Below are 144,179 nucleotides of genomic sequence, written 5' to 3'. Positions count from 1 at the left end.
AAAAAAACAACTTCCAACTTCCTTAATTCACAAAATCCAAGATATTCTAGGCATGTATCACGAATATGACTATTCGGTTCACTTTGACATTCATTCTTTTAATGTTTTAATCATAAAACTTCATTGTGCCGATAGGAAAAAAACTGTCTGGTAGTAATACATTTAATAATACAATAATTCATTGACCCGACAGGTTTCTGTATTTATTTACTCAGTCATTGTAACATGACAGGTAAAGTGAATGAGCCCATTGCATTTTTAATCCAGGCACTCACCGCAGAGGGTTACCTCTTGTTAAAGCGAAAAGGGGAGGATTGTTTGTATACCGTAACTTGTGGAGTGACATTCAATATGTGGCCAGTCTTGCCTTTCAACTTCACAAATAATGGGGACGGAGGTTGTTGTCAGTTTTATTGGCAACCGAAGGGGAGTACGGGGAGCAGTAATAATAACTCGCCCTTGACCAATTTTCGAGTCGGGGAGTACCTAACGTGTAATAAAACGTTCAAAGTATAATTTCAATCTTTTGTAGCTCGTAGCAGCTACGGAACGGGCGGCGTAGCACCTCGATGAGAAATGCGCACAAGGCAGCTATTTCCGCCTTCGCCGACTACCGTGAAATTGTAATTCCCGTTGCCAACGTGGAACAGGGTATGCTGCACGTTCTATACTGTAATGAATTCTATTTCGGGAGACACTTGATAAATTAAGCATTTTAATGCGATACAATGATGTGAAAGCAATCAATCAGGAGTTTATGTTAGCACTTTTGTTCGTTAGATTAAGTTGACAACTTCCGTAGCTCACTGTTGTGGACCCAGAGGTTGCATGTTTCGTGACAAAGAGATAAGTAATTAAAAGTTTTGGTTACTTTCGCGAATTATTCACGTTTGTGAGTTTTAAATACTTTCAGTGACGTCCTGGTAAATGTTCGTTATTAGCGAATATGATTTTTTCTTTAAATGGCTCTCCAGATTTAAATAACCATGGACTTCCCGATCAACACCTTCCTCTTCACCTCTCTCTATTTATTTAGAAAAAAATATTTTTTCAAAAAAACGGGATGCCGTAGTTTCATTTTAGATACTTGGGTATCACACAATAGTTAGCACAATTGTTAGCACACAATACACAAAAATAACACTGAACAGGCCTAGTTCTTGTCTAAGGACATTATTTAAATGAGTGTGACGGTATTATGATTATTTATAATAAAACCAAAAATATTAACTTATATTCAGCAAATGTACAAAAAAGGGCACGAATGTCGCCTTAGGGCTATGAAATTGTTGGAAGCACGATACTTAACTTTAATTTTAGTCTGTTCAAAATTTCATAAGTAACACATTTTTGGAAGTAATTCTTGATTAAAGAAAGTCAAACATTCCCAGGATACGAATAACCTGACAATATTTGAAAATCTCCTACTACCACCACAGTAAGCTGAAAATGTTGCTTGTGTTGTGATGGAGGACTTAGCCAGCCGAGGAATTGAACACACTACGCCTGGGTGGGACCCAAACGCGATGTCAACTCGGCCACCGACCGGTCTGTTTCGATAGCTCTTGAAATATTTCCGGCCGCGAGTTTCTTGTGTACGAATTATAGAAAGGGGAACGGAATGGAAATCTGAGAGGATGCCACCAGAATATTGAAAGTCCTGCTTTGTATTTGGTGTCCTCAGTGTTCCCTCTCTCTGGCAGTACAAAAACTCTACGACGAATTAGCAACCTCTGATCAGTTGCGCTGTAGAAAAGGTACTTAGGTGGTAATAATAAAAGGACGGGTATGGGGGGTAAGTAGGTAGTAAATTATTAAATTTAACCACCACAACACGGGTATGTGCCTAGCTTGGTGATATAAACATTCTCAATGACTGTAATAAGCAATGCACCGAATAAAGAAAAATAAAAAAATAAGAAGATAACAATCGGCTTTATGCCCGAACAGTATAGATGGCATGTTGAAAAACGTTAGCTCCGTATAAGATTTTTGCTACTTTATTAAATTTCCACTAGAATAATAATTTCTTTACACGATCAAAGTCCGCACAATGAAGAGCAAATAAAAACTAAATAATGGAGCGGTCTCGTTATTTTTGGTGCCAAATTCATAAATAACTAAAATGGAGCACGTAAAGTGCAACGGAGAATTGTTCAAGTTGGATAAATACTACAGCCATCTTAAGGCGAGGCTGAAAGCTCATGCCAAAGTTTTTGTAACAATGTACAATGTACAAGTAAGAAAATTGGTCAGAAAATGATTATTTTCAAAACATTGGCTTTCTTCCTCCATGTTAACTTTTTTTCGAGTCGTGAAAATATTTTTTCAAAGAATGTTTAATGTTTCACGCGCATAGCTGACACCAAAATAATGAAGACTTTTTTTATGGATTTATTTCAAAGGGAATATACCAGTATTTACCAAATTTCTTTCATTTGCCAAAAATTACGAAACTTTAGACAAATAGCTGATCTTATTCTCTGTGCCGATAATATAATGAACTATTTTCTTTCACCGTAAAAGCACTAAATTTCGTGGAAGTAAAATTGAAATTATATAGCAATGAAGTGTCATTTAATAAAATTAAAATGAGCTTTTACATACGGAAAAATGGACTTACATATATACATTTGTAAAATTGCAACATGTAAAAAAAATCCGTAGTGAACATGATGAACTGATTAACGTAAATTATTATGCATTCCTTATTCACATTTTTCGGAGAAAAAATTGGTTTTAAAAAACAAATAAATCAGATTTGATATCAGATCTGACCGCGAAAGAAAATAAGTTTGTACTGCACGGTTTAATAAAAACACATTCGAATTTGGTGTTCAGGTTCTTTATACCATGCACGTATTATCAACCGAAACTATGAGTTGGGAACATTTTCATATTTTCTACTTTCAAAAATATATCTATTAGTATATTAAAGTATAAGTGGATAAACAGGTCATTGAAACACGCTCGAGCACGACGGCGTAGCCGAGTGCTCGAAATAAAGCAAGTGTTTTAAAGACCAGTTATCCACGAAAACTTTACGCTATTTTTTTTTATTGGTACACTTTGAAAACAAAAATATTGATATTATTATTCAAAATTTGGAAATAAGAACTATCAATGAATTCGTGATGTGACATCACAATATCTTGTTGTCATGGAAATGAAAAACACAAACATTAATTTGCAATCTGTCACATAAGATTAATAGTTAAAAGTTGACATTTAGACTTCACATTTTGTTGATTTGTTGATGTTGCCATGGTCACTTTAAAAAACGCGCGTTCCATAAAGTGCGATTTAAACACGTTAGAGCGTACTTTAAATGAGTAAAAGAGGGCAACAATAAAAAAATAAATGTTTTTGTGTTTAGTTCGTAGAATTCATTTGATTATTTTTAAAATTTAATAATATAATTATTGCGTTCTGCAAGTATTTTTGGTTTTTGTTATTGTTATAGCTGTTTCGGCTTTCAAGGCCATTTTCAAAGTGTGGTTATAACCGCGATTAGACGACTTATTTATATGATTCTATTTTACCCCCCCCAATTTAAAATGTTTTATTATTGATAAAATAATTGAGACAATAGACTTAATATTCTGTGGGGTATTTTGAAGCCTGTTTTCCTCACATTAATGTTATCTTAATTGTTTAATAATGATGTGGCTGTTATTATTTTATTAAATATTGTTTTGGTTTTGTGAACATACTTAGAAGCGGGGAATAAATAATTTTCCTTACTTTATTAATTAATGTTATATTAGGGTAATTGGTTCTTTTATTGATTACTAATTTTTCAAGTTAATTTAAGGCCCTTTCTTTCTTATATTATTAAATTTGATTTCTTTTCTTATTTTAATTTCAATAAAATTTAAAAATATATATATATGTATATATATCAGATTTTTTTTTCTTTAGGTATGCTTTTTACCATAATAAAGAATAACACTTTTATTAAATTAACCCCATACATGAGGCCTTGAGGAAAATAAATTTCCTCAGGGCCTATGTCATCTTTGGGTATGATGTGTGAAGGGTCTTTTTAAGGAAAGAAAGGAGAGGTAGTTCTAGGAAGGTTGAATTATTTGGCGTGTTGGAAATAAGCCGACGTGGCTCAGTGGTCCAGAGCGTCTGACTGGACATTAGAAGGCGTGGATTCAATTCCCGTCGGCGGTATTTATTTTTACTCGATAAATATTTTCAATTGGTTTTGATATTACAGGCGACTAATTATTGCTTATAATAATTTATGATCTATTGTTCTACGCATAAAAACCTTGTCTTATAAACATTAGCTTATCATAAAATAGGAATATTTCTATTTGTTTCAACTAAAAGCTGATAATATCTGCAGTGAATCTATTCAAACTATCAATATTTTTTTTTTAAAATATTTAGTTAACATAATTTGTTTTTAATATCATTTCTCACATTTAAAGTACCTAAGGTTGCGAACCACTGAAGACTGTAAATCATATGTTATATCTCTGAGTGCCTTGAAACTCCAGGGGAATATACAACTACTCGTATAGCAATTAAAATTATTTGATATTGGTGTATACATATTTTTGGTCACGAACATCAAAATGGTATTATGTTACGTGTTACGAGATATCTGTCACCGTAAGCAACAATTAGGAATGGACGGTAAAATGAATCATTCTATGTATATACCTACTAAAGAAATTGTTCAGAAATTGAAAAGATTGTTAAGAAAAAAAAATACATATAGTGCATTAAAAACGCACTTGTGTTTAATAGCTGTCATATTTGTAGTAAAAATAATAAATATTTTAGAATCTTCCTTTTTTTCTTAACAATCGAGATAGTGGTATCCTCGATGGGATCTCCCGTTCTGAGGATTTTATTTACATATTGAAATTGAAGTACGTAAAAAATCTGACGTTACTAAAATATTATAAAATATAATATTATTAAATATATTGTGTAGTGTTTTTTAGTGCGATTGAGTTGTTTCCTTTTCAGTATCTATTTAGTGTCAGTATATTTTCTATAAAAACGTACGACATCCAAAATAGCTTCTTCAAATCGATGGTTTAAAGTTCCATTACTCATTTCGGAAACAAATTTGTGAATTAAAAAAAATTACGTCGAGATTCAAGACTAAAATGCAGTGCAAATTTCACGACGTCGGAGCTCACTGAAGGAGAGTTTTTGCTACTTCACGCAATAATTTTCCACTTCAAAGTCAAGATGAGTGGTAATTTTTTAGTATGTGACAAACACATGTAAGATTTTCCGGAAGGAATAGTATTTCCAAAATAAAATAAATAAAGCAGATAAATGGGGTCATAAAATAGGGAGAGGAACTTTCTAATTTGAAATATTAGTCCCCCAAAGATCGAAACAGTAAAGCAAGCTTTGCTATTTACAAAAAAATATATTTTTGGGGAGCTTTTGCTATTTACAAACACAATACCGCTAAGTCACGGATTATCTGCTAACATTTGAACTGTTCTTACCTTTACTTTTAAAAGCTTTTTATTTTAGCTTTTGCTATGATGGAAGACTCTGCTAATAGGGGATTAAACCTGTGTTGCCTGATTATAAACACGTTAATTTGTAACTCTCGGATAAAAACTGATCATTATCATCAATAAATGAAAGTGGTTTCATTATTCTGCCAATTAGATAAAAAAATATCATTTTAAAAGAGACTAGCGTTGCATGCTGTAAAATATGAAAAATTTAGGCTTGTGATGAGTCTGTAAAAACCTTACGGGCGTTCATGTTTTGCAAGTAGAGACGAGCTCTGTATCAGAGTGGCAAACTCTTTAATCTGAATCAGTTTCTATCGCATTTACATTAACATTTTATTATTCCCCAAATAGGGTTGTTTAAGTTTCGGGGGCTCCTAGCTTTTGGAAATCTTGAAAAAAGATGTACCAAAAACGTCTTCTTTAAAGTTTAAAAAAATATTTATAATGCGGCAAGGCATGTTACAAATCGCATTGTTTACCTTCAATACTCGTAAGTGCACATAATAAAAATAATTTCTGTTTGTTGTAAGAACACGAACTCGTGTAAAGTGTGTTTACATTTATGCTGCAATACTCGTAGTTTGTTCAGTCCTGATTTGAGACTATAAACATAACACTATATTTTGAGATAATATCACTGGATATTCTGAAGGGGAATAGATACAATAAATATTTGATATGTTGATTAGTCAAGCTCTTGGAATCTTTGTCTTAGGCTAAGCGTGTTACAAGTTTTATGATCATTGGTATAAAACGATAGCAGCTAAAAATCTTGAAAATATCGCATTTTGCTTTGGGATTTATAGAAGAGACAAGGGGAGAAAGGAAGAGATATTAGGAGTTAACATATGGAATTTTCCTTACTGTGGAAAGGTCGCATACTAGTAATCTTCTTATATCTAAACGTCGGAAATAAACATGTACCTGTGGATGGGCGTTACTTCAGTACAGACAAAAGCTCGCAGAGTCAACTAGGCGTCTTGGCAGGTAATTTGTTATGACGTGAGATGCAATCACATAAGAAGGGTTATTATATGCAAAATTCACCTGTCGTTAGGCTGCGTAGGGAGATGGGTGGACCACCTTGGCCATCACTCTGAGTGTTCTCTCCTGATTTCAGTTGGCAGGTTGCGGCAGGGGCAGCCTGTGGCACTAGGTTATATTCCGACCTGTTCCCCGGTCGCCTATCATCGCCACAAACCATTACTCGACCACTCTGGTATCTTGTTCACATTTTGTCACTTGGAAAATCACGTAACACGCCAGTGGTTAGTCCGCGGGATGCTGCGAGGCACATGAGAGCGATATCTCGTGCACAAATGGTATGAATTCTTTATGTTTACATTTGCGCATGGAGAGGTCGAGGATGTACCCGCCGCGCACGCGGGACATATTGGAGTGTCGCGGTAAACATAGAGACCGACGGAGGTTCAGTCATGTTGGGAGTACATTACAAGATGCAAGCGGGAGAAATAGACAAAGGTTGGAGAAGGAACGGCGGGTGATCTCCGGGAGGTTATCTCGGTGTGGCCGGTGTGAAGGGAGGCTGGTTAGCTCGGAGTGTGAGCGAGCCGCGATGCTGTCGGCTTGGCGTCCCGGCGCGCACTGCGAGCCGCGCTCCTCGCCCCCTCGGCTGCGTGAACCCCGACCCCCCGGCCAAGACTCCCCGGCCAATAGTGCCACGACCCCCCCGGGCCAACCCGTTTCGGGAAATTCGGACCCGAATGATACAAACACCAATTTTCCGGCCGTGGGAATTCCGTTGACATGTTGTATGGGGACGGAGTGTACGAGTAGTTGAGTAGGTCCCGCTATAGAACTCGTAGCACGCTAAATCCTCATGTAAATTATATTAAATTATTATGACTGTTTTGAACATGCATTTTTTGGTTCGTTTCATTTACATTCTTAACTAACGTAAATAGGAAAATAGCTTTGTGAAAATATTTCCGAACTACATGGACAGTTAAGAACATACAGGGAAACTTTACATGGTAATAAACATCAATAATTTACCCTGAAACCAATTAGAATTTAGTAATAAACTTAAAAGCAATTTGAATTTCGATATAAAGAAGTAATATAAATATAATATATTGTCCATAAGTGACCTAACCATAGTTTCATAATGCAATAGAATGAAGGCAAAAAAAAACATTCAAGCGTAAAAATAATAAAACAGCAGAACTTATTTAAAAATAAAAAGTTTGAAGTAGATTTGTTTGAACTGAATTTGAATATTATATTTATAATATATATAAAAAAATAATTGAGTTGGAGATCTCCAAATTAATCTTGATAACAACAACAAATTATTTTGTTCAAGTGAATATTTTTTTATAAATCTTTAATTTTAATTTTATATTTTAACGATAATTGATTAGGAAACTATTACAATAAATTATTGCCTATGGAATTCATAACATTTTAAATATTATTTGTGATTGGTAAAAACTCTTTTTGGAAATAATAAATAAAAAATATCAACCCATATTAGGAGATTGAGAAATAGTAATATACTATATGCACAAGCAATCGAAAAAACTAGTATAATTTCATTACAATAAAATTTTTATACATTTATGTGAATTGTTTTACACAAACAAAAATAACCATACATCGGTACTTTGTACTAAGCGTTTCAATAACATTATATCAAAGTCTATTGCAAAAATATTTCGACAGGTGCCGTTGTAGGCACACCCCAAACTTCATCCCCTACTTCATGGCCCCGCGAGCCTCCCTCGCCTAATCTCCCATCTCTACCCCGAGCCGGGAGATGCTCTTGGTTAGAACGAGATGATAACGTTTTGGGAGTTGCGTCTGTCGAAGCCACGTGCTAGACATAAATCGATATGGTTCTATAGACTCGCATTGTGGTGTAGCAGAAAGCTCCGCTCCATCAGATTTTCCATTTCCCGCTGCTGGACTTGCCGGAACGTTACGTTCTATGCATCATGAGTGTACGCTCTGAAAGTGGAGAAAAAAATATGATACTAATTATTGATTTATTTGAACACTTTACACTTTAAATCGATTTTAAATGTGAAACAATACATAATTTTTATTAAATGTTGTTTAAAATAAGTAAATTTCGTAATTAGCAGTAATTGCGTAATTAGGTGGTTTATTAACCCTTCAGTACTTTCAACACTTTTGTATTGTTTTCTGTGTATTTCAAAGGCGCTATATACGTATTATTTTTTTAATTTTCCGTATAAACAAATACTGTTTTAGAAACTCGATAAAATTATCTTTCTGGTGAATGCATTTAAAATAAACATTACTATTTATAAATAATAAAATTTTAACATCAAACGTGAAAAATGTTGCCAAAAACGTAACAGCATTTTTACTCCAATCGTAGAAAAATTGAGAAAACTCGATTTTTCGAAAACACGATCGTTTTATTTGTGAAATTTGTAAGAAAACAGTACTTTTATCTTGTTCATATAAAATTTTATTTTTAAAGTTAAACCGATTGTTTCGATAGCAGCGCGAAATATGAATTATTCATTGTGGCTATTTTTAGGATTTTATTAATGGATTCCAGTATAAATATTTGAGGCAAACTGGAAAGAATTATTATCTCCCTTTTTGACGTTAGCGTCAAAAAAGTATTTTCGCGTGATAGAAAAAAAGATAAAAATACTTTTATAAAATATGGACCCCATGTCATACATGACCCTCAAATGCTGAACTGAACCGACATGTTTTTTAGATACCTCTTCCATTCCAGGGGGTTGAGCACTGTAATATTGGAATGATAGGCCTAACTACCGATGATATCACCATTGTTATTTAGACCGATATTGATAGTGCAAATCGACATGCGCAGGCAATACTGGCACATCTGTCTGTGAATTGTCATTCATAAACATTAGACGGCTACGATGATGTTAAAAATAGTAGTCAATTGATAATTTCGAATTGAAAAAAAAACTTGTATATACACGGATCATGTGCACGACTTATTCAGTTCTAAGAGCTTAGTTAGAGAATGGTTCTCGACAAGCAAGCCAAAGATCGCGGGTTCAAATCCCGGCTGGCGCAAGTAATTATTATTTGATTAATTCGTGTTATTTGACAATTTATTAAATTCTAATAATCTGTAGTACTATTTGCGGTACGTTCCAGCGTGGAAAATATTCTCAGTATCACCCTGGCGTAAGACATTGAGAATTGAATCTTAGCTTGAAAACGCTTTAGCCGTGTTTTGTGACTAGATCTGAATTTCCAGGTACTCCCCTACCTTCCGCTTTCCCATCTCCTTCTCCTTGTTACTACCTGCAGCCTCACAACATACCCCAATTGGGGATGCCACAGTCTCACTGGTTAATAAGCCAGTTATTGTGCAAAATGAACGACATTATACAAAAATTTGCATATTGACAAGCCGAATTGACAATTGTACTATTTTGGCTTTTGTCTACCGACTGTCGGAATCATATTCTGACTGTGTTCGCAAATATCTCTAAATTAAAAAATTTGGTCAATATCGTATTGACGCAGGGCTTTATCGATCGTCCGTGCTGGATCTCCTGGTTTATAATGATAATATATTAGATCGGTTCGTCAAAAAGTTATTTTTAATTTTAACAGCCTCAAATTTGGTCCGTAATGACTAAAGTATTATTCTTATATGTTGTAATAAGGCATTCTTATATGTATCTTATATAAGGCATTCTTATATGTTGTAATAAGGCATTCTTATATGTTGTAATAAGGCATTCTTATTTGTTGTAGGTATTCTGCGTAATATAAGGCAATTTCATCCTGTTATATAGAGAATATTATACAAGACGATAAAGCTGACATATTTATTTATTTCTGGTACAAGTGCCTTTAAGGCCGATGCAACACGTCGTGTGATATTTAGAATAAGGCCGCTAACAATAAAACTCTTTACGTAAAAGGTGGTAAGGTTTAAATTTCCGCTTAACACCATCGGTTAGTTTTGATTTAAGCAAGAAAAAAGAAATAAGAAAACAACAAAATGTGTATTACTTTATTTTGAGAAGTTCAGGCACAAATATTACGATCGTTGTCTAAAAAACTTAATTTGCCATATTATACAATAAAACCATAACCAAAAAGCGGTTCGTAAGTGGGAGATTATGAACTTTAAAGCAGATTATTTTTACTGAATAATTTTTTTTTCTTTTTTCTTGAAAAATGCTCGAGAGTTTCAAAGGCCAAGCTGTGGTATACATGACAGTATTTAATTAAATCTACATTAATCCTAAGCGATAAAATTTTCAAACCAAAAACAAATGATTTTGCATTGCTACGTAGTGCTTCTCCTTAAATACAAATAATAAATCATTTTTATAAAAAAATATTACTATATTATTGAATTCAAAACGCATCTCAAAAGTGAACATTGATAATTTAAGTAATTTTGCCAGTAAAAATCCACACGCAAAAAAAATGTTGGAAGTATAGAGAGAGACTTTCTCTGCTATTCTCTATGCTTACACTAATTAAGTATTCAAATAATTAATCAGTGCAAGCATTTATTATGGCAATTTGTTTTTCAGGTGATATTTTTCCAGGCTTGTGGAGGGTCACGCACCGGCGGACGAAGGTTAATTAAAATTGTAATTATTCGGTTCAATGAAAATGATTAAATTCGCTACATTGACAACGAACACCTTGTGACATGTGACATAAGGGTTAGATAGGTACTGTGCGAAGGGAGAACCAACGAAAATAGGTCCGGAGCGAATGAATCCGCTTGACAATATCATCCGCGGCAGACGAGCATTCTTCGACCATTCAATCATCGGAATCCTTTGAAAGATTTATTTCCTGTGAATTTCACAAATTATTTTCTTTCCCTATTATATAGGCTTAAAAAATCTAAATATCACACATGATTGCCAACTGCCTATAGTCAACCTAAGACAACTGGAACTATGGAATTTCGATTTGAGATATATTCTGAGGCTTTAAGTAGTGATGAGGGGTATGAGACTAGGAAGAGGAGGATTTATATTAAGAAACATTTATTCTGTCTCCATGGCGTTTAATCAAATTGGAAGAAACGTGACGTATGTGAGAGACGAACATTTAGGATCGACAAGATTTGAAAAATAATCAGATCAGTAAAATCAGGTAGGTACTAACTTTAAACCCTCTTTTTTCTTTCACTGCGTCTATCAAGGTGCGCAAAAATACATCAAAAATATATCAGCAGCCTACGTTTTAATGTATGAAGATTGTAAACTATTGATCAGATAGCAAAAGTCTTTAAAAAATGTAATGTAATATAATGTTTTCAAACTTACTATGCAACATTTATTTGACGAGGTTACTGAAGCATCCAATACATTAGACTTAATGATTTCGAGCCGAGTTTGCCGAGATCTTTTCTTTTCTTAATTATAAGGAAATAAATCTCCACTATGAGATACAGCAAACTTACAAAATAGTTTTTATTCAGGAAACTAACTTTTTATTCGTTATTCTTGGCAAAAAGACAAGTTCGTTCACACAAGGCAGGTTGTAGGTAGGTAAGTGTTAGGGTTCTGACTGTTCAAAATGATGTTAAGTTTGCTGGCAGGCTATGGGGATCTGTTTTATAGAGGTAAACACATTGAATGAGCAATATGACGGCCCAATGGGAATACAAATAGAAGTCTGCTCAGTACAATATTATCTTTGTTCTGTTAGTCTTTATTGTAAGTTCGAACATTGTGAGAAAACTTAAACTCAAGGTATAATTAAATAATCGAGTAGGTACTGGCTGTTGTTGGAACAGCCAATCGGTTAAAATGTGAATTCTTAAGTTTTCGCTATTGTAGTTTTCGCTAAGCATTCATATATAAGTTCTTCTAAAAAAATTAATTTCGATTCACTTTTTTATAAAAAGAATATAAATGGTTACAATGGTAAGTTTTTTTTTGTACAAACATAGATAAAGACACTTGTTTAGTGTTGAAACAGTTTTTTTGGATAATACCTACCATTTTTCCCATCATATACTATCCATCTTCTTCCCTAAAAACAGCCTCACCCACATTGGAGAAATTATGAAGATTTGTGTTGCACTGTAAATTATCGCAAGTCAGTCGAATTCGTGTTGTATAACAAGAAGGTGCAACCTTAGTATCGTCGTTGTATTATTCACATGCAAATATCGAAATTCTCTCGTTTTCTCGTTTATCTCGTTGTGGAGGAAATTTCACCAGAACAGTGCAAGTGCATCAAGAGCCCTTATTGTCCGGATTCATGGGAATTCCAGGTAGGCTGTTTCCTTCATTCCACTTTTCCCGTGATTTATTCAGAACCAATTGAATGAGCTCTTTACTGTTGTTTTTTAATATAAATTTGATTTACAGTTCATTTTAATGTGTAATAGAACATTGTATTACAACAGTAATAAGCAAAACAATAAAATATAATAATTGGAAAAATCACTGCATCCTAACTATATCTCGCAGATTAACGGCGACCGGACAACTCATCAAAATGACAATTCAATACACCTACAAAAAGTGATATAAAGTCATAAAAAGTGAAAACAAAAACTAGGTTAAATAGGTTACAAACATAACTATTTAACCAAGTTGTTGTTTCATAACTTAAAAGGACTCTATATTAATTTTTGTAGGTGTGTTGAATTATCATTTTGATGAGATATCATGAAACCGTCAAAATTTTAAACAAGTTTATTATTAAGGGGGGTGTGTGCAAACAGATTTAGTACCCAAATCTTCTGACTAAGGGGTTATCACTCATTATTAGAAGAAGTGCTTCATGGAAATATATTACTCTCACATGTATATGTATTTAAGTCGTTAACCTAGATAACTTGGCTGCGAGTGTAATAACAGCGTTCAATTATTAAGATATATTTACAGAAAATCTGTGCAATCTTATGGATACTTTGCAAAATCAATAAAATTACAATGTTCGCTGAGGCATCAAATCATCCGTTTGGCAACACTTCAAACTAGTTTACAAGTTCACTGGCGTAAAACGAGTACAGACGGTAACAAAAGCTAAGAGCGTTAGTAGGAACATTTTCAGCTCAAAAGTTGACTCCATTTTGCAAGCAAAACACCTGCAAGTTAACCGCGCCTGTCGACACGAAACAAGTGGAAACAAAACTCGTTCAAATCAAAAACAAAGTTTTCAGCTTGAGCGCAGGAACATCATTCTTGCAGTTCACCCATTTGCTGCCTAATAATCGGGTAGACTTAAAAACGCTTTTAAAATAACTAACTGACTATTGGCTACCATTATACGTTCTGGAATAAAAACGGTCCGTCACAATTTTTTAATCTATTCTCATATAGGGCACAGATAAGTGCCAACTAAAAACTAAACATTCAATTACAATAACAGTCAAGGGAATACCGAACTTTCTGAAGCGAATATGTAGACGAATCCTCAAAGCACTCTGGACAGTGGTAGGTAGGGTAACAATTTAGAAGTTCTTTGTTGAATTGCCAAATAATTCTATATTGTTCTGGATACAATAAAAAACCTCAATAATATTCAATCTATTCATATCTTGAGTACCTACCGATTAAAACCAAGATTTTTATTGTAACTTTTTGTTTAATTTAATTTCATGTTTTTATTTTACAAGAGAGTGTATGATGTCTCCCATGCTAGGGCGACCTTTGGAGAGTTAAAGAAGTTAACCAAACTTATGCAAATTGGTGATTTTTTCTTTCTCCATAGAATTCAAATAGGTAGTAGTGTTTGACTGACATTACCACAGTTTGAAATCACCATTTGAAAGCATTCCGTTAACCGCGGATTTTCAGCCTGTCAGAGTTTGGTTATTTTTACCGAGCATCATGCTTTACAAAAAAATCAACTCTGTTCAAACATCCTAACATAAAATTTGAGGAACCGCTGTTCAGCCAAGAGTCGAAAGTTAACTTGACAGTTTAAATGTCAAAGAAATGAAAATGGCGCTGTATTATGTTGTACTGGGCTTTTTCCTGCACAGTGAAGATTATCATCATACCAGTCACTCAGAAATCTGTCGCTTCCTCCGCAACGTATTCTTTGCGGATGCTATGCGGAAGGTCTTTTTGAGGAGAGTGAACATGAGTCTTGAAGAAACCCATGCCGTAAGAGGTAGGAAACACAGAGGCCGAGCTGTTGAACTCAACAACGAGCCATAGTAACAACCCATTCTTGTGTAACAAATGTAAACCGTGTAAAAATTACTTCCCAACTATGAAACGATACCAAAGATGAAATGCCGGTAGAACAAGAACAGCATTCCCACCCGACAACGGGCCGCTCGTTTCTGCACAGTCAAGGTTTTTTTCAATTAACTCAACAGTTGACTTCACTCGCGATTCGTAAAGTACCCTCAGTTTCTGATAGGCTAACTTAACACTGGCTTCGATGGAGTCCCCGTGCCTGAGATGGTCACTTAGAGTTACACCAGCGTACCAATGGAAGGAATAGGTTATTTTGGGTTGAAACCTGGTGGGTAACGATTCTCCTGATTATAGCCGACCTCCGAAAAGAGCGGTGGCTATAAGTTAGCTGTAGTTTGTCTTTTTAGTTTTTGAAAAGGAATAATACGATCTTCTCACATACTCTTGTGCTTACTTCGCAAATCAATATTTTATTTGTCCTGTGAAAAATCGTTACATAAGTTAATTACGTAGGCGGTGTTTTTGCCAAAAGTATCCGGCAACTAACAATCCGTATTTTTTGAATATGATAATCATTAGGGCGCAGGGTCGGCAGGCGAGATTTCCATTAAACTAAAATAAATCATCGTGCTGATGTGTTATTGGGCGGACATTCAAGATGGAGATTTTGGCAAGGGTTTCAAATTCACATTTTATTTGAGGCTTGAGGAACAGAACCGGACTGGAAAGGTTAGAACGAAAAAAGAGCATTAATTTCGAAAGCCATTATAAGAATGTTTGTTAGTCGCACATATATATATATAAAACTGAATTATTACATTATGTTAATTATGAAAATCAGAGGTGTTAAATCAACGTGTTTGTTAAAACCAAGTTTAAGTTCTTAACAAAGGTTTTTTAAATTTTTTATTTGTTTCTGATTAAATAATAATTTGATATTCCTTTCTACAAAATAGATATGGTTGAAGTAGTTTGAACAATAATTATTGTTGTTATTATTTTAGGTTATTGGACATGTGGTTAATTATGCTGACCATTATTAATTAGGTTGTTTGATTTCGGTTAAAATTGATATTATCATTTAAGGTACAGCGATTTAGCTGATGATCGAAACAGTAAAGTCTTAAAATTAATTTTTCACGTCGTTTCACCAAAAAAGTCCCTATCACATGAGAAAAAAAAAAAATAATACTAATAAATTAAGATACTAATACTATCAGTGTTGTGCGTATGAGAGCTATGCTTATTTGTAATTTACGGTGGCTGCCCGAACCGTAAATTGTGTTCAGGAGATGGGAGATTGAAATGAGTGTCTTCACAATTAATTAAATTTATTCGTGAGGACGAATATTACAATTTTACAGAACGCGGAGACGGTGGCAGAAAGAGTAGAGAGAGTGGCGGTAGGATCGAAGGTTGAAACAGGAATTGAGATTTCTTTTCTCGTGCTCGCTTGCGTCTAGCGGCGGATTAATTCGAGTTAGTGTTGCCACATGTGGGGGGAAATAAAGTAGTCCCACAGATGTATGAATATATCCCTCATACTACGACGCAAGGCGATGGGTCCAGAGACCAGATGGAGAGGTAAAAAGGTCTTCCCAAAACAGCCTCCCCCGATCTGGCACGCCACGGAGTTGGTGGGCAGGTGCATCCTGAACACATCTCACCCGATGAACACGGGGATAACCTATGGCAGAGGTGTTTGTTATCCAATAAATGGTTCCCGGGCGGCGGTACCCAAACCCGCATCCCAAATTGTATAATTGTATAAGTAAAAAGTTACATACAGGGATTCAAGTAAAAACAAATTAAACTAATCAAGATAAAACTGAAATCTGATATTAAAAAATTGTTTTGTTTTACGACATGCGAGTTGTCAAAACACAATGAGCCCAAAGAGTAGCCAAATAAAACTCCACCTGCTGACAAAACATAATGAGCACAAAAAGCATCAGATATTTTACAGCTTAAGTAAATTCAAGCATTTTATTCCTTCTAAAATCTAAATAAATTAGTTGCTAGGTAGTTTTATACATATTTATATCAGAAAAATCTAACAATATGTGTTATTCACGGGAAATGTATTTTGTTGGATGCAAAATATAGCCGAAAATTTAAATGCCACCGGTTCTGTGTGTAGTGGAATTAATATTAGCCCGCTCTGCTCGATTCGCTATGGAAATCGTATGGCCGAGTATTTTCTGTTATAGTTGAATGGAACAATTCAATTTTATTACCAGACAAATGTCCATGGTCGGTTAAGTCATTTTGTTTTTTTTTTATTCCGGAAAACCGGGACCATATTATGCGACTGGCTTTTCGTAGTGTTCTTTTATTAGGAGGTTTACCGATATTATATTAATCGACGGGACAATTCTTGAACTGCGTGCCGTTGCATAAATCGGATCCTCTAGAGATGTGAATTTTATAAAACGTTTGAATACTGCACGCAGTCTTAGACGTTTTTTTTCTCACCTAAAATTTAGGGTTCCATGATAACTCAACACAGTGACAATTCAACACAAGTGATATAAAGTCATTAGAAACCATGAAAAAATAATTTTTTAAACCTTACCTCACCTAACCTACTTAACCCACTTAATAAAGTTTTTGTTTCATCACTTTCCATGACTTTATATAACTTTTTAAATATGTAAGGAATTATAGGTATCACCTTTATCTAAATTTAGAGATGTTGTTTCGTTTTCCTGTTTTTTTTTTTTAATATACTTCGAGAGCAAGATTATTAAAATAATTGTCTGATTACAATATTACAGTTACACATTATAAAATTTATGAAAAAGAAACGGCATTTGTTTCCAATTGAAAAATATTAACGCCATCCGACCCGAACATATCAAACTAATTCTCAATTCATAAAATTTCATTTGGTATTAAAATAATATTGAATAATTTTTAATTTCTGTACCTATTGTGTAGATTAGTATTTTGTTATGGTGATGTTAAGATTGTCGCAAGTTGATATAGTTTTACTTATTCGTTTATGCCCTTCAAGTTTTTACATAAAAAAATTATAAATTAATAACATTGTACTTTCATATGAGCATAATAATAATGAAATAAATCAGAATACTTTTATTCCCAGCTATATGAATAGGATTTGCAATTCAATTTATCCATTTTGGAAGTTTCAACAAAAAAATATCAAAATAAAAGAGAAACAAAATAAATTAACGTAATACACATCAATACAACAAATACAAAAAAGCGAAAAGAGAGAAAGAAGATATTAATTTCCTGCTATATATGGACTGGGAAATAAATAAAAAAGTTGAGTTTAGATGACTGAACAAAGAACAACTAAGGAAGTATCGTGTTAAGATTTAGTACTCGGAACGTTATTAGCTTAGTACGTCAGGTGCATCCATTAAGCCATTAACTAATTTGAATAAAGGCACCAAATCGCTCATGGTTCTTCTGCAAGGTAAGTCGGTTAAATCAAGTAATTTAATTAAATTAACATAGTTTATTTAATCAATGGGCATGGATAATTTTAAATTGATTAAAATTTTGTATTGAACTCCCTCAATTTTAATTAAATGTACTTTATAGTTTGTGGACTAGATAGTTGAATTGTATGGGAATGATATAAAATGACACAATATTTAAAAAGAAAAAGAAAAATACTATTTACCAATGCAATAAAAATATATAATATATAAATACATATACAAGAAGTGTTCAAAACTAAATAATTAATTGGCTTCGATAGTGTTTGTAGCAAATTCCACCACAGCAATAATGTCAAAGCATTAAATAATCGCCTTTTAGAAAGTGTGATCTAAATGCCAAGGGAAAGGTCATTGGGATAATGGCGGGTCTGGTTAATGTTACCCATATCAGAGGGATTAATGGTTTAGGCTAACACTTTTTTTGAAGGAACTATTTCAGTAGAAACCTTAGAACGTTTGTCCAAATGTTAGTAATGGATCTCGAACTGACGCATATTTTGAATTTGAACAAAATTATTAGTTATTAATGTAAGTAATTCATTCTATCCTTTCTGTGAATTTTCTTAATGTGAGTAATCGGTATTATATCCTCGTATTATGCATAATGTCAGATTAAAAAATAATCAGGGCAAGTAAGAAATTATCTACACTTTATCTCCTTCCCCTCCCACTACCTTCAGTCTCACAACAAACCCCTAATTGGGGATGTCATACCCTCACTGGCTAGAGACGATTAAGAGCAGCTGGAACTCTTGTGCGGTTTCATATAAAAATGTTGCATCACATGTTTCATCACTGATTTTTTCACAGCTTTCATAGCTGATTTTGTTGCCTTTTTCAAATTCTTCAAAAAAATTATGTAAATATAACAATTTTAACATATCATTACTACAATGGAATTCCACCACCAATTGTCGGTTTTAATAAAAGAAATATCAAAGAATGATTCTTTACAGATTTCAATACTCAATTCAACACTAAAGGATTTCAGTGTTGAATTAAGTGATTACTTTCATGTTTCATCAATGTTTCGTCACTGATTTAATCGCTGGTTTCATCAGTGATTACATCACATGTGTCATAACTAGTTTCTTCGGATGTTTCATCACTGTTTTCATCAAATGTAACAACAATGGATACTGGATTTCATCTCTGGCTTAATCATCGATTTTAACACATGATTCATCACTGGGTTCATTACTGATTTCATTGCATGTTTCACAACTGATTTTATCGTTGATTTTATTACTGGCTTCAACACTAGTTTCATCGCATGCTTATCACTGTTTTCATCATGCATTTCATCACTGGATTCATCATCTCATGTTTCATCACTAGCTTCATCGCATGTTTCATTGCTGTATTCATGACGTGTATCATCACTGGATTTATCTCAGATTTCATCGCTGGCTTCATCGGTGATTACATCAAATGTTTCATGTAACACTTTCATCACAGTTTTCATCGCTGACTTCTGCGCATGTTTAACCGGTGATTTCATTGCTGGTTTCATCAGTGAATACATAACATATTTAATCACTGTTTTCATCTCATGTTTCATCACTGTTTTCATCACTAGATTCATTACAGAATTTATCACTGAATTCATGATAAATTTCATTGCTACTTTCATCGGTGATTTCATCACATTTTTCATCGCTGGTGTCATCAATGATTAATATCACTGTTTTCAATATTCGTACCTATTGTACTATCGTTAAATGTTTTTTTGGCTCGGAAATTGTAATCACCAAAATCGACCAAATGCTATAGAATACTAAGTATAATTCCTAAACCTTCTTTCCTAAACATTTTCCATACATTCTGATGACAGCATGCTACACTAGAGCCTCCTAGCAGCACGAGTTGTGAGGTGTACTTTACATTTATATTTAAATGGAATTTATGCATGATTATGCTGTGTTACACTAGTGCCTCGAGCGGTTTGAGTTGCTAGTCAGTAAAAGTACGTAAATACTGCCAATATTATACAGGAGTTGGATGTATTATTAATATTCTGGATTTTCGGTGTAACCAACTTATGATCAGTCTTGCCATTGAGCCTGGCCAAAGCACGTACCGCTCTGCAGAAGAAAAAAAAAATGCTAGACGGTCGGGTTCAAATGACTGTGCCCTTAATTTGGGTAACAGAAGGCTTATTCCATTGTGTAGCGAAATTCTCTGTAAGAGTTTGGCATAAGCAAAATGAAGTCTGCATTCGACACTTTAATTTAGGATTTGGCTCAGAGCTGAAGGGGTAGTAAAGAGTTATCTTTTTCATAAATTTTATTTGGCCCTACGCCAGTCGCTTGAGCCGCGGGGGTAAATAATAATCGTGCGTAGGGGTAGGCAACCCTTCAAATCATCATTCTTTGTCTCCTCTTTTAATCTTTAATTGATTCAAACAATCTATCTCGTATTAGGTAATGCGAAAAATTGTTTGCTAAATATCCACAATTGTGTTCAATTACAACCAGAGGCGTTCGATATTTGGATATAAGTGAATCAATAAGTATATCATCGGAAAGAAGTGCAAAAATTTTTATTTTTTAAACTCTTACTATGAACCTTACCTCATTTACATCAATGCCTCAATTCTAAAAGGTGGTATCTCATCAGGACCATACTTATTGTATCCTCAATTTAAGTTGGTACATAGGTGAATATTTTTTCACGTAAAAAAATTCAAACATACTAATTTAGGTTGTCTGTGCTGAGCGTTAGTTAGTCCAGCGTGAAATCTTGTTCAATTTAAGTGTCATTTTCAAAATAGGAACTGCTTGTATGAAGAATTCAGAAAAGCGATTAACTAGGTAGCAGCCTTGCCATGGTAAAAGAATTTCAATGAATTTGACAATAATTTGAACTTATCAAATTTCGAAGGCCGTGTGTGCTACCTAATTCTGTCAAAATCTTCTGTCAACAATTCTATGCATTTTTATTAATATTAACGTTGATTTGGTGGGGATAAGCAGATTATTTATTTACATGTTCCATATTTAAATATTCGGTATCCTGCATTTTGCTAACTCCATTGTAATTGATTGATCAAACGTATTTTTTATCAAATATAAAAAAGCCGTACATGAAAAAACCCCAGAATATTGGACGATATATATTTTCAAATAAAATAATAATAAGATATTTTAACAGAAAATTATTTTATTTGCCAGTCTCAAAATTGGAATAAAAATTTACGAATAATTTTTTAAGGGTTTTTTCAAGTCTAACTAACTAACTATTCATACATCGTCCCATACATACTCTTGACATGGCCCGAAACAAGTATCTGATTCACTTGATTATGCCATGTCTTCCTCTGGTGCCTCCGACTTTTTTACATTCAAATTTGCGTCTTATGATCTCCTTATACTCCTTTCTTCTTTCAAACACTCAATATGCTCAAACCATCTGTACGTCCCTTTCTTAATCTTACTCATCAAGCTCGCCTCAGCCTTGAATTATTTGCGGATCTATACATTTCTCACACGGTCAAATATGGTTTTATCACACTTAGGCCTCAGGGATCTCATTTCTACAGCATTTAGTCCACTTTCATCTTTCCTCTGTTAGTTACATGTCACACTGCTATGCATCAGGTTAAGTACCAGCACTCCATTGTGGACTGCTAGGTTCGCTTCTTTGAACAGTTTTTTGTTAGCGCCAACCGCGTTCAGTCCTCTAAGTATGGAGTTACCTGCATTTACCTTTCATTAAATATCTCTATCAGCCTTCCCATCTCTTGTCCAAACGTGTCCACCTGCTCTAAGTATTCATCATTCACAACTGTATTGCACACTGTTTTCGTACTTTCTCTTTCAATCACTACCATTAAGTCTTACTTATATTCAAATTTTAACTCATTCTTTATACATACTTCGTTCATCCTGGACAAGAGAGACTAGATTTTCTATACTGCTGGGAGACCTGAGCACTAAACATCGAGAGGTGGATGGACGATGTTGTGACCTATACCACACCGTTACCCTCACGTTGCTTCTCCGTTATAAGCCTAAAGGGCCTGCTGGAAGACCTAAATAACAAATACGGAGAGGTGGCTGGAAGATGTGGTGACCTACACCACACTCTTACCCTCAAGTCGCTTTTCCGTTATAAGCCTACAGGGCCTGCTGGAAGACCTAAATAACAGATACGGAGAGGTGGATGGAAAATAAGGTGACCTACACAACATATTTTCCTTCGAACAGCAGTATAGAGATAGCAGGAGACGGGCAGATATGGAGGCATTTCTTAGAGGTGGTCAAGACTCTCCATAGACTGATCATCGATCAATAAAGCCTCGATGAGCGCCGATGATGATCATGATAATGGCAAAAAAATATTAAAAATAATATTGTTGTTTACCCCTGCAATGGACGAAATATTGTGTTTGTCTATATGTGTACAACGCTCGTCAGCCAAACGATCAAATCTTTTGTCGGAAGAGAAAAGAAAAACCCTCACTGACATGGACAATTATTATTTTTGTGTTTAGATTTATTTGTAAACTAAACTAATATTTTAACAGCAAACACTGTAAACCTCAAATATGGTAGATTACAGAAAGAAAATATATATTTTAAATTTTATAATGACACTACAAACCATTCAAAATCGGAAAGCATATTTTTAAATTATTTATTTTAACCAAATATGAAAAGTACATGAATGAATTTGAATACAAAGGTTGCTATTTGCTGTAAAACAATGAAAATTAAATGAAAATAAACAATAAGACGGTGAAGAAATTTATCGAAAAACATACGTTTTCATTTACTAGGGAATCTATTTTCATCAATTTTATGACTTCGAAGTAACGCTCGGCAATGGATGGAAATTGGTTCCGTTCTATTGCAAATCAATTCTCCGAAACAATAGATCCTTATTACAAGTTCGGCTCCGCTTGGCATAAACATATCACTTTGCAGTTCGGCTTCAGCTGCTACGGGAAACTTTCGGGGAAATGTCAAATTTAAATACAAACTTTTTCGAAATTGGGTCAATTTTCTTTATTAGCAAAAGGTATGATATTTATAAAGTATTATGACGATTTGTTTATAAAAGAAATACAGTTGTTCATAACTCATAAAAATGTAACCGAAAAAGCTGTCAACAACGGAGTTTTCAGCGGCAGGGCTACATTACATTTTTGCAATGATGGAGGAGCTGGCAGAGAATTGAACCCGAAACTTCTAGTTGGAAAACCAAAGTTTTGAACCAATCGACCAACTAACCGATCCTTGATAAGGTGACAGACATGTAACAGTCCAAAAACTACCGAATTCTACGATAATTTTCTCAATCTCTTCTCAGAAACTCGTCACCAGTTCATAGTTGTGATACTTGGACAGTAATTTTAGCAAGCCATCTAAGTTAAAAAAAATTCCAAAATACGTCCAAAAGCAACTAAGAACGAAATTCGAACGTTGTCTCTGAATACAGACTTACATTTGCGAGCAAAAATGACCTTTATCAGTTTACCGACTCGACCGACTTGAATGATAATTTGTCAATCTCTTCTGAGAAATTCGTCATCAGTATCCACCAATTCACAGCTGTGGTATTTGGACGATGACTCCAGCCAACTGTCCAGATTGCTGGCGAGGTCATCATAGGAGGGTTGCTCCGTCAGCGGCTCAAGCTCTGGCCCCGGCTCATCCCTCTCCGTGTACAGCCTCTCGCGGCTGTTGGACATCCCAAACACGGAGCTCGGTGATACGGGACACATTGCTGGGGACAAATGATGATTGAGAATTAATAAACTAAAGAACTTCATTTTTGTTTGTTTATGTTTCAGGTATTTATGCCTTTCTGACTTTCAAGTACTTCGGTGTTTACCTTACACATTCGTTAAAGTTACTATTCAAGCGAATTACCACATAAGAATTTTTGTAAATGGTGTTAAGAGACGCATCTGACTTGACTGACTGACAAAAAGTGCCACCGGAGACCAAAATTAATTTCATAAATTTATATTTTTAGGGTAAATAATATCAGGAATCACAGGTCAAAGAAAGTCAGGTAAGTCTCCTAACCCTCCGTTATATTTTAACGTTGATTTAAGTGTTCCTAAAATATATTCGAAATATATGCTTTACTTAAATCACAGACATATGAATATATAGACTAGAAATTAAAGGTGAGGGGTAAAATCAACTGTTGAAGAACGAAGGGGGTAAAGCTGACTGTGATTCGTCAATAAATCAATCTGACAGTATATAGGCATCTCGCATTATAAAATCACCATTTAGTTCTTAAAAGTAAAAACTGCTTTTGAATGAATAGACATTTTTACATGGGAGCGCAAATTACTCGCCACGTTATGAACAAATTTGCGAAGTCCGAATTCGGCAAAAAAAAATTCTTCTATTTTCAGAGTCGAATATTTTGTTTACGTATTTAGTTAAGACACTTTTATAAGTGTTCATAATTTACTTCCCAGTAACAACGATGCGCACACTTGAGAATCGCTACATTCGACCAATGTTGGCTCGATGTGATAGTATATGTTTCTACAACTGTAACATATTATACGACGTGAATAAGCTTAAAATGATGCTTACATATGGAATGTATTACGACAATTGGGTTTATTCTCCTTTTCACATCTATTTTTACAAGTTTTCATATCACAAGCCACTATTTTGCCGTGTTATTTCATAAAATACCTCGACCATAGCTCGACGCTAGTTCGAACAAGAATGATGACGTCACATTCTCAAGATTCACGGGAAGCCATACGCGAGCCCAGCCGGCTCCAATGGAACCGGTATGGGGAGTGGGGAATAATACGCTTTTAATCACTTAGGGCAGGTCTACTAATATTCATATGTCTATGACTTAAATACAATCCCACAGAAACTAAACTACTAAGACGAAGAATATGACAATTTACATCGATTTTGGTGTTGGTACATAATATTCTTTATTTTAAGCTTTTAATTTATTTTTACAAAATTTAAATCAAAACCCCATTAAAAATTTCTTACTACTGTTTGGGTAATTTACTAAAACACTATCGAGGGTATACACTAAATAACACGATATCAACATATCAAAAAGATTTAAGCTTCTCCTGATTTTTCACTAAACTGGCTTGCAGTTTGAAATACGATGAGTAGGTACAAATGCTTGCCTTGGAAAACACATAAAATTTATCTTAAACTATGATTTTTGAACGCAAGCTGGAGGCGGGTAGTGATATTTTCGACTGAACATCGTACACGATTCACCAACTAAAACTGTGTGAATGCTTTGACTTTTATCTAGTTTTTTTTGCGATAAAATAAGCAAACAAGTATAATTATAATAATCCGCTCTATGTCACGTAACAAATTCTAAATGTATGGGGTTTAATTAACCTCATAATAATCTCTAAATAATATAAAATAAATCCGTCTGTTTGTGCGCTTAGTTCTTCGAAACAACGCAACGGATTTTATTAGGGTTTTAACTATCATTAGAATTTTTTTTCTGAAAGGTTTACATATATGATGCATGCATGTTTTATTTATAGAAAGTAGAGAAAAGTTCATGTTTTATAATCAAGTCGTAAAAAAATATTTTCGGGCACTACATTAATAACGCTGGCTAAACCTCGTGAGATACATTAAAATTAAAAGTTCCATGATATCACTTTTAAAAAGTAATATAGAGTCATTAAAAGCGATAAAACAAACACTAAGTTAAATAGTTACCTGCGTAACCTATTTAATGTAGTTTTTTTCATCACTTTTCATGACTTTATTTCACTTTTTGTAGGTTCGTTGAATTGTCATTTTGATCAGATCCAACCAAAATTGAGTACTACGGAATTTTGTATCTCAAAAAGTTCTGCAGAAAAGTCCGCTATGGTATATGTCTCCTAAGGATAACCCCCTAGCAACACCGGGTACACGTAAGCCAGTTTGTCATAAAGAAAAAACATAATTTTTCTCTTTGTGGTACTCTACAAACATTATATCAAGCACATTGCTTGCATTAAACCTTGTGTAAATTTTTTCGCGCTGCACCGTGCTGTCGAAATAAATAATTTTTCCATTTCGCATTAACAAAGCTCACATTATTATTCTGATCTCAAAAATACCACTGCACTCGTCAACATAATAAAGAATTAAAAAGATAAATGAATACGGTTAAACCGGAGTAAATTTCACGGATGTGCCGGCCCACCCTAGAAACCACAAACTGTAAATAAGCGCAATGGAACAAGCTATTTAACTGCAGGAAACTCGAAATCTTTCTTTTTAATCCTTTTAGGGTGACGGTTTCTCAATCTCTCCATGAAAGTTCCCGTTATTGAATACATTTGCCTAATTCAGAATAAAAACACCTTGTTCTTGCATGCAACGCTCTAGGCTGGTCCGGGAGCGGTGGAGGGGGTACAAAGAGAGGGTAGGATGGAGATTGCAGGCAGGTGAAGTGGGGAGGGGGGTGGTGACGATTAGTGCGGTCTGGTCCGTGCCGTTTCCTTCCGTCATTACCTTACTCAACAAGTCCCGGTCATTTCCTACGGAGCCTCAATTTACATTGAAATAAAAGCCTCGCGGAAACAATGGCAAAGTGTTGGGGGTAGGGCGAAGGCTCCACATTCTCGCATGTTCCGCTCAGCTTTCTTTTGTTTTTGTTCTATCAAACAAAGGGTATAATGCTTTCTTTGGGGCGTAGGTACACTAGCGTGGCAAAGGAATTTTATTTTTAAGGGGACGCGTAGGTTTCCCTGTAATAATTATGTACCGGAGTAAAGGGCTGTGAGCGCAGCGTAGTCCAAATAATGACGTTAATCTCTAATGCGATGCGGGCTCGTGCTGAGCGCTTACCTGTATAAGGTGGGGTGAATTAATTTTGAAAGTGCTCGTTTTCTGTAAGCAGTCTAATAAAATAGGCAGAGAGACAGACATTAGGGATGTAATTTTAACGAAATATTTCTTGTTCGCACCGCCCAGAAAAAGGAATAATATTTAAAAAAATGTCATTTACACATGAAAAAACAGATAAAAAGTGGTTATTTGCATATTTTCTGTAGCATGAAGTACCTACTCCCAAAACTACGTCTACATTAGCTCTTTTTCCTGGCTTTTTGGATAGCTTAGAGCTTTTTAGATAAGTATTTGCATCTTTTGAGAGGTGCCAAGATGACAATGTAGGAAAATAAGTTGGTCTTCTTTCTTATTGTTTTCCTATGTTTCAATTATTATATCTGAGCAATAAACCTAACGGTGTTGCTAGAATGCTTCATGAAACTTTTTTCAAGTTATTGATAGTTAATATTTTGAAAGATTTGGTAATATAACGGAACACCTAAATAAACGACCCTGACACTTAATCAAGAGAGTCATTCATCCAAATCTATGCTATTTCGTACGTATTTTAATATTTGAAATAGAACCGTTATCAGATCGCGGCCTTAAGAGACCACCGTTAACCTTTAAATTACCTTTTCCTTATAGTACTTGAATTAATCAATGCCTTTGGAAATGGGGGAAGCCTTAATGCGATCTACCTTCTTTTTCAAAAGGTCATTCAATCTACATCTACAATCTGGATATAATTGAGTATTGCGTACAATGTTATACCAACCCAACTAATCAATCTATCTAAGTGTCGTTAAATTACATTAAAACGAAATGTACGGATTTTCCAATAAGAGGTGTTATTTTGATATTCAATCGCAAAAGATCAATGGTTTCGTTGCTTGTGTGACACGTACCGCCATTTTGTTAAAAGTAAACGTTGTCCAGATCAAAACCATTCAATTTTGACCATAAAAAATCATTAATCATCTCTTGATAGCCCAATCCATTCACCGTAACTGTTGCTCCAGCATCATTTTCGAAAAAGTAAGCTCTAATGACTCCACCGGTCCATAAACCGCACCAAACAGTCACACGTTGAGGATAGAGAGGCTTTTCAGCAATAACTCTTGGGTTTTCCGAGCCCCAGATGCGACAATTTTGTTTGTTGACGAAGCCACCGTTGTGGAAATGGGCGTCATCACTCAAGATGATTTGCATTTGATTCACTCAAGTGAATTTTAATAATTTCAATGCGTTGTTGAAGCATGTATCGTTCCAATTTTATTAATGGCGTAGTTTTTACTTGTTAAATGTCAAAAAATGACAGCTTCAAAAGTAACATATATTGAAATAGCGGGCTATTTAAAATAACACCTCTTATTGGAAAACCCTGTACTTGCAACTTCAGTTTTTCTTTTCCACAAATTTATACAGTTAATTGTTAACTTAATAAAAATGTGTTTTTAAGCTTTAAAAACAAACAAAAAAAGAATTATTTCTTGTAATTAATCTAGTTACTTATCGTACTTAGGCACGTAATATTCACTGTACTGTTAAGAAAAATACTGACTATCTAAAGAATTCTACTCAAGATACACTGATATAAATCAAAAATCGTGTCTAAAATCATAAAACAAAAATATTCATACATTTTTCTTGTGTTTTGCTCAAAATAACGTGATGTATCTTGGAAAAGTTTTATTGAAAGCATTATAATGTGGAACAAAAACTAAAAAATATTAAGACTTTGAAAATGTATTCAGGAAGAACTGTAAACTTCAATAACAATGAATGTAATTCATGAATGAATTTAATTCATTTTATTGATAATTCGTTAGTCTATTTTGATTAAAAAATTTTGAGAAATCTATGTACGAATAATGTAATATAGGAATGAGAATAAGTAAAGTGTGTGCGCCGTGATAGAGTTGAGTAGCGGTAAATCCTCTGTGCCTACCCCTGTTGGTTAATATTTTATATTTCAAATCCAGACCGTTTTCCAGAGGAACCAGACACTTAAATATGCTTTAAAAAAAATAAAACGGGGAGCTTAAAAAAAATGTTCATTGGTTCTCATTAATTTGAATTATTTTTTAGTTACGAAATTGAAAACCTCTAGATAGGTAATTATTCTGAGTACTGCGAAGAAGAACAAGGATGATGTATAATGAAAGTGGTGTTATTGCCCCACCACCCTGTGGCACCTATCCCGTAAGTACCTAGTCTTTGTGGAGGATTTGAATAAGTTGAATAATGGTTCCAATACCTTTCGCAAAGTGGGGCAAGGTTGAACATTATTCTTTCTTTTCTCTTGCTACACAGTGAACCGCTTAGATTAAGTGTAATTTTATTTGACTTGATTAACGTACGGCGTAAAAGGCTGACTATTATTTGTTATCAGATTTAAACAAAACGTGCATATCTTAAATACGTATTGAAAAATAGTTTTTTTCTTGCATAGGTTCTCACTATCCATGTAATAATCTTATTTCTATATCTCATGAACTAATTGCCGTTTGTTGTACAAATTTTATAGTTTGAGTTGATCTTTCTATTGGTGTTAATAAATATATTATAATCTAACGCTTTATGGGCCAGTTGTTTCACAGAACTTGTGAAATTCTCTGAAACAACTAAGTCGTATCAATAATATTGACGTTAGTCTTAATTTTATTTATTTGATATTATAGAAACAAACAGAACATTGGTTACAGTGATGAAACAATTTACAGATATTAAATAATTCGAGTCGATATACGAGTATGTGCTTATGATAAATGTTTCCTTCTAATGTCTTATATGTGGTGTGCGTGTAGTGTATGTGTGTGTGTGCGAGGGTGTGTATGTGTGTGTATGTATGTGTGTGAGGGTGTGTGTGTGTGTGTGTGATTGTGTGTGTGTGCATTTGTATGTGTGTGTTTAGGAGTTAGTGTGTGTGTTTGTGATAATGCGTAAGCATTGAACAGTTTATATTATTGATATGATGCTACTTTTAAATTTGGCCAGTGAGTCCGAAAAAATGCCGATGTTAGAGTTTAGACAAATATTATTTAACGTATGAAGAGCACGATTAATTTGGGCAAATAGATGTTGCATTTGTTTTGTAATCAAATACTCCCTAGTTCTCTAGTGTATCCCTAGTTTTCTGAAACAACTAAGTCTTATCAATAATATTGACATAGGGTAAGCATTTTTCATCATTATTAATTTTTGGACAAACAATGAAACAAAATATTACGGATAAAACACACTTATGTACATTATTCTCCCCATTTTCCAACTTGTATAAACAAATGGTAGTGCCGTAGAATATTGTAGAAACTGACTAAAATTAAATATGTACTGCATATAAATAATTGTAAAAAACTGCTTTCACCAAGCCTCAACATCCTAAGTTTTATAAAAATTTAGAGATTAAAAATGCATGCACGATAATATTTGTCTACCTACGCATGGGTCCACGTAATTAGAAAATATTTCGTAGTAATTTATATTAGTTTATAAGTGTATTTGGTAACAGGTGTTTCTAAAATGGATTTCCTAAATTAATTTCAGTGATTATTTAACTTATTCTGAATTATTAATCATTTTTTAACAGGATTAACACCAATTGAAATACCAATGATAATTATCATCTACGTCATAGGTCACCCTAAGTGGTTTGCGACGTTTGGTAACAACAAGGGTGCTCGCGTTCTCGGGGTGAGGTTTGTTCAGGTTCGTGGCCGACTGGATCAGGAGAGACCGGTTAAACAAGACCTTTTAATCTCTTCAACCGGACTCTCTTGACTTCATATTCTATGGTCTGAGCCCCAGATTTCTACCAATCCCGCATACTATTTTCCTATTTCCTTCCAATAACTTCTTAATCCTTCTTTACTTAAAAAAACCTTCCACACAGCATCACTAAGATTACTTTCCTCAGGGTCTCCTGTGTGGAGTGAATTTAAAAAAAAATCCCTAATTATTATCACGTTCCAAAAGACACATTCAAATTATGTAGAGGGGGTATTTTTTATACTTTTTATGTGACTATCGTATAAGATCTCATACATCCTCCAATTTACTTTGCTATGTCACTACCTTAACCGAAGCTGTCGATAAAGGTCAACAGATAGACAGCATCTACACTGACTTTAGCAAGGCCTTTGATAAGGTAAATCACAGATTATTAATACATAAACTAAAACGCATGGGTGTTCATGGTACCTTGCTAAACTGGTTTCACTCCTATCTAACTGACCGTGAACAAAGAGTAGTATTTGATGGTTATGAGTCAAGAGGATTAGATGTGCCGTCTGGAGTACCTCAAGGGTCCCATTTGGGCCCGATCTTGTTCCTTGTTTTTATAAATGACTTGTGCGATGTTATTTTGGATTCTAAAATTTTATTGTTCGCCGATGATTGTAAGATTTTTAAAATTATCCACACATTACTTGATTCAATACTCCTTCAAAATGACATCAACAGAGTTTCTAAGTGGTGCACTGACAATAGAATGTTTCTGAATTCTTTAAAATGTGTTCACATAACTTTTACACGTAAACGCAACTCAATCTCAACTCAATATTTTATCGACGGTACTAAACTCCAGGACGTCACAACCATTCGGGACCTAGGCGTAATATTTGATAAAAAACTAACTTTCACAACTCATATCGACAGCATTATTTCTAGATCCCTAAAAATGCTAGGATTTATCAAACGAAATAGTAAAAATTTTCAGAATCCCAAATCAAAAATAACGTTATACAATTCCTTCACCCGCAACGTGTTGGAGTACGCAAGTTCTATATGGAGTCCAACCTACAAAGTTCATATTCAGCGAATAGAGCGGGTTCAAAAACATTTTATGTACCACCTAGCGTATTGTGATAAGCGAGCTCGATCACTTCCTCATTACACCGACAGACTAAATTTCTACAATGTACGCACCCTCGAACAGAGAAGACTAAATTTGGATTTAAATTTTCTTTTCAAAATTGTTAATGCTCTAATAAACTGCCCTTTTTACTTTATCAAATTATGTTCAACGTTCCTAGAATTGGTTCCCGACTCATACATTATATTCCGTTACATATTAAAAAATATAAAACTAAGCTGGGGTATGACTCACCTTTACCAAGAATGTGCCGTTATTTTAACGAGACATATAAAAGTCATCCCATTGATTTGTCAATGTCATCACTGGCCACCTTTAAATCAAACGTAAACAAGACTTAAAGCAACCTATCGTGTTGATCTATAAAATAATTACTGTTGCTGTTATGAAATGTATATGTAAGTGTATGTATTTGTGTATACATTTTTTTTTTTTTTTTTTTAATGTATATTTTATTTAGTTATAAGAGTTTACATCTTATACCTAATATATTATTTTCTATGACTACTACAATATTATTTACTTCTTACATACTAAAATTTAGATTTAACAACATTGAGACATAATCCACGAAAAACTGCAAGACTTTTAGCTTCCTTAACAATTACCGGGAGTTCATTGAACATTTTAAAACCTTTATAATAAATATTGTTTTGTGTTTCTGATAAGTGTGTTTTAGGAAGCCTAAAATCGTTGCAGTTTCTCGTAGGATATAAATGAACTGCACTATTAATTCTAACATTCTTTGACATATAGTCAGGTAACATTTTATTTTTTAGCTTATAAATAAACACTAAGGTATTATAAACTAATCGTTGCCACACACTTAAAATATTGAGTTGACGTTGCATGGTTTTTATTCTGGTGTACCTGCTACAACACAGTATTGACCTCATGCCTCTGTTCTGGATTACTTCCATTCTCTTAATTTGGGTTTTGTTACTTAGAAATATTACACTTGTACAATAATTTAGATGGGATGCTACAGTGGTATTGTAGACCAATATCCTTGTTTTAATGTCCAATTTTCCTTTTATCCTACTTAAGAAATTAACCTTTTTCGCCATTTTTTTATTTAAAATTTCAAAGTTAGTGTTAAATTTTAACTTGTTATCTATTATGATTCCCAGGTATTTAATTTCTTTTACTTCTTCCATATTTTGATTGTCTATATTTAGGACAGTATGTACGTTTAGTTTTTTCCCTAATACCATAAATTTACTTTTAGTTACATTTAATTTCAATTTATTTATGTTTAACCACTTAGATAATTCATTAAGTTCATTTTGTATTTTTGACAACGCATCTTCAATATTATTTGCTATAATATATAAAAGTGTGTCATCTGCAAAAAGTTTGATGGAACAGTACTTTAAGCACTTCACTATATCATTAATATATAAAATAAATAGGAGCGGTCCCAAAACAGATCCTTGAGGAACTCCAATGTTGATTTCTTGTTCTTCAGAGATAGTATCTCCAATTTTGGTTTTTTGTTTTCTATTTTTTAAGTAATCAATAAACCACTGCAATTCATTAGCACGGATTCCTATGTCCTTCAATTTCATTATTAGTCTTTCTCTGTCTATCGTTTCAAAAGCACGTCTAAAATCCAAGAACACTGCTATTGTGATTTTCTTCTGATCCATAGCTGTTTTCCATTCATTTATCACATAATTTATTGCTGTTTCACAGGAATATTTATTTCTAAACTCAGATTGTTCTTTTACTAGGATGTTATTTTTTTCTATAAATTTACTCATCTGTTCTTTCACAATGCATTCTAGTAATTGTTCATATTTAGGCAATCCATTTATTGGTCTGAAGTCTTCGAAATTTTTAGCATTTATTATTTTGGGCACTGGTGTTATTATGGAGGTTTTCCATGACTGCGGAAAAATTCCCTTAGTCAGAGATTCATTTATTAGTGCAACTAATCTGTCTCCTATAGCTGGCAGTGCATCTTTGATTATGCTTATAGTAATTCCATCCGGCGATGATTTTGGTTTCATTGTTTTAATGATTTTCATTAAATACTCATTGTCAATTTTATTAAACCTGAAAATATTTTTATTCTCTCTTTTTTCCGATGATTGAGAAGAGGTATCTGCGACTAATGGAATACTCTTATTTATGTTTTCGACACTAAGTACAAAATTTGTGTTAAATTTTTGGGCTATTTTAAGTGTATCATCTTCAACTCCATCTGGAAACCGAACTTCCTTAATGTTTTCCCTCTGTTTGCCGCTTATAATTTCTTTAAGTGTAGTCCACATTTTTCTTGAGTCACTTTGAGAGGTAATTATTTTTTGCCTGATATACGAATTTTTGGTATGTTTTATTTCTGTACTGTACATGTTTCTAAGTTTCTTATAAGTTTCCCACCTTTCTTCAGTGAATTGTATTTTACAGGCTTTATAGGCTGTATCCCTTTGTTTTTGTAGAATATGTAAGGATTTCGTATACCATTTATTTGTATCTTTTAATATAATATTATAATAAGTGTGTTGTGAAAGGGAATCAAATTGTGAAAGAACAGATGAGTAAATTTATAGAAAAAAATAACATCCTAGTAAAAGAACAATCTGGGTTTAGAAATAAATATTCCTGTGAAACAGCAATAAATTATGTGATAAATGAATGGAAAACAGCTATGGATCAGAAGAAAATCACAATAGCAGTGTTCTTGGATTTTAGACGTGCTTTTGAAACGATAGACAGAGAAAGACTAATAATGAAATTGAAGGACATAGGAATCCGTGCTAATGAATTGCAGTGGTTTATTGATTACTTAAAAAATAGAAAACAAAAAACCAAAATTGGAGATACTATCTCTGAAGAACAAGAAATCAACATTGGAGTTCCTCAAGGATCTGTTTTGGGACCGCTCCTATTTATTTTATATATTAATGATATAGTGAAGTGCTTAAAGTACTGTTCCATCAAACTTTTTGCAGATGACACACTTTTATATATTATAGCAAATAATATTGAAGATGCGTTGTCAAAAATACAAAATGAACTTAATGAATTATCTAAGTGGTTAAACATAAATAAATTGAAATTAAATGTAACTAAAAGTAAATTTATGGTATTAGGGAAAAAACTAAACGTACATACTGTCCTAAATATAGACAATCAAAATATGGAAGAAGTAAAAGAAATTAAATACCTGGGAATCATAATAGATAACAAGTTAAAATTTAACACTAACTTTGAAATTTTAAATAAAAAAATGGCGAAAAAGGTTAATTTCTTAAGTAGGATAAAAGGAAAATTGGACATTAAAACAAGGATATTGGTCTACAATACCACTGTAGCATCCCATCTAAATTATTGTACAAGTGTAATATTTCTAAGTAACAAAACCCAAATTAAGAGAATGGAAGTAATCCAGAACAGAGGCATGAGGTCAATACTGTGTTGTAGCAGGTACACCAGAATAAAAACCATGCAACGTCAACTCAATATTTTAAGTGTGTGGCAACGATTAGTTTATAATACCTTAGTGTTTATTTATAAGCTAAAAAATAAAATGTTACCTGACTATATGTCAATAAGGCATTAGCTCATTTACTACTGTTTTCAGATGTCCTACTAGTTCATCGGCTTTTCCGTCTAAATTTCCTTGGGTATCGCAGATCCATTTTTTGTTTTGTAATGCTGTACACAATGTATCCTTATTATAGTTATTTTTTTTTCTATACGTTATATTTCGTATTCCCTGTGGCTTCGGACTTGTGGTCGTTTCAAATATTGTTAATATATTTTCGTGGTCAGATATTTTTGGAGTATCCATAACATTAACATTCAAGTAAAAATGATTTGTTATGACTAAATCAATAATGCTTGCTGATGTATTTGAGATTCTAGTTGGTTTGGTCACAAGTTGTTTCATTCCTAGATAATTCACTAAAATCTGAAGTCTATTACTGTAGGTATTCTTGACTTTCATGTCAATGTTAAAGTCACCGGTTACATAAAACATATCTTGATTTTTCATGTTTTTACTACACCAACTTTCGAAAAAATCTAAGAATTTTGAATGACTTTGGTTTGGTGAGTGGTATAATACAGCGTATGTTCCTTTAATAAAGTTTTTTCTTATTTGTACTTCCAGTATCCATGTATTTTTTTCATCAAACACTTCATTTGATATTATTTTAAAAGATATACCATTTTTAATAATCATTAGAACTCCTCCCGTATGCCGACTAAATGAATTGCATCTTACAGTTGAATACCCAATAAATGATACTTCAGAATCGTAAATATCACTGGTTATACATGTTTCACTTAACATTAAAATTTCTGGTTTCATTTCTTGTAATAAAACTTCAATTTCATTTACGTGGGCCAAAAGACTTGAAATATTTAAATAGTATACGTTTGTCTTTTTTTTTATCCTAAAAAATCAATTTTTCTCTTCTCCGATTCTATGTTTCTTTTGTAAATAGGACACTCTTTGCTCCATGCATGGTGATTATCACTCAAATTTAATGAAAGTTATGTTAAGTTATGTTAAGTTATGCATGTAGGTGCATACATGTACATTGTCCATTACTTATAGTTTTGTGTTCATCAATGTTGTGTTTGTCTGTAATTAGTGATAGTATCAACCAAGTTTAATTAGCGTAATTGAATTTCGAGAGCTTTGATATGAATCACTGTTGACAAACCTAAGAAAAAAAAAAAAAAAAAAAAAGATCTCCCAATTGCTCACAATCTTCTGAAATCACTGAAACTATGGTATCTTCAATTTCTTGGTTATGTTGTGTGGTTGAAGGCAGCAGGGAAGGAAAAGAGACTAAGAAGAGGTAGGTGGGGAAATATATGGCTCATCAGATCTGGTCACTGGTCTGGTCAGATTTCAGGAAGCAGATCAGAACAAATATGTTATTTATTATTTTGAAGGAATTAATTGCGAATCAACACAAATTAATTAAATTAAATTTACTTGCACACGTCTGGATTTAAACCCGCGATCTCATGAATCACAGTCGAAAGTCTTACTCCATGTTGTCAAAAGATACCTATTATGGCGATGCCATACGAAGTAATGCAAAATCATATGTTTTTGGTTTGAAAATTTGGTCGCCTAGAAATGTTTCAGATACTTTAATTAAATACTGCGAGTACAATACATGTTGAACTATGAAATAATCGAGTATTTTTTATATAAATCTTTTTATAAGCCAAGAAAAAAATAATGTATAGGCCTATGAAAACTGCTTTAAAGTTCAAAATCTCCTACTGACGAACCCATTTTCGGTTATGATTTTATTGTATAATGTGGCAAATTGAGTTATTTATAAAATGATCGGAAAAAATTAAATATTTATGCCTGAACATCCACAAAATAAAATAAAAGGCACTTTTTGGCCATATTTTTTTCTTGCATAAATCAAAACAGGCGGATGGTGTTAAGCGGGAATTTAAACCTTATCGCCATCTACGTAAGGGTTGTTATTGATAGCGCCTCAATTTAAAATATTACACGACGTAGTGCATCGCCTTAATTAATATTACACTCACAAGCTTAATCCACTCGCTGATAAGAACGTCACCGTCAGAAAACGAACCCCCGCCTCCGGTAGAGTTGAATGAATATTATTTGATATCAGCCCTGGGATAGGGCCCAGCCTCAGGGGATAGGGCCCTGTGCCGGCCAGCGGATGGCCGAGAAGGATTTCCTCCTCAACAAAATAATGGCATAAAGCTTTTTAGCTTCCAGGTACAAAACTACTTGCGCCATACGCCATAAAACCTCCTACTAGATTAATGGATTCGACATAACCATTTCAAAATATTTTAACTAATCTCATTGGAGCAGACGGTTGGGAGCATTTGGGACTCACATAAAAAATGTGAATACTGCACAAGAGTCCCAACAGCTCCCACTGACCGGAACCATCTGGGATATGGCATCCCCGATCGAGGTATGTTCTAAGGCTGAAGGTAGTGAGGTGGTGAAGGAGATGGGGCAAATAATGGAGGGAAAGTACCTGGATATTCAGATCTGGTCACCAAACACGGCCATTTCAAGCAACGTTTGAATTTTGAATGGTGCTCTTTCACCAGTGCGATACTGAGAGTATCTTACACTCTGGAAATAAAAAAAAGCTAATATGGATCGGAAAATGTTTGTTCTGGAATATCGTGAAAATGGCAGGGTGCGCCACTGATTGTGTGTTAGGAGGGAGGATAGATTGCCAGTAGGTATTTATTATCCTGCCACTTTAATTCCAGAGATTGGTTTTGATGGCAACTTTCCGCATACATGGACATGGAAATTGGACACTTCTATTGTCGTAACTTTTAATGTTTTTCTTAATATTCAAAGTTGAAGCACGTAATGTTAACAAATTGAAACGATTTAAAAAAGAATAACCATTAGGTAAATCAGTGGATTTACTACAAGATCTATTTAATGAATGATGATTATTATTATTTAACAATTCCTCGACTAGCTAAGTCTTCTGTCACAACACAAGCAAAATTTTCCGCTTACTATGGTGGTAGTAGGTTATCTTTAAATATTGTCAGGTTATTCGTAATCCGGGAATGATTGTCTTTCTTAAAAAATAAAAATAAACTTACCGGTTTAGTAATTAGTATAGAAGTTTTATTGAATGTTAAATTTATTTGAATTTTTGTTTTACGTATGCCTTAAGCTAACACCTCTAGTCGTTTTTCTACGTTTTAGAACTCGAAAAGTTTAAATATCTGGAGGTCTAGCACGGTCGATCGATAATTCCGACGGCCGATGTACAAATTTTAGCCCGACATCCATAGTATCAGATAAGCTTCGGTTAACTATCAATATACGCATCTTTTTGAATAATATCGTTCGTTATGCAAATTTACTGGTTTATTAACAAACCGAGTTAAACTATCGAAGCTCTTAGAATTGAAAAAAGTCCTATACACTGTGAGTTGAATCCGTTCGGGCCAATTATACTACATGGGTTCGGGCTAGGATACACGAAAGTTGTTCACATAACATGTTGTGAATAAAGACCTCATTAACTAATTAACTCCCTTTTTAGTATCAAAAAATAAATGTTGAATTTCGATGCATATTTGTTCGACGTTGGACGTTTCGCTAAGTCAATTCTTTGTGAAACGTCAAACGTCGAACAAATATGCATTGACAGTCAAAAAGTAAATGTTGACTGTCAATGCATATTTGTTCGACGTTTGACGTTTTGCAAAGTCAATTAACAGACAATACCTCCAGCGTTGCTAGCTTATTCGATTTATTATTTATTGAATAAACAATATCGGTTTGGCTATCAACAGCGCGACCGTGCTCGGGAAATCGGTAATAAGTTATCGACTTCAATGTGTTAATCCCCCTAGTGTATGCATTTCTCTACCTATTATAGATTCTTTATAGCATATTATTTTATAATTTTAACATGAAATCAACTGTAGGTTACAATATTGTGTGTGACGAAGCAGCTAAAGCACTAAACTTAAGTACTAGAATATCCATTATAATGTGTGTGGTTTGGAAGTAATAATTTATGATTATGTTCACCTTTAACAAAGAATAACGCCACGAACAGGGGAATGAAATTCGGTGTAAAAGGAAGACGGTTTGACCTAGTGAACATTTACTGCCCTAATTCACCTCGTTCCCAATTGAGGGTTGTAGGCGGGGGCGGAGTACATGTGGCGAAAGAGAGGGGAGGGGAGGGTGGCGTGACCCAAACACACTTAAAGCAGAACAGGTGTGAGGAATTCTTTGAAAGAAACAATTGTTTTTATTTTAAGAAATTTTTCATTTGGCAAACGGTCTTGATAAAATTTATCTTGCCAACCCTCTCAGAAGAATTCACCAAATTAAGAAGTTGATTAAAATAATTAACGACGTTATTAGTGCAGTTTCCCAATAAAATTATAATCTTTATTAGGCAAGTCTCACGGCAGAGTAAAAATACTAGCAATATATTATACATACATTAGTTGACATTTACCCGGCGTCGCCGGGGACTTTAGGTTGTGAGGCCTTTTTAAAGATATACAACCAATCAATAATAAGTTTGAAAATGGCTTTGAAAGTCGAAACAGCTGAAACAATAACAACAACAAAAAAATACTCGCAGAACTTAATAATTATATTATTAAATTTGATTTTAATTAAATTTTTAAAAAAAATGTACATGATTATTAGGATGTTGTTAAAAAATCATATAATATAAAGAGGCCTTAATTATAATTTATCAGCGAGCAGAACAACAAATTTAATTAATCAAACTGCCAATCAATTAATTTATGTCAAAAGGTTTATGACCACTGTGTTGGGTAGTTTACCCCAGGAGGTGTTAGTACAACTAGTTTTTCATATAATAGCCTACACTTTTGTATGGTCGACTGATAGGCAGGGGTGGGGCAGCCTTGCCCAGCACTGCACAGGAAGTGGGGCGCATTTTCCTCACCGTACATTCAATGACACGTATTGGAATGATTACTTTGTGATAACGTCTCTACTCTTACGCTATTATAAACACGAATGCATCGGATTCAAAGTTATCCAGTTTGGATAGCAATAATTGCTACATTTTACAAATATGCTTTAAATCTTTACATGGGCATTAAATTCTTTTAATTTAATATACTTATCAACTTTATGGACGGCCAAAAGAAGAACCAATTATTATATAAGCTGATTATTTTTGTCATTCATATTTTTTTGTATTAAAAAATACCCACCAGATCGCAAAGTTATGTTTCGATCTGCTTTTACGCTTTATATTGATTAGGTTACGTAAAGTTTAGCTAGGTGTCCTGAAATTCGGTTTATCCTAACATAACTGAATAAAAAAAACGTAATGTTACCAATTGCTTTTGTCGTAAGTAATTCAATTAAGTTTATTCATTTTAAAAACATTACAAAATCGTTAATTTTAATGCGTTTTTAAAATAAATTTGGTAATGAAAATTCTTATATTAATATAAACAGTTGGTATATCAACTATACTAGTAATAAAAGAGCTTGCCTTTTAAAAGCAGCTTCAGTGATAAATGATAGCTAAAAATGTCGATATCTAAATATATTATGTTCAACAGCAAGATTGCTCTCCCCACAGGCATGACCATTGGTAAGGCCGGGAGATAGAATAGTCTATGTTCTCAGTGACGGAGATACCTATAGGTAATGTACCCTTGTTTACAATATTTCGTAATAGTTAAATTATTCCTAATACACTATTTACCATAAAGTCTTTATGTTTTCAGTCTAACCTAAGTAACTTACAGTAGAAAAATGTTGTTTATTTTTACCCCGATTAAAAGTGGTGTAAGTAACTCCGTTCTGATGAACGTATATGGTTCACCTAATTACAAGTCAGAGTGATGTATTTTAAGCTTCGAATGGCCTAGAAAGATAGCTGTGCTTATCTAAGTATTATCACTGCAGCGGCGCTACAGCCGGCGCGAGGTAATTATCCAAAGAAAATGCAAACGGTTAAGAAACAGGGCATGCATTGTCTGCATAGATGCCTTCGAACAGATAGCCCCCAATTGCGTACCAACATAGGATGGTTAGTAACGAAGCTAGAGTGTTCACGAATAGTCGATTGGCCTACGGGGTCTACGATAAAAGAAAAAGGGTAACATAATATGAAGGTAAGTGCGAGGCACTGAGCAGTGCTTGGTACATCTCTTCAGTGGTATGAAGTAAGTCACGATTAGGTACCGCAGTAAATACAAACTTAATTAGTTAAAGTAAATACCACATAATATTAATAACACGTCTAACTCCTGTAAAATCGTTGCAGTATTAAGAAAACTGGCCGCTAGAGGCGATAGTGTACCATATTGACGTCGACATTCCTTTTAAGGTGATGAATTGAATTTATTTAGCACTTGGTGGCGGTTCAACAAAATTTCTACAACTAATTACACAATTTGTTAACATAGAATAAAAACACAAATATATTTCAAGAAACATAGATTAAACTGTATGAAAGACAACCCAGCCGCACAACTCGTGTCGCTAGGGGGTGCTAGTGTAGCATGCTGCCATTAGAATGTATGGTAAATGTCAGCAGTAGGAGGTACTATGAGTGTTATAGGATATTTGGTTAAAGCAAGGTATGTATAGTATACTCATATTCTCACTGTCTCCAAACGGTTGGGAGCAGTTGGGACTCTAAAAAAAGGTACAGTAAAATAATATTAAATAGATTCTTGCTTGTGCAGTGGTGTAAAGAATACGTACAGTAGTATGACTGCGGGATGAGCCACCGTCGCTGTGATCTTTGAAATGATTCGCCTGTAAGTCGGATCAAAGACAAGGCAGGTGTGTTGCTATATTGGCTTGGAAGGATACTAAGAAACAGTACTACTCTATTCGATTGATAGGACAACGTCTACGGTACACATAATAAAGCTTTCAACATTGTAGTTTTATTTTCCTAGTGCTGACCGAATGGTCGATAAGTAACGAGGGTTCTTATCGATCATGTGTAGCATTACCGCACCAAAATACAGATAAAAATAAAGTTTTACTAATGGATCAAGTTTAAAACAAATTCATTGGTAAAGTATGAAAAAACGACATAATGTATTGTTAAGATATTAAAAAAAGAAAAGGAAATGGAAAAAAAGAAAAAAGAAAATAAAAACAAAGGATAAGAAAAACATACCCATCATGTGTTTGGCCTTGAGCACCTTGGGCGGGCTGCGGTACTCGCCCGCTGCGGCCAGCCCGCCCGTGATGCTGGGCAGCCGGATGTCCAGGTGCGAGCCTTTGTCCGTGACGATCTTGTTATTCATGGCGTACAGCTTGGTGGTGATGTCTCGCGCGATCAGCGTCGCCACCACCGTGGCCAGGTAAGTCTCCTTTACGAACAGGTACTCCAGTGATGAGCGCTGCCAGTACAAGTAGCGGCACGAACTGGCCGCCACTATGGACACCTACGGTCAATTATTTCATATTTTTTAAATTCGTATTATCTTTTAAATTTCGTAGTTTTGATTTGTAATGTATGAAAAATAGGAAATTATCGCAATGCACCTTTTTGAAAACATGAATTCTATGATGAAATTTATTGATGAAATTTCTTCACCAAACTAGTGTTAGGTAGTTTGAAATTAGTTTGTATGAGGTAATCAAATACTGAAATGAGCTATTGAGTTGCCCCACCTCAAATGAGGTGAAGTGTTACGATATCTTCGTGTGGGGGGGGGGGGTCAGATTTTATTTTTTACACAGTATACTGTTCTACTAGTGTAAAAAATAAAATCTGGACCGACTCCCCCACATTTCACCCCCCAAAACAGTCCCCTTCAGCCCCAGCATTCTCCATCATCCCAACTCTTCCTCAACCCCCCTTCCTGGGAGCAGTTTGGACGCTTGTACGGTATTCAAATAATGAAAATTTTAAAAACCCTCCCCCTTTCAAATTTAATTTACTCCCACTTTAAATTATTTTTATTCAGCGAACATTCTTCTTATAACCCTCTATAATTTAATCAGAGACAAAATAATTACAGAAGCCATAATATTAGCTGAGAAAATTAATGAAACCAGATAAAAGGGATTTTGCTTGGAAACGAAACCTCACTGAGTCTTCATTATTTTAGAGTAAATCTAGGGTACTGTGCGGTAAAGTGGATTAATCACTTTCAAAATGTGGGAGCCACAGGTGAGAGGTTCGTGTTTCTCCCTATTAAATATATCTGGGAAATACATTACCTTCCAGTGCTAGAACCCGATCCTTCACCTCATTTCCTCCAGGATTTTTCTTTTGAATGCAACATGTTTAGTGCACTCACGGAAAGTAAAAAGGTTTTAAGCTTCCGAGAACAAGATTTATATAAGTACAGTAATGTGTAACAGGTTAGAACGGTGAAATGTTACGTTAACAAAAAGCAGTTGCATGCGGTGAACATTGTGCTACCTTAAAGAACAAATATTTTTCAACTAGCAATTATTTTTATAGGAAAAGTATGATGTCTCGAAAGTATCTAGTCACAATCTCCAAACTCAAGTGATTCTCAACTGGACTATAAAGTGACCAACAGATGACCGTCTGAATTATTTCAATATGATCAGTTGGCATCTTTGGTTAGGAAACAGAAAGAACTGCCAGCAGCTGTCTTCGGATGGACCAGAACCATCAAGATTTGGCAAAACTAGGGACATTTGAGCGAGGCCCAAAAGCAAGACGCCAGTAGGCTTATGAACAAGAACCAGGGTATGTGTTATTAGCTATTGATATAAAGACACAAATATTCATTACAATTAAACGTAATGTGATGTTATTAAGCGCCAAAAGCACATAACTCTTAAGGTTTAAACGAAATGTTTTTGGTGATATATTTAACAATTACCTAGAATGTGTTGAAGTCTTTTGTAATTTATGTATCACGTTTTCAACGATGTTTACATTCCTTTTACCCTGAGTACTTGCTGTTAGAAATATATCCATATAAGCTCGCGTAAAACATTAGCTGCATAACTAGATGCCCAAACACTTGCACAAGAATAAACACGGAGCCATGTTCATGATACAAGAAAGCACTTCACTGGAATTATACAAGTAGCCCCCAATCATGCAGTCTTACAAGCAATTACAGTCTTGTTTTCGTCAAGAAAACAGTGTAATTCAGGCTGAGGGCTAGGCTCTCGAATAAGGAGCACTTAAATAATAATGAGCAAGGTTCGTAAAGAGGAAACTTCATAATGTATTCAACTGACATGACAGTAGTTCTTCATGAAGTGGCGAAACAAACATTAAGATAAGGAAATGACTTTATATGAAAAATACTAAAACTACGACTAGGCGACTCTAGATCATACGGGATCATTCTGTCTCAAGTAATGAACATCCGACGTGTTATTAATCTACGCCCTAGTGAGTGATAGGTTACCGTGTATATAATGCTTTTTTCACCGCATCTTCTGTGCTCCATTTTTGTTGTGAAGAAATTACAAGAAAACGGAAATACGAATATTTTAGAAGGGTTCATTTTATACACGTTTATATTAAAAAAACGTAAGAACGCACAAGAATAACTTTCATCATATCTATCAAGAGTTTCGTCATTTTACCGTAATATTTTTATACCAATTTTATTTCTAGGGTCCGTTCCGATTCAGTCCTAAAAGAATTGACACGTAAAGGCACATCGTACCTTACTTGGAATATACCTATATGTGTACACGATATTCTTATCACTATTACCATTTTTGTAGAAAAATTTACTCAGGTATATTGGATCTGATTGACAAACTCCGTCATCAAAAGCTTTGGGGGTAGGAATTATCCGATTTGAATTGGATTCTCCGGGGGATGCCGGAATCAATAAAATGAAAACGTTTGACGTGGATACCTGTGTCATTTAGTATCCCTGTCTCATTCGATCTACCTACCTATATCCCTATACATGCACAACAGCCTTCTTGGTAGTGTGTATCTGTAAAGATTAGCATTGAGTAGAATTGCCTTGTCAGAGTTGAGACAGTTTGGCACCAATGCGACCCCGATTGGCAGTATAAACATACCGGTTTCAATCTCGCTATCAGAGTAACATGGGTGCGGATATTTGATTGTATTTGATATATATGCTCAAGTGAGGTAAGGAATGGAACAGTGAGGAACATATATGCTAGGATGCTTGCCTAGGAGAATTTGTGTGAGGACTTACCTTGAATTTTTCATCGACGTTAGCTCGACAGGACTCAAATTCTGGTGAGTCTAGGAACTCGCAAGGCAAGATCGGGTGGAGAAACTGGGAGCCACTGATGACATTAACCTGTTAAAAGAAATATCAATATGAAACAAAGATCCATAAATTTTTATTTATCATGAAATCACTTGCACCAGAAAAACATACAAACACAAACATGCAGGGATTTGTGCTGGGGACATTACAACCACTCCTCAGATTTCGCTTTAACCTTCAGACCTGTCGTGTGTAAGCAAAACATAAGGTTGTTTTCTTGAAAAATAAGAAAACTGAAGAAAAAAATCTAGCAAAGCATCCTTTATTTTATTCAAGTGTTTACGGAAGCTTAGAACATCTTACAAAACAAACATATTTTTCCACATATTTAAACCAAATTCGAATTTAATTAGTTGAAAATCTCCTCAAACTCGTTGTAGGACATAATATTTCACTTGTACACAGTTAGCAAATAAAATAATGTCTAGATATTCCTTATTCATTTATTACGGACCTAGTTGAGGTACTGTTTGAGACAATAATATTAATTGTTTTAACTGTCTTTGTTGAGGTAACAATGCCATACAATAATGTAATTGGTAAGTCAAGTGCAGATGCTGCATCTGGTCTGGAAACCAATGCAAAACTGCTTTAGTAAAGGCCGCCTCATGTCACTCTCCTCTACAGTTAACCATAATGTTAGCAAATATTATAATATTTACACGTGACGTTCGCAATCAGGATCTATATACACGATCCAATGAACCTTTGAAACAATTACGTAACCGATTCCCCGAGAATAATTCACCCTAGAATTCGTGCTCTTATAATAATAAAGTTCCATCTGCCACTTTACGAAGCTGAGATATTATGGTTCAAATTTTGAATCCCAAATAAAGATGAAACTTAATATTTATGAAAAAGTGAATATAAATGACGCATTTTATTTGAATTTTCTTTGTTTTTGAAAACATTCCAAACAAAAACGTGTCATTAAGCAAAAATAAAAATTGATAGAACCCGGTTACTTTGCAAATCAGCTAAACTCAAAACGATAGGGTTAATTTTTGGCCAATGCTATATGTTTATCAATGGCAGTATAACTTCAAAAATATTACAGCCTCTTTGAGGTGATGTGTCACCTTTCTATACCAGTTATCCAAATATTATTATTTAAGCAACAAGTAAGGGAGTACCTAGACAACAACACATTCAGAATAAGCTTTAAGCCATAGGTGTCGTCATCCATAGAACCTACGGAAAATCGTAATTTTTGACGACATAATGAAATTAACACTTTTTCACGATTGAATATCCTTTTTAGGATTATCATATCTGATTCGAATATTAATTTGTTTAAGCACCTAGATTGGACATAGTCGCGTGTCAAACTTGACTCTACGTGAAGTAGTTTAAATGTTGATGGTTTTTTCGTTGATTTCGAAAGCTCTTACTATCGTTAATATTGTATATTTTAGATGAAATACTTCTATTGGATACTATTTATTTTTTCTATAATTAGATGAAATATTTTCATTTTATTTGTCAAACTTGATTTACAGTCTCGATATAAAGTTTTTTTTTTAAATATAAAAAAAAATAATTATAATCTCTCCATGGGTCCTCCAAAAAACATTGTAGTAAAAGGTTAAAAAAATTAATTAGTTTTTTTTTATTTCTACACCTTTTGGAGAGGTAATTTTAATTATTTATTTATTCTTATTTTTGGGACTTCAGAGACCTGTGTCATGGGGATTATTATTATTTATGTCTACAAAATTTTATTTTTTATATATTTTCCTATGCATAAAGCAACAAGGGATATTGTTTCTCTATCCGCACAGATGGATAGCTAGTAAATACATAAATATTGGAAGCAAAACTTCATATGGCATTTTAACACAAAACTTTTCAATTTCTCAGAATTAAATATCTGAAAAAATATTTTCATTCCGAAATTTTTCATCTTTTAAAGGCTCAAATATAATAATATCATAAAAATATCATGAATAATAAAATAGTTTCCAATTTACGTCTTATTTTTATGCACCTATGTTTTACTTAGGCCACTCCATCTAGAATATAGTTTCTAAAAAAGATGATAAAATACACTAAAATGTTATAATTTTTTTAAATATACTGTATCCAGTGTTTTAGGGCTTTTTTCAGGACTTAAACAAACAAAAAACTTCAATTCAAAAACCTTATCTTCAGGAACTCAATTTTGATTCGCTTAGTGCACTATGTACCTAGAAGGAATTTAACAATTTTCGTGAAAATACCAAACAGTTATGTCATAAATATACCATGGCCACAAAGACACCCTTTCGAGACACCTTAAATACCTCTACCACAGAAACCATGCTCTTAAAAAAAATAAAAGATGAAGTTTTTTTTTAAATAAAATTCAGTTTCCCGTAAATTGCAAGTGAAAGCATGGTGTTCTAAAAAATAAATATTATCCCCCTACTAATGAATGCGTTTTAAATTTGACATAGCTGATAAACAACCCTTCACCATACAAATGTTTAATGCATAATTATGTTAATAAATTTAACACGTTTATTAGTAAGGCCCAAAGTGTTTTGAGTACAATTTTGTTTATTTTCAATAAAAAAATCTGCAAACTTACATAGAACACAGACATATTTTAGTAAATGTTAAAAAAAAATGAAAACCTAAGAAAGTCAATTTTATCTAAAGTGTTAGATGGAACCTTGATGTTCCAAGGGAACGAGTTTCTTTATAGAAAACGAAAGATTTTGGAGGAAATATTATGTACATGACAGAATCCAAGAAGTTAATTTAAATGGGGATGTTTTTGGTGAATTCTCTAGTTAAAGATACGGGTATTTTCTGGTCTCAATTTGAACAGAAAATAAATAACATGTCAAAAGCAATACGCATACGGTTGTTTTTGACATGTTATGAAATTGGAGTGTTCATATTATCAGGACCTTGTAACAGATTGTAATGTAATCCTTTTTCTGGCGGCTAGAGGTTGGAAAATCCCAGCCCAGGCGTGCTGAGTACAATTTCTTTGCCAATAAAGTGTTTTTCATCGTGTACCAAATAAAGATATTTAAATCATTATTCATTTTCTTTAGCGATTATGTCAAACTAAATGGGGTCATTGATTTCACAAGACATGTCATGCCCGTTGGGAGTATTTCAGTTTTGTAATGCTCCCGAGATTTTCGTATGCACACGGGTTGGGGCTCATCGAGCGTAACACTTGTATTGTATTGTAGGGTTAAACGTACGTTACACGCTTTGGTTTTTGTATCATGCTTTTGCTTAATATCCCAGAAAACTGTCTGCAATTCTGTGTAAGTATTAAACAGAGCGTGACTGGGCACACAGAACTGCATACAAAATGAAGAGGATTTTGCTGGTATTTGAACAGATCGGTGACGTAGTTAATTAAATGAGTGGATGCCACCTTATATTACAGTCAGATAAATACTGAACACTTGTCGATCAATCTATTGGTGTTCAATGGAGTGTATAAACGGAATGACAGAATGGCGGCAGACGTTGGTTTACCTAAACCGTGAGGCAAGATTTTTATTTGTAGTTCGCCGAAGTGGCGTTCTTATTTTTTAGGTTAAGCCATAGTTTTAACAATCCAAAGGGAGGTTATAGCTGTTTTTCCAGATAAATTCCGGGTTGGAAGGCAGCTAGTTGGAATGTAAAAGAGTGAAAAGTTTTTAAAACCGCTTTCTCGGGTCTATCAGTGGCATCGATTCAACACTTTGCTTGACTGATGTGAGCTAACTAGAAAATAAGGAAAGTGTTTTGATTAACATGGGAGGTGGGTTGAAGATGTTACGGACTGAATAGGATAATAGGTTCCTTTGCTTTACTGATGTAAGTGACCAACTACAGTTTTTTGGAGACCCATTCAGGGTGAAGCATTTTTGGGATTCCTCTGATTTCATAACTCTGTAAGGAAAACTCAATTGAGGATTACCACGGAGCGGCTAATCGCACGGCTGGGAGTCGTCAAGGGAGCTGGAAGTTCTTCCTGGGACCATGAATAATAACAGAATAGATATCAAATTTAAATTTACTATTCTCTTCACAATCACAAAAAAATCATTGATCCCAATTGTAAGAGTGATATTGAAATGGCAATAAAAATAAGGGATATGTATTATAAGCAAGTGTTTTTATTTCACCATTCGAATGACATCCAATATCACAATATTCACCACACTCGCCCCACAGTAGCCTGGGAATGGAGCCTGATGCGATACTCGCTGTCTGAGCTTAATACGTAGAAAAACGTAGGTGTGTTAACTCCTTTTAAGTCGAACTCAAGAAAAGCCAAATAACTCAAATTTTCTATAATTATTGGAGCTAAACCAAAGCTATGTAATACTTTAGAAACAAAACAATGCGAAAGATACAGAACTTTCAAACAAAAGTTTGAAGCTGTTTATGATGTGCGCAAATAATCCAGGAATCAAGAGTATCTATTATCGATAACGGAAAAAAACGTGTGCCAGAAAAAGAAAATTCGGAGAAGAGACAACTGACATTATATTCTCCATATTTCGCTTGATTCATATGTTTCCCACTTTCCTGACTTGATTCTAGACTACCATTCATACCAACTGATCCAAAGAAATCAAAAGTTGTTCCCATTGTCAATGAATATGTTCTTACTTTCTAAAACGCAGTGCCACTGGTTTATTTGTCGCACCGGAACAGAAGTGCTGTCTAGAGAGGTAAAATCAAATCGTTTCGTATCCTAAGAGAGTGTGAACATGTTCTTTGAAATTTTCAAATAAAAAAAGCCTCATCACAAAGCCGGTTAACCGATCGACATATTTTTTTTGTCAGTTTGGCAACTATTCTGAACTGATTGAGCTGAAGGAGAAAGTAATAAATAACAAAGTGCCTGGCTCCAGCCAGAATTTAGTTCCATTTCCACATTTCCATCATCATTATAATCGTTCAGCGAATATTATTCGCCGCTGTCACAGTGCCAAGAATAATGATTCAGTGGCAAAGAGCTTAAAACTTTATTACTCCATGGTTTAATTCATAGGCACGATTTATGCTCCCTTCCTTTGATGTATCTCTACATTAAAAACTCCTTATCTGAAGTGGTTAGGTCTGATCAAAGTCTTAGTTTGTTTGAAGCATGCAGTTCTAATGTACTTTCAACGTACCTTGAAATTGTCGATGTTTCATTTATGTTTTATTAACCGCCGGCTTCCCGTGCAAAAACGTTTAAAAAACCTTTTTTTCAAAAACATTTTTTGGTATTTAATATCTGTATGGGGTTTTGTCTACAGTTTTGGATATTTCAAAGCACAACGGAAATTATATTGTGCGCTGAAAAGAGTATTGTGAACCCAGAAATTTTAGAATGGGAGAAGGTTGGGAAAATTTCATCCCGTGGGTAAAATCCGATTACATAATAAGCGCATTGTTTTAAAAAATATATATTACCTTCACACACATCAAATTTTGTGTACTACTGCATAAATTTTCAAGTGCAACATTTTTCAAAATTACTACATAGTGATTAGTAGAATAATACTTTAGGGTATCGTTTTGAAGTATTAATCTGGAGAGATTTTTGGTGATCAGGTGAGAGGCACGGAATGAAAGAAAGTTGTGAAGGTCACATGTGTTTTATTGATGAGTCAGGTAGCCGTGACGAGAGTTGACGTAGGACAGAAGAATATACCGGATGCTGGCTGATGATGTGCTGGTCAGGCGCGGGTCAGTGAGTTGACGCCGGGCGCTGGTGACCGGGACTCGATGGAGGTCAGGCACTGGCGAAGAGCGTAGGTTTTCAGGCACTCCAGTGCTGACGAGACGGCCGAAGGTGCGACGGACCTTGTAGGCGGTTGAGCGGGAACTGCGTGACCAGTGAGGATGCTGCGTGTCCTCGTGGTGGTCATGGTTGCGTGGAAGAAGCGCTGGTCAGAGACACTGGAACCAGGGCGCTTGTAATCCGAGTAGTGCTTGCCAGGAACGGCGATCTGGACAAGGCACTAAGATGATGTCCCGGTGGAGTCCATGATGGTACGGGCGAAGCCGGGTATGTCCTTTGCATTAGTAAGAGTAGTGCGAGTTATCACTCGTTGATCCTTGTAGACTGACGGCTGGTAGGTAACTAACTGACTGACTGACTCGCTGCGTCGGGCTTATTTATACTACTCGGCCGACGGCGGCAGTAGGTAGGTGGATGGCAACTAAATCCTAGGCACTCGCACAGACTGGATGTTTCAGGAACCTTCGATAGCGTGGCAATTATGCATAGGCGGCAGACTCGTTCCTTCTGGCGAGTTCTCGTAATGTGTAAGACTGATAGCGCGATAGTATTGTCGCGAGTAGATACTTGAAACAGGTAGGTTGCTTTGTTTTGATTTCGGCAGCGAGTACGTACCTAAGTAGGTCGAGCGGTTTATTATTAATTATTCAATGGATTATTCTCGACGCCACAGACTCTTCCAATTTTATCGAAGTTAAGGATTTAATCAAACAAGTAAATTCATAAAAATTACAATTAATACTAGTATTAATTTAACTGCTTTTTGCCATGCACAGCACAGAATCGATTGAAAAAATTTGAACTTTAATGTGATATACATAATGATGTTAATTTTACAGCAAAATAAAACAGGTGTAATTAAAAATAATGGCTTGGAGCGAGCCATTCTTTCGTGATTCCATTTAACCTTTTAAAAATGGATGGAAGTGCCAAATGCCATTTGTGTATCGCGGGGAATGACATGCCAAACTTTATCATCACATTCCCGTTAATTCGACTGGCTGGCAATGAAGGTGGACAATTAGCTAAGCAGAAGCGAGATAAGTTTGATATAAAAATGGCTTGGCAGCGATGCGGTTGGCGCCCGTTTCGAAGGAGATGACTCTCATCAGAGTTAATGCCGCCGAAGAGAGGCGGTGCCAAAAATTTCGGTCCGCGGCAGAAGCTGAAAGCTGCCTTGCGTAACACTTCCTGCGAGGAATTGCTACCAAAGTTGCGAACATATGTATTCAAAGTAGAACTGTATTATATGATAACTGAGCTCTGTCAGTATTCACAGTAAAATACTAGTACATTTAATATTTATCAAAATGTATCGTGTTAGAATAAAGAGTTTTAAAACTAATTAATGTGTAATAACACATTAAATATACTTTACTATTTATTTTAGGGAGGTTTTACAAATTGTTCCCATGCGAGGAAGGAATAATTCAATAGTAAAAACTCAGAAAATGATGCTTACGACATACAAAGGAGATACACTTTTAATTGTTGATTTTGATACGGTTTTCAATGTCACTTAGAAAATATCTTCCGGAAGGTTTATATATATATATATATATATATATATATATATATATATATATATATATTTATCCCCTCTCGTACTATGTTGATCTTGCGCGACGGTACGCCAGGTATATGTTGATCCGTTTGCATTTGTTGATCCACCTCGGATATGTTGATCCATTACCCAAGCTGGCATACATATGTAAATCCCTATAGATCAACTTGTGTCATCGAGATTTAGCTGTAAGCCACGCCCATTTTTCGGTCGCATATACATTTTACACGATTTATTTTGTTGATCTATATATTTCTGACAAACTTGACGGCTTGCATGTGTTGTAAATTGAAAACCGCAGATTTCACGCGCGTTGTGGTACTTTTTAGATTGTGTTAGAACATCCATATTCTATGAAAATGACTTTGTACTTAAAGAGGATAGACTGCCTCACGAGTATTTATATTGAAAAACTTTCGCAAACATCAAATCCATGCTAAAAAAATCTTTTGAACTTGATTAAACAAAAATTGTAAATTTAATACATCATTTACTACGTTTCGTGACTTAGCAGGGGTGCCCGGGTTCATGGGTGAGGTTTGTCTGGGTTATTTTATAAGAGAAATTTTGAACTTTGATTGAATAAAATTTTATTTTAATGTATCTTTTACCATCTCTCCCGACTTAAGTTTCTTGTAATGATTAAGTTGAAACAAAGCGTAATATCCATATTATGTGCCTATTAAAATTGCGGTGATTAGATTGGTGAGAATTTAATAATTTCAAATTTTAAATTAAAATTGCTATAAATTTATTTAAATTTGTTGTTTATTAAACATGGCTAAAGTCATTTCAAGCACCGATTCCAACCAACGATGTTTTAGTATATGTTCGTCAATCAACAGGAGCCATAATGTCTGTACATCAGAGCCCTCGAGAACTATTACAATTATGTGTACCGCCGCCCCGGAACCATTTATTAGATAACCAACACCCCTACCATAGGTCACGGCCAACCTTTAGCTAGATTGTTGTTTATTTCTTATATTTTTTACATCATTTCCACACAGGAGGCCCTGAGGAAAATCGTAACCCTCAGGGCCTATGTCATCTTTGTGAATGCTGTGTTGGGGGAATTTTGAAGGAAAGGAAGGAGAGTGAGTTCTGGGAAGTAAATAGGTTTGATGGGTGGGTAGTAATCTGGGGTTCAGTGTGTTTGAGTGATATACATAAGAATCTAACTCTCCTACTGCGTTGCAAGGCGATGCGTTGAAAGAGGACTAATCGATCCGGCCCACCACGCAGTTATTAGGCAGGCGCATCCGCCGCCAAGCCCCTCACATACCTCATCCCATAAAATCGGGCACTCCTGATAAGTCACCAAACATATCAAACAACTTGGGGAGACCTATGGCAGAAGTGTGGGTTATCCAATAAATGGTTCCCGGGGCCGTGGTACACATACCCTCCTCCCAAATTGTGATAAACGTCTACTTTCAAATGTAAAACATAATTTAAAACGTACCTAAATGACGGCCTCTGTTATCGAGGGGTAAGGCTATCGACTAGCAATCCGAAGGTCGCGGGCTGAAATAAATTTTACTAAAATTAATTTGTACTATTTTACAATTAGTGTTTGGCAACCAGATCTGAATAGCCAGGTACTATCCCAACTTCCTCCTCGTCATCTCCTTCGAGGTTCACAATATCTTCAGTCTCACGACAACCCCGATTTGGGATGCCATAGTCTCACTGGCTCCAGGGACTCTGGTGTGATATTCATATTTTTTTTTAAAAATGAAAACAGAAATAGTGTCAGTGAATAACATTCATTTAACATGACCACCCAACGAGAGGCTGATTTGTTTCACAGTTTATGGATGGCACGTGCAGTGCTATACTAATACCAGCTAGAGGAGAGCGTAAAACACTTCAATATTTTTTTATTTAAATTTTGATAATTCCTCGATGATTCATATTAATGTTTCATAAAAAAATACAAATGAAATCACACCACATCCAGACAAAGAAGCCGATATGTTTTTATACACTAAAAACGTTTTTTTGGATATTCTCTGTATGAAAACTAATTTCGTTAATAAAATAATACTGTATTTTTGGAGGAGGCCCACCACTTCCCCGCCCTGTTTTAGGTACTGATGGTACCCCTTCAGAGCTCTCGCAAGGACGCTAATTTTTTAAAAAACGAATCTACATTTAAAATTTCAAAACAAGACCTCCAAAATGTCCATGCATACGTTGTTATTCGCAGTATGCAAGTGCTGTGTTTTAATAATTTTAGTAAGTTCTATTCTACTTGGTTAATATAATAAAAACACATTTACAAAATGTCAACAATAGGTAGAGAAGAATTAAAATAATACACAGCCACCTACAAAGAGAACAAAAAAGAAAAATGGTAAAGTATGCGCCTCTTTCTGTGGTGAAGGGGGTGTCGATACCCACTAACAGGCAGACCTAGGGAGAGAAAGCTGGGCGTTGGATCGGCTTCACGAGAATCAGGTTCCGCGCCCCTAAGCCAGGAAACCGGTTGTGCCTCGACGAGAAGTGTGAGTTGGGGTTGGGAATATCCCGAAGACCATGAGGAGAAAGCGTCGGAATACCTGGAGGCAGGGCGGAAGGTCGCCAATCCACGTTCGGCCCATCCTCAATCCAGTTCCTGACCTCAGGGGAGGCGCTGCGAGCAGACGATGACACAGATCCCTCATCGTGATTTGATCTTGAAGTTTGATATGCACGGACGAGGTCTTCTGTCACCCCAGAGTTGGGGTACGCCGGACTGACACAAGAAAAATATAAGTTCAGTGCTACTACCAGCAAGCAGGTCACTCTATAGTAGAAAAGAAAGAACAAGATACAAAGCAGTGTATAAAAATAAAAGAAAATCTTAAAAAAATTATAAGCAGAATCAGTCTGTTACAAAATATCCAAAATAACCTGCAATAAGAGATAGAAAGTAAACATTAGATGCAAATAATAAACATTAGTATAATCAGGAACAGAAAATTTGTAGAATGCTAATTAATACAGTAAATAAACAGAAAGAAAAAGAAAAAAAAACAGTTATAAATATGTACATGAAAACAATTGTCTCGCAGTCCATTGTGTCCAGGAGCAACACCTGGCGTTAAAGCTATCGATTTTAGTCTAGTACTCGACTCTAAGATCAGACCATCTCTCAACCCAGATCTTTGTATACTTCCTCAGACACTCGAAATTCACTTTGTTCGAGACGAGATCGGAGTTCCAAACCGGTCTCGTTGTTACTTCCAAACCGGCCAATAATTCATCTCTTGCATCCATCATAATCTCACAGTGCCACAAAATGTGCTCAGCGGTTTGATCAGAACTACCACACGCGCAGTTTGGATGTGGGGACAGGGAGAGTCTATGTAGTCTCCCCCTGAACTCACCATGTCCTGACAAAATTTGGGTCATGTGATGATCCAATTTAATGTGGGCTCCTTCCATTCTGATTTTAACTGATGGGAAGAAGGAGAAAGTCCATCTTCCCATATTCGACCTATCCCAGCGAGATTGCCACTCGTTGAGTGACAAATCACTCATTTGTCTAAGCAGTCCAGGAAGAGTCCCGACACCGCCTGGCGTAAGAGTTACGCCGAGATGGGTAGCGGGGAGTCCCCTGGTCAACTTTTTCTTCGTTAAAACCTCCCTAATTTCTAGATCGATTGGCAAAATACCGGCCAACACGGGCAAAGCGTCTGAAGCAACGGTTCTATAAGCACCGGAGAGCGCCAGCAAGGGGGTTCGCTGACCCCTCTTGAGAGCCGAGAGTATAAGCGAATTCCCCAAACGGTGCTCCCACACAGAGGCAGCATACGAGACTTGCGCCACGTATGTACCCCTATAAAGAAGTCGCAGCGCTGGGGATCGCAACCCCCACTCAGCTGTAGAGATTCTTCTCAGTTTCAAGAAGAGGGCCTGGGCCTTGCTGGAGACCTCTTTAACATGAGTTAAAAAGGAAGACGATCGATCTAGTGTTACACCAAGATATTTGACAGAGTCTGCAAATTGAATAGTGGAGGCTCCCATTCTGATGAAAGGATTTCTTCCTCTACTGAGGGTGCCTTTCATCAAGAGTCCCACGGTCTTTTGGGGGGCAAAGTTCAACTTGTTCCTCTCACCCCAACTGAGGATTGCTCGCAAACCTTCTTCAGCCTTTCTTTCCACTTCCCTTCTGCTGTCCCCCGAGACCAGATACAACTTATCATCAGCGTAGTCGACCGATGTGCATCCTTCAGGAAAGGGTAACCTGGAGGAGTCATCAAAATTTATATTCCAATATTTAGGTGCCAATATGGAGCCTTGTGGGCATCCCTTATCAACCTTACGCACTATTTTCTGATCACCATAAACGATCTCTATTGTGCGATCATTTAAGTAATCGCAGTTGATTTTAAAAAGGTCTGGTGGGCAGCCTCTATTTTTAATTTTGGTGATCAACATCGGCCACCACGCGTGATCGAAGGCACCAGTTATATCTAAGAAGATTCCAATGACATACTTCTTTGGACAGACCTTCACCCATTCAAGCGCATACATAATGGCGTGCTCGGTAGATTTCCCAGGGACGAAGCCAAATTGTCGCTCACATGCTGGTGAAAGATATTGCTGCAACCTGTTATTTATTAGTGTTTCCAAAATTTTGCTGAAAACAGGCAAAAGGGTGATTGGACGGTAGGCCTTCACGTCCGACTGAATAATACTGAATAATACTGTATTGTGAATTTGATCAGACCTACTCTTCGTTGTTAAGATAATGCACCTGCGGACTCAGGCCTTAAAGTAATAATACTCTAAGTCTCTAGCCGCCGGCCGGGATATAACGACACCCTGATTAGAATACATTTAATTGTTTTGTCTTTGATATCATAAATATTTTTAATAAATTAAAAACGGCTATGGAATTCCACGTTTTGCCACCGCGATACTATTGATTACTTAACACGGCTAAATATTTCATAACGACTTATTAACGATTCCAGAATGTATTTTATTTATTACTGTTTTAAAAATTTTTCTGTTTCTTTAGACGATTTTTTTTTATAAAGTGCCTATAAACTACATTTTATTATTTATCCACTGGAGCGATTTCCGCCATATTTTAGACCGGTCGGTGGCCGAGTTGACATCGCGTTTGGGTCCCACCCAGGCATAGTGTGTTCAATTCCTGGGCTGGCTAAGTCCCCCATCACAACACAAGCAACATTTTCAGCTGACTGTGGTGGTAGTAGGAGATTTTCAAATATTGCCAGGTTATTCTTAACCCGGGAATGTTTGTCTTTCTTTTCAAAAATTAGTTTATATTGTTTATGTTTTTATGTTTTCGGGGGATACCAGTACAATTGACCCAGTACTACAACTAAACGTCAGTTTTTTTTTTAAAGTTTCTGTGAATACAGCTCCCAAGTCTTGCTCAAGTGCATGTCCGTCCGTAACACTTAGTCAATGTACTTATTTGTTCGTTGTCTTCTCGTTCCTAATGTGAAGTTGCTATTTTAATTTTAATTCATAAATGAGATCCCTGAGGCGTATGTGTGGTTAAACCATGTTTGATCGTGTGAGGAATGTGGAGATCCGCAAAGAGTGCAAGGCTGATGTAAGCGTAATGAGTAAGATTAAGAAAGGGACGCTTAGATGGTTTGGGCATGTAGAGCGAATGAGCGAAGATAGGAGTGTGTAAAGAGGATATATGATGCAAATGTGAATGGTAGCAGAAGTCGGGGAAGCCCGAGGAAGACATGGCACGATCAAGTGAATCAGATACTCGAGTCGGGTCATGTCAAGAGTCAGAATAATAGAAGAGTATTATGAGACGATGTATGAATGTGAATGAGGCAAGAAGTGTGTGCCAAGACCGAGTTGTTTGGCGGTCCGTCCTCTCTGTCTACCCCTGCGGGGAAACGGCGTGATCGTTAATTAGTTAGTTAGTTAAATATACACGTTGTTTGGGGGAAAGTTTTATCTCATTCATAAAAAAAAACTTTTTTCCTTCTTTTTTATTGAAAGCAAACTATGATATAAACATAATTTTATTTTTTTATTTTATTACACTAAATAGTTACGGTTCGTGACTCGACTGATTTTCTTGATGCCAGATAGTGTATTACGTTAAACATAATTGAAATTTTGAAAAATTATTATTCAACTAATTAAAAAACTTCTTTTCCTCGTCGAAGTTATTAAAATTGGACAACTTTGGTTGAATTGGTTCAATTGGCCACATATAGAATTCATTTGGCCCACTGTAAAAAAAAACTTCATATAAAATATAATCGAACAAATTGATTAAATATAATTGCATTTGTAACCACCTTGTAGCTGTTTTTTAGTTTATGATTTATTTATTTCAAAGAAAGATGCCGACTTCCGGTCATATTGTTGTATAATATTAAATATGAGATGTTTCTTTTAAGAGCATTTCATTTTATTTAGAGAACTTTGAAATATAAACATTTCCGGTAAGGGTTCCATGATAACTCAACACAGTGACAATTCAACACACCTTTAAAAAGTGATGTAAAGTCATTAGAAACGATGAATAAAAAATTTAAACCTAACCGAACCTAACCTACTTAACCCAGTTAATAATGTTTTTGTTTCATCACTTTCCATGACTTTACATAACTTTTTAAAGATGTGATGAATTATCATTTTGATGATTTATCTCCGGTAAGATGTAACAATCGTTTATACAGAATATTAATATTTGAAGTTGAGTTGAGTTCTGCGATTATTAAGCTTACGAGTTTTTTTAAATTCTAAAATAATGTGATAATCAATAAAAGATGGGTGGATTCATTGCTTATAATATAGATCATTTTGTATGTCTCTATATTCAAATTCGGAGGTATGACTTTTTTATGTGACACCTCTCACAAGAGTGCCCTTGTCTTTATACGTTAAATACATAGAAACTATGTCTCCACCCAGTTGGGCAGCGTTATGGGGCGGATTAAGATAGGGTCTGTAGGAATGAATTTATTAATGCGGGTCTTAAAGAGGCCCGGATTAGATTGAAGAAGAAAAACAGATGCCGATAGCTCGTTCCACATACGAGCCGACTTACGATAAAACGAGTCGGAGAAACGACCCGTTCATATATGTATAGATAACATCAACTTAACTGTGAACGTGTATTCCGCTCGTGTCCGTCGAGTTGTCGAGTACCTATCAAGCACGTGCACGGTGCACTGGGGATCAATGCTGCTAGCTCCTTTTAACAGGCTCTAATAAAATATCTGTAGAATAGACACAGCATACGCACATTTCGTCATACATGATTTTACCGTACATATGCCTCAGGGATCTCATTTCTACAGTATTCAGTCTACTTTCAGCCTTCTTCTGCCAGTTCCATGCCTCACTTCCATATATTAGGGTAGGTACCAGCACTCCATTGTGGACTGCTAGCTTCGCTTCTTTGGACAGTTTTTTCTTAGCTCCAACCTCGTCCAATCATCCATTAATTACCCATTATAACCAAGAACCCGGCCACCCCTACTAAGTCACGAAGCGTAATCAGGAGAGATGGTAATAGATGCAAGTTCAATATTTCCCATATAACATTATGCCTTTTGCCGCCATTTTGGATTTTGATGGTCAAAAGGTATCCCTCAACCAGTCTCTTTCGATCCGGCCCGCCACGCAGTAGGTATTTTTTTAATGGATTTGATTTTTGCGAAAGTTTCGTTTCAATCTAAATACGCATACATTTCTTATAAACAATTCAAGCAACAAACAGTCGAATGAACACGTCATTTTGATTTGAAACGGTACCATCTCACAGTCATTTCATGCGATATCCGACTCTAGAGACTAATACTTTGAGTTCAATATCACAAAAGATTACGGAATCAGATAAAACCTTGTGATGAACAGTCCACCGATTGCTCTTGATTGGTTCATTTAGTAAAACTATATATAGGGACACAGATCAACTTTGTCCAATAACTTCTTACCTGGATCAACATACTACGGGAATAGATCAATATATATGAGATCAACATAAGTATGCCAATTTAGGTAGATCAACATAAATTATGCATCCGATTTCCATACAAATTTAGAAAATTTTATGAACAGTATATCAAATGGTTTTTCTGGCAAACTGGCAACATTGATAATTATTGTACCACTGTTGTCAATTCATTCAGATGTATTCCACAATAGCCAAGTTATATGGTGTTAAAGGTGGATCAACATAGTCTAACAACTTCTTACTGGATCAACATACTACGGGAAGAGGTCAATATATATATATATATATATATATTTATTTATTTATTTATATATTATTTATTTATTTATATATTATTATTTATTTGGTAAATTATTTTTTACATTTTAAGTTTTCCAGTAATGTAGGCCTCACTGGGTGGCTTGCCCGTGCTGAGGTCTTCATTTTATAATATGAAAATATAATCTACATAATACATTTAAAGAGAAAATAATACTATTTCTTCATATGAAGCGGTTACTTTGTGATGTGATACTAGTAGTATTATACAGCCCTGATGAAGCTACGGTTGTAGCGAAACCCGGTCGGCATTAAGTATTTACCTATAACTGATGTTTACAAAGTTATTGTTTAATTTTAAAGAAAATAATACATTTAAAATTAAAAATACATAACACATTATAATATATTTAAAATTAAAAAAATAATACATTGAAAATAAATAATATATATATGCATATAATATATATAGAATGTTGAGAAAATTAATGTATTCTAATAAGTCGTAAAAATATATTTCGTGCGCTTACATTGGTAGCGCTGGCTAAACCTTAAGAGATACATCAAAATAATGTATTACTTAATTGTATCTTTAAAAGGCCTACAGAAAAGTCCGCGATGGATCTTTAAAAGGCCTACAGAAAAGTCCGTGATGTATCTTTAAAAGGCCTACAGAAAAGTCCGCGATGGATCTTTAAAAGGCCTACAGAAAAGTCCGTGATGTATCTTTAAAAGGCCTACAGAAAAGTCCGTGATGTATCTTTAAAAGGCCTACAGAAAAGTCCGTGATGTATCTTTAAAAGGCCTACAGAAAAGTCCGTGATGTATCTTTAAAAGGCCTACAGAAAAGTCCGTGATGTATCTTTAAAAGGCCTACAGAAAAGTCCGTGATGTATCTTTAAAAGGCCTACAGAAAAGTCCGTGATGTATCTTTAAAAGGCCTACAGAAAAGTCCGCGATGGATCTCCTAAAGATAACCCTCAGCAACGCCAGGTACATGTCAGCTAGTCGGTAATAAATTAATAATAGAAAGAAAAAAAGAGAAATTCAAGATAATACCGATATGAATTTTTTAAATTTTTAATATAATTATCCAACAATTTTTTTTGAAATTGATTAATTAGGACGGGTTAATTCAGAGAATTTGAACAAATCATCAAATTTAATAGTTCTGTAAAGGTCCTGTTGTTTCATTGGCCGATGTTTACATAGCTGAAATAATAATAATAAATCTTTCATAGTCCTTGAAAATTAACCGTGAAATTTGATGAATTGTTCAAATTTTCGGAAACAACCCGTCCTTAAAGATAATCTATATAGATAATAAAAGCAAGTAGAAAATAATACAAGTAGTGTGGTGAAGGTGTGTCCCTGTGCCCGAACAAAACTAATCTTTTCTTACTTTTGGTGAAGTCGATAAATCATTTTCGCATAACGAAATTTTTTATTGAACAGATAATAAATTTCATTGAACTGCGTGAGGCCTAGAAGTCGAAATACCTTACACATTGGCAATTTTATCAGTTTTATGGTGGACAACACGTATCATTATCGGTTCAGTGATATCTTGTTGGCCAAAATTTGTCGATCACATAACTCAAAATGACAATTCAACACACATATACAATGTGATCTAAAGTCATGCAAGAGATGAAACAAAAACTAGATTAAATAGGTTATGTACACGTAGAAAATTTACTAACATAAAGTATTGATAATTTATTAAAAATCTGGTCAAAATATTCCTTTTCTTGTTAAAAACTGGACTCCAGGCCTATTACGAATGAATTGACAAATTTCATAAAAAACTATCATTAAAGTATGAAAATGTTATGATGACGTCAGAACACGTGATCTTAAAAATATTATACATAAATATTTTCGAATATCGTCCATTATATTTATAAGAACAACCAACTACGTGAATGTGTTCATATATAATAATTTTCCCCTAATGTACCCCTAATTTTCTTACACTTACTCAATCTGTAAAAAATATATATTAATTTGATTGTCTTTAAAAAAAACTATTTTTCTAAATCTTTCTTGATATATTGTACCCTTAATTTCCTCACGCTTACTTAATCTGTAAAAAGATGTATTATTTTAATTATCTTTAAAAACACAATTTTCTAATTTGTGTACCTATGTTAATATTATATTTGTATTTATTTCAAAAGTTTTTGATTATTGTTTAAAAAATCATTAGAACTAAATGTAAATACTCCTCCCATAAACAGGGGCTCTTGGAGCTCAACTTATGGAGAAATAGAATAATAACGAAAAAATTATATATATATAAGTCTGCATATTGTTATCATTTATAATGTTAAATAATAAAAAATAAAATTTAAAAAAATATATTCTGAATGACTAATATTTTATTAGGAAATGTGCATGCAGTCAAATTTTAAGAGTATTTTGATAAAATGTTTATATTTTATGTTTTTTCATCCCTTTTAATGATTATCACTTTTTAAAGGTGTGTTGAATTGTCATTGTGTTAATTTATCATGGACCTCAAAATGTGCACTCTGGCACAATGATCGAATTCTATATACATAATCGTTTATTTCCTACAAGCACTAAACTCTGGTACAGCTATTTATTTCATATATATTAATTCAGATTAAATAAGTATTTTGGGATGTTCATGACACTATTATTCATTTGAGTAGTGCCAAATTATACGATGAGCTGATAAACGAGTAAATTTTAGCTGGAACAGAAGGTGGTGAAAACCATTATTTTCAGTGAATTCAAACTAGTGGAAATTCAGACAGAAAACACAAGTCACGTGTTTAGGTTAGGATTGTATTATTTGGAAGTTACGTAACTATTTAGGACATGTCGGTAGGTACTTAGCATACTACGCAATAATGTCCTGTAAAAGATTTTTGTACATTATCTTCCATAAAAGCATTTTTAACGAGTTAGTTAAAACAAAATCAAACATTATGAGTGGTAGTATACGTACAAACATTCAAACTAATACCCCATAACTTCAAGGGTGATTGTAACTGAAAAACAAATAATTTCTTTTCCTAGTCATGTTCCCAAGAACAGAGATGTTTTTAAGAGGCTGACAAAATATATTTTAAAAAAACCCACCTTCCAGATGTTTTACGAACATGAGCTAATACGAGCGACAAACTTTAACTTTAGTACCTGTATGTTAATGATAGTAATAATAATTTGATAATTTGTAATGTGCCGTTTTTTAAAGAAAAAATACCTCAAGGGCGAAATAATAAGAATAATTTACTAAAGACAGGGTCACACTATACGAAGATTTAAAAAAGTAATATGATACTATTTACGAATCTTGAATAAAGAATCCATGAAAGAAATTCGTTTTCCAGTTTGTTGGATTGGATGAAGGTCTTTTTTGAGAAGAGGAAGGAGTTAAAATGGTTCTTGAAAACAACCATGTTTTAGGAGGGAGGAAACACAGAGGCACGCAAATCGTTTCAAAGCTAAGCTGTTGCAATCAAACACGAGTCGTAGAAACCGACCGACTGTAGACCCGTTTTCAAGTGACAAATGTCAACCGTATGCACATTGCACATGTTAGTGGCACGTTTGGCGTATTTCAAGACTATTCACCGATGTCGAAGGATCAATGACGCAGGCTCCTTGGAGCATCTTCCATAGTAATACCGGTAGAACAAGGATAGCATACCTACCAAACGCCGGTGCTCTAAGGATTACAATATGTTTGATTGCAAAGATTACCCAACAGGAGAAAGACGATACAATTTCAGTAAGTCCGAATTTTTCATTATAAACAATCCTCTGCTACCTTAATTTCCTTTACATTTCGCCCCACTCTTCGCGCAGTTGAAAAATTCCTTTTAGTATTTAGTATGGGGGGTTGTTAGACAGCAGAGTACCTTCCCGGAGAGCAGCAGCCCCAATCTGTCCGTCTTCGTGAGGTTCTGCATGGCGTAGGCCTCCCCGGCGTGGAGGGACATTACCTGCGCAAACTCAGAGGATACCATCTTCTTGTATTGGATCCGCGTGACCTGACAAACATAAAAAATGTCAATTTTTTGTTTTCAAGAAGAATTCAAAAATCGGTTTGTTTTTTTTCTATTTCATAACTTATATAAATTTATTTTTTTAATCTAACCTTACCTTCTAAACTTAACCCAACCTGCTAAAATATTGTCTTTGGCATCGTTCTTTCTTTTCCTGAATACTAAATACTTTATACAACAAAAACCGCAGCAAAGGTTCTCCTAGTGAGGTGTCTCCTAGTAAAGTGTGAAAGGTATGCCTTTGATCCACTGTCTGTGGACAATCGGGAGCAGTTGGGACGTTGCGGTATTCACATAAAAAGAACTACAATCAGATGAGGTAAGTTTTCTTTCAGTTCACTTTCCCCAAACTGCGCCGATCCAATCCAATTCAATCTATTCAAGTGACCTTTCTGTAGGATTATATGAGAGTACAGTACAGAGAAAATACAATGCTAACCAAGGTTATGTATTTTTCCTCTAAATCAAAAGCATAGAATAAAATTGTACAAAAATATATAATGTTGATGACGACCACAAGAATATTATCAATACCATCTTAAGGTGTATCAGATAAGTGAGGTTTAGTGTTTGGTTTATTTATTTTGTGACAAACAAACAGACTTTATTTATGATCTATAAATATACATAAGTGGTTTAACTACGTTAAGCTAAAAATATTTCTTAAGTTATTATTGGATAGATATGGGAGATATATTTTGCCTTAAAACCAATAAGAAGATAAAAGAGGGGAGGAATATAAGATAATAACAAGAGATGCTCTCGAAGAGTTTTATTCTAATGCATTAATCTTTGAACATACGCATTATTTCAGATCGATATTTCTGAAGGTTATTGTTAAGAATATCAAAAGTTTTTGTCTGATTCCATATATAAAATTACAATAGATCATACGCACAAAATTAAGGCACGACCATTCCAAAAATTACAAATAAATACGAACAATGGCCAATCACTTATCTTGTAACTACATATAAATACGATGCCAATGTATATAAAAAGCGATTTAAATTGCAACATTGAACTAAAAAAATGTTAAAAAAGTGATTTACAGACCAAGATTTTTTATATTGATAATGTTTCTACATTAGCGTACATTGATTTTATGCATGTAATCTTATTATTATATTGTATTGTGTTTGAGTATATGTAGGATTTTGAGTGTATGTATCATATCTATCGGTCTGTGTATTTTGGTCTTTATATTGTAGAATTTTGTAATGTGTTTCTTTCATCTCTATTTTCTATATTGTGGTTTCTCGTAATATTTGTGCATTAGTGTTGTAATTATTATTGTGAAATTGACGTGCTAATAAAATGCTTTTGCAGTTTAGCGGGTGCTTATGATAAAGATTAAAAATGTTGATTTTATAAAATTATGTGTTTTACTGCGCACATATGCGAGAAGAAATTTTTGAGATGAGCGTGCAGTGTGGGGGAGGATAGTCTCAGTGTAAATGGAGTACAAAGCATATAATCATGTATATACAGTTGCGTATCACATTTCGTTCTACTACCATGTTTTATAAATGGAACATCTATCTGAATTACTTGCATCCAATGTCAATATGTATACTTTTAAAATGTATGTATAAGTAAATAGATAAATAAATAATAAAAAATAAATATTTAATATTGGCCTTAAATCAGAACCTTGAGGTACACAGGAGAAAAAAAAGCTCAAAATAGTTTCTTAAACTGATACAAATTTAAGTCCACTGCAAGAAAATAAAAAGGTAAGTCACCATGGATGCCTAATTGATGATATTTTTTTAGTATGTAATGGTTTAACTTGTCGATGGTTTTCGAGTAATCAATGTAGATCATATTTACTTGATTTATTTTGTCCATTATACTTGTAATATAATTGAATACTCATTTTCCGTTTTGCCTTAAAATCGTCAAGACGTGCTCTTACTTCACATTCGAAACAGGCGATAATGATATATATTACACAAGTGAGGTTCTCAAGTATTTAATGTATATGCGTTTAATTAAAAATTGAGAAGCGGTTTCGGAATCTCCAACCTATTCGGGCGATCAGCAAGATGGAATTTATAGATTCCGAGGAGATTAAATACCTTTACCGTATCCCAAAGTCTGCCTTAATCAATACAATAAGCGGACTCAATCATAATGAATACCATCGTTATTTTGCGAATCAACAATGACGTGCCAAGTTATTGAAGATCTACTTTAAATAACAATGCCTAGTAGATCAGTTGAAAGCTGACTTGGATAAAAAGTTGTTTAGATGAGTGACTTGGCATTTCCCAACATCAATACGGCTACAGTAGAAGAATTTTAACAAGAAAAAATGAAATGTTATTGATTTTAATAAAGGCAAGGGCAGCATGATAACAGTAAAGCTCATAAAAACGTGAATGTTATAGATAGTTTATCATATTCATGTTCTGGAAAAGTAAAATATATTAATCATTATTTTATGTATTTTTTTCTTCATATTTGTAATAATAAAATCAATGAAAATACAAATAATATAGGATTATTATAATCAGTAGGATTTATAGGCCCTGTTAGAAGTTCTACCGAGCCGAACCTTCTGATATGAAAATATCTGGAGTCGGTGAATTATTTTCCCATTTGATCTCTGGTGAGTTGACGTGTTGTTCTTGTATTGTTTTGTATTTATTTTGCTTATATCATGCACTTACATAATGTTGATTGACTAGATGATCATTTGTGGAAAAGTGAGTGGAAGGGTTAAGTTTTTCCTTTGGGGAAGACTTAACCCGGACAACTAAATCGGAAGTAAAAATACGATCTGAGAGTTATACTTTAATGTTCTTTTGGTTTTCAGTTATCTTTTTATATCTATACTCCTCAAATTATTGTTATTTAAAGAAAATCTGTTCTTTAGAGGAGCAATATCCTAAAAAAAAACTTTTAGATTTTTGTTTGGTGGAAGATTTTGGAATACTATGCGAATTATCTACCAATTTTGAGGTTTCGGAGTACTTAACCTTTCCTGATTTTCGTTAATTGTCAATTCAGGAATAGAAAATAGAATATCTATTTTTTTTTAAAGATTTTTTGATTGGTTATATTCATAGAACAAAGAACATAATTTTGTTACTCTATAAATATATTTGTTTTTAAATATATTTTTTTACTAAAACTCTTTTCATATATTTGTAGTCATTGCGAAATGTTTTTCGATAAAGTTGAATTTGTGTAGGTCATTTGTGGTGAAGTTGGTAACCATTTCCATCTTTGATATCAATAATTTGGTGATAGAAAAAGTGGTTTGTAGACATGAATTATTGATGTAAAAATTCTGGACGACTATCCCGAAAAAAATGAATATAGTAACATACCTTGAATGGTTCAAACAAGTTGTGGTATACTTCCTCCAGTTCGGGGTCAAATTTGACTGGCCTCATGTCGTAGATGATGAACACCACGTGAGCAATGTTGATCAGGAAGAAGGAGAAATTCCACGTGAACACGTCGGGAGCGCAGATCACGTGCCACGCCCACACGGAGTAGATCAAAAAGGCTACGTCGGGAACGGAAAATGCATGTGTCATCAGTTAATAATTGCAGAGATTAAAATAATGGATTATTTCTTTAATTATTTTATTAATTTATTTATCTTGGTTGTACAAAGAAGTAAAATAACTAGCTACATAATACAACATTATAAAAAAAAGTTTGTACAAGTTTGGATGCAGTGTTATGAAGGTTTTTAGCCAAATGCCAAAATAACATTTTCTGGACAGTTACTGAAGTTTTATTGATTTTAATCGTCAAAAAATCTTTGAATTTAGCTGGTTTGCTGCAATTTCCTGTATAATATAGTTATCCTAAAACTTACTACAAATTAATATTTTTTTAAATTAAAAATGTTTTATGTTTTCTTCTTAGATATTTACCGGAAACACAGAAGACTTATTTTTATATAATACTGTGGAATCCTTGTAAAGTCATATTTTTTACAATTATACTATAAAAACAGCAAAAAATAAACAATGCACTGGCCTCATACTTTTTATAATTTTTTTTAAATAAAATAATAGATGGGTACTAACGAACCACTTTTTTTCAAAAAATTGCGAAAATCTGAAATATGTCACGGCGTGGTGCCTCCCAACGGGACCAGTTTTCAAAATGAATGGATACAATTATTTAAAGTGACAGCGTAGAATTACAAAATGTTTGCTTCAAAATTGGCCAACGATCCTGGTTACTTGGTTGTACCTTATTTTAACGAGACTTTTGGTCAACATTTTATTTTTTTATTTTTAATATTATTTTTGCATATTCAAAAAAATTGTACTATTTTACATTTTTTTAAATTATTAACCTCACCAAGTAAAAGCCTCCATTGAATACTCATATACCACAATACATACTAGCGATCATTGCGCGTATTGTGGATTGAGCAGGGGGTATTGTGAGAAAAAAACATTTCAGTGAAATGAATTACCTACCTCCTTCTGAAAAGAAACACGATATAACTCTTAGAAGGCAGATCAACATATGAATTCGACCTATGACCGATGTCCTTGTAAAGGTACTATACCTACCTAACATACAAATGCGGTGAATTCGTTTTTCTGATTAAAAGGATTTCATAAGAAACATTAAAGCACATCACTGAATACTTACACGGACCGTCCATTTCTACACAGTCGAGGGTTTTTGGAGGCACCAGACCAGAAATTTTTTAAAATTAGTACTGGCGCATGAGGCTCTGAGGAAAATAATTATCCTTGGAGCCTATGTCATCTTTGGGAATGCTGTGTAGCGGATCGTATTAACGACCCGTTCCCATGTGACAAATGTCAACCATGTATAAGTAATGAGCCCATCCAACCATGGATGTTTGTAAAATTAACTTTAATTGTGAATCATTTCTGTTCACATCAACATTTTACAGTCATTACAGTATTAATCCACGAATACCTACATATTTGGTATTAACTTTCATGTGGGAAAACGATACTTTATTGACTAGTATATTTAATATGCTCCTCCAGAAAATAAACACACATTGGAGCGGTAATATCTCGTATGCGGTATTTATGATGATACTGTATGTTATATGCGGTAGATGCCAGGCGGAGTAGAGTCGTACACTATCATGCCACATTCAGCGCTCACTGCGCCCCCCGGGAATAAATGTGCAGACGGAGTCCATAAAACTCCCCCACTCTAGAGGATTGGTCAAGTTATAAATACATATAACGTACTACGTATCGTGAAATTGGAAAATATAAACTTCATGAGCAACGTGAGCAAATACGTATATTAAGATATACCTACTCGTTCCTGCGTGTAAAGGTACAAAAAGTATGTGATGTGTCATGCATACTTAACTTTTAAGTACTACACTTAATTTTACCAAACGTCAGTACTACACTGGGTCCATATGGACCCGTGATTTTTATGGTAATTTAAATACATAAGAAAATATTTAAAAAATATATTCAAAAATGTTCCTGTTCCGGGCTTTGTTCTAAATAAATATCTTAAAAAACAGGTACTTTTGGCCATTTAACTATACAAGTTACATAAAAGCATTTTTTTTAAAAGTGCCTCATTAAGGCCGTACATTTACGCACTAGAGCAAAAAAATGAATACTTTGGTACTGAACTATTTTTTTAATAATTTTTCTTTATTCAGTGTTTTTTTGATTATTTTACAATTTTTGGGTGTGTTGACCACCAAACTAGGCACATACCCGTGATATGGTGGTCAATTATATACACAGTACATTAAAATAATAAATCATGTATGAAATATAGAAGAAATTAAAATTATTATAAAAAGTATATAATTTAAAAGAAAATAAGGAGTATATAGGTTTAGATAACATAAGTAATTTAAAATTAAATATTTATTTATTTGTATATTTATATATTATATATATTTACACACATATAAATGTAATTTCAGAAATTAATGTATTAATAAGAAAAAAAAATTAACTGTTGATATTTTATATGTGCGAGTTAGTGTTGAAATATAAGAGAATTTAAAAAGTATAGAATGTAAGACACAGTAAAAAGGAAAGGAAAAAAAATATATATATAAGAAATCATTAAAATGATTTTTATTAATTTGAAAGAATAGGTATATCAAAAGATTGAGATATAATAGAATTTAAAAAGAATAAAAAAGTATAGAATATAAGACATGGTAAAAAGTAAAGAATTTAAAGAAAAAAAAATGTTGGTAAAATTATATACATATAGCATAACTTTATTTTCTTAAATACCACTAAATTATGAACATAAAATCGGTAAAATTTTCGAATGCTAGCTAAAAAACATAAAAAAATATATAATTTCATATTACAGAAAATCGGTATCATATAAAATAAACAAAAAAACTATTTTACACATTTTTTTAAAGTTAATGTTTATAAAATAAATTGTGGTATAATACAATACCGTCAGGGAAAAGCAAACTATTATTTATACGATGCTGAAAAGTTGTAAATGACTATTGCCAATGAAATAATGATATGCCTACCCATTTTGGGGAGTTTTTAGGTTCAAGAAAGATGAGGAGGGGAAAGATAAGGTTAAGATTTTTAGGTAGTATATTTTTCTGCATCTTGTGCTGGTTAAAACATATTATAATTAGACACAGAAGTAATAGGGAACATTTTTGTGTTTTGTGTAAATATTATATTGCATTTTGAACACGGTTAAAACATACCTAGTATCAGGGAGCTGTGCGTAAACAATTGTCCCTTTTTCGTACATGGTGCACAAAAGGCAGCAAAAAACAAAACGTACGCAATCTGAAAAAAGATACGCAGTTGTAATGACAATATATTGACGATATGGTGGATAATGAACAATATGATTAAACATAAAATTCAAATCATTCCGAATGATGAAATATGTTTTATGAATTCAGCCACAAAAGAGATGTAGTAAATTGTGTATAGGCAGTATTGCTATTTTTTAAAAAGAATTTTGTGGGTCGTGTTTTACGCATTCCAAAAAAAAATTCTGATCGCATTGTGAGGGTTTTGCTGATGGAATACAGATTGAATTTTATTTAACAAAACTAATTAGTTACTACCTGAAACAATAAGTGCTGCGGCGATTTCCAAAAAGCACACCACGGCCAGTACCAGGGTCCTGCAAAAAATTGAAAAATGAGAATCATAATTTATTAAAATATGCTCTTAAGACAGGTTGTTTCGCGGAAATTGAACGATCATTTAAATTTCAAGTTAAAAATCAAGTTCTCTAAAAGATCTTTTAAAGTTCAGTTATTATTTCGTCATGGGATGGTCGTTTCACAGTACCTACTTGGATAGTGGCAGAACTTGAATTTTAACATTGAAATTTGATGAATTGTTCAAATTCTGTGTAAAAACCGGATAAAAATTATCTCTTATGCCCCAAACTATCAATGGGTTTCGTAAATATTAGTAATTAAATTAATTACAACTATAGACATAGAAATACGAATGTCCAAGATTACAACTAACATACTAACCATCACGCTGTTTCCCGGCAGAGGATAATAATAGGCAGAGAGGATAGATCTCCATACAATTAGCCGTCTCATATACTGCATGCTTCATTCTCACTCATACACAATTTCATTCATACATCTGTTGCGAAGGTTGAAGATGTGTTCCGTGTTGAAAGTAAACCATGTAATATTTTATGATAGATTTATTACAGTAAGGATTATTTAAGTTATCGCGGCGCGAAAGGAATAAGTTATTTTGATTAACGCGTTAAAAAGTAGCACGTAGTAAACTGAATTAGTACCTTCCCGCTGCCGCTTATATAATAAGGTGCCAATACGAATCAAGTTGCACTTAAGAACGTTCCCGAACATTAGTAGTTGCTATGGCTACAAACATTGCCACCCGTAACGCTAAGCAACGGCCGAAATTTCCAGTATGCTCTATGACGGCCTAGGTACCTTAGCGCTTGGCACTGTGTACTAAGTAGTACTTGACATCGTCCGACTCGAGTAGTGGAGTTTTCACATAATTTCATTCGCGTTCTTCTAAATTGAAAAATAAATACGTTTTTAAAGATCGAGATATATGACGACGTCTGATGGTGTGCGTGCGGCTAAAATTCGAGAGATAATTCCAGACAATTTTTATTTTAATTTTTTTATTTTTATTTAATATTTGTATGTTTTTTACAATAAATATACAATTATACATATTATACAGTGTTATCAAGGTAAATAATAATAGCTTTTCCTCACCATAAAGAGACGAGGCTCTTGTGTTTACAAGAGTAAGATTATTAAATCTTTCGAGAATGCTCTAATATTTCTCTTATAATTGATAATAATTACAATTATAATAACAACCAGACGGTGTTATATGAAGAGATTTCGATTATGCAAAGCAACTATAATTTCTGATTTTCAATATTTCCGTGCGTATGATGAATTAAAGTGGACATCAAATAATTTAACACGTATAGAAATGTGGAAAACTGTACATATCATCTTTATAGTTCAGTTTTGGTTTTGCTATACTTATATCTATTTTCCACACATTTGAGAAATATGATAATGGAATATGCCTACACGGGTGGGATCTAAAGTATGAAATTTACACCCAGTGCAGCAAGTATCGTCCTATCCATTCAAAATTCATTTTCAACTATAGGTCGTTTGGCGCGCGGTGAATTATTATTCACAAAATTGTGAATTTCTTACACGTCCCGAGGCTCCTGCAAGCCTCATTCCTCCATCCCGCCGTCTTAGGATGCTGGAAAATGTTAAAAAATTTAAAGGAAACGTAAAGTGTACCCGCTACCGACGCGACCCACAGTTAAATGACTGGGAATATAAAACTTTTTACAGTACACTATTTTATATGGGACTCCGATGGATATATTTAGTTGTGTATATATGTGCATACGAAGTGTGCGCACGATGCAATTAAATTATTGCAGCAACGAGCATTGTATCTGCAAACATTGTGCGACTGAAACTCATTTGTGAGCTGTAAAATAAAAAACGGTGGACGGAAATTTCAATAAACGAATTTTTCGTTTGTTTACGACGACCTCCGACCTTCAACGCGGACAAACATTTCAGGCTTTCGAATAACCTAACAATATTTGAAAATCTACCACTAGAGTAAACGGAAAATGTAGCCTTTGTCGTGCTGGAGGATTTGTTCAGAACTCACGACGCCTGAATGGAACCCAGACGCGATGCCAAGGCAGCCACTGACCGTTTAAAAGATTGGAAGATACTCTAAGGCCGAGTTGTTTTATCTAATGTTCTTGGCTTAGTTTAATTTATAATACTCCTAAATTTATGTCATGGGATTATTTTGAACAATTTTTACAGTTTCACCCTTGCTTAGTATTAAATGCTAGCTCTATTAAATATTTACCCTACATTAATGGTTATTCATCAGTCGTATAAAATATAAATTAGGAAGGTTATTAGGAAGGCTTTACATTTATAAAGGTTTCGCTACATAAAATTTTGGCTAAACCATCGTTTTAGTATTTAACAGCTCAGCGCGGCGTTAGTAATGTATCAACAAAATGTCTCCACTAAGAAAGGAACAGTGGCTGTAAGGCTATAATTATGTTTAGTGAACAGATCTGAAGAGTTAGATACTTCTCTGCTTATTAAGTGCCATGTAAACGATAAAATAATTTGAAAAATTTTACGTGTTTGTTAGTCATCGTTAGTTTTTGGTAGTCTGCGGCATTATTTGACATGTTTGTCAAACAAACTACGAGGTGATAATATATATTATTCAAATTCGAAAAAAAAAATTGAACATTTCCAGTGCGCTTTATCCTTTTGTTTAATTTCCTCCACTCCCTTAATCTCACAACTCCCTCCAATATTAACGTCATAGTCACTTGATCTGTGCAGCTAAAATGATTAGCGCATAACGAGGCCAGTGTTTGAAAGTGCGCAAGGGCGTAAAGGAAATCAAAGCACTTATCTAGTTTTATGGTAAAGCAATAACTACACCTACATTTATTGATAAACATCTAACAAATTTACCAAATTGGAAGAAGGTATTTATGAAATTTTTATTCCACCCCACATTGAATGTTCCAGTAACTTGTAAGAACATTTTGTAAGAGACTTCCAATGTAATCTGCAAATTGGAAAATAATTTTGGCAAAGTGGACAACGTAGTTCTCTTTATCTAATCGATAATGCTCGCGTGTTAGTTTATCAAAATATTACTAGCCGTAGTCCGAACAACACTTAATTTGCATATTCCACGCTGCATAATAAACCGGCCTGATGAGGGTGAAAACTAAGTGTGGGTACTCCACACCGCCATTATATTATTTCGGTTTATGGTCAAGCATGAGAAATTTAGAATAATTTTAGTACCTACTCATAATAATGATGCCAGAGAATTACATAGGTAATAGTTTGTAAACAAGTAACTATCCTTATATTATAACGATTTATTTTCTTGGTAATTTACAGTCAACGTTATTTTTTAAAATACAGGGTTTTCCAATAAGAGGTGTTATTTAGAATAGCCTGCTTTTTCAGTAGATGTTACTTTTGAATCTGTAATTTTTTGACATTTGACAAGTAAAAACTACGTCATTAATAAAAATGGAACGATGCACGCTTCAACAATGCATTGAAATTATTAAAATTCGCTTGAGTGAATCAAATACAAATCATCTTGAGTGTTGAGGCCCATTTCCACCTCGGTGGCTTCGTCAACAAGCAAAATTGTTGCATCTGAGGCTCGGAAAACCCAAGAGTTATTGTTGAAAAGTCTCTCTATCTTCAAAGTGTGACTGTTTGGTGCGGTTTTGGTCCGGCGGAGTCATTGGACCTTACTTTTTCGAAAATGAGGCTGGATCAACAGTTGCGGTGAATAGATTGCGCTATCGAGAGATAATTAATGATTTTTTATGGACGGAATTGGATGGTATTAATCTGGACAACGTTTACTTTCAACAAAACGGCGCTACTTACCACACAAGCAACGAAACCATTGATCTTTTATTATTGAATATCAAAATAACAACTATTATTGGAAAACCCCGTATAAAGAAAAAATATTGGTTTTTGGAATAACATAAAATACCCTTGATACCTATAATTTAAGTATGAACTTTCGGAATTCAATTTTTCGTTTGTGTGAAAGCACTATGAAACAATACATGATGATACTTGCGAAAATTAATCAGTATGAAATTTAAAGGTTAATGTAATATTAAGCAACATTATTTACCCATTCAATATATCCATATTATAAATATTAACCCTTTTATACTGTATTATGTCAATTTCAAAGGAAATATTAAAACGTGAGATAATAAAATAAAAAAATACACAGCCGGCCCTATGTGGCCGCAATTGGAGCACCCCGCTTCGGACGCCGAGATAATAATTAACAGTGACCGGATAAATCATCACATCTTTAAAAAGATAAAGTCATGGAAAGTGATGAAACAAAAACTTTAATAACTGGGTTAAGTAGGTTGGGTTAGGTTAGGTAAGGTTAGGTTAAAAAAATTTTTTTTTCATCGTTTCTTATGACTTTATATAACTTTTTAAAAGTGTGATGAATTGTCACTGTGTTGAGTTATCATGGAACCATACCATATGTAAACGGCGCTACACAAAAATAAAAATCATTCGAATATTATTGATTACAGTGATCACCTAGACATCTACTGGTTTTGACAAGGGGTGCAAACATTTTACTCGCGCCAGGCGCCGTTTGGTTCAGGGCCGGCCCTTATGATATAAGAATTTGCTGTTTTTAAAGAATATCATCAAATCAGAGTATATAGTATACGAAAAACACACGAGTAAAAATGTATTGCCGCTACAAGGATCTGAACTTGTTACATATCCTATTTAAAAAAATCTGACTTCTAACTATCTATCAACATTTCTTGAAGACCTGAAAATCTTAATGCTTAACACATTGAATAAAAGTAAACTTACTATTACTCCAAAATATTCCAAATATTATATTTTAGTTTCAGAACGTGTGGCGATAAGTTGCCAGAATGCCAGGATCTCGAATGGTATAATAGTCAACGTGCTGCAGCTTGCCGCCGTTCATCCCATAAAACTATACACACAATTTAAATATGCATTTTCAATAAACAGTTTAGGTTTCACTTTATATTTTACTCGCATCGGGTGTCGTGTACCGTTACCGTAAGGAAACAAAGCATAAAGTAACCTGCCGCCGAATACTGCCGAGGTACTAGAGAAGGTATTTTATATCACTAACACAATCAACATTCGTTATGTCATGATAACATGCCATGCAATAGTACATTTTATAGATTATTACGCCTACTAACCCCAAAAATGAATTCGCCTGATTTGCTTTCGATGTTTTTTGTAACTTTTTGTCTCTAGGGTGCTAGCAAACTTGATGTTCATAATACTATTATTGCCCTAAATAATTTGAAAAACATAAGAATTATTATTAAATTAAATAAATGTTGAAGTATGCATTCATAATTTTTTTTTTCAACTAAGTGATTTTCGAATTTTTTCCAGGGAATAAAACTTTTACTAAAAAAAATTGTTTGGTTTGTCAGTACGTTATTTTAAAATATATTCAGGGTGTCCGGGGTAAAGTGCGCTAACTTCAATTCTAACTTCGAAATTTCAATGTTTATTTTGCTGTACAAAAATATTTTTCCACAGAAGAATTATTATTTTCCCATTTTTTATTTTATTTTTTTTTTTTTTTTTTTTATTTTTTTTTATTTAATATTTGTATGTTTTTTACAATAAACATACAATTATACATATTATACAGTGTTATCAAGGTAAATAATAATAGCTTTTCCTCACCATAAAGAGACGAGGCTCTTGTGTTTGGTGAGTGAATCCTAGCTCAAATTATATGGAATCATGTAAGTAAGTAAATAATATATTTGCAAAACCAAAGGGATAAGTAAGAAATAGGCAAGATTTATCAATAATACAGTTTCAAGATTTGAAGGAAATAATAATAAGAGTAAGATATGGACTTTTATAGTAGTTTTAGGTAATTTTTTAATTTTATTTTAAATTCCTGAATATCTTCAATATTTTTTAGATATAATGGAAGGATGTTAAAATATGTTATACCTAGATAGAGATAGGTATTTTGTGTGTGCTTTGTATTAAGTTTTGGGATTTTGATAGTTTTTTGATATCTTGCTGATGAATTGAATTGTAAGTTATTTAACTGTATTTCTTTATAAATTTGTAGAATTGAATATTTTTTATATATATTGTCTATTGTGGGAACATTGAATATTGAAAAGAGAATCTCAGTAGAAAATTTGGATGGTTTTTTCAATATTACTTTAATTATCAATCTTTGAACTATTTTAAGTGGATTTAATATATTGTTATAAGTTCCTCCCCAGCCAATAATACCATATTGTAATATAGATTGTACAATTGCATAGTACACTCTTTTTAGGTTTTCTAGTCTAAGAATATTTCTAAGTCTTATAAATATATAAATACATTTTCTAATTCTTTTTACAAGTTCACAAATTTGTTTTTTCCATTTAAAATGTTGATCTATATATATACCAAGATATTTAATTTCAGAAGTTAGACTAAGTATAGAACATTCTTGATTGCAATTAGTTCTGTTACATTTAAGTTGATGTATTATAATTTTTAATTCAGGTATTGATTTAAATTTGTTGATAGAGAATGGGATACATTTTGTTTTTTCAGTATTTAATGAGAGGAGGTTTTTATCGAACCAATTTTTCAGTATATTAATATCAGTATTTGCTAAGTTATTAACATTATTCCAATCAGTACCTTCAATTATTATGACAGTGTCATCAGCATAAGATATTATTTTTCCATTTAATCTTTGATTGAATATGTCATTTACATAAATAATAAACAGTAACGGTCCCAGGACTGTACCTTGACACAACCATTCAAACAACCTTTTTTTTATTTAAAAACTACCTTAACATCTGAATTTTGAAAAAAGTTTTTTCTTAATTCTAAGCTTATGTACAATCACCGAAGTTAGCGCACTTTACCCCCGGACAACCTTTATTTTTGTTTAATAGTGTAAAGAGATTGAATAAATTTGTTTTATGACACCCCCACGTATGGGCTTTTATTTAACAGTTATTACAAGTTTTGTGGATCATTTAAAACATTTATTTCAACAATACTTCTAAACACATCATGTAAACCTACAAATAGCTGTAATTTTCTGTTTTTGTTTCTTGTGTTTGTATGACTTGTTGCATAGCTTTTATCAAATGTAATTTTATTCTTATTTTTATGTTTTAAAGTATCTGTCAAATTAAAATTATACCACCAACCATGTAAAAGCCCTCTGGGCGTTAAATAAATAAATAAAAATAAAATAAGGAATACAAAAAACTTATCGGAAATTACGAAACCGCGCGCTAACTCCGAACTAGACACGAAAAATAGAGACTTCTTCTAGGCACTCTTTAACCTTACTGAAAGGGACGACACATCTCGCTCTCAGTTTTCAGGTCTCAGCCTAGGATTTACCAAGACCTTGCTGGAAGGGACGATCCATCTCGCTACCAGAATCAGGCCTTCAGCCTACGACTGACTCGGGAACTTTGCTCGTTCAAAGGCCATGAGCCCGCTTATATAGGCCGTCCGTGGTAAATTATTTGGTAGGTAGAGTGAAGCTGGCCTCTGATTAGTTGGTTTATAATTTGCGTAACCAGCGGATGCCATCATAAGTGTGCGCGAGAAAGTATTCGAGGTTGCGCGGTTTCGTCCCGTTACAATACGTGTTTTTTTTTAGATACTAACATGATTTGCTACATTACAAAAACTTTTCAAAGGGCGTAATTTGGAGACGATTCCGTATCTAAAATTCAGATTTTGGCTCGGATAGGATTCCATAAGCAAATTTTTATAACCATAACCATTTTTTTTTAAATATATGTGAATTCACCTATTTACTAACATCTCAAAATATCGCTGTATTGTACACACTAACCCGATGGCACTCCCAGCAGAAAAGTGTTGTACGATGGGCAAGTACATACTCCAAGCCGATATACTTGCAGTCATTGGAGGAGACCCACCCTTTCCGAACAGCTTTTTTTTAAAAATTTATTTAGGAAACATACAGTTTTACAAACAAAAGAATTGAACATAAAATAAAGAACATGATTTAAACCAGTTAAGTTCCATTTATAATTGTTAAAACATACAATGTAATACATTATTTTCTATATTAATAATGTTAGTTTAAAAGTTGGCAACATGTTGTGTGTGGCAACCCATTTGGTTTTCTTTTGTTTTTTTTTCTCTATGCTCTACTGCTGTCATCTTTCATGTAATACGTACATCGTCAATAAAACCAGTTATTGAAAGTGTTATATTTTAATTTAATAAACACAGAAGATTAAAAAAATAATATTTATAAAATCTAGAAATTAATTAAAAGTAATAAAGTACATAGATTGTGTGAAAAATGATTAAAAAGAAAATACTAAACAATACAGAAGTAATATTTTTGACTTAGGTATATACCTAGTAAGGTTAATTTGATTTTAAACGAATTAAGGGTACAGTGGAAAATGTCAATATCGCTTAAGGCATTATAAGATTTGCAGATACGCCCGAGCAAGGAGTTTTGTTCGTATTTCGATTTGATATTTTGTATATAAAATAAAGTATTTGATCTGGTATTGCGTTCAGGACAATGAAATGCAATCCTTTCTAACAGTTCTGGGGAGTCAATAAGGCAGTTAACAATTTTGTACAGAAACAGTACGTCAAAATTTTTTCTTCGTTTGTAAAGAGTAATAGGATTACATTGATGATTTTCAAAACGATACGACAAGTGTTTAAGGAATTTTGTTTGAATATTTTCAATTCGGTTAATATAAGTGTGGTATTGTAGATTCCAAATGACAGATGCAAATTCGAGATGAGATCTTACGTATGCCATATAAAGTAGTTCAACTGTAAAAAGTTTATTGAATGGTTTTGTGATTGTCACGTCTGATGTCACGTCTGATGAGCATGGACCCTTGTCAATCACCAGGGCTATTTATTTATTTATTTATTTATTTATTTGGAAAAGTTGACAGCAAATCTTCGATTATATAATGATACAATAATAATATTATCAATTATGCCAATTATGAACTTTCCACTGATGAATAGTTAATGGTGTTACAATGGTGTACAATGGCATAGAGATGTTCTCTTAAATTAATTTCTTGTTTAGTTAAAATAATTAAAATATTAAAATAAAGGAGGGTGGGGGGGGAGGGGGAAACATAGGATAAGGATTAAGAGGCAAAGGACGGGAATATATAGGAATTGAACTTCTAGTTTGAGTTTTGTTGATTATTGAGTTTTTGTTTTATGTCGCGTAAAGTCGAGTTAAATATGTCAATATGGTTATAATTTAAGTTAAAAAAGTGTGTGGATCTGTAGATAAATGAGTTTTGTTTGGAATTTGTCTTACAATGAGGGAGATTAAAAGTAAGCGACTGTCTGCTGTTGCGATTGGGAACATGGAATAATAGGCGTTGAAGAAGATCAGGACTATCGATTAAATTGTGTGTAATTTTGAATAACATTACCGAATCTGCTACATTTCTTCGGAAAGTTAACGTCTGTATATTGAAGAACTTTGCAGAGTCTTCATTACTGATATGAGATCGAAAAGAGCGGAAATTAAGGTACCTTAAAAATCTATTTTGAACACTTTCAATTCTATTTTTATGTATTGCATAGGCTGGGTTCCACACTTGAGATGCGTATTCAAGGATACTACGAGCGTATGAGAAATACAGTGTTTTGAAAGTAGCAATGTCTTTGAATTGTTTACAGGAACGGATTATGAAACCCAGCATAGAAGATGCGTTAGTGACTACGTGGTCAATATGTTTATTGAAATTCAGTTTACTATCAAGTATAACCCCAAGGTCCTTAATTTCTGATTTGGTAGATAAAGGTTGATGATTAATTGAGTATTCGTGTATAAATATGTTTTTGTTTCTAGTAAAGCGTACGATGAAGCATTTGGATATATTTAATTCCAGACAATGGGCATTAACATACGCGTTTAAACGTTGTAAATCCTTTTGCAGCTTGTGACAGTCTTCGATTGATTTTATAGGTGAGAAGATTTTCATGTCATCTGCATATAGGATGGTCTGCGAGTGTAAAAAGCAGTGACCAATATCATTGATATAGATATTAAATAGTAACGGTCCTAACAGGCTGCCTTGAGGAACTCCCGATGTTACAGCAACAGAGTCGGATTTAAATCCAGCAACCACTACTATTTGACTACGGTTGGAGATATAAGAAGAGAGCCAACGATAAAGATTGCCGTGAATACCAATCTTTAAAAGCTTATTCAACAAGGTTGAGTGATCGACCTTGTCAAACGCCTTACTATAGTCGGTATAGACAGTGTCCACTTGTATTCTGTTATCCAAATTATCCTGCAGGTACTCTGTGAAGGTTAAAAGATTTGTGGTTGTAGATTTACCACTAATGAAACCGTGTTGGGTCGTATTCAGGCTGGGCTTAAGAGCAGAATATAGTTGGTCATAGACTATTTTTTAAAAAATTTTGTTAAATATACAAAGTTTGGAGATTGGCCTGTAGTTTTTAACGTCTGTTTTTTTGCCATTTTTGAAAATAGGAGACACATAAGCAGATTTCCATATAACAGGGACAGTGCAATCGGTTAGGGAACGATTGAAAATTAAAGAAAGGGGTAAGGCTAGATTGTGTGCACATTGTTTGATAAAGATTGAAGGTATTTCGTCAGGACCGGCACCTTTGCGAGTATCAATTTCCTTAAGGTATTTTAAGACAATTTCTCGTGTCACCTCAATATTGCTTATATTGGATGTATGGTTCCCGACGTCAGTTGGATCAAGGGTAAGTGGATCGGAGGGTTTACTGAAAACTGAACTGAAATATTTTGAAAATAAATTTGCAATTTCCGTTCCATTATTGGCTTTCAGCTCTCCAAAATACATACATTTTGGGACACCTTGGGATGCGTTAGAAGATTTGACGTGGCTCCAGAAGTTTTTAGGGTTTGAGGAAATATTGTTTTCAATATTACTCAAGAAACGGGATTTGCTTTTCCGACATAAGTCTTTGTGCCGTTTACGAAGCAGGGAAAATGCGTCATAGTCAGCCTGGTTCTTGTGTTTTTTATATTTGCTAAAGTATTTTGATTTTTCCTTAGTTACCTTAATAAGGGCAGCACTGTACCAAGGAGGATATTTCGAGTTCCACGAAAGTTTATGAGGAATATGAAGATTTATGAGGTATTTCAAAAACGTATAGAAACCGTCAAGCACTGGTTCTATTTGAGAGGTAGAAAAAATGGAAGCCCAGTCAGCTTGTTCAAGGGCGAAATTAATTGAATCGTAGTCTCCACGATTATATAGAAAAACTTTTCTTTTCGCATTTGTCAATGAAGGAGTTTCCTGAAATGGCACACTAATGGATAGAGCTTTATGATGTTCATCTTCGGGAACTAGCGGGTCGTCATTAGATTCGACGGAGATTAGTAGATTTGACAGAATCAGATCTAGGATATGGCCGCTTGAGTTTAGTTCACCGTTATATTGAGAGAGGTTCAGAAAATGCATACAGTCTACGAAGTAATTACTAACGTGAGTAGAGTAATTACTAGCTGCATAGTGAGCAGATGGCGTAGTTTGGATCCATGAAATTTCAGGAAGATTAAAGTCACCTAAGATAATAAAAGAATCATTGGGGTTATTTGATACTACGTCTGATAACATGTTCAGGAAATTTTCGATTAAATATTGATGTTGAGTCCCTCCGGGGATGTACACGCAACATATATGGACCAAACTGTGAGGTGTAGTATTGGTGCGAATGGTGACCCAAATGTCTTCAGCACAAGAAGTCCATTCTGGTCTGGCGACGCTGATCAGCTCCTGTTTAATAGCTATCACTACACCACCGCCAAGACGCTGACCGGTGGAAGCGTAATCGCGGTCTCTACGATATACATAGTATCGGGGATCGAAAAGTTCTTCGTCTCTGATACCTTTGGTGAGCCATGATTCTGTGAGGGCAATTAAATCGTAATCGTTTGAAAAGGTATTTTGAAGGATCGTCGTAGTCTTGGTACGAAGACCTCTACAGTTCTGGTGATATATTGCTAAAGACATGGGGAGTATTCGAATAAATATTAGTGAGTAGGCGGTAAGTTATACATATAAATGATAACTTCAATAAGTGAGTTCGGTTATAGTGGTCATGCAGTTTTACAAAGTAAGTACATCTAACACAATAATTTCTTGGTATGGGTGCATAAAGTAGTTTAAAATAATAATGGTATAGAAATCTTATAATACGCATCTCTGGCTCGGCTAGTGATAATATTATTCTGATGTTGATATAATTAGATAGAGGTAGATATCCATATTTGAGGTAAGAGCGGTTAATAATACTATTCAGTTTATATTTGAGTGAAATATTTGTTGACAAATGAGTATACGGTAATTTGCTTACCACGGCGGAGAATATAATTAGTGTGTGTGAGACCGCGATTGTCCGTCGAGTAGGTCTGATTGTCGGGAGTGCAGGGGGTCGCCAACATGCGGTAAAATGTATTCCAGGTTGGTTCTTGAGAAGTGTTGACTGATTTAGAAAAGAATTAGAAAGTTTGTGGGAGAGGGTGAAATGGTAGAGGGAGGGTGAGTGTAATAGGAGTGGATAAAAGGAGGGGGGAAATGTATGGGGAGACACATGAGTGTATGAAAAATCCATTTTACGACGCGAAGAGAATGCAGATCGACTCAGGCTATTTTCTTTAGGTCCTCTTCCTTGAAAATTGGTATGGGAGGCGAAGTGGGATTTTTTCTCACAAATATCCTGGTGTTTTTTATCCACGTGAACTGGAATCCCTTCTCCTTGGCAATCCCCTTGGCCCGAAAAAGGAGGTTTTTGTTAGAACTAGTCAGATGGTCGTTGACATAGATTTTTCTATCGTCACCAGGGTAATTCAGGTCCTTCGTGCTTATTCCTTTCCTTCGTCGAATTTCGGTGATGAATTCATTTTTACGCGAGCGGGTGGTAAATTTAACAATTATTGGTTTGATTAATTTGGAATGAAGTGGGTCTTTCGCCGAGACTCTGGTGGCGAACTCAATTTCGTTAGTTTTAAAATTGTGTAAGCCAAGTTTGTTTGCCATCTCTGATAGAATGTTTGGAATGTTTTCATTGTTATCTTGAGGTATTCCTTTTATTTCGACATTTTGTAGTCTCATCCATTGCTCCCTTTTGTTGGAATCTTCTTGTATTTGTTTGATGGTCGATTTAAGGGAGGAAACTTCTTGTTCCAAAAAGTCTACTTTGCTCATTGACTGTTCGAAAGCTTGGAATCTATTGGAAAAGTCATCCAATTTTGAGTTGTTGAAGTCCACAGATTTTTTCAGTTCTGACATGTCTTCCTTGACTTGCTTATTAAGTGTTTTGAGAGAGGCAAGTTCAGAAGATATTTTTTTTATTTCTACCATTACATCTTCTATTGGGTTGGTTGACGTAGCGGATGATTGGAGTGAAGTTTTGCATGTAGTACAGCGCCAGCTTCTTCTTTTCTCGTTATTAGCCTTTCTGAATGTAGTTTCAGATGTTCCTCCGCATTCGTAATGAAACTGCTTACTGCAGGAGTAACACGTGATGCCGTCGGTAATAGTTAGTTGGCACTTAGAACAGTTCATGTTGAAAAGGTTGGGCACCTCTGGATTGTTGGGCACCGGCGATGAAGTGGATATATAGCTGAGTATGTATGTCTGTCAGAGCACGCACGGCACTGCACTGCCACTGGTAGGTAGTATTAAATATGGCTACGCGGAACTGCACCTTACTGGACTTTATGATATTGGTTTCACAGCAAATTAAAATCAACACTGTAGAGATTATATAAGAGTCAATTTTATGTGAGTTCACTGAAAGATTTTGCGAGGTTCAATGATACAATTTGATGTTTTAACTGTAGGAAAGCAATTACTTTAAGAGAGCGAAAAATGACGTGTGTGTGACACTGTAATCTGTAATGTGGTTATGAGGCTAAGGCAAGGAGACATAATGTTTAAAAGCATTGAAGAACTTTGATCATGTTGTCACGTCTGAAGGTGTTTTGAGAGTCCGCCAGCGGTGAGCAGATTGCTACGGGTAGAGATTCGTGGGATGGAGTGCGAAGGAGTGCGCGAGGCCATCCTCATTTAATCAGCATCCATTGAACGTTTGAAGGGACAATGATGCTTCATCTTTGCGTCACCTCGACAGCATGCTTGGTAATCCAGTGTAGTCTCCAAGGAATTACCCTTCAAAACCACTCACAAATAAAACCATTTTTTAATCCAAGTAACTGATTGTATATTTTAATCTCTTCAAACAACAACACTCCAACAAAGAACAGGCCAATCTCACACAGGAGTCAAAACGTTTGTTTTATGTTTGGTTAGTCTACACGGAAAGTCTGTATCCTTCAACATTTCAATCTCACCGAACAACCACACTCGAACTAAGAACCGGATGATCTCGCGCAGGAGTCAAAACGTCTCTTTTATGTTTGGTTAATTTACACGGAAAGACTCCGAAGGATCGGTTCATGGTATCCGCGTGATCTTTTTCATTATTTTCAATATCCATTTTTTCCCGCAAAACGCAACGCACACCGCGGAATCGTCCTCTCCCGTATTGTCCCGATCTACCTACCCGCGTTATTTTTTGCCCGCTCGTCCAACCGATCGCAGGGCAGCCACCCGAAAAACTCTCAACAAAACAATAATCGGGCACTACCCTGGCAATCCAAACTTGCACAATTCTTTGACGTTACATGATTCGTAGAATGAAGCCCATTTGTTTGTAGGCTTTTTCTAAAATGTTTTCAATATGATCTTTAAAAAGTAATTTAGAGTCAAGTAATACTCTAAGGTCTCTGATTTTTTCTACTCGTTGGAGAGGAACATGGTTTAGATGGTAAGTATGGATGATTGGGTGACATTTACGTGTTTATCTATGTTTAGGAATAATTGGTTTTCTTTGCAGTATTCATCAATTCCATTAATATCTCCTTGCAATTTACTGCAATCATCTGTTGAGCTTATGCATTTGTATATTTTCATATCGTCAGCGTAAAGAATGAAATCAAAATATCTGATGACATGTTTTATGTCATTAATATACAAAGTAAAGAGTAGGGACCCTAAATGAGAACATTGAGGCACTCCTGAGGGAATAAATATTATTTGTGACATGTAACCTTTTAGGGCAACAGCTTGACTTCTATTTTTAATGTAAGATGAGAACCATCTGAGAAGATTCCCGCTTATACCAATTTTTTCTAGTTTATTAAAGAGTGTGTCATGATTCAACTTGTTGAAAGCCTTGGAAAAATCAGTATAGATGGAATCAACCTGCTTTTTTTTCCATTGAATTAAGAACAAAATCGCTGAACTGTCCCAAGTTTGACTCAACAGATGTGCCTTGAAAAAAGTGTTGTTGGGGGTTGATAATAGTATTTTTACATAAATTAAATAGTTGGTCATAAACAATTTTTTCCATGATTTTACTTAAAATGCATAACTTTGATATAGGTCTATAATTTTCAATATTGTGTTTATCCCCCTTTTTGTCAACAAGTGTCACAAAAACTTTTGTCCAAATAGTGGGAAATACGCCTTCATTGATAGAAAGTGTGAACAGTAATGTCACAGGAGTAATAAATTGTTCAGCACAATTAAAAATGAAAATTTGGTGTAATTTATCGCATCCAGCGCTTTTTTGTGTTGATATTTTTTAGATATATTAATACTAAAGTTGTATTAATTTTAATCGAATTCAAATTTATTGAATTTGCATTATTATTATTGGTTCTATCTACCTTATTCGTGGAAATGTTTTTTTGATTGAGAGGGGACAGAAAAAAATTGAAAATAATTATTAAAAAGATTGCAAATTTGTTGCCCGTCACTTGAAGAAAGGTTTCCGTGGAACACGTTATTAGGTGTATCAGAGGAGGTTTATTTGGATTTCACGAAAGTCCAGAAATATTTCACATATTCTTTATATTGAACTCAGCATTATTTATATAGTTTGTATAACATTCTTTTTCAAGTTTCTTTTGGCGAGTTCTAAGTAAAGAGAATGTGTGGTAATCAGATGGTTGTGAGTATTTTTTAAATTTACGGTAAAACTTTAATTTTTCTTTAATGATTTTTATTAAGCAAGAGGTATACCAAATGGGATATTTTGGAGGCAGTTTAAGGTTTCGCGACGGAACGTAACGGTCGATAGCTTCGTAGATAATTTCATAGAATTTGTTAGTAGCTTCTTCCATGCACATATAACTGAGAATATGTGACTAGTTAAATTCTTCTAGAAATGTATTAATCTTAGTATAATCAGCCGAATTAAACAATAAAACTTGCCGTGATAAAGGTTTTAAAAAGGGGTCCTTTTGAAGTTTTATTTCGATTTGTGATGTGAATCTTCGGTAATAAAAAGATGAAAGCAGGGCAGTAATGCACAGTTCAAATTACTTATTATTAGATCAAGAATTCGTTTGTTTATGTTTAATACGTTGTTATATTGATGGAAGTCGCATAGTGAGAGAAAATCTATCGCATAATTACTCGCTTCGTCGGTAGCTGGTTGTGGAGTCATTTGATTTAAATTAACATTTGGAATCCAGAAAAGTTTTGAAATATTGTAGTCTCCTATGTGAGGTTATGTGAGGAAACTGATTGTTTAACCTCCTTAGCCGCACACGCCAGGATTTTTTTTTGTAAAAAGAAGCTAAATTTATTTAAAAAATTCTAGACCCTCCAATGTCCCTGCATGCATGATTGTTAGTACGAAATAATGTATGCATACTTACATTAATAGTAACACAAAATAAGAACACATCTGAAATGTGTTCGCCTGGTGGTTTGGAATCTACAATTAAATAATAAAGAAGGAGAAAAATATTTACAAGTGGAAATATGATTAAAAAATATACAAGCTGCGTATCGAGGGCAGTTTACCCCAATATCACGGGGTAGTCCCGGCAAGAATGAGCGTGGCAAGCGGCCTGGCCACAACGATCCCAAGCACCCGCGTCCCTTAGCCAGTTTTCCGAGAGTACCCTCGAAGAAATGTAAATGGGGGGGGAGGGGGAGATACTCCCAAAGATCCTAGGGAATGAGGTGAGCCTCAGGTCACCGGAGGCAGGACGGAAGGGGACCGGGCTCGCGCAAACATTCCCCAGGCCCGCTCATGATGCCGGGGGAGCCACCCGTGGCTCGTGGGACAGCCGCACCGGATTAATGTCACCTTACTGGATGCAGGAACAGGGTCTTTCCGCCCCCATGGTGGGGAAAAAAACAACACAGTACGATAGAGTTCAGTTCGAAAACCTAATCATAAACCAATTTGTTAGTAACAAATAAAAAGGCAAATAACAAACGTAAAAAAATAAGTTGTGATCAACAACAAATTGACCGTTCATAATAGAAAAAAAGAAGGGAAAAAAAGATTAGCATAGTATTAAAGAGCTAAAAACACAAAAAAAAACAGTATTATAATTATCAACGCGTTCCTAATAAATAAGGCCCAAATTTAAAAGTAAAAGGAAGAATGAGCATAAATAAACAGTGTAAAGAACGGGCAAAAACGGTGTAAAAAGCCAATATACACAATAAATGAATGAAAAATAATAAAACAAACAAAAAAAATTATAAATGCATTGTGATCATGCCATAAGACAAATAAAGTAAAACCAATGAGTATATAAAAATAAAAATAAAACACAAAGCAATGGCGCATAAACAATATTAAAGTTGTTACAGAAGAGTAACCGTGGAGTGACAGGAACAATACGCTTGGCACCTGAAACAAAGATGATTTTAATCTAAATCAGCAACTCTAAGCACAGGCCATCTCTCTACCCAGGACTTTACAAACTTTTTGAAGCATTCTAAATTCTCTCTGTTCAACACAAGATCGGCATTCCATGCCGGTCTTCTAATCCCTCTCAAGCCATCCAAAATTTCCTCTCGGGCATCCTTCATCAACTCGCAGTACCACAGAATGTGCTCGGCTGTCTGGTTAGTGTCACCACATGAACAGTTTGGATGAGGAGACAAGGCAAGACTATGTAGCCGCCCCCTGAGTTCCTCATGACCGGACACCAATTGCGTCATATAGTGATCCAGTTTTATGTGCGCCCCTTCCATTCTGCTTTAAACTGAAGGGAAGAAAGAGAAAGTCAATCTACCCTTCGTCGACCTATCCCACCGCTCTTGCCAAACACTCAGCGTTCTATCTCGCATGGCTTTCAATAAGCCAGGAAGGGACACTGCTCCACCGAGTGTCAGTTCGACTCCCAGGTGGACAGCGGCCCTACCTCTTGTCAATGCCTTTTCTGTCAAAACTTCCCTAATTTCCAAGTCAATAGGCAGTGTACCAGCCAGAACCGGTAATGCGTCAATAGCCACAGTCCTATATGCGCCCGAAAGCGCAAACAGGGGAGTCCGTTGGCCCCGCTTGAGGGCCAAGTGGATTAATGTATTATTAAGCCGGTGCTCCCACACAGAAGCGGCATACGAGACATGCGTCACGTAAACACCCCTATATATGAGGCGAAGTGCCGGAGTCCACAATCCACACTCAGCCGTTGAAAGCCTTCTCAATTTTAAGAATATCTATCTAAATTGACGCCTAAATACCTGGTGCTTTCAACAAAACGAATAGCGGAGCCTCCCATTCTGATGGAAGGGTTTCTGGCACGACTGAGCATACCCTTCATCAAAAGTCCCACGGTCTTATGGGGAGCGAAGTTCAGCCTGTTTCTCTTACCCCATTCAAGAGTTTTACGCAGAACCTCTTCTGCTTTACTCTCTACTTCCTTTCTGCTGTCTCCTGAGACCAAAATAAACTTATCATCTGCGTAGTCGACCGATATGCATCCTTCAGGCAAGGGTGACCTAGATGAGTCGTCGAAAAGGATGTTCCACAGGTCAGGCCCGAGGACTGACCCTTGTGGAAAGCCCATGTTAACGTCACGTATGATGAAAACATCACAATAACCTTCCTGTTACGTAAATAATCACTTACAATATTGAACAGTAAAGGCGGGCATTTACGACTTTTCAACTTAGTTAAATTCATCGGCCACCACGCATGATCGAAGACACCCGAGATGTCCAAAAAGATTCCAATTACATACTTCTTGGTACAAACCCTTACCCATTCAAGCGCATACTTAATGGCGTGCTCAGTGGACTTACCGAGGACGAAGCCAAATTGGCAGTCACAGGACGGAGACAAGGTGAGACTGAGCCTATTTTTGATGATTTTTACCAGTATTTTACCTAAGATTGGAAGTAAAGTGATGGGTCTGTATGCTCCGATATCTGTTCTCGGCTTGTTGTTCCTCTTTGGTATAATCCGGAGCCCGCCTTTCTTACATTCTGTAGGGAATACTCCTCTACGCAAGCACGTTTCCAACACTTGATAAAGCTCCTTTTTAGCGTGGATCCAAACATTCTTCGCTATTATGAGGTTCAATCTGTAGTATCCCGGTGCCTTCTTCGGACCCAAACCCTTAATTATGATTTCAACCTCTGCTCGACTTAATGGTGACACGCCGTCTCCCTGGGCGAGGTCTCTAGGTGGAAGCCGTGACAGGTTTCTTACCTGTTGATGGTGCACACTTTCCCCATTGACTGAGTCTAGAGGAACTAACTTGCCCAGAAGTGTCTCAAGAGTGGAGACTATGTCAACACTCTCTGCGTTTCCTTTGCTATTACTGAGCACAACGCTCGATAAGTATCGTTCTGATCCTTTTCCCGAGTTTTCAACAGCGCTGTGGATTTTCCACGGGTTGGCGTTAGCCACTTCATCTACCCAACTATGCCATGCAGCTCGTTTTGCTGAGAGAACGCCCGAACGATAAGCGCCACGGGAAGCCCTTAAAGGGGCCTGAAGTGCAGCCGCTTCTTCAGGCAAGCATATACTCCGCCTAACCACTACCAGGCCCCTATAGGCCCTTTTATAGGCCCCTTTCAGCAAAGTCAGCTCTTCTGTCCACCACGACCTCCTAATTAACTTCATTGGGTTTGATCTGCCCAAAAAAGTTTCAGCGGCTGATACCACCGCCGCGATGAAAAAATCCCCCAAGTTGTCCTGTTCCCTAGTGGCTACGTCATGAAAACCCCTTAAAGATTGACGCAGCGCGTCCCCAAAGCTAACCCAATTCGCCCTAGTGGTTCTGAAGTTTCAAGATGATTGTGGAGCTTCTGTATTTGTAATTCCCACTGAAAAAGTTATCAATCTATGATCAAAAACTATCTCACACTCATAAACCGTCCACTTTGATATTTTTGACGCAACAGATCTAGAGCAGAGAGTGAGATCAATCTTGCTTTCGCCACCGGTTCCTGAAAATGACTCTAAGAATAACTTGCGGTCAAGAATAAGGCGAGGAGGGTGTATGTCCCTCATCCTGTTTAGTGAATACATGGACGAGTTGTCAAACCGACTGGTTATAAGAGTGGGCTGTCGTATTAAAGCCCCGTAGTAAGCGTTTAAAGATAGTTTGAATGGGAGATATATAAATACGAATGTTGAGGGAGCGCGCTAATATTAAAAACGATAATAATTAAGCAAAAATGGTGAAAATATTTAATTAAACACGACTCGTTTGAGATAGAGTCAAAATCTCTCGACCTATGATTTAGTTGCATTTAACGATACATTGTAAATTTTATCATACCTATAATATATTAAATAACAGAGCAAAACGGTTTTTAGTCATTTTCGGTGCTAACTTTGAGATTATTCTATCTAAGGAATTTTATATAATTACAATTTCAGCAAAAAAATGTATTTTTTTATTTTTATTTTATTATTAAAAAAAAGATGCACGAATTAAATTACACAATATAAAACAGTTATTAATTACATAATATAATATAATACAAGTATTTGATGTACCCCCATAAATAAGCAGTGCTTGTGTGTATAGGGGGTGTTGTTATATTGGTTAATATTTGATATGATTCAGTTCAACTGTTCGGAATACTTTTTAAGGTGGCTTTTGAATTCGTTTATATTTGCATTTATGTTTCTATTTTTTTCTGGTAACGAGTTAAAAAATTTAACTCCGAGATATTATATGGTTGAACTGTGATGTATAGATAGGATTTTCAAAAATTGGGAATGCGGGGGCTTAAACCCTCCAGCGTTTTAGGGTCATATATGACCAGGCGTCCAGTATTTTTATAGTTTTTTCTAAATATGTACTTTTTTTGACCTAAGAAATAGAAATAATAATCCTTTTCAGTTTGCCTCAAAATATTTATGCGGGATGCCATAAATAAAACCTTAAAAATAACCAAAATGACTATTTTATATTTCGCGTCGCTATCGTAACAACAGGTTTAACTTTAAAAAATATTTCTTATTTTATATTATATGAACGAGATAAAAGTGAAGTTACGGTTTTCTTACGATTTCCCCAAACCAAACGAATGTATTTTCAAAATATCGAGTTGTCTCAATTTGTCTACGATTGGAATAATAAATAAGTAAAAACGTGGTTAGCGTTTTTGACAACATTTGTCACATTTGATATTAAAATTTTATAACTTTTAAATAGTATTGTTTATTTTAAAAAGGCATACTCATTTTCATGGAACCATGGATTTGCCACCTGCCTTATTTTAACCCCTTTTCAGAAGAATTTAAAAATTATATATTTTTTTTACTAACAACAATTATACAGCACCTTTGCAAAATTGTGATAATTTACTGTAAAAATAACTACCCTTGTTTTGTAAATAAAAAACACAACACACGAATACAATATATACATATTATACTGTATCATACTACATACTACATTCACAAGTGAGTAAGAAATTATTACACAAACCTGCCGCTAGAGTGTAGTTGACAGGTCCTGGTGAGTCAAGTGAACCATTTCCTCCAGGCCATGTGAAATTATTGGTTTCAGACACTTCCAGAAATGTCGGACCACGTACTCCAGCCGACAGTCCAGATGCTATCGGACTGGGAGACATTTTTAGATCACAGAGCAATTGAAATGAATAATATTAACACCATTTTACCGACACAACAAAGCCGTCGACGAGAAACCGTACGCTTTCGACGAGAGGTGAAAACGCTTTGAAAGGAAAACAATGAACATAATGATAACTTGTTGCTATAATTTAGCGATAAATATTTACCAAAACCAGTAAAAATTAATTTAGTTTGAGCCAATTTATTTTTATTTTTATGGAATATTTATCTTCAATGTTAAATAATTTCCATCGTAACAATCAATACCTGAAATTTAAAAAAAAGATTGTCTCGCAAGCAGCATCTTTTGTAATTTTCTGGAACTAAACATTAACGATAATCGTATGTTTGTAAAACTTGGTAAAACAGACTGCGTTGAATAAAAGCTTCTCGTAGTTCTCATTGTCTGAAAGGCTTGCATCTTAGCTAAATTATTTAAAATTGGAGTATCACTGGACAACCGAGAGATGTCACTAAAATAAGTTTAATATTATTAAATTATCAAAAATATCAATTACGGTTATGGCTGGTAACTCAACGAACGCCAAAACTTGGATTTGCTATGAAGTGTCATTGTTGAAATCGGAACTGATTGTTCAGACAACCAATAAAGTAGGTGAATAAATAGTTCTCATAGTTCCTCATTTTCTGAAAGGTTTGCATCTTCGCTAAGTTATTTTGATTTCGAGTATTACTGGACAACCGAGAGATGTCACTAAAACAAATTTAATGTTAATATATTACCAATAATACTGGTTGTGTCTGGTAAATCAATGAACTCCAGAACTGGCATTTGCTTTGCATTTAAGTGTTATTTTCAAAATCTAAACTGAATGTTCAGACAAGCGATAAAGTAGGTTCCTATATCAAGAAAAGTATTTTATTATAATTCTTTTGTGACAAATATCTTATTATGCAGGAGAATGGCAAATAATAATCTTTAAAACCGTGTATAAACTCTGTTATATTTTCACATAAAGCAAATACTTTGTTTTAGGTTTTATATAGTAAAAAAACAATAAGGTGGTATTAAAAACAAATCACAATTTGACCTAAATAGCACTACGGTATTTGTTTTCTTTCTCGATAATTCGGCGAAAGTAATGTTGAAATGTCAACTGGAAAGCCTACCTCATACTTCTACTAGGCTGCACTGGCCACATATAAATAAATTGTGTGATCCAATATTCTATATTTGAAATTGAACAATTCTACAAAGTTCATTTTCAAGTACTATGAAAGATTTTTCTGTCATTGTTTCAGTTCTGTCAAGCTACTAGACTATAATTCTATGTAGAATAACATAACTTGAATTTTCAAAGAACCCAAAATTGAAAAGGACTTTCACAGAATCCGAAAATGAACGATTAATTTTATGAATTGTTCAAAGTTAATTCTCAAGTATATGTCAGTTCTGTGAAGACACTGGCCCATAATGATGTAGTAACAGAACTCGAGTAGAACTTTCGCATTACTTGAAAATTAACTTTGAAGTTTGATGAATCTTTCAGATACTGTAAAACATCCTGCAGTAGAGATGTGAAGGCTTTTATTTATGTTACTTTATTACAGTTTGTAAGTATAACAGGATACATGGATATATATATAGGCACTATATATATAATATTGTGTTTTATACATAGCATAACCATACAAAACATATTAAAAATACTAATAATAGGGTTTATGTCGAATCCAAATAATAAGAACTGATAATGTAAAGAAAGCAATAAAGGGGCTCAACAAGCAATAAAGGTATTGAATAATATTATAAGCGAGAAGAATTAAAAAAATATATATAAGTTGACCTATGGAAATATTAATGCTTTACTAAAAATCGAATTTAAATAATAGGATCTGAAATAGTAAATAAATTAAAGTATAAAAATAAAACAAGTATGTTCATATATGCATACAATCATAAATATATATGAAAAAACTTGTACGCAAAGTATAGACTAATATAAGAGACAAGATTATTGAGAAATAATAAAAGATAATATCTAACAAATAGGTCTGAAATCAGTGGTCTTTTGAAACCCAAAAAATTGTTGACACCAAATAAATATATTTAAGTTTACAATGTTTGTTTGCAATATAATAAATTCTTGGAATTGGTGAATAAATAGAGTAGTTAGTATTGGTTATTGATACATTTAAACGTGTTTTTGATTCGAATTTGCCTGGCGGATACACACATGTTAATGCATTCCAGTAATTCAGGGCTGTCAATTAAATATTCAATAATAGACCAGTTGAAACTCTCATATCTGATATTTTGAGAAGTCTGGTTTCGGTATGTAAAATATCGTTTTCGCAAATAATAAATAAAATAGGTCCTAGTACAGTTCCCAGCGGAGTGCCGAAATTGATTTAAGATATTAAATCTACGATAGCAATGTTTTGACAATTTTTGATGTAAGAGAAATTGGTCTATAGTTAGTGCTTAGATTATGATCACCAGATAAATGTAGGAGTAATAATGTTTGTTTTAGAATTTAAGAAAATGCTACCATTTTCGAAACTTTGAACTTAGAATTTGAAAAAAATATTTCCACCGATATATTGTCATGTCCAAGGGAAGAATTGCCTATTAATTCACTAATATTCATCTAATAATTTCATCAATGTTGTTGGTTGGAATTGTGACAAGGACTGACAAATGATGTATATAAATCATTAGTATCGGTGTTTCTAATTTTAAGTGCCATTTTTTTACCAACTAACCTAAATTAATTGTTAAAAAATATTTGCGTATTTCATTGGATTCGAGTTTATATTGTCAATTGTGCTATCGACATTTGTGATTGTGTGCATATTAGTATTTATATTATGAATTGTGCTATCGACATTTGTGATTGTGTGCATATTAGTATTTATATTATGAATTGTGCTATCGACATTTGTGATTATGTGCATATTGGTATTTATATTGTGAATTTTGTTATCGACATCTGCATTGTGTGCATATTAGTGTTTATATTGTGAATTGTGCTATCGACATTTGTGATGTGTTATGTGCATATTATATTTTTTGTTTGTTTTTTATTGCTAAGTTTAATGATTGTTTTCCACACCTTTTCGTTATTTTTGCCAGCGGTATTAATTATTTTACACTATTTGACGTGTACCCGGCATTGCTCAGGTTATCCTTAGGAGATAGACAATTAGACATATACCATTTCAAACTTTTATGAAGGCCTGTTGTGTCTAATAAGGTTTAGCCAGCGTTAGCAATTTTAAGCGCCCGAAAAAATATATTTACGACTTGATTGCAAACATCAACTTTTGTCTACTTTCTATAAATATGATTTATATGTATTATATATATAAACCTTCCGGAAGAAAAAAGGGTAGTAAAAACCCTATCAAAATCCATTGCGCAGTTTAAAAGAAATAAGAGCACAAACAAACAGAAACAGATAGAGAGACACTTTATTTTATAATATTTAGAATTAGAGATATTATATCTTTATATCTAATTTTTTTTTTTTATATAACATATATTTATTAAGTTAATCAATTTACAGAGTATAATCAATAATGTCAACAAAGATAATAATTCATACAATTAGTCCAATTAGTTTTAACTGCTTTTGATTTTTTAATGTTCCTCTTCTATAGAAGCTGGCGCTTGTATCTAGAAGAGTGGTGAGTATCAAGATGTAGAATATTTTGTGTTTGTAATTATGAATATTAAAATTTATAATTAATTATTCATTACATTGATATTAACATTGCCTGTGTAATTCATATTTCATTTTTTTTAGATTTAAAGTAAAATGACACATTGGAAGATGAAGATCTGATATACTTATTCAAATTAATTCAATATAAGGTTGACACATTTTTTATATTACAGAGATCAACATTCAACACAACGCTTTCCAAACACCTGAAATACAAAATTATGCGGAATTACTTTCCATCTCTTAAAATGTCAAGGTCGCGCGTCGCGTCAATAAGTAAATTATTGAAAAATGTGTTTGATAATGAAATTTTTATTTCTTGCTAAAGCAGGTAGGTACAGTTATTAAAACAAGCTCATAAAATAAAGCGTATTTTTAACAAACATTGTAAACAAAAAAACAAAACATTTCCAATAGGACATTATGTTTGTGATATCGAAGTTTCTTAGGCGACAACGGCGACGGGCAGATGTTCTCCCTCGGCTCTGAACCCCTTCTCGTCAGCCACGTACTTGGTGCGGTAGACCTTTCCATCGTCAAAGATGAAAGAGTACTCTCCCTCCTTGACGAGCACGTAGTCCTTTAGTACAATGGAGACCTTTTGAGCTCTCTAGCAGGACTCTCGGAATATCGCCTTGCACCACAGTAGGAGGGATGGATCCATACGTACGTCACTCCTGGACAATGGACAATCCGACCCTCAAATTCTTATCCACCTTTTTCCTTCCCAAAACTACCTCTCCTTCCTTTCCTAAAAAGACCTCCACCTAGCATCCTCACAGATCACACGGACCCTGAGAGGAATTATTTTCCTCAAGGCCTCCTGTGTGAGGTTGATGTACAAAAAAATCTTCGGTTAAGTGTTGTAAGAGTATGACAATAAGTATTTTAAAAATATTTTTAAAATACTTATTATCATATATTTAAACACATTCTGGGTTATGAAATCAAAGTTAATACACAATTTTTTTTTTGCTTAATTTTATTTATTGAATAAATCCCAAAAAACAGAGTCTTATCTTATCTTAGTATTAGTCAAATTTCGCACTATAATGCTCAGTCAATTTTAAGGTTTCTTAGGCGACAACGGAGACGGGCAAATGTTCTCCCTCGGCTCTGAACCCCTTCTCGTCAGCGACGTACTTGGTGCGGTAGACCTTTCCATCGTCAGAGATGAAGGAGTACTCTCCCTCCTTGACGAGTACGTAATCCTTGCCGTCATGTGTGGGCTTGAGGGCTCCGGACTCGGAGAACACAGTTCCGTCAGCGCTGCGGTACCTCAGGGCGAACTGGCCCCTCTCGTCGGTCACCTCGGTCCTCTCCAGCACCGGAATCACCTTGCGCGCCTCGGGGGCGGCCAGGGCTGCCACGACCACGAAGAGAGCGACGAAGATGAACTGTGAAAAATAATAAAAAAATGTTTACATCATTAATAGTTGACACAACTAAGTTATTAAAATAACCGGCTTTAATGTAAAATTTATTGAGGTATGTACTCACGGAGTTCATGATAATGATGTGTATTGTACGAAGAAGAAGAAGCAAGTGGTATCTTTTCGGAACTGCTTTGGATATTTATACCTTGTTTTTGGTTGCAATTACTAAATACATTTTGCTAATTGCAGTTGTCAATGAGGTGGAGGCCTCAGGGCCCAAATTACTTAAAACGACAAAAATATTATATTAGTGCAATGAAATTAAAGCAAATTAATAGTTGTTTCACAAAAACACGCTATTATTTCTAGTATGATGTAAGTTATTTTTAAAAATGTGAATACATCACAAAAGTCCCAACTGATTCCAGTGTGACTATGACATCCCCAATTGGGGTACATTGCGAGGCTCACGGTATTGGGGAGGTGAAGAGGAAGGTGGTGAAGTACCCGGCTATTCAGATCTGGTCACCAAATACGGATAAAGCCATTTTAAGCAAAATTTCAATATTCAAATATATCATAGATTATATAATTTGAGAAATAACACTAATTAAGTATATAAAATTTACTTCCGGATGCCGGGATTTAAACCGCGACCTACGGATTGCTAATCAAGAACCTTACCCTTCTACCACTGAGGCCACATAAAATGTTGAGGAGGCACGATTGAGTGTTAGTTCATTTTGGATATGAGTGGTTAATTTATTATTTTGATGTTACTTTTGTTTGATCTTTTTTGTTCTCTCACGTAGATAAATATTTTCGCGGATTTTTGGTAATCTTATGTAAATGAAACCATGGATTGTAAAAACAAGTGGTCTACAAACAGTACCAACCTACCTATTTATGTGGAAAAACATCTGAAAGTAATGTTCTCATCCGAGTAGGTATCTACATATGTAATGGGAACAAAAATATTTAATCACCATGGCATATATGTAATGAAGCCAAGGCTGAGTGCTAAAGATGGATAAACGTAGATGACCTAAGTATTGCTATGTGGTTCAAAGTAGATCGAGATCGTCTGATTCCTTTATAATTCAACACAATCCACGCAGATAAGTGCACCATTTCAACCGTGTACTTAAGAGTAAGTCAATGTTACTAATTCGGCTGGATATTTAAAAGATTAGATCAAAACATTGAGATTAACCAGATTTACTGTTTATTGGAAGCAAAAGTATTGCTTTACTTACAGCTTATCTTTATCACCGCTCTTTATTTTTCTTCATGTTATTTGACTTATTTATTATTATTTACATCATAATATTAGTGAACAACATTCGATCACGATAAGATTTTGAGTATCACCTCCTCATTCTTCGTTGAATACATCTATTAATTTCACGATACTTTTCGTTTAAATTTAATTGAAATAAATTTTTTTAAGTGAATATTATTTATTAAATATAAATATTTTATTAAAAAAAAAAAAAAAAAAAAAAAAAAAAAAATGGGTATAAATAAACGAAATACTATATTTGTTGTACGGAAAACAAAAAAAAACCTTTAATATTATTATTTATATTATTCATAAACGATCTCACTTAAATATTTTCTGATGTTAACATATTATTATTTGCTGATGCCACGAAAATATATGAAATCTTAAAAAATATCAATGACTGTTTGTCCCCACAATCGCATTTTAGAAAAAAAATGCAGAGTGGTGAAGCATTAACAAACTGACATATTAAAAATGTTAAACATGAGTTTTTTCAGAATAAAAGCCCTATAAAATATAGTTATACACTGAATAACCATAATTTATTTTCTGTACCTGAAATAAAGGACCGTGGAATAAAATTTTGTACCAAATAAACATATACTAATCACATTAATATTTTTACTAGTAAAGCAATGAAAATCTTGGGCTTCATCCTAAGAATATCTAAGGATTTCAAAAACATCCTTATGTTCAAAATACTTTATACAACTCCTGTTAGAAGCCACCTAGAATACAACTCCTCTATATGGAACCAGTCCTACAACAGCCATATAAACTCCATTGAGAGGATCCAACGAAAATTTCTCCTTCAATTAATTTTAATTTAGGAATTATGATTTTCTATTACAAACATTGGGACTCTTATCGTTAAAAGATAGACGAATACTTTGTGATCCATTTTTTTAAATTTAAAACTAACAGTAACTGGTTTGACTCCCCTGAACTAGCCTCGCTGATAAATTATCATCTACCTATTAGACCAACTCGACTCATATCGCCATATTATTGTAACAATATTGCAACTAATGCAGAACAAAATTCTTTGATATATCGCCTGCATAGATTAGGAAATGAATACTTTGATATCAATGATGAAGGAAGTCTGTTATCATATAAAAAATGTAATTTTTTTTTTTTAATAATATTTTTTATTATTATTTTTTTGGTAAACTAGTGTTTTTAAGACAAGTTTTTTTATGCATAGCACAAAGGGTAACAATTATTTTACAAGCAATAATTATTCGCCTGAAACACTCATCCACATTGAAAAATCTCCTGATAAAAATACATGACGCTAACGGGACTCGAACCCGTGTCCCTTCGATTTCCGGTCGACAGCTCTGACCACTGAGCTATGGCGGCTTATCTCTTACCCGCGAAATTATTCAATATATACTAGTGTTTCATTCAACAATTACTGCTTGTTACATTTTTTCATCTGAAAACAACCAACTTTATTTTATATGAGAAAGGCATTGTAAGTGCTAACTCTCTCACTAAAAAATAATAATTAATATTTGACAAGTTCAAGTATTTCACCTAAAAATGTAGACAATTTGTCTCGACGCCATCTAGTGAGATAAGAGTGATAAGAGAGAGCCGCCATAGCTCAGTGGTCAGAGCTGTCGACCGGAAATCGAAGGGACACGGGTTCGAGTCCCGTTGGCGTCATGTATCTTTTATCAGGAGATTTTTCAATGTGGATGAGTGTTTCAGGCGAATAATTATTGCTTGTAAAATAATTGTTAATTTAATATTTTTTATATTATCGTTACTTTGATAATTGATAATGTTTGGCATAGTTGACAAATAATTCTTCTTAGTCATTATTAACAATATATTTATTTTCTTCTGTAGTAAATTTTATAATTTATTTTTTATAATTAACTTAACTTTATATTTAACCTTACACTTTATACCATAAATCTTACTTTATACTTTACACTGTATACTTAACATTATATTTAACCATTACATTTTATACAGTATATTATTCATTAAACTTTATGCTGTGTACTTTATACCTTGTACTTTTTAAATATATTTTTATATTTATGTCAGTGGCACACGTCGCACAGTGGGCTGAAAATCGCCTTTCATAGACATAGAGATTTGAATTTTCAAGGGTATTTTTTTGGCTAGAAATGTATTCTGCTGATCATTACTATGCTATAAAATTTCGTATGAAGCAATTGCGTGTACAAATGAAGGAGTTATCATTTTTTTAAGAAAAATTTGTATGGCACTGACATTAAAAATGAGGCTATCTCTGGAATCACAAGGTTGACCATTATATACTTACATACAGATATACTACTATTTATTTGTATTTTTCAATTTTTTCATTATTTCAAAAATTCAAGTCTGTATGTCTATGAAAGGCGATTTTCAGCCCACTGTGCACAGTGTTTTAGCTTGCAGTGTAAATAAAATATTGTAAACTAGACAAAGCATACTCATATGTAAAGCATTTAAGCATTAAAATGAATCATCAACATAAAAAAGTTTTTTTTTTCAACTTGAGGATTTAAAAAAAAAATTGAAGTATGTAGTATTTTTTATTTATTTAAGAAATGCGTATAAAAAAGGTATTAATAATAAAAGTCCACACTTCGAAAAGCCATCCTAAAGTCCAAACTGCTACATGCAAAGAAATCCAATTGCTCGTAAGGAGGGCATTCAGTTCCTCATACAAATATATTGGAGTTTAAATAAAGAAAATGTAAAAATAGCCGCACAAAAGATGAATTGAAGTACATTTCTATATGTTGGCAATATAATCATGCGGTTTAAAGATGGATATTATAAAACAGAAATTTAATAACTGAATGATTGGAATATCCAATGAAAGCGAGAGCATGTTTTTCAAAAGTAATGGAAATTGAAAAACCATTGCATACAGATTTTAACCTTTAATATGAATTTTCAAAGTTTTTTTATTAAATATTGCCAATAATTTCTTGAACGACATAAACCGCTATGGACGCTAAGATCTGTATTTATAGTGGAGTTAGTTTTTCTTCACTTCGAAAAATTAATTTTATGCTCTCTACCTGGATATTAGACAAATTCAAAGTTCAAAAGAACAATGTTCGAAGAATTAAATAAACTTTCAGAAGAGTTTTACTATAATCGTTTTTTTTGCTTAATTATAAGTATTAGGGATTTTATTTTATTGAGAGCTATTTGAAAGCCAAGATACGTAAACTCAAATAACTTCTCCACAGAATGACTTCGACGGTAACAGAAGAGACTTATAAGTAAATAATTTATATTCAGAAAATCACAACATTATTTTCTTCGCTGAATGTTGATATACAAGTTTAATTAATTCCTAATTATCAAACCGCATTTCACAATACACGAAAATTTGATAAAAACCTGTGTAGTGCGATTTTCATTATCAATCATAATAAAATAAATTTATAACGGTTGTTTGTGCTGTGCTTTTGTTTGTCTTGCGTAAAATTTAGATTTAAAAGTAACTGTCATTTTCAAAATTGAAACTAAACTCGAATAAAACTAATAATAATAATTGGATTGTTTGTATATCGCCGTTTTTGTGCAAAATCGTCTCAAGGGTACGGCTCGCGGCTGTACAATTTATTACGATTTTTTATTTATTTTTATTTTTTTATTACAAGATAATACATTACAAAATGATAAAAAAGTAATAATGTATTATTCCCAATGAGTTTATAAAACTCGTCTCGGGAAAGACAACATTAGAAAGGACAAGGCAAATAAATAAAATACATTAAAATAAATACATTAAAATAAATACATTAAAATAAATAAACGCAGATGTTATTATGGAGTACCAGAGAAAGATTGTGTTAGTCATTAATGAAACTGCTAAGGAAATATATTTTAAGATCTTTTGTCAATGTTTTTTTGTTAGTTGCCGGAAGTTTTAAATTACTAGGTAATGCGTTATATTGTTTCTAGCCTTATCTAGTTTTATTATTTTCAAACAGATTCATAAAAACTTTATTATTATTTTCAGATATTAAAAAACATACTAACCTGGATGGTCAAACACACTTATGTCAAAAAATTACGACCTTGCACACAGAGGACACTGTAGTAAAAACATTGGACAGTGATTTTACTATATATACTATATTTTTGCTATTTTACCCTCCATTACTATTGCTGATAAAAATATTAAAAATCTTACATTAAAACAGCACTCAAACTACGGAAAAAAATATGCGATGATGATAATAATGATAGTATTAGTTACAAAAATATTTCTCCCTAATATATTGACAAAGAAATTATTAGATGAAAAATATACAAAGCGAAGTAAAAAGATAGCAGGAACATAAAAACAAAGACACATATTAAAGGGTTCTTATTTATACTTAATTATTTGACTGAAGGTAATATCAATAACTTTCCAAAAAATATGAAACAGACAGACACAGAAAATAAAAAGATAACGGTCGCAAATGGGATTCTCTGTTCTTGTCGGTATTATATATTTCACATATTTAATTACAATGATTACAATTCACATTATAGGGAAAAACGTATAATAATATTACATCAATGTAAAATGTTTTTAGGGATCAATAACAAAAAGTAAAAAATAAAGTGAGAATAGTAATATAACTCAGTTAGCAATTTAACCACGAAATGAACAAGCAAATTATTCCTCCCATGTCATTTTAAGCAATAACTAGAATTATAATTACTAGCCTGAAAAGCATATGTAAATTGAAAAAATCTTTCGATAAAAAATAAATGCCGCCGACGGGAATTGAATGAATGTTTCATCTGATATCTTAATGTGGAAGTCTTGATTAATCGTATCAAACGCTGCACTCATGTCTAGTAGAAAGATACGAAGTGGTAACTTACCTGACTCTATGGTAAGAATGGAACTTTTTGATTGACGATTTGCGAATTATTTATTTGAATTCAAGTGACTGGTTACTTGTAAAGCAGCAATTATGCAATTGGTTTTTTTTTGTTAATTTTGATATGAATGGTTTATTTTTGAAAAGGGTCGATAATTAACCGATAATGAATAGTTTAATCTCATCATTGCTAGTTCGTTAGAATTGCTAAGATGATAAGGATTGGAAGTTGTTGTGTACCAATCATTAGTATCGGTGTTTCTTATTTAAAGATTTTTAAATTTCTTAATTCAAAATTATGCGGAATTTCTCACCATATCTTGAAATGTAAACGCCAATAATTTATATAATTGAAAAAGATTTTTGGAAACGATATTTTTATTACTTTAGGCTAAAGTAGACACACAGTATTAAAAAATAAACATTTCGAATAGGACATTTTATGCAATCGGAGTTTTTTAGGCGATAACGGAAACGGGCAGATGTTCTCCCTCGGCCCTGAATCCCTTATCATCAGCCACGTACTTGGTGCGGTAGACCTTTCCATCGTCAGAGATGAAGGAGTATTCTCCCTCCTTGACGAGCACATAGCCCTTGCCGTCATGTGTGGGCTTGAGGGCTCCGGACTCGGAGAACACAGTTCCGTCAGCGCTGCGGTACCTCAGGGAGAACTGACCCCTCTCGTCGGTCACCTCGGTCCTCTCCAACACGGGAATCACCTTGCGCCCCTCGGAGCCGGCAAGGGCTGCCACGACCACGAAAAGAGCGACGAAGATGAACTGCGAAAAAAAAAATTCCATAATTAATAATTGTTAATAGTTGACACAAATGAGTTATTAAAATAACTGGCTTTTAATTCATCATTTATTGAGGTAGGTACTCACGGAATTCATGATAATAATGTTTACTGTACGAAGAAGAATAAGAAGCAAGTGATATCTTTTCAGAACTGTTTTGGATATTTATACCTTATGTTTGGTTGCAATTACTACATAACTTTGGCTAATTGCACCACTCAACGATGTGGAGGCCTCAGGGCCTACATTACATACCGACGGTAATAAACGACGAAAATATTATATTAATGCAATGAAATTAAAGCAAATTTATCAATCTTTATGTCACGCTGTTGTTTCAAAAACACACGCTGTTGTTTCTCCTATGATGTAATGGTATTTTTATTTGAATACCGCACAAAATTCCCGAATGCTTCCATTCTTCAAGAGCCAGGGAGACTATCACAACCCCAATTGAGGAGGCAATATTGTGTGGCTGATTTAAAGCATTTTTTTATCATCCAAAATATATTGTACAAACTGCTTTCATTGTCCATATTTTGAACTCTTGTTACGTTCAATTGTTGAACTCCTTTGTTTGGCAGAGCTCTGTGTGATGGTTTGTATTGTGCCTGCTTATATTTTTCATACTCAGTGCGTTGAGTTATGTGCTAAACATTTGATATTAGGCTAACAAACAAAAAAAAAACAAAAACACTACGAACTTGTGAATGAACACAATATATTATTTTTGTTTACACGATAGAAATTGGGTAATTACCAAACCTTATAATGCGTTATTAGGCAATTAGTAAACACAATAACAATTTAAAGTATATCTGAAACTAAATTACAGGTTGTCCGGGGGTAGAATGCACTAACTTCGGGAGTGATTCTACATAATTTTAAAAGTAAAAAGGTCGAATTGTTTGTATGAGAAAATAAATATTCTTCCAGGGAAAAAAATTGTTTGTATTGAAAATAAACATCGGAATTTTGAAAGAGCTTTTGACTTCTACCATCATATAGAATCACCTCCCGAAGTTAGCGCACTTTACGCAAAGACACATTTCATTATAAACGGGCTCTCTTCCCTGGTCATCTCCATTATTGGGAAATAAAAGTAACTACCACAATGAAAATCTGGTAAGATACTTTGATAATTTTTATATTTAACTCAAATTTAAGAAAGTAAATTACGTATCGAAAACCTACATTATATTATTATTTTGTTTAATTTTTTGATGTCGGCGGTTTAAAACTGTTTTTTCTTTCTTCCTCACTATTTAAATATTTTAGCTTAAATGCACCTTTATACCTACTACGTATGATATCGATTTTTTGTTGTTGTAATATAAATATTCAAAACTGTTCTCTGTATGCACTAAGTCATGTAAACTGTAAAAGTATGTAGTATGTAAATTGTAAGTTGATGATTAATAGAAACAAAAAAATAAATAAAACAAAAACTTAAAAAATGGTGAAACAGCACAAATTTATGTAATAAAATTTACTTGCGCATTCTGGGATATGAATCTGCGACCACCGGATTGCTAATCGAGAGCCTTACTCCTCTACCACGGAGGCCGTCTAAATTATTTAAACCATTTTTATATTTTAAGAGGCACGATTAAGAGGTAAGTAGTTCGTTTTGGAAGTGGTTGATCAGTGGTTCATTAATTATGTTCATTATAATATTTATACGCTCAATATGGATTAACATGGATTACGCTTCAAATGCATTCTAATTATTTTGTTGGTGCTGTTTTGTGAAAGTTTTTGTTTTCGAATTTATACGTAGGGAAATATTTTCGCAGAATTTTGGAAATCCAATCTAAATGAAACCATGGATTGTAAAAACAAACAGTGTTCAAACAGTACCTACACGGTGAAAATGAGTACCTTTTGCTAATTTATTCAGAATCTCTTTAAATTGTTCGTAATACGGTAAAAGACGGGATTGCATACCCTTAACGAATAAATTGATAAGTTTTCAGATAAACTTTTAGTAAAATGCGAATGTTTTATCACGATGTCGGAATACGTGTTCATATAAATCCTAATATTTTCGAATTTCGTCACTATGTATTATCAGGTGCATGAGCACGTGTTCCAATTTATTATCAATTTACCAAAAGTTTATCAGGAAACAGCCTGCAATCCCTTTCTTAACGGGATTACCAATAATTTGTGGAGATTCTTAATAAATTAGCAATACTATTTTTTCTCCGTGTACCTACCTACTAATGTGGAAAAACGTATGAAATTAACGTTTTTAATCGAATAGTTACCTACATAATGGAAAAAAAATTAATCACAATGGAATATATGTAACGAAGCCAAGGCTAAGTACTGGATACAAGAATTAGTGTAGTTGGCTTTAGTAATGCTTTCATGTTTGCAAAGTAGATCGAGATCGTCTGCCTTTGAGCGTATTCCTGGAGCTTCGATACAATTCATGCAGATGAATTCAATCAGATATTTTCATTGTAATGATTCAATCCTTATTCATTCACAAGTCATGCATTTATTAACTTTTATTAAGATTGAAACTACTGGAAACACAAGTTTAAATCAATTTTTTTCATTACTTTCAATGACTTTATATCACATTTTGAAAGTGTTCTGATTTGTCCGGTTACCTGATAAACTTTGCACGCTTACTGATAAAACATACCTTGCGTTTTTATATGCAATCGTCAAAAAAATAACAAAATATTGCAGTATTATTATCGGAGACCGAAAAACAAGATATTTTAAAGGTTGTTTCAAGTACTATTATAATATTATTTCTTTGCGCAGGAACTGTGTACTTAACAGTAAGTCAAAGTTAACATTTCGGCTGGATGTTTAATCTTTTGAGATAAAACCAGATTTACTGTTTGTTGGAAGTAAAACGTATCGCTATTTATAAAACGACTTATCTTTATCATCGATCTTTATTTTTCTTAATTCAGCAATGATTCTTAATATATAAATGATCTTATTTGACTAACATTATTTATTCAATGGGTACACATAAACGAAAAACAATATTTATTGGATGTAAAACCAAAGAAACCTTTAATATTATAATTTTTTTACAATTAAAAATATATATTTTTTTAAGTTTTCGAATGAATAATCCTTTGGCATATTTGAACTATTGAGTAAGGAAAATAAAAAGTTTGTAGTATTTTCATTTATTTATAAAAATGCGTATACAAAAAGGTACCAACAAGAAAATTACAAAGGTGGAAAAGCCACCCAAAATTTCGAACTGCTAAACGCAAATAAATCCGTGTTCTCATGAGAAGGGTATTTAAGTCCTAATAGAAATATATTGGAAAGAGATAAAGAAATGAAAATAAATGTGCAAAAAGCTTCACAAAATACTAGTTGAAGTATCGATCTTTATGTTGGCAATATATTCAAGCCGTTTAAAGATGGACACTATGTAAATAGAAATTAAAAACTGTACTTTAGGAATAGCCGAATATGTTTAGTAAAAGTTATGAAAATTGGAAAACCATCGAATGCAAATTCTACAATTTGATATGAATTTTCAATGGTTTTTATTGAGTATTGACAATAATTTCTTGATTTTTCTTTTATTCAATAACATTATTATTATTAAATTTACAAAAAAAAGTTTATTAATAAACTAGTTCTGCTGTGTAAATATTATTACGAATGACAGTTTGATAATGCCTTCAGATGCCGAAACAGCTGTCACGCTTAATAATTATTACACAGCAGAATTTGTTTGATAATTAACTGTTTTTATCATTCAAATAAAAGAAAAACCGAAAATTAAATCGGAGTTCTATAAATTAAACTTGATAACAATGAATGCTTTCTTGAATAACATAAACCAGTATCAACGCTAAAGTCTAGGTTGTATAGTAGAGTACGAAAATTAATTTAAAGTTGTTGTACCTGGAGATTGGAAAAGTTCTACGAATTTAAACAATGAGCGACGAATGAAAAAAAATAACAGCAGAGTTTCATTTTAACATTTTTGAAGTGAAACTTCTTTAGGCGCGTAATGGATTTTCGGGGACGGAGTAAAACCGAGTCAGGATCGACACGAAAATGCGGGTACCCCCACCACCGCTCACCGTTCACTGTCCCTCTCTCACCATATGCGCTTGTTGAGGTGGGGGAGCCGCTCACGAACGTTCTCTCTCTTCTCTTCTTTCCTCTCTCTCAGACACCAGCGAACTGCGCCACGCCAAGCATCAGCTGCTTGGTTAGTATACTGCGTCGTGAGTGTAATACGAGTGAAATACGTAATTGATTGTGGTTCATACGGTTTGGTACAGAATTTCAGTGTTAAAAATGAGTAGTGACGAGATAGAGGTGATGAACACATCAGTGGCACAAGAGGAAATATCCTATCAAATCCATGCTTCGTCGTTGAATTATTTAACCTCTAATTTTCAAACTAACCTAAGAGAGAAAATAGAGATGATGAAATGAAAATAGAGAGAGAGGAATACTAGAAGTTTCACTTCTGTCTTGCGTAGGCTTGACACACCCACTTTTTTACCTTCAACTACCGTAATAGGATTAGTATTTTATTTACAGCTATTTGAAAATTACAGATATGTATATATTACATAATTGTTTGTAGATAAAAAAAACACACAACAAATTGCGTCCGTATTATGGCTTAGATTTGAATTTTCGATGGGATCATTATTTTGTTGTGCACTGTGATCGATATTATTTTCAGTACATAACAAACTCAAATAATTAATAATCTAATAATTAATAATCTCCCCTTATACCTCTCACATTCCTTCACATTTTTAAAAATTTAAATAATCACTACCCAGCGCGCGCTGAAAACCGAGTAAAATTGAAAAATACTCATGAAAACCATTGTCAACATCATAATTTCACAAATAATCCTCCAAATTGCTAAAATAAAACAGAGAAATCTCGCAAAATAATGTAGAAGTTTGACGAAAGGAATTTATATATTTTATTCAAAAATAAAGAAATTTCAGTATTTAAAACTTTAGTATGCAATTTAAATACATAGTGTTTAATAATTAATAAAAAAAGTTCTAAAACCAGAAAAGTTTTAAAAAACCACTACTACTATAATAAATTATTTAACAAGAATCTTTTTTATTTTTAAAATAATTTTTTAATAAGTTATGATGTCCACGATGGTTTCCATCAGTAGGCCATTTATACCCGTAAAAATAATGTTAATATTAGAAGAATTTTTTTCTCATTGTTGAAAATTTAAAAAAAAAGTGAAATCAACAATTAAATTTTTTCCAATTTACTCGGGTTTCAGCGCGCGCATTGGTATATGAGCCCTTACACAAGTCTGAATTGCATAATTTAACAATTTACTCGGTCATCACTGCGCGCCGTGGTATATGAGTCCTTAAACTATGTCTGAATTGCACATTTATAAATTTACTCGGTTTTCAGGGTGCGCAGTGGTATATGAGCCCTTACACTAAGTCTGAATTGCATAATTTAATAATCATTATTCTAAGCATGTTATGAAAAACTTTACCCGCCATAACAATGGGCATTCCTAGTATGGCAGGCGAAATAATATAAAAAATGTGCGTACTGTACATTTTTGTAAATGAAAAGAAATCAGAATGTCTTTGTCGTAAACCGAATAGAATAAGAAATGTATAATATATATTCGGGAAATCAGAATATCATTTTTAAAGCTGAGGTGTACACTAATTGATTTACATGTTTCATTAATTCCTCATTACCAAACCATATTTCACAATGCACGCAAATTTGCTAAAAACCTGTGTAGTGCGATTATTATTATGCCCGCAATCATTATCAAAATAATAATCAAATATATTGATTAGTGTTCTCTATGCTGTGCGTTAGTTTGTAACGAAAATAAATGCGTCAGTCCTGAAATGCAATAACTGTGTTGTTTTAAATACCCACATAATCTTGCACACATTAATTACTATAATCTTCGTTCGATATATTTAGTTTTTGTTTGGATTCTTCTAAAGCATTTCGAGGTGGTTATAATTAGACCTGGACTCGAAATTTTTAACCGATTATGTTAAAAAGCAGTAAAAATATTCCATTTTTTCGGATCATATTTGTTATCTATTTCGTGGTGGTGGCAGCCCTGACTCCCCGTGCTGGAGAGAACTGAGGTGACGGTCGACTCGCGGGGCGAGAGGGATAGTTGTAACCCTGTTGAGACCCTGAGGTACCGCAGCGTTAACGGAACTGTGTCCTTCAAATCCGGAGCCCTCAAGCCCATGCATGGTGGCAAGAACTATGTGCTGTCAAGGAGGGTGCTTTCGCACCAAGTACGTGGCTGATGAGACAAGATTCAGGGCCTAGGGAGAATATCTTGCTGTCTCCGTTGTCCCTCCAGAAATTTGATATATATTACAATTATGTACATGGAATACTGAATAAGTAAACGAATACATTTAAAAAATGATGATTTTTTAATCAAATTAACTATGTCTTGTCAGACATGTTATAAAGGACGTGAAACATGTAAGACGCGTAATGTCACACACATTAATACGTCTTATATTATTATCACTTATCAACGAGAGCGATGGGGCAATTTATTTCAGGATTCGTGGGAATATACGACAATGCTTTCCTTCAGAGGGCTTGTTGATAAAATATGAACCGTTTTTTTTTACTAATAGTCAATAAATTTGGAATAGTAAACCAGGGAGAGAGAAAAAGCTTTAAGAACGCGTGTTTTCTGGTTTAAGGCAGTATTCTCCTCCAGGCGCGTTCTTACAGGATTTCTTCTGGAATGCAGGTAACGAGGTGTAATGCCGTGTTGCGCTAACTCCTACTTTAGCCAACGTTTCGGACAGCATTGCAGTGTCCATCATCAGGGCAGATGTGTTATTTACAAATATTATTAAATAATATTTACAAATATTATAATATATATAACACCCCAATAACGAATAGCAAAAATCTTAAATCATATTTGAAGGTAACGAGGTTCATACGTCTTGTCCGGGAATCATGCGGCAATCTGTTTCCGACCTTTCCTCAGCCAACAGCGTACATATGAGCGTGATGAGGATAGCGTGGCTCTCAGCATTTTTTCAGGGCTTCTTTTTCAAGTTAGATCGGTCACTAAACAGAGGTGACAATGTCAGCAATTTTCATCATTTTGGTTCTCTCACGAACGCAGGAACGGGGGGAACGGCGATATCGTTTGAAACTCAACTCAACTTATTACATTACTTCGTCGAAATCACTGGCAAAACCCGGCTCCAGTCTTGCCAAAAAATTGCGCCAGCCCGCAAAAAAACCAAATTCACGTCCTCCGCCATCTTTGCTACCGCTCACCTCTCCCGCTTACACTACTTCCTCGGTCCAGTTGCCATTCCTAAAAACACAAGTTGTATCTACATTTTTTTTAAAGTAACCACCTATGAAGAATTTTTTTTTACTGTAGTCAACATTGACAATGGAATTTTGATATCACTAACGCTATCCGGACATTCCGGACCCTTTTTTTTCAAAGCAACAAGAGTATCGAAAAACAAAGACAATAGTACGGTTGAATGAGCCAAGGATAAAAGTTAGATTTCTCGAGTACGCTGGTTGGATAAATATGTTTATTACACAACCAACAAGTACAAACGATTTAAAGGAAAAGTCTTTTGACCCAAATTGTAGTATTAAGCTTTCGTGTTGAACGGACGGTGGCATAGAGTTCACGGTCCGCTGACAAAGTATTAGTGAATTGGAAAAAACAAGGGAAATTGAAAAACGTTTTACGTTAAGCTCGGAAACTAAATTCGCCTCATTGCGCAAATAGTGGAATACAATTTATCTGGTTTAAAATTGTTCGATATTCCGTGGTTCCATCATTTGTATCATTGGTTCGCAAATAATACAATGGAAAAGGTTTACGAAGATAGTAACATCCAATATGAACTTATAATGAATGTTTCTTAATAAAAATTGAAGTGTCCTCTAATTTCTTACACACGACCTTTTTAGCAATCAACTACGAACCAATATAATGTGAAGCTTTAGATACATTCTTAAGAGGTTGGGTACATGACAAGTACGAACCATCTCCAGAAACAAGGGTTCGAATTGGGATAGCTCTTAAGAAGAAACTATATTGTAACGAGCCTCAAACTCAATTTAAACACTGGTTAGCTGTTGTATTTTCTTCTTTTTGTATATGTTTATGGATGCCTGGACACTGAATAAAGAAAGCATTGTAAAGATTTTGAAATCTATGAGAAAATCCACACAATAAATGCACTTGACTAATAAGTATATGTCTTCGTTGAAAGATAAACAAAAAAGAAAATTTGCCCCTGATATCTTTGTCTCATCGTGAGTTGACCAAATTAATATTTTCCGGTGTAAGCTTACAATGCAACGACTTTTTATTTTTTTCAAAAATTGGAAATGTAATTTTTGTCACCATTTTCGTACAAAAATACTAAACACTTTGTTTTTTCCTTTGTTTATTAATATCTTTATTTAGGAGGCGGATATGGGTACCACCGCATAGGGAACCATTTATTGGATAACTAACACCACCCCCATAGGTCACACCTAGTGGTTTGCTACTTTTGGTGACTTAGTAGGGGTGCCCGAGTTCATGCAATGAGGTTTGTTTAGGTCTTGGCGACTGATGCGTTTGCCCGCCTACTGTGTGGTGGGCCGGATCGGGAGAGACTGGTGTAGGAATTCCTTTTGAAAACTCAGGCAGGACTCTCTCTTGCACCGCAGTTGGAAGGATGGATTCGTACGTCCTTTACTCCTGGACACATTGGCTCCTCAGATTCCTACCCAGCCCTCATAACTTTTTCCTTCACCGATCTTCATATCCTTCCTTTCCAAAAAGACCGTCCACATAGCAACCCCACAGACCACATAGGCCCAGAGGGAAATTTTTCCTTAGGGCCTCCTGTGTGGAAGTAAGAGTTTAAGACTTAATGTCGAGAAATTAATATAAAAAAGGGTTTAATTATTATTTATATTACAATAAGCTTACAAAAATATTCTAGGTAAGAGGAGGCTGAAGAATACAAAATAGTAACTTAATGGCTTTAAAAACATAATAATAAAATAAGTATCTTGCGTGTCCAAATAATCAAAACTGTATTTCACAATGATGGGATGGCCATATTCATGATTCAAATGATGGTGATATATATTTTCAGGCCAGTGTAAGAGAGACAGACCACGTGCTAAGAGGCCTAGAACCAAGAGGCACTAAGTCAGTGGCACATTTGTTTCCATTCAAATGTATATGGAAGGAAATTCTAGTTTTCTTCTTGATTCTATGGCTTTAAAATTATCATGACAGATGCGAGTATATTTTCATCTTGTTATTGGTGGTCTGCAGGGTGAATGACAGATGCGAGTATATTTCCATCATGATATTAGTGGTCTGCAGGGTGAATGACAGATGCGAGTACATTTCCATCTTGTTTTTAGTGGTCTGCAGGGTGAATGACAGATGCGAGTACATTTCCGTCTTGTTATTAGTGTTCTGCAGGGTGAATGACAGATGCCAGTACATTTCCATCTTGTTATTAGTGTTCTGCAGGGTGAATGACAGATGCCAGTACATTTCCATCTTGTTATTAGTGTTCTGCAGGGTGAATGTGAACATTACTTTGGTATTATTCAACATCTGGTAAGAGACGGCACAATTTAATGCGGGAATCGTTTCAAATATGCGCGAAAGTGCCTTTAAGAACAGGTAATCATTGTTTATTAATGTTGTGGAAATTTGTAACTTTATCAACTTAATAATTTTTCATTTTGAATAAAACACTGATGTTTTTTAGTAGTTTGCAGTGTGTTTGCAACGAAATAAAATTCACGATTATATTAATGTATGTACCCGTGCAAAGTGAACGGACCTTATTTTTACTAGGAGGCATGATCTACATATATAAATTAATCTTTTACACAATGGAAATTATTTTCAAACATTAAATGTATATTCTGTTGATTTATTTTATATTTTTCATAAACATGTAAAAGGTGTTCATTGTTTGTAGAAGTTTTGTCTTCTCGTTGTTGTTTGTTTCCCTTACAAATGCCACAATGATTCAATAATATTTTCCCCATAAATGTGTATAAAATATCAAATTTCAAATAAGTGGGCGATGTTTAACATCGTCGACTGAATTGTCTTCTATTACTGTCAGTTTACTTAATATCCAATAATTGAGTAGCGGCAAGGACTTGGGATTGAATGAAAATTGAATACATTGATAATCCTGGAAATTATCAAAAATAAGCATCACTTTGACTGGACACGTGTCGAAAATACGTAAAATGATTCAATCGTATATAAGTATGTGAAATATATGTTCTCTCCTTCCTTTCGCCAAACAGACCGAAAGATGACATAGGCCGTGAGAGAAATTATTTTCCTCAGGATCTCTTGTGTGGAGTTAATGTAAACAAATATTAGAAATATTCAAATGTATTATGATTCATATAAGTGAAAAAGTGAAGTGTAATCTTGAGTAGCCCGAAGTGCATAATATTATTTAATGTAACCTTTGATTTCTTGTTACATCAGATACTAATGATATTTTCAACGATATATAAATAGATGTTCATAACGATTTCAATCACTTCAAGATTTTCTTTTGCAGTAACAACACACAGAAAATGAACACCGTAAGTTTTTGGATTACTATTGAAATTATTGAAACTATTCTTATAATATGTACTTATAAATTAGCCTTTTAAATTAATTATGAACTGAAATTCTGTTTATCAATTGTTTTGTTTTTCAGATTGTATTCTTCGCCCTCTTCGTGGTCGTGGCAGCCCTGGCCGCTCCAGAGGCGCCTCTGCACAAGGTGATTCCTGTTTTGGAGAGAACCGAGGTGACCGACGAGAGGGGTCAGTTCACCCTGAGGTACCGCAGTGCTGACGGAACTGTGTTCTCCGAGTCCGGAGCGCTCAAGCCCACACATGACGGCAAGGACTACGTGCTAGTCAAGGAGGGAGAATACTCCTTCATCTCTGACGATGGAAAGGTCTACCGCACCAAGTACGTGGCTGACGAGAAGGGATTCAGGGCCGAGGGAGAACATCTGCCCGTCTCCGTTGTTGCCTGAACCATCTGATGTCTTTAATGTATCTGAGAACTTTTTCATGAATTGAAGCACAATTTGTTTATTCAAGATAAATAAATATGTAAAACTAAAACGGTTCTTTTAGTAGTGACATTGTTTATGTTCAACCAAGTTATGAAAACATGTTTTGATTATGTCTTGAAGGTTTGAAGTAAGTACATCGATGTTTGAGACTATTTATTAGAACTCTTGGAAACGCTTTTATTTTTAGAGACGTTTAACTATCTTTCTATGCGTCGATTCTATTTTTATCGGTTTATTTATGCCTATGTCTTAGGTACGTGTTCGTAGTGAATTGCCTGGAAATATTATAATGAAGTAATTTGACATTTGGTTTTCATTCTCTAAGCTTGCCATCGGTCGCGTAACGCGGTCGGTCCCGAGTACAAACCAACATATCATTTAAAATGTGTAATTTGTTTTAAATGTTTTTTTCTCTGCATTACTGTGTTTTAGGAATGTAGAGAGCGTTTGAAATATGGATTGTATAAGTATGATTATAATTAAGTTTTACAAAAGTCCGGGGTTTAAAGGACCCCTGGCGACCGACCGACGGCGGGTCAAACTATATTCGGAAAACCGACTAACTTATCCTTTTTGGGAAGGGTCTATTCAAAAATGTAATGGCCATCCTTGTGCCCTTACATAGCACGCTATCTTTTTTGTCAGCCTAATCTAAGTAACACACTAATACATGTATTGGTGCATAATATTGTATAATACGACGTGTTGGATGATTTGATTGAGTTTGCTACTGTTTGGGAGTAGAAAGTCATTAACAAAATCTGTCATCACAAATTACTGTGTTTTTAATACCACAAAAAACTGGCTTACTATTTTGGATGATCGCCATCCAGTCACAGTCATTTACGGTAAGAACTCTTATTGATGGTCATATTTAGTAATATTATTAAGGCTGGCCGCATACATACGTTTTTCGTATTCGATTTCCGAATTCGTTTTCCGTATTCGGAATTCCGTGAGACTAGCGCAAACGTTCGTTTTTCTTCATTCGGAATGTATAAACGTCAGTACCAGTGTTGCCAACAAGGGCGATATATCGCCATTTAGGCTACTCAGAGCGAGAATCGGCGCCGAAAAAATCTAAAAGGCGAAAAAATCTAATCTGGTCGCCAATTAAGCTACTTCAAAAACATCAATTTTAAACATGTCCCGAAATTCTCTACGCACCCCCCCCCCATGAAATTTATTTTTCTGGGGAAAAATTTTATATTTTCTAGAAATTTGTTTATTTTCTGGGGACAAATTTTATTTTTTTGAAATTCTCTAGCCACCCCCCCCCCCCTACGAAATTTTTATTTTCACGTAAAAACATCAATTTTAAACATGTCCCACCTAACAGAAAATTCGGCTACTTTACGCTACCTTATGTATGAGAAACGGCGATATTAGGTCAAGATCCGTAGGCAACACTGAATTACGAACGGAAAATTCCGTGCGTTTGCGTCGGCACAAACAAACTGTATGCAATAGCTGCGTTCCACATGACGTCATTAGGTTTTTTCCATTCGGTTTCTCCGAACGCGCCGGCTCGCATTCGGAACGTGCGTAAGGAATTTGTTCCGTTCGGAACTAAAACGAACGTGTGCGGCAGTTAATGTATTTTCTACTGATTCCGTGCATTCGGATGTCCGAATACGGAAAACGAATTCGGAAATCGAATACGAAAAACGTATGTATGCGGCCAGCCTTAAGAATCTACTTTTAATATTTTGTTTAGAATGGAGGGCAATATTTAAAATATTTGATGAATCTGGCTACAATCAGGTACAACAACATCGATAATGATATATTTCTCAATCTCATCACTACAGCTCACCGAAAAGTTACGGATCGCTAATACACAATAGCTAGTTATCCGAGAAATAATTTTTTAAACATATCCTTAAGGATTCGCTGGCGCTTAAGAGGTTAAGGAAAATACATATGGCTTCCTGAAATTAAGGTTTAGGTAAATTAAGACTCTACTAATTAGGGTTCGCTCGACGCTCACATTTTAATTGTTTCTGATTAACGTATTACTAAATTTTTAAATATCTGTAGAGGCATCCCTATGGATGTCAGTTATTTATGTTTATGATTGATCAATTAATCAGTCTAACACTAATTACAAAAGGGATGAAAGAACAAAAAATACAATATTACCAAAATTGCATAACATAAAATAATTAAAAAAACGTACACGTAACACACAAAACCAATATACAACACATATCACTCACAAATACGCAAAAATATATTTTAAATATATTATTTTCTCTTTAAATGTATTATGTACATTATATATTTTTATTATAAAATGAAGGCCTCAGCATGGGTAAGCCACCCAGTGAGGCCAACATTACGGGATAACTAAAAAAAAAAAAAAATATTGTACCAAAAAAAATAGGACAAAAAAATCAGAAATCATTAAAATAAACCCAACGGAAAGATTTTCTAGTCCTGCAAGGGCAAAGTCGACCGTAGGTCTGTCCATCACGCTGAAAATAGTGAAATTGCTACGTTAAATTTGCAATTTATTTTACTTTAATCATTTTTCGCTCACATTATGTTCTTTAGTAAGTGGAGTAGCATACGTAAGAAAATGAAATGATATCATGGAATTTATTTTTTTTCCATTATAATGTGTCTTTTTACATTTTTTTTTAATATAATATAATAATGTTTGTAGCATTTACATGGAAAAAAATTAAGCCACCGAAATAAGTAAATATTTATGTTTGTAGGTACTAAAAACAAATCGTGAGAAATTGAAAAGTTATTTTATTTACTTCAAAAGGTTTTCGTGGTTCGTTTCCAATATTTATTTATTTAATCAAAGGTTTTATACATTCTAAGAATGTGCCTACTGGGGTTACTGGAGTAGCCGTGTTAAGGTCACATAGTTGTATGTATAAGTTAATTAATTAGTAAGTAACGCTACATTTTATCACACAAATATTTAATTCACCAGTACATTTATTTTTATTTGTATAGTAATATCGAATAGTTTGAATAGTTTAATTCTTAATATTAACTGCTTTAAATATTGAAGAACGCTAGGTAAAATGTCAATCTCTCATCCCTACTCATTGTACCAAAGTACAAAAATACATCCGTGACTGCACCTGAATAAAAAATTTATCAGTATCACAAAACCTAAATTACTACGAAAAAATCCTACTGTTAACCTAATGTTATTTATTATCAACTGATCATGGTGAATGTCTAAATATAATATATATATATATATATATATATTAAAATCACTTAACTCGATACTGAAACCAATTCGAAAATAAAATCGATATTATTTTAAAGAAAAAGTAAAAATGACTTGATCACAACATCAAACTTACCATAGTCTGCAACTTACCATAAGTAATTATGTATTTTTATTACAAACTATGACTTTAACACAACTAATAAGATGATGTTACTTAGAAGCTTTTATTCCCAAAAATTCTGCACTTGGCCAATCAGTATTATAGATAAAAAAATCTACTATGGGAAGAATATCCAACTGTCGTCGAATGTGACCGATTACCTCTATTTTCCGTCCGGATTTTAATTATTGAGGGCGTAAATTATGTTTAAACAGTGTTAAAACAATAGCAATGATAACTATAAAATGCACACAAAACCTGAATTTCATTTTTTAAATTTTCATACAAAACCATATTTGAATGTTGACTTGTGGACTGAGTTCCGTTGACCCGTGAAGTCATAATTAACACCTTCAGTTGTGTCAACCAAATAGTTGATAGTTAATGTGTTGATGTTTTATTCATTTTCAAATATTTATTTTTAAATTCTACGTGAAATAATAATAATAAAATGTATGTATTCAGCATCAGCGTCATGACCTATATGAATAAATATCACATTTATTATTGAAGCCATTTATTTTTCACTTGAGCTCCTACCTACCTATCTACCTTTATTCCAATATAACTATTATATATTTCGTGTACAGACTATTTTTAGTAATTTGTTTTAATCTTCTTTTTAATCTCAAGACCGCAAAAACTCCATCTATCCAAGTATGAAATATGTTTTCTTATTTATTTTTATGTTAAAAATATGATACATTTATAAGAGGCCAAAATACGTTTTTCATATAAAATTAACAATATTAGCAATGCGAGCCTTTAAAATCAACCAAAAAAACCAAGTTAAGTTTGACCCAGGACAAGCTAGTTGCATAAAAAAATAACATTTGAATCCTCAAAAAGTATTTTCAATCATGCAAATTGTTAATTTTATAACACCTTTAAAATTCACGGATCTATCAAATCTATTCTATTAAAAATTGGTTGTATCGGATGAAGACACCGTGCGACGCGGCACGTACGATCACTGTGGGCAATCCAAACATCTAGAATCTATAAAGTTATTGTTTCTCCAAACTCTAAAAGTCCAAGACTTTGAATGTAGTTTTGAAGTTAACTTCAAATTATTGAATTATATTGAAATTATATGAAATTTTAAACTCATGCCTTTATGATAATATTATGTTTAATCGACTGAAAATATTCAATCATCGCCGTATTATCAATGTACGTCAGCCAAAAACCAAAATCATAGGTACCTAATTTTAAATAGATTTTTACCACTTTATTATTGACTTTGACTATGCTTTTTAATAAGGAAACAAGTGTGTCAATTTTATATGGTTTACAACATAGTGCGAGGCATTGATTTTACTGAAATTCAATGACTTTATTTACAGGTTAACACAAGCCCAACATCCCCTCGGCCCAGCGAAGTGGGTAGCCACTCATCGCAGGAAACAAAACGTTCTATTCACTGCCTCTCCCATTTGCTAAGCTGGAATTAAAATTTTTACCGAATCAAATAATCCAGCAGGTGCTGACATTAAGTTCCAACAAATTCTAAAGGAAAGAAAAACAAGGAAAAACAAAGCGAATTCTTAAAACTAACTGTTGCGTGAATATCTACATACCCTTCAACCAAACGTTAACCTCTTTCCCAGAAAATTATAATTAAGGTACAATATAATAAATAAGAGTAAAATGACAATTTTACAAAGTGCATATTACCTAAGACGCATCGGAATAAATACAATTTCGAAACTAGACGAAATATATTTTTACTCCCGAAAAGACTTTTTTCGAAAGAAAAATGTTTACACCCTTAACTTTCGAAAGGTTACCCATTTGTCTTGTCCCTATCCTATCGTTAAATTTAATGAAACAAAAACAGTTTTTCAGGGAATACACAAAATTGTTATAATAAGTTTTGAAGCTATTTAGGCTTCCAAAAAGTGCCTTTTTAGAATCTGTAGAAAAATTAACAAATAAATACTACAAAAATAGCTTATCTCAAATATTTATTAAATGCCTTATATGAATAATGACGTTGAATTACAGTTATAAGCAATTATAAAGATTAAAGAAATTTCAGATGGTTCAGGCGACAACGGAGACGGGCAGATGTTCTCCTTCGGCCCTGAATCCCTTCTCGTCAGCCACGTACTTGGTGCGGTAGACCTTTCCATCGTCAGAGATGAAGGAGTACTCTCCCTCCTTGACGAGTACGTAGTCCTTGCCGTCATGTGTGGGCTTGAGTGCTCCGGACTCGGAGAACACAGTTCCGTCAGCGCTGCGGTACCTCAGGGTGAACTGACCCCTCTCGTCGGTCACCTCGGTCCTCTCCAACACGGGGATCACCTTGCGCGCCTCGGGGGCGGCCATGGCTGCCACGACCACGAAGAGAGCGACGAATACGATCTGAAAAAAGACAACAAAAATGCAAACGTAAGTTTATAACGTAATAATCAAATCACTTTGTCGTTGTTTTTTTATGAAGATGTTCCATTCAAATGTAAGGGAGCCAAGTGTATGTGAGACAGGACCGTGGGCGATTGGGCTAAATGGAACACTTTCGTTCATTCAAAATTATATGTAAAGCACTTCTAGTGATAAATGTTATTTATTCTATAGCCATACACATAGGTATGATGAATGATTTAAAGGATGTGGACTTACAGAATTCATGTTGACTGTGTTGTTACGACGAAAGTAAATCTCGATGTGATTGATATTTTATGAAACAGAACTATTTATACCCTAACTAAATTTCATTAATAATGTTGTAAGTAATACAATTAATGAAATAATTACAAGCAAAGCGCTTCGAGCTATCTGAATTGATCACATTACTAGTGAATCTCGTTATGAAAAACATTAATTTTAATGGAAATACGTGTATCATTGAATAACTAGCTGTATTTTCTCGCTGTGCTTATTGGATTACATTTAATTGATTATTATTAAAAAATAGGCACCTACCTTCCTACCTACTACTAAAGAAAATTGTGTTTCACTATGTATGAGATTAAATCACGATTATAAGGATGGCAATACCAACGCACTGAATTGTTCTTTCAGCTCCTTAAATCCGACTTTAATACTTTATGGTATAAAGCATCATCAGTAAGTATAAATCACACGAAGGAATATAATATATGACATCGACAGGAGTTTATTATTAACTCAGTTTGAACGATAAAAACAAAAATGCGTTATAATATAATAATTTTCGTATGTGTTTTAAGTTACCAAAACAGCCTTAAATGTTCTCATCTCATTTAGTAGTTCAATCATAACACAAAAGTGGTAAAGTGGTATACACTTTTAATGTCACTGACACGTTATGGAGCCATTTTTTTTTGTTTTCGATCATTTGTATTGCTCTTTCTAATTATTTTTCTAGCACGGGAATCATACTAATTGCATTCGACACAAAATCTGCGTCTGAATAACAGCATTCCAAAGTTCTTAAGAATTGTTGTTCACCGCTGAAGAGTTCCATTTAGTATTAAATACGTTTTGAAGGAATAATTCTGCTCGAGAGATTTGGAGGGGAATTATGCTTTAAGTAAATGCAAGGCCGCAAGTATGGTTACAATTCCTGGAAGGTCTATCGACATAGGTGATAATAAATATTACCATTACTTTACCGTACAAATACGACGAAACATAGACATGAGTAAATAATTGTGAATCATTTCACAAGCTCAAACAAATTACCTAAATAGGTATTATTTTACCTTTATTTTAACGGGATCCTAATTTGCTTGTTTATATCCGACAAATTTGGAATAGTAAAACAAACAGGCAAAAAAGTGATAATTTTGACTAAAAAAATATTTATATATAACAACCAAAAATAGCACTGTTTATTTTATTTTATTTGAATCGTTGGTAAGTATTGAAAAAAGGTCATGTGATTTCTTGTATTATTCATAGAGAGTTTATTAGATTTTCAAAATTCCATAGCTCACGATGAAACTTACATTGAGTTTTGATTATTATGCGTTTTTCATACCCTGGATGTAAACTACATCGAGACCTAAATGAAACTCTTTGATTACACGATCATTATTTAAATACTATTAAAAATGCGATAAAAAATACGCTCCTGGAGAATAAATTATATTTTGCGATGGTGCTATCGTCAAAAATGACAAAGCTTTGAACCTAACCATAGATCACGTGAAAGTATGAGTCTTTTGATTTGACGTTGCCAAATCATGAGAAATTCACGTAAAATGCACAATATCAAACAGCAAAAACACCTTCAAAATCAGTAATAAATACATGTTATTGTTTTATTATTATCAATTTTTGAATATAAAACCAAATAAACATGCAGCATTTTCACATTGTAAAGTAAAGTTAAACAATGGCGACAATAGGTGTCAAATAATGTCCGCCATTTTAAATTGCACGAACATCGATACAAGATATATTGTGTCCTCTTTTTCACCACGAATCAAAATGAAAAGACAACCTAAATGGAAACTGGACAAAGAAAGGATCGTGTAAATACATAATAGAAAGTTCAAACAACATTTTTAACTTCATACGTTGTTTTTGCAATAGATACTGTAATATCTTCCTACTCTTCAACTCTTTCATGGAAATTGCTTACGATTCGTTCTCTTGTTGTATGCAGTCTACGAATCAGTTTTATTGAAGACATTACGCATTATGCTTTTATTTTTAAACAATGTACAATATTTACAATAATTGACGGGAAAAATACATTAATTTAGATCTCTCCGGAAAAAAATTATATATATGCCTTTAGCAGGATTCTATGTTTGGATGGTACTGATCACATTTCTGCAACAATTCTTTTGGTGGTAATCAATACATTATGGCAAAATATTGAATGGAGTAGACTTCGCGTCTTTGCAATAACTTTAATTCTTACAACATTTAACTGCAATATAATTACTCCATAATAATGACGATCTATCGACAAATCGAAAAATCTCCTGATAAAAGATACATGACGCCAACCGGACTCTTTGTGCCTTTCTCATATAAAAATAAAGTTGGTTGTTTTCAGGTGAAAAAATGTAACAAGCAGTAATTGTTGAATGAAACACTAGTATATATTGAATAATTTCGCGGGTAAGAGATAAGCCGCCATAGCTCAGTGGTCAGAGCTGTCGACCGGAAATCGAAGAGACACGGGTTCGAGTCCCGTTGGCGTCATGTATCTTTTATCAGGAGATTTTTCAATGTGGATGAGTGTTTCAGGCGAATAATTATTGCTTGTAAAATAATTGTTACCCTTTGTGCTATGCATAAAAAAAAACCTTGTCTTAAAAACATTAGTTTACCAAAAAAAAATAATAATTAAAGACCATTATTTATAATCAATACGAATTCATAAAGATTCTACGACGCACGCGATTCTATTTAGATAAGTTACACCAATATCCACAACTCGTGAGTCAGCTTCATGTAAATAGGAATCGCGAGCAACTAGCCATGCGGCTAACAGCTATGTGAATTCGGGGCCCAATGCTGCGTATACATTTGCGAGCCGAAGCACGAGCCGAGCCTCGAATTATGGGAAGGGAATGAAGCAACCGCAAGCGTTCGCGCCATTAACTGTTGCTTCGTTTCTTTCCCTATTCCAACTAGTTAACAAAATAAAAAAAAATATAGAAATTTAATTAAAAAAATATATATTCATACGATACTTTCAGTGAGTTTACCCGAAGGTCTGCGCCCAGAGTACCTATCTCTAAATCGCGCTTTGATGTACCAAATACCCTACAATATTAATAATACGTTCAACTTCAATGAAACATTGGCAATATCAACAACTCTAGTCGATAGAGGGAGCTAGCGTATCATGTTTAATTTGACATTCCTTTAAACTGCGGCAAATTGAATTTATTCACTGGCATTGTTTTGCGCTTTTTTATGTTGTATTTTGATCAATTTTTGATTTAAAAAAATGTATTAAAAAGTTTTTCAAGTTGTAAAAACACGTTGACAGGTTATATGATGAAATGATTTCGTTAAATCCTAGCAAATAAAATATCCTTGACTACATAAAACCATCAAAATATAATTATAATCATTTTAATTTATTTTTTGGTTTGAACATTTGGTCGACTAGAAATATTTCAGATGCTTTTTTACATAAGTCTTTTTATAAGCCCAGAAAAAAATAATTTATAAGGCCTATGAAAACTGTTTAAAGTTAAAAATTTCCTACTTACGAACCCATTTTCGGTTATGGTTGTATTGTATAATGTGGAAAATTAGGTTATTTATAAAATTATAGGAAAACATTAAAATATTTATGCCTGAACATTCACAAAATAAAATAAAAGGCACTTTTTTGCTATATTTTTTCTTGCCTAAATCAAAACAGCTGGATGGTGTTAAGCGGGAATTTAAGCCTTATCGCCATCTACGTAAGGAGTGTTATTGATGGCGGCTTGATTCAAAATATTATACGACGTAGTGCATCGCATAAAGAAAATATTAAAATTACATATTTTTAGTACGATAATCATCAGTCAGTCATTTCAGTCAGAAAAAATAATTTTAAAATTCCACACATTTTTAACTGCATTCATAGTTTGTAGGTTCTAGATTCTAGGTTAAAAAAAAACAATATTATGGAACTAAACAAATTTTTTTTTTTGTCTGATGTCTTTTAGAATTAAATGGTATTGATAATAAAGATAAACAGAATAATCGTTATAAGACTCCTTTGAAACCAAAAAAATATTAAAACTAATTTTCTGTATGTATGTTTAGCCGCACAAGATGTTCACAACCATCAGGAGTCAGTGAGACTATGGCAGCTTCAATTGGAATACAGGTTGTGAGGTTGAAGGTATTGCAGAGGAGAAGGAGATGTGAAAGAGGAAGGTGAGGAAAATGAGGAAGGTGACGAAGAGGAAGAGGAACTGGTTATTCAGATATGATCACCAAACGCGGCAAAAGCCATTTCAATCAACGTTATAATTCTGAATGATGGTCTTACACCAGGGCGATACTGAGAGTCTTCCACTCTAGGACGTGCCGCAGATATACTATATATTATTTTAAATGAATAATTTGTGAAATAACACAAATAAATCAATTAAAATTTACTTGCGCAAGCCGGGATTTGAACCCGCGATTTTCGGATTGCTAGTCGAGAGCTTTACCTTTCGACCACGGAGACCGTCGTAGATTGCTGGCGAAACAGGGGAAAAATTATACTTAATTTAAATTAATACTTACAAGGCAAGGCAGTATACTATAGTATCTTTTATTCAACCAGTTCCGAAGATTATGTATATGTTTAAATATTGGCTAATAGTAGGCCGTCAAATAATAAAATGTTTGTAGGAGATATTTATTTGGCAAGATCTGCAAAAATGACATAAATGGTTTACGGAGAAAAAAACAACAATTTACCTGAAATTACTCTTTACAAATTAAAGTTTCTAATAACCTAGAAAATATCCTGTATTTATCAAATAATATATCAAAATATTTGTGGGTGATACTCGTTTGGCTAGGTTTGCAAAAAAAATACATAGTGGTTTAAGAAGGAACATCAACCTAAAATTTTACAAAATACATAATGGTTTAAGAAGGAACATCAACCTAAAATGTTACAAAATACATAATGGTTTAAGAAGGAACATCAACCTAAAATGTTACAAAATACATAATGGTTTAAGAAGGAACATCAACCTAAAATGTTACAAAATACATAATGGTTTAAGAAGGAACATCAACCTAAAATGTTACAAAATACATAATGGTTTAAGAAGGAACATCAACCTAAAATGTTACAAAATACATAATGGTTTAAGAAGGAACATCAACCTAAAATGTTTACAAAATACAATAATTCATCACAGTACAGTACTTCCAGCTTCTGAGAGGTGAACTTGATTCGAGTTCCGTTAGAGCCTTCGTGCCTGAACTGGTCACTCAAGAGTTACACCAAGCAATCATCAGTGGAAGGCATATTAAATGTTGTAAAAGAACATCTTAAAATAGCAGTTTCAAAAGTAGATTTACAAAGTGTTTACAAATTTGTTACACCTCTTAAAAATTCCAGTTTATTTGATATCAAAGGGAAGCCAAATCTTTAACAATAGCAATTATAGTAAAAATATCACTTTTATGCACTGTGTTACCCTTCTCTCCTTTATAACAAAAAATGCGAAAAACGTCGATAAAACAATTAAAAGCCTTTCCAAATTTTCATTTGTTTCATTCGTGTTTTCACACAAGAGGCAAGGTATTTCTTGCTTGCGATTAAGCTAGCTTATATTCTAAGTAATATAAAGTTTGTCTCAAGCTCCTAATTGTTAATTTTGTCCCAGAAACAAATAGTTATCTCGTCATTCGGTGCCAAGCTTTGCCATTGAATAATTTATAGAAACTAATTTCAGCTACAAAATGAAATATCAAACAATTCGCTCTTATTGAAATTTAAACAGAATTTTCTGTCTGGAGTTTCTTGGTCAACCACACCGCTTATTGCTCGTAAAGTTATTTCGAGAGTGAGCTACATTGCTATGAATTTCTATACATTTCAATTATTAACATATATTTGAAATTATACAAGGTCACTTCCCAAAGTTACTGCATTTACCCCCCCGAACACTTAGCATTTTTTAGTATTTTTTTTTACTGTTTTCGAAGATGAAAACTCTAAAAATGAGTTTTGAATAGAACGGAGCTAGTTTTACGTTATTCAGAACCGTTATTAGGTGATTTAGGGACAATGGAATTTGGAATATATTTTAAAATTAAGTCTTACAATAATAATGATTAACTTTCAACATGCACAATATCCTGCTCCACAAAGCAAAACTAAAAATTCGAATGATGAATATCAACAATAAAACATTCATTATTATGTAGGAATCGTATATTAAAGTGTGTCATTAAGGTACCTATAGCATTAATGTATGTGGAAATAAAATAAATTATACCAACTTCACTAAAATGCGCAATATAATGTAGGTATTTTTTTTCCGCAAAATACTTTGGTACTCCTAAGTACTACTAACACTTGAACATAGTTTGAATCTGCCCAAGGCCCATAAACTTTGATACAATCAAAGTTGTTTTCAAAGGAGGATACAACCTCTGTAAATATAAAGTCATACCATATTATTTCTAACTCGTCCTCCTGAGAAATCTAATTTTACCATCTGCCTTGTTTTTCATAGGTGTTGATTTTTTTAAAATTCAACGCCATTTTATTTTCACTCGGATTTAAAGTTATGTTGACTTAATATAAGAATTAGTTTTAACGAGCTGACGTTCTACAAAAACACGAGAGAAATCGGCTACCAAATAATGTTTTTGATTGCAGTAGCTCTTTAAAAAATATAAATGTAGGTTTTATAACATTGAAAACGTAGGAAATATGGATAACATAATAACCATTTTTATTCCAGGATTTGGGAAGGTTGGTGCAATCCCACACAACCCACACATTGATTGTACAATATATACGTGAATATAACATTTTTGGGGAAATACAAGTACGTCTGAAAATTCATAAAAATAAACAGTAATTATGCGAATAAAGCATTTTTTTAAGACATGCAAGAGATCTAAAAATAAACAACAATTACGTGAATACAATGAACTTTGCGAGATACGAGAAAAAACTAAATTTAAATATTCTACGCCCATACAGGCTTTACAAACATTTAATATACATAATAGTTTAGTGCAACGGTAATCCCGAAATAAAAGATAACTATTAGTTATATATAAATTCAATAGAGCAGTATAATATGAAGTTTATTTTTTTAAATGTTTTTGTACGAATACCGCACAAGAGTCCCAACTGCTTCCAACCGTCTTGAGCCAGTGAGACTATGGCATCCTCAATTGGGGTATGATGTGAATGAATTGGCTGAAGATAGTGGCAAGGATAGGAGATGGGGAAGAGGAAGGTGGGGGAGTACCTGGCTATTTAGATCTAGTCACCAAACATGGCTAAAACCTTTTCAAGCTCCGTTTCAATTCTGAATGGTGGTCTTACACCAGGGCGATACTGAGATAATCTTCCACTCTGGAGCGTGTCGCAAGTATACTACAGGATCGTTTCACTCCTGGACAATCTGACCCCCCAGATTCCTACCCACCTTTTTCTTTTCCAGATCTACCTCTCCTTCCTGTCCTAAAAATACCTTCCACACAGCATCCTCACGGATGAAACGGGTGCAGAGAGGAATTCTTCGATTAGATAATTTGGTTAGGTGTTGTAAGAGCATGATAATAAGTATTTTAAAAATACCTTTTTAATAAACAAAAAAAAAATTGTTTAATTTTTTTATTGAATAAAACCCAAAGTTATAATGTTCGGTCAATTTCAAGGTTTCTTAGGCGACGACGGAGACGGGCAGATGTTCTCCCTCGGCCCTGAATCCCTTCTCGTCAGCCACGTACTTGGTGCGGTAGACCTTTCCATCGTCAGAGATGAAGAAGTATTCTCCCTCCTTGACGAGCACATAGCCCTTGCTGTCATGTGTGGGCTTCAGCGCTCCGGAATCGGAGAACACAGTTCCGTCAGCGCTGCGGTACTTCAGGGTGAACTGGCCCCTCTCATCGGTCACCTCAGTCCTCTCCAGTACAGGGATCACCTTGCGCAGGGGTTCCTCTGGGGCAGCTAGGGCTGCCACCACTACGAAAAGAGCGACAAAGATAATCTGAAAAAAATAGATAACAGCAAAATGATGAATTACTTAAAAATAAACGATTTTAACGGTTGTATTTTAGGTTGGTTTATTAGACATAAAAACTTACGGAGTTTATTTTGAAATTCGTTATCACTATTTTATATCAAATTTTTAATGGATTGCGAATAGTAATACTATTTACTGCATTATTAGTCCATCATTAGTCTATTAATTACCACCTCCGTTTCTCCTTTTACGGGGTACATAAATTTAGGGCCGCAAAGCAGTGAACCTGAATGTGTTTAATTGGTTAGATTTTTTGGAACCTTTTTATTTATAGTGACGAGAATGATATTTCAATTGCAAAAGTAACATTCCATGGCAAAATTAGTTAGTGATTTTAATCAAACGAGTTGCGAGAGTGATGTATTTTTGGGGTATTATACAGTGTTGCACTATCTCCTCCTTTAGCAAACCTTTTGGACAGCATTGCAGTGTCCATCATGTATCATTAAAACGTTGGCTAAAGAATCAGATAGCGCAACACGGTATAATACCCCAAAAATCAGATCATCATCAAGTAGGTCATCATCATGGCGCTACACTGCTGTACCTGGGGTAGGATATAGCCATTAGACCTCGTGTCTTGACACCCCGCTCCAATCCTACTTCACGCACTTTATCCTTGGTCTGTCTAACGGTCTCTTTGACACTTTATCATGATTTTCAGTGACTTACTGAATCTGTTATTTTACGTAAAACAATTAGATTCTCGAGTAAATCGTTGAATGTTTTTTTAACTTATTCCAAACTAGGTACTACCTAATTAATAAATGTAGAGTGGGGAGTGTGGCGAACCCATCGCTCATGAAGTGGAAACACGACTTGCAATAACCATCCTAAGATAAGGTGTGAGCTACCGTGCTCAGACTGAATGACCTGGGGAACAGGGTCGCATCTCGGAGTATTTAGACTTTACCCAATGACTCGGGGCTCTGCTAGATTAGACCTTCTATTTCCCTAGATACTAGTGGGACGAAAATTGGACAAGTGTATTTGGAATTGGAAAACGCCTTCTTCCCTTATAGGGCCTTTCTCGTCTCCACTCCCCTAAGGAGGAGTGGAGACGAGACCGTCTTCCTCGCGGGCCTTCAGGGAACCAAGGAGGAGTAGACTCCTCCATTGCGGGGCCTACCGGGAACCAAGGAGGAGTGGAGAAGAGCGACGAAACCTTCTTCCATCGGGGGCTTATAGGGAACCAAGGAAGAGTGGAGAGGAGCAACGAGACCCTCTTTTCTTGTGGGGTCTTTGGAAAACAAAGAGGTGAGGAGAGGAGAGACGAAATCTTTTTCCATCGTGGGGCCTTTAGAGCACCAAGGAGGGGTAGAGAGGAGAAACAAAAGTCTCTTCCCTCGTAGAGCCTTCAATAAATCAAGGAGGAGTGGAGAGGAGAGATGAGGCCCTCTTCCCTCGTGGGACCTTCAGGGAACCAAGGAGTAGTGGATAGGAGAGATGAGGCCACCTCCGTGAACTCTTCCCTTGTGGGGCCTTCAGGGAACCAAGGAGGATTAGAGAGGAGAGATTATACCTTGGAAGACACATTGTGGAACTTCCTAAAAAGGAACGGGTAACTGTTAAAGGAATGAGGTAAAATGGGAGATAGCACAGTGAGCTTATGGCCTAAATGCTAACGGGAACTATATGTTAACCGTCTCCGCTCTATATAAAAAAAAAATTAATGAGTAGATTGCTTGCCCCTGACGTGGAAGAAACAATGTGCTTATGGTTGAACCAGAATTGTTTTAAATTACTAATTAATGATAAACAGTACTTCATATTTTGATTTCCGCCTATTACTGGAACCGCCTAAAGTTAAACAAATTATTCTGTTTAGCGAAATTAATACGTTGGTTTGAAAGTCGTTTAGCGAATAAGCAAATTTAACTTCAAAGGTCAAATTTAATATAATTTGTACACGTAAGCCAAGTTATTTGATTTATTTATACTAGACTGACATTGAATAAATAACTCAATTTTACCAAAATGTTCTACCCAAAGAATTCTTGATTAATTATTCAATTTGAATATATAATTGAAGTTCTTATGTCAGACAGCATTAGGAATAGTAAATTAATTTCGTAAAGGGCTTAATAATTCACATAAACTAAATTTGATCAAAACTACATAATTGCTGCCGCACGCGCCTTGATATGGGGATAATATACTTGCTTCTAGGATGTTGGTATAAACCTCTAGACTCTAGGCATGGTTATCTAGCATGGACGATCGATAAAGAAGTTATCGATTTCGTCGTTCACTTGTCATCGTTCTAGAGCACGACTGCAAATCGCTAATGGACAAACAACAGCTCGCGTCGAACAAATTAACAACTCTTAGTCGTTGTAAATCGTTGTTTGATCATTGGCTATCTGTAAATTGTGCCTCATAACGATGACAAGTAACCGAAATTATCGACAAAACCTTTATCGATCGACCGTGCTAGATAGCCTGGGCCGAATAGGTAATGTAATTTTTTAGTTATTTTGTAGGAGAATAAAATTTATTTGAAAACGTTGAAATGTACTTAAGCAAACACCCCTTCAAAGGGACAGCGCAAAAAATACGTCATTCTATGAAGTAATGAAGAAAAATACTTCAGTGAATCGAATACGTTTGATAAAAACCCTTAACGGAATTACATACGACTCCCAATGGGAGTTGGTAGTTAAAATTCCATAGAATGTTTGCTTCATAGTCCCACAAAAAGTAATAATATAAGAACTCCAAACTGTTGGTGAACGCTAAGTTCATGAATGTATTAAAAGTAAAGAACAGGAATTTTTGAAAAATATACCTATCAATATATTACAGTTTAGGTTTATTATTCTCACTCGTCAAGAAAATGTTGTCAGTATTTAAAAAAAAAATCATTTTAAATCCGTGGTGATTTTATATATCTGTTTTCAACTGCCGCAAATTGATCATTTAAAAAAATCTTTATGAATTCATACTCTTTTTCAAATCCAAGTAATAAAATTCAGACATTTGGTAGTCGTCGAAGCATTTGCAAGCTATTTTCTTTTCAGAAGGCAAATGCCTTGTGACCAATGTCACACTGAATTATGTTAGGCTTTTAGAATATTCTTCTTCGTTATTAGATTACCGTTTGTCGATAGATGTACAAGCTGTTTATAAGAAACACCTATATTACATATAAATGTATGAATACCTTACGAAATTCGTTATGACCGATGGTAGTGGAATAATTGTCGTGTGTTAATTAATCACATGAAGGAGCAACCTTACAAACTTTGGCACTTAGCTTAAGTCCTGAATTCCAGTTTCAGCATATTAACCTACATCTAGTGCTTACACTAAATTCTGCTGGAAATCTGATAGTTTCTGAACAAGCAAAACCTTATAAACTTTGCACAACTTGCGGTCCGGAATTTAGCAAAATGTATTCCACCGCGTGGTATAAGGTTACATTAAAAAAAAATAAGAATTTTCCCTGAGATAAAACAAGAAAAACATTCATTATATAATATATTATTTAAGTACTCCTAACGTGTATTTTTAACACAACATTATTTTTAGTTAAAACGTTATTAATTATATCTAATATACTTTTGTTCTTCTTTATTTCCAGGTAACTTTATACTATGCGTACAGCTATTGTTATGTCTCTGCTTTACGTGCAGATTTCTGTGTTGGGAACTCTTTGATAAAATAAAAGGTTCTTTTAATATAATTGTGTTTATTTACTTAACAATTAATAAGTCTGGATTTAGCTACAATGTTCATTACCCCAGGGTTAGTAATTCTCTGTTTCTAGAAGCTTGTAGTCCGTCAATAATATCCCACAGGCAATTGCTACACTCTAGCGACATCTGTTGGACTCTGAAGTAAGCTTTATGACTACTGCCATCTATCGCTTGAATACCCAACTTATAACCATACATCACAGCAATTAATATTTATGTTTGCGTTTTCATGGCAATAATATACCAATCTCAATTATATACAAGTTAAATCTTTAGTCCCTTAACTGTTTATTGAAGCTTTTTTCTTTAAATAAGGATAAAATAAAGTTCAATTAATTGAATCTTATACCTAGATATTTTTTAACAATGAAAAAATATAACGGCTATTTTAAAACAGTAATGTCACGCGCAAAAAACATGAGTATTTGGTTTCATTTTAGAGTTTTGCCAAAACGTGTGGAATATATTATTATTTATTCAGAGAATATGCTGGAGAGAGGCGAACAAGAGTTTTTAAAAAGTCCAGGCATACACGAGCAACTTTAGTTGTAGGCAACAGTTGCGTTCATCAAAATCCATTACTGTATATAGAGACGCCTGCACGAGACGACCCGACAGTAAGATACCTTTTGTTAATTTGTACGGATCTGTCGCCATTTTCAGTTGGTTCTGAAATATGTACAAAAATTTGATTCATTTTATGCACAACAGCGGTTTTTCGGACAGTGGTTTTATTATATTACTGTCGTAAAATATCAGAATAAAGCATACTAATTACTAAAACTGGTTTATATTTGATATTTATTTCAAATGTCTCGAAGGCACAACAATAAATGCGGCAATCATTAATAATATTCACACTAAAACATTAATCGACATTGAATTTAACATAAATAGCGAAAACGTTTGCAAATCAATATCACTCGCTTCTTCTACATCTTAACGATAACAAGCATCGCAAAGAATTTCAACATGAACTCCGTAAGTTTTCAAGTCTAATAATTATGTAACTGTTGTAACACTTTATTCAAGTAATTCATCATTTTGTTGTAATCTAATTTTTCAGATTATCTTCGTCGCTCTCTTCGTAGTGGTGGCAACCCTAGCGGCCCCCGAAGCACCCCTGCACAAGGTGATCCCTGTGCTGGAGAGGACCGAGGTGACCGATGAGAGGGGCCAGTTCACTCTGAGGTACCGCAGCGCTGACGGAACTGTGTTCTCCGAGTCCGGAGCCCTCAAGCCCACACATGACGGCAAGGACTACGTACTCGTCAAGGAGGGAGAGTACTCCTTCATCTCTGACGATGGAAAGGTCTACCGCACCAAGTACGTGGCTGACGAGAAAGGATTCAGGGCCGAAGGAGAACATTTGCCCGTCTCCGTTGTCGCCTAAGAAACCTTAAAATTGACCGAGCATTATAGTGCGAAATTCGACTAATACTAAGATAAGATAAGACTCTGTTTTTTTGGGTTTTATTCAATAAATAAAATTAATTAATTTTTTTTGTGTATAACATTGATTTCATAACCGAGAATGAAATACACTTTTTTTTCAAAAAAGGTAATTTTAAAATAAAAGTATTTTTAAAGTAAAAGAAGGAGAAGTAGATCGGGAAGGAAAAAGGTGGATAGGAATCTGAGGGTCAGATTGACCAGGAGTGACGGACGTATGAACGCATCTCTCCCACTGTGGTGCACGGCGATATTCCGAGAGTCCTGCTAGAGAGATCAAAAGGTCTCCATTGTCGGAAATGATTTAAATAATTAATCATTATTCTTTTCAGATCAATTAACATTTAAAAAAATATAATGGATAGTAAAAGTTGAATCCTAAACGTAAAATCTAAAGTAACAAGTTGCTTTTGTTTTCAACACCAAAAACAGACATATTATCTACACTCTTTTACGTTGTAACATAAAGCCTTGAAATTAAATAAAATGCCGTAGATTGAAAAAAGGCCGATGTCAAAACAAAAAACCACATCCAGAACGTCGAGGAAAAGTCGCATGGAAAAAGTTGACCCCCTTTTCGGTTTGTTATAAAAGTCCGGAAAAATAAACATGTATTTTGTTTATTTAACTGCTGACCCTGAATAAATCGCGAGTGCGCCCCACTGTTGGATTTGGCAGCCACCTCTGGTCTGGAGGCCCAAAATACCTAAAAAATAATAAAATAAACCTAAACCCGTCCAGAAACGGGATATACATTCGATAGATTACCATATCTTCTCTTTAGAGCAAAGACATCAGGTGGGAATGCAATATTTTTCTACCGTTATTTCAATGGATGTTGCTCCTAGAAAAAAGTTTCTTGGCCTTTGGCCTTTGTAGAGTTAGTGAAGAAAATATGGGAAGAGAATTTTAACATTTTATTATTTGAAACTGAAACGGATTCTTTTTCAAAAAACATTTTATAAACTGAAATGTGACCAGGTGTGTTATTTATTGCGAACTAAAATAATTACAGAATGACACATTTTTCATACGAAAAACGATATTTCAGTTACAAAAAATTAACGCGTTCTAGATGAAAAATGTTTCATATCAAGTGAGCGTACTTCAATCGGAAAAGCGCAGGTGGCGACTGGAAATTTTATCGTCAATTTACTGCACACGTTTCAAGAAAAATATATCTCCGTCGCGTCGTGGCAATGACCCTTTTTATTGGGGCTATGTATTTACTACTTTTCATTTATCTCAACTGTCACTAATTATTTTAAAAATTGTGTAACTTATAACGAACATTTTTTGAGCTTCATAATGGATGTAAGTTTTTCTATTATTATTCATAAAATATTAATACAAAAAGTGTAGAAGTCAACAATATACCACATAAAGGTGAAAGATAAACCATTTAATTCTATTAGTAAAAACTCGAAAATTGGCTTTTAAAGAAAAGATAATTAAAACAAAAAATTTTTCAAATAAAAATATAAAATCGGTTTGTGTCGAAACTTCAACATAAAAATCGCTATATGATTTTTGACAGATAATTTTTAATTTTTTTTCCCCCAAGGGGAGTAAAATTTAAATAGGCCATCGTTACTATCGATCAATGCTGTAATCAATTAGGTTCCTGCATTATTTCGCGTACCGCATACCTATTATATTTTTCCCCAATAAAAAGTACTACGAAAATGTGTCGTGGCTTATGAATAAATAATATAATGTAGACAGAAAACTCCAACTGTATACATCGAATGGTATTGCATTGTCTACGAGAGTATTGATTGCAATAAAGTTTTGAAATCGAATTAGTGAAATGTTTATAGATTCCTTTGAATATCTTGTCATTAATCATAGACATATGAATATTAGTAGACCTGCCCTAAGTGATTAAAAGCGTATTATCCCCATACCGGTTCCATTGGAGCCGGCTGTGCTCGCGTATGGCCTCAAGTGAAATTTGAAAACGTGACGTCATCATTCTTGTGCGAACTATGGTCGAGGCATCATCGGTTCATTTTACGAAATAACACGGCAAAATGTTGACTTGTGATACGAAAACTTCTAAAAATAGATTTGAAAAAGAGAATAAACCCAATTGTCGTATTACATTCCATATATAAGCATTATTTTACTTTATTTTAAGCATATTCACATCGTATAATATAGATCAGTTTTAGAAACATATACTATCACATCGAGAAACGTCTGGACGCGAAACACAAAGCTGGTTGGTTGCTGGGAAGTAAATTATGAACATTTATAAAAGTGTCTTAACTAAATACTTAAACGAAATATTCGACTCTGAAAATAGAACCGAATTTTTTTGCCGAATTTGGACTTCGCAAATTTGTTCATAACGTGGCGAGTAATTTGCGCCCCCATGTAAAAATGTCTATTCATTCAAAATCAGATTTTACTTTTAAGAAGTAAATGGTGATATTATAATGCGAGATGCCTATTTACTGTCAGATTGATATATTGACGAATCACAGTCAGCCTTACTCCCTTCGTTCTTCAACAGTTGATTTTACCCCTCGCCATTATCTTCTCGTCAATTTTTTTGTTTTTTTTTTGTTTTTATTAATTCCTTTATTTTTCCCAATTTTTACATTAATTACATACAATATTATATAAATCAATAAGAATAATGGGAACCCACTAAGGCGCAGCCTGTGCGTGGGTAATATATTTAAGTTATTATTTTATTGTACCTAGAAATAAACAAATTGTGGGCATATAAAATAAAAACAAGATTACATTTTGTATAAGCGTTTTGTATAAAAAGTGTTTATAATAGTGTATAGTGAAGTTATAAGTGTTTATTGTAATATATGTAATATATGGTGAATATTTTATGAGAAACATAAATTGATACAAATTAAATAAAAAAAGTTTCAACTGCTGTGTCGAAAAGCCATAATTTTAATTTTTTTAAATATTGAGGAAGTTTAGTTATCACTTGAATATTTTTCGGTAAAAGATTGAAAGTACGAGGTCCAATGAAACTGCAGTGTGTTTGCATTTGTTTTGTGTTCGTTTGGGGAGTATAAAATACATTATTATTTCTAATGTTGGTTCTGTTTTCATTTATTTCGAATTTATTTTTGTTTTTAAAGATGTATTTCATAGTTTGCAAAATAAATAGTTTACGGAGACAGAATAGTTTAGATTCTTTGTATAACTCATCCGTTGAAAATGTTCTTTTCCGACTATACATAACTTTGATGATATAATTTTGAATTATTTGTAAAGGTTTGATATGTGCATTAAGCGCACCGCCCCATCCTATTATTCCGTATATGAGTGAAGATTGCACCAAAGAAAATAATTTTCAGTTTTTCAACATTGAGCACTTCTTTTTATTAATTCCTATGTCTGTGTCATTAATATAACAAGTGAATCAGAGTGACATGGAAAATAGTTATCAGTTTGCCTCAAACTTTCTCAATTATCAATTATGTGTACACATAAAGGCCTGTAAGGCTTCAATAAATACGTAAATTGTGACGAGGAACAAAGTTAATGCTTTTTACAAATAAGTAGAAAAATTCTCCTATTATTTTAAACAATAATTATTAGCCCGAAACACTATATAAATATTTTAAATCTGCAGCCTTTTGATTGTCGATCAATTGCTTTACAAATTGCGCAACGTTTTAACGCTTATTCAAAACCCTCCAAATTATTCAACATCTGCTGTTATTTTTAATTCTACAATTATTGCTTATTGGTTTAGAAAAAGCCGACGAAGCGCAAATCGGTAGAGCACCTGGCCGGCAGCCAGAAAACTGCGGGTTCAATTCTCGTCGGCGGCATGTATTTTTTCTCGGAAGATTTTTTTCATGTATTTCAGGCTAATAATTATTGCTTAAAATTATTATGTTATTTTTATTTTTTATTTTGGTTCTATATTTTTTAGATTTCAGAGATATCCAGTGATGTTGGCCTCACCGGGTGGCTTACCCGTGCTGAGGCCTGGGGCTTGACCTTTGTGTTGTGCATAAAAACCTTGTCACAAACATTACTTTATAATAAGAAATAATAACTCTCCCTTTCATTATCCCGGAAATTTATTATTCATACAACAGTAACAACCAGTCTCATTCAGTTTGGACGAATGATTTTAATAATAAAAAAAGCAATGAAATTTGCTAATAAAATTAAGATAGATATTTAAAACATGATTAATAATCTGTTTTAACCTTATCTAGGTCTGCACAGATTCTAGAAAATTCGAAATCAGCGAACGAATAAAATATTACCTGCGACCTAACCGATTTTGGGATGTCAAAAGTGATAATATCGTGATTAATATTATTTCAAAGCCTAAAAATATTCGTGAACCCCAAATCATATTTAATGGTGAGGAAATCGTCGGATTTTACGATTTAAATGATGAGAAATCTCATAAGTTACGGTTAATTTACGGTTATTTGCGGGTAAGTTATTTACGGTTTAATTAATTTATAATGACGATTAGTAATAATGCTTTCGAACATTTATGTGTTTAAATATAAAAAGTTTATATTTCCACTGTCCTGAAGATACTCGTGAGTGCAACCGAAAACGAACGACCCATATATACATAAAAAGTGGTTCAAACTAAGATTTTGTTTCTTCGTTAATTTATGTATTTTATGCTTTTGAATATGTAACTTAACTATACACCGGCTAAACAAAAGCGGATGTTGAATTTTTAACTATAATATTTAGGTATCTACTTAAATTTTGTAAAATTATCGTCGTTGGGCTGTTAAAACCTCCATGAGAAATGTGGTGCCGCGATAATCAATTAAATTATTGTGAGTAGCATTCCAGGTTGACAATATTGGTTTATTTTGCTGCGACTTCAATGTTTGACGAATGAATGCAGCTTGTCTTATAGTTATTTCTGATGGAATTCTTGTACTGATATGGTACTCTCCTAAAAACGTTGTTTCTATAATGGTTCGTATACATTTGCGAACAGAAAAGTGAACCGAGCCACGAATTACGGGAAAGGAACGAAGCAACTGCAAGCGGCGTTTCGCGCCATTTGCGGTTTCTTTCCCATAAGTTGACGTTTAGTTCGGCAGTTCGGTTCGCGTATGAATACGTAGCATAACATGATGTACAGGTGAGGCCTAAAAGATTCTGAGTTAATATATGTGAATGCGTAATGAATGTGTAGTAATTCCCAAATTCCCGTTCGAAATTGACGAAGTTAATAAACTAATAGGCCCAGTTTCCTTGAGATTTCCCTCTGACGCTCCAACAAACTAAAAACATATAAATTAGAAGTGCTTTTCATACAAATTTGAATAGAAACAAATGTTTGATTTAGCCTTATAGCCAAGCTTTCACTTACACTCGCCTGATGCTCGCCTGATATCTCAGAACTCCATCCCATTTAAATTTCGTAAACGCAGTTTTGAAAATGAAAAGTTAAACCTCGATTGGGAAAATATTTGAATCACGAAACACGCCCACAAGGCATTTATTATGTTATTCAATATTAAATGCTTAAAAAAATTAAAAAGGAAAATTATTTCAAATGTCAAGTGTGAAAAATAACCTTACTGTCAAAGTAAGGTATATTCGAGTTAAAATTTAATAAATGAAGGATATCAAATAATGAAGTTCAAACTCGTTTAATTAACTCAAATCGTGAATTTCCGGATTACTTAGTTCTATTCTCCTTTTCCTTCCGGCTTCTTGGACACCGCTCAAAGTTAATTAATTAGTGCAAACAAGTGCTTCACTTTGACAAACATCATAAAAGTTTTATTTCGAAATAACGTTGGTAAAAATATTAACTAGGAACTGGGATTCCGCGAGTTTAGTAATGATTTTTTGCAACAGAAAACAACCAAATCACAGTTTTCAGAGAATGTATATTGTTGATTAATAGGCCATTTAGATGACTTAACTACTGTAATGGCGAGGAGTTAGTAATTTGTTTTTAAACTAACTACCGTTTCCCCGCAGGGAGAGAATGGACCGCCAAATAACTCGTTCTTGGCACACATTTGTTGCCTCATTCACATTCATACATCGTCTCATACATAATTTTCTATTATGCTGACTCTTGACATGGCCCGACTCGAGTATCTTTTTTTTTTTTTTTTTATATGTGTTTATTCAGTTTTTTTTTATTTGTACATTATTTTCTCTTGCTTAGATCTTACAAAACTGAGCAATCAGTTTAATCATTGATTCACTTGATCGTGCCATGTCTTCCTCGGGCGTCCCCGACTTCTGCTACCATTCGCAATCGCATCATATACATATACACATGCCCAAACTACCTAAGCGTCCCTTTCTTAATCTTACTCATTACGCTTAAATCAGCCTTGCACTCTTTGCGCATCTCCATAATTCTCACTCGATCATACACAGTTTTACCACAAATACGCCTCAGGGATCTCATTTCAACAGCCTTCGGCTTACTTTTATCCTTTCTTTACCAGTTACATGCCTTACTTCCACACATCAGGGTAGGCACCAGCACTCCATTGTGGACTGCTAACTTGGCTTCTTTGGACAATTTTTGCTAGCGCCAACTGCGTTTGGGTCCTTCATTAATGGAGTTAATAAGTTTTTTTCAACTATGGTAAATATAACCTATTCACCTTTCAGAGCTTTCAAACAAAACAGTGGTTTTAACGATCGTAATACGTATCTATCCAAAAAAACCCAATTACAATAAATCCGCATTTTAAAACTCCTCATGTTAAACGACAATAATACTTCGTGATAAATGTCTGTAAAGCAAATATTGCATGAAAAACATGGAAAACATATCATTAAGTTAAATGGTTTACGAAGTAAAACCACAGGTCTGTGTAATATAAAAGCTATTTACTGCACATCAAAAAGATTTTACACTAAAACAAAACAAGATATTTTCGGACTTCATACAAAAATCAAACGCAGTTGACGTATTAGTATTTAAAAGTATTTAGAAAAAAGAAAACAGGTATTCTCTCATCATTATTTCATTCCAGTTTATCGTTTGCTTTTACCCTGACACCAAACGATGAAAAATCTCTAAAAATAACCCACGCCGTTAAATCACGAAGAGCGAATATATACGTGACGATTTTTTAAAATACCACCTGGAGGGTGATTTTAGAACTTTTATGTTAAATTTTTCGTTACGGCGCTGTCAGTGGGACTTAAATAATTGCAATTAGTAAGGTTTAACACAAAGGCAAAATAAATGTATTACGGTAAGTTACGCGTCCTTTGTGTCTTAACGACCATGTACACGCCTAGCTGTTGGCGGCAGTAGTTGATTTAACAAAGTGACGAACACTGAAAAAATTTAAGAGGAGAAGAGAAGCCGAAATCAGGTAGAAATAGATAAACTATCTCTCACCAAGGAATATTCTGGATAACAACAATGGTAGGCAATATAATAAGAGTTTGAATGGTAGGTAAAATTACAATATTAATTCTTTGGGGGTATTTTTTTAATGAAAATACGCAAAGACATTCGATTTGAAAATAATCCCGCGATTATGTTGCAAACGGGCCGTCGCGCGTCGTATCTGGCGTTAGTATAACGAGTTTAAGAGTTGATGCCGAAACGAGTACGGAGAATTTACCTCGTTAGCGCGATACGGAATACCGCGTTTATGAAAACTAACGATTCAAAATGCCATGGTAAAGTTGTTAGTAAGCAAAACCGTTTATAACCAGAGGAGAGACATTAGTATTATGTATAAATCAATAAAT

The 144,179-nt window shown here is 34.1% G+C and overlaps 7 protein-coding genes across 7 annotated transcripts; 2 read left to right on the top strand and 5 right to left on the bottom strand.

Annotated features, from left to right (window-relative positions):
- Positions 1 to 23,129: 23,129 nt before the first annotated feature.
- Positions 23,130 to 94,237, bottom strand: LOC149426336 (popeye domain-containing protein 3-like). The gene is made up of 8 exons (XM_089636451.1): positions 94,001 to 94,237; positions 72,148 to 72,206; positions 71,776 to 71,860; positions 68,423 to 68,604; positions 64,938 to 65,069; positions 45,448 to 45,555; positions 42,441 to 42,711; positions 23,130 to 23,838 (listed from the first exon to the last, which is right to left on the bottom strand). Exons 1-8 carry the CDS (start codon positions 94,146 to 94,148, stop codon positions 23,618 to 23,620), a joined length of 1,206 nt encoding a protein of 401 aa, XP_089492577.1. The 5' UTR covers positions 94,149 to 94,237; the 3' UTR covers positions 23,130 to 23,617.
- A 4,677-nt stretch (positions 94,238 to 98,914) lies between these two features.
- Positions 98,915 to 99,449, bottom strand: LOC149426335 (larval cuticle protein 65Ag1-like). Its single transcript, XM_089637721.1, has 2 exons — positions 99,420 to 99,449; positions 98,915 to 99,235 (listed from the first exon to the last, which is right to left on the bottom strand). The coding sequence occupies exons 1-2, from the start codon at positions 99,447 to 99,449 to the stop codon at positions 98,915 to 98,917; spliced, it is 351 nt and encodes a 116-aa protein (XP_089493847.1).
- A 6,376-nt stretch (positions 99,450 to 105,825) lies between these two features.
- On the bottom strand, positions 105,826 to 112,403 carry LOC149426334 (larval cuticle protein 65Ag1-like). Its single transcript, XM_089637584.1, has 2 exons — positions 112,329 to 112,403; positions 105,826 to 106,146 (listed from the first exon to the last, which is right to left on the bottom strand). Exons 1-2 carry the CDS (start codon positions 112,401 to 112,403, stop codon positions 105,826 to 105,828), a joined length of 396 nt encoding a protein of 131 aa, XP_089493710.1.
- Positions 112,404 to 116,784: 4,381 nt separating this feature from the next.
- LOC149426333 (larval cuticle protein 65Ag1-like) lies at positions 116,785 to 117,239 on the top strand. Its single transcript, XM_089637305.1, has 2 exons — positions 116,785 to 116,793; positions 116,913 to 117,239. The coding sequence occupies exons 1-2, from the start codon at positions 116,785 to 116,787 to the stop codon at positions 117,237 to 117,239; spliced, it is 336 nt and encodes a 111-aa protein (XP_089493431.1).
- A 5,450-nt stretch (positions 117,240 to 122,689) lies between these two features.
- LOC149426332 (endocuticle structural glycoprotein SgAbd-2-like) lies at positions 122,690 to 122,974 on the bottom strand. The gene has a single exon (XM_089636438.1). The coding sequence runs from the start codon at positions 122,972 to 122,974 to the stop codon at positions 122,690 to 122,692; it is 285 nt and encodes a 94-aa protein (XP_089492564.1).
- A 7,976-nt stretch (positions 122,975 to 130,950) lies between these two features.
- On the bottom strand, positions 130,951 to 132,602 carry LOC149426331 (larval cuticle protein 65Ag1-like). The gene is made up of 2 exons (XM_089637194.1): positions 132,408 to 132,602; positions 130,951 to 131,277 (listed from the first exon to the last, which is right to left on the bottom strand). Exons 1-2 carry the CDS (start codon positions 132,600 to 132,602, stop codon positions 130,951 to 130,953), a joined length of 522 nt encoding a protein of 173 aa, XP_089493320.1.
- Positions 132,603 to 135,983: 3,381 nt separating this feature from the next.
- Positions 135,984 to 136,404, top strand: LOC149426330 (larval cuticle protein 65Ag1-like). Its single transcript, XM_089637005.1, has 2 exons — positions 135,984 to 135,992; positions 136,078 to 136,404. Exons 1-2 carry the CDS (start codon positions 135,984 to 135,986, stop codon positions 136,402 to 136,404), a joined length of 336 nt encoding a protein of 111 aa, XP_089493131.1.
- Positions 136,405 to 144,179: the final 7,775 nt, after the last annotated feature.

This window comes from Hesperophylax consimilis, chromosome 1 (assembly GCF_061612785.1).
Source record: "Hesperophylax consimilis isolate HC1 chromosome 1, BYU_Hcon_1.0, whole genome shotgun sequence".
NCBI lineage: Eukaryota > Metazoa > Arthropoda > Insecta > Trichoptera > Limnephilidae > Hesperophylax > Hesperophylax consimilis.
This window is presented reverse-complemented; position numbering and strand designations above follow the sequence as displayed.

What these genes read in the sequence shown, in the direction of transcription:
- LOC149426336 (XM_089636451.1), bottom strand. Translation starts at nt 94,148, where the DNA reads ATGTCTCCCAGTCCGATAGCATCTGGACTGTCGGCTGGAGTACGTGGT. An exon ending in ACTTGTTTGAACCATTCAAG is followed by an intron (nt 65,070 to 68,422) that starts GTATGTTACTAT and finishes TATGTTTGTCAG; the next exon opens with GTCACGCGGATCCAATACAA. An exon ending in CAAGGCCAAACACATGATGG is followed by an intron (nt 23,839 to 42,440) that starts GTATGTTTTTCT and finishes ATTTGTCCCCAG; the next exon opens with CAATGTGTCCCGTATCACCG.
- LOC149426335 (XM_089637721.1), bottom strand. Translation starts at nt 99,449, where the DNA reads ATGTATTTAGTAATTGCAACCAAAAACAAG. An exon ending in TAATTGCAACCAAAAACAAG is followed by an intron (nt 99,236 to 99,419) that starts GTATAAATATCC and finishes TATTTTTCACAG; the next exon opens with TTCATCTTCGTCGCTCTCTT.
- LOC149426334 (XM_089637584.1), bottom strand. Translation starts at nt 112,403, where the DNA reads ATGCATGGGCTTGAGGGCTCCGGATTTGAAGGACACAGTTCCGTTAAC. An exon ending in TACCTCAGGGTCTCAACAGG is followed by an intron (nt 106,147 to 112,328) that starts GTTACAACTATC and finishes TTTTTTTCGCAG; the next exon opens with TTCATCTTCGTCGCTCTTTT.
- LOC149426332 (XM_089636438.1), bottom strand. Translation starts at nt 122,974, where the DNA reads ATGGCCGCCCCCGAGGCGCGCAAGGTGATCCCCGTGTTGGAGAGGACC.
- LOC149426331 (XM_089637194.1), bottom strand. Translation starts at nt 132,602, where the DNA reads ATGGAAAAAGATTTCGTCTCTCCTCTCCTCACCTCTTTGTTTTCCAAA. An exon ending in GAGGAGTCTACTCCTCCTTG is followed by an intron (nt 131,278 to 132,407) that starts GTTCCCTGAAGG and finishes TATTTTTTTCAG; the next exon opens with ATTATCTTTGTCGCTCTTTT.